A 144,179-nucleotide genomic window follows, 5' to 3' on the forward strand; every position below is an offset into this window, starting at 1 on the left:
ATGTGCAAAGGTAATGGCTGCCTGAATTACATATAAATTAGCCTGTGGTGGATTGTAAAGACATATAAGCACATAAGGTTTGGTATCTATCTCCGCATATACAAAAACAAATCTTCCCTCAGGGTCTCTACGGGGTCTGAATGGGGTTCCATCGTATAGATCTATGTATAAGAATAGATACCCCCCTGGAGTAAGAGGTATGGTATGAATGGCAGGACCATTGAATCCAGGGTTTCCGTAAATAATCTGATTTATCGGAGGTAAGGTGGGTCTCTTGTAAACCAATGATATGGGGACTGGATCGCCTCAAATGAGAGAACACTGATGCACGCTTATGGGGGGTACCCAAACCACGTACATTCCATGATATACATTTTAAGGTTTGAGCCATGAAAAGCAATATAAACAGTAAGTGTATATATAAAGGGCATGAAAATGACCATAAGAGACATTGAATTGACTTGCGACATAGGCTAATAACATTAGAACATAATACCATATCAGGGTATTACTGAGGAACAAAAACAAAATAACCCTAAGAAGGTGTAACATCAGGGCTGAGTTTAAGATAAATGGGGAATGTCTGACCATGATATTGTCAGACATGTGACAGAGCATACTCGGTGAGAGTAACCGTGAGACCTTAATATAAAAGTAATGAGTGTCGGCCTAAGTGTTCTATAGCTTGTATGATGTGTGTTGTACATAAAGGTATTAATGTGTCACAGTAATTTGAAATAGGTGACTCTCAGCAATCTATGTGGAAATATTTCCCTTATATTCTTTCTCCCCTAGCAAGGAGGAGGATTCAATATAGAATGGATAGTAAAAAAGGGGGAAAAATTTATACATCCCGCAATACCCTCATATATGCAGTACATCACCCAGCGTCCTAATCAAGGTTGAGGGGGATGCATCTGGAGCCATTCAGTCACCTCTCCCGGAGTATGCAGGAAAGCCACCTTTCCGTCAGCCACAATTTGGAGACGAGCTGGATAAGACATCGAGTAAGGAATGCCACGATCACTAAATTTCCTCTTTGCTTCAATAAAGGTGGCACGCTGCTTCTGCAACTCAGCAGAAAAATCAGGAAATATGGAGACGACTGAGTTGTTGTGCTTTAACGGTCCCTTCAGACGAGCAAGGTGGAGAGCCGTATCCCGGTCCCTATAATTCAGCAGTCTAGCCAAAAATGGTCGAGGACTTGCACCTGGAGGAGGAGGTTTGACTTGGACTCTGTGCTCTTTCCACGATAAAGCATGACGAGAAGGAAGTGTCTCCCAAAGTAGTTTTAAGCCACGTTTCAACGAAGGATTCCGTAGTCTGCCCCTCTGTTTTCTCAGGAAGACCAATAATGCGCAGGTTATTGCGACGCATTCTATTTTCTAGATCGTCCATTTTGGATTGATTAGCTTCCAATTTGCGAGTGGTGGAGGAGAGTGTAGCTATCAATGGACGAATCTTATCCTCCGTCCGGGAGACTCTGTCTTCCATTTCTCCAATGCGACCCCGCAGGTTTTGCATATCTTGTCGCAATAAGGTGACGTCGATCTTTATTTCATCGATTTTACCTGTTAATGAGGTCTTACAGGTGTTTATGGCCGCCAGCAATTGAGCAGATACTTGGCGCAAAGTTGGTCCGGGATCCGTCTCAGGTTCAGTGCTATCCCGTGAGTGGGAGTCGCCATCTCGCGTTTTACCCTGTGCGGAACGTGTAGCACGAGGAGTGGAGATCGTGTCGTCGTTGTCTGTATGAGCATATTCTTTCAGCCTATCCATGGTGGGTTGAAGTTTAGATCTGTGCATGTCGTTTATTTGAGAAGTAAGCAACTAGCAAGTTACTATAATGAATTATCAAGGCGATCTTGTAGAGTAGCAGGGTAAAGAATGAAGCTCCAGAGTGCAGGGGATCTGTGTAGCTGAGGAGGAGACAGGCAAGGTAGGCTTATTATATAATCCCTGTTAGCATAGGAAGGCCCAGATGATAATGGCGTTAGGTCTTAATTTCCTGTATATTCCTCCCGGTACTAACACTGAGGATCACGGGGTCGAAGTGGGTTAATGCTGGACGAGACTACAGCACTATTCAGGATCCAGGGCGCGTCTCTCACCCCTCTGCGCCCCACTTCCTTTCCCAAAGTCCTGCTGCAATGGGCTATGCCAGGCAGTTAATTGATAATCAATTCCCTGAAGGGCGAATGTCCGGTACCGTTTCCAGCGACAGCTCCTGCTGAGATGTTCCTGTTCAAGGCGCCTGCTGGTGTATGCGGGCAGGATACGAGCTGTGCGTTGCAGGATTCCCCTGTTGGAGTTAGCGCTCAGTGGAGACAGCTAGGCCGCAGCTGCACGCGGTCCGTACTGCACTCGGCGAGTGTTCGGTGCTGTGAGCGGGTAGACGCTTCAAAGTCGGCCCGGGGATAGTCAGGGGTATAGTGGTCCGGTTCCGGTCACTCCAGATCACCAGAGCATGCTGTCAGCTCAGGATTACAGCAGGATGTGCAGAGGTCCCCTGGAGGGCAGCTCAGATGCGTCCGGCCATCTTGCACGCTACCCAAGCCCCCTCCATCTCTATTTTTAACGAAGAAGAAGCCTGCCCCGGCCGGGGAGGAAGATTTTCGAATAAAACCCCTTTTCAAGTTCTCCTTGATATAGGCTGACATCGATAAAGTCTCTGGCAAGGAGAGAGGATATACTCGTCCACGGGGAAGAGAAGCATTGTGAATCAGTTCAATGGGACAGTCATAATTCCGATGTGGAGGCAACGTCTCAGCCTCTCGTTTGCAAAACACATCCGCAAAACTGGCATATTGAGATGGTAGGCCCGAAAGTGACTGAGGCAGAGGGGGCACAACAGGGCGGACTTGTGACAGGCAATGGCTATGGCATCTGGAACCCCATTGAAGAACCTCTCCAGAATTCCAGTCAAGTGTCGTGGCGTGTAGACGGACCCATGGCAGACCCAGCAGGATAGGATTGATAGCCTTGGGTAGTACCAGGAAGGTGATCTGTTCTGAGTGAAGAACTCCGACCCGTAGTGTCAACGGCTCTGTGATGAGCATGATCGGATCAGGCAATGGTAGACCATTCACGGAGGCAACAGCCAGGCGTCTCTCCAGACGGACTGTGGGTAGACCAAACCGATCCACTAGATCCTGCTGGATAACATTAGCAGCCGCTCCAGAGTCAAGATAGGCGGAGGAAGGATGTGATGTCTCTCCGGTGACGATGGCCACAGGAATCGATAATCTGGAAGAGGTTTTAACGTTTGGAGACGTTCCACCTAGAGTTGCGTCTCCAATCAACCCTAGGTACTGGAGTTTCCCGGTTTCTGTGGGCATTGGCGCACAAAATGACCCTTGAGGCCACAATACATACAAAGTCCAGAGGAGCGTCTGCGCTGCTTCTCCTGTTCAGATAACCGGACTCTGTCTACCTGCATGGGTTCTTCAGGTAGTGCACTAGGAGAAGACAATAGTGGTCTCTGGACAGAGGGTGCTGGTCTGTGGACCCGGCTCTCCTGACGAACCTCTTGAGAGCGCTCCCGGATTCTCATATCAACCCGGGTGGCTAACAGGATGAGGGCATCCAAGGTAGAAGGAAGGTCGCAGGCTGCCAGTTCGTCCTTGATGTGAGAGGACAGTCCCTGCCAGAAGGTCGCCACCAGTGCCTCATTGTTCCATGCCAGCTCGGCTGCTAGGGTACGGAAGGAGATAGCATACTCCCCTACTGTGGAGCCTTCTTGCTTGAGGGTCAACAGAGTGGCTGCAGCAGAGGATGTTCGACCCGGCTCCTCGAACGCGGCACGAAAGGACTGCAGGAACAAGGCTAGGTCCGCGGATACAGGTCCTTGTTGCTCCAAGATTGGGTTCGCCCATGCGAGGGCCTTGCCAGTGAGGAGGGAGATAACGCCACTTTGGCCTCCTCGGAGGGGAAGAGATGAGGCCGTAGCCTAAAATGCACCGTGCATTGATTGAGAAATCCTCTACATGCTCTGAGGTCACCGTCGTAGCGAGAAGGAAGAGGCAGAGGAACTGTGGATCCGGAACAAACAGAAGGAGCAACAGGCAGTGGCACAACAACAGCTTCAGGAGGAAGAACAGGAGGTGGAACAGCGAGTAGATCCAGGCGGACCAGGATAGAATTCACCGCCTCAAGGAGTTGATCCTGACGTGTGCGTAGGTCCTGCATCTCTGTCTGAATCTTCTGTACTGCGGTCTTGGGCTGGCCAGCGGGTTCCATGGCCTGCGCGTACTGTCACGGACACAGGGTATGTGGACCCACTAGGCCGCTCCGCCGTAGCGGGGAGGCAGCTGACCAGGTCACAGTTTGTACGAAAGTCAATGGCAGACAGTAACGCTTGGGTACCTGAAATAGTCCGGATGGTGGCTGTGGCTTCAGCACGGATGGAGGCTGGTGCGGAAGGTCGCGCCAGACGTGGCGGGCAGTATCCGATGAAGCAGAAGACACTGGACGTGGCAGAAGACACAGGACGTGGCAGAAGACACTGGACGTGGCAGAAGACACAGGACGTGGCAGAAGACACTGGACGTGGCAAACGACACTGGACGTGGCAAACGACACTGGACGTGGCAGACGACACTGGACGTGGCAGAAGACACTACTCCAATGCAGGTAGGCAGAGGAACTAGAACAATACGGAATACAGGAACGGGTAACAGGGTACGGGGGACAGCTGGAACGGGAAACACTAAGGGACCATTTGCGAGACAGACTGGGATAGACTAACAACGCTCAGGCAAGGATCAGAAGGCCTGGGGCCTTCTTATAGACCAGGAAATCAGGGCAGTTGATGATGATGACGAATAATTTGTGCGCGCGCTGGCCCTTTAAGGTCGTGCGCGAGCGAGCGTGCGCACCCTACGGGACACAGCAGGACGGAGCGGAAGTAAGCACTAGCATCTCCTAGGAAGGAGACAGGGACCAGCACTCACGGATCCATGGCTGTGGGCGTCGGGGGGTGAGTAAACCCGACGCCCCGCGGCCATGGATGTTACACCTATATCCGCACACCTGTACATTGGCTGGTGGGAGGACTTAAGGATTTACACTGGGCAATTATCGGGCAGATAAGTGTTCATAGAACGCTCTTTCCCGATAATTGCCCTGTGTAAACAGGGCAGCGATCAGCAGATGAACGAGCAAAAGCTCGTTCATCTGCTAATCGTATAATTTTAAAAATGTGAAATATTAAACGCTCGTTTCACCTCCCTGAATTGGCCAGTGTAATAGGGCCTTTAGTTGTCTTCTCAGAATGATTGTCATCATGGGTGAACCACATTAGTATTTCCCAGATAAGAGTCGGGAAACTGAAACCGATGGATCTAATAAAGAAAACAGTTTTTTGTCATTAGCTAAAGATAATTACCTTTCCCAACTGGTGCAGGACTCAAATGGAGGGAGAGCCCCTTTGGATTTAAAGAGACTCTGTCACCACATTATAAGTTCCCTATCTCCTACATAATGAGATCGGCGCTGTAATGTAGGTGACAGCAGTGCTTTTTATTTAGAAAAACAATATATTTTTACCACGTTTGGAGCGATTTTAGCTTTATGCTAATTACTTTCTTAATGCCCAACTGGGCGTGTTTTTACTTTAGACCAAGTGGGCGTTGTACAGAGGAGTGTATGACGCTGACCTGACCAATCAGCATCATGCACTTCTCCCCATTCATTTAGTCAGCGCATAGTGACACTGCGTTGTTCGCTATGTGCTTTCTTATACTGACATGTTAACGTTACTGAAGTGTTTAGACTGTGACTAGACATTCCTTCCAGCCAGGACGGGATGTCTATTCACAATCCTGACACTTCGTTTTGGTACTTACAGCAGAGCAAAGCGTAATCTCCCTGTAACCTGTCATTTACAGCGTGATCTCGCGAGATTACGCTTGCTCTGCTGTAAGTACCACAGAAACGTTAACGAAGTGTAGGGATTGTGAATAGACATCCCGTCCTGGCTGGAGGTGATGTCTATTCACGGTCTAAACACTTCAGTAACGTAAATATGTCAGTATAAGACAGCACATAGCGAACAATGCAGTGTCACTATGCACTGACTAAATGAATGGGGAGAAGTGTATGACGCTGATTAGTCACTGATTGGTCAGCGTCATACACTCCTCTGTTCAACGCCCACTTGGCCTAAAGTAAAAACACGCCCAGTTGGGCATTAACAAAGTAATTAGCATAAAGCTAAAATCGCTCCTAACGTGGTAAAAATAGATTGTTTTTCTAAATAAAAAGCAGTGCTGTGATCTACATTACAGCGCCCATCTCCTTATGTAGGAGATAGGGCACTTATAATGTGGTGACAGAGTCTCTTTAAAGGGAACCTGTCACCAGCATTTCACCTATTGAACTTACTTATCCCTCACTGGCCGCTGCTATCAAAAGTTCATTGCCATTATCCCCTCTCCTAAAGTCCTCTTACTGATAATAACGGCCTGCAAACATTTTGCACCTTTTATCATAATAATCCTGTGTCCCTTTATGTGCACACACCAGAAGAGGACATCAATGCACAAGCGCAGGATTTTGTGAGCTGGGGGATGGCGAAGAGCTGTCAATCAAAAGTAAGGAGGCGGGGTAAACTCAGAAAGACTTGAGGAATGAAGATTTGACTCTTTTCAAACTAAGATTTGACTCTTTTATGCTCATTATCATACGGTGTGGGAATACTAACAAACTGAATACTAAAGCTACAGAGCCGAGTAAGAAGACAATTATAGGTTATATAGAAATTATTTTTCACCCACTACCACCAGGTATTGCTGGTTTAATAGGTGGAATGCTGGTGACAGGTTCCCTTTAATATTAACCAATAGACCTGACAGAATAAGAAAGGTGCAGGTTGGGGAAAACTTAGGAAATACAGACCATAATAAATGGCCTATTCTCAGGATAGACCATCAATATCTGATCAGTTGGGATCTGACGCTCGGCACGCCCGCTTATCAGCTGTTTTGTAGGGGAAATTGTACACATGTGAGCGCTACTTCCCATTCATTCCTTACCTGCTCCGTACTGTGAATCGCCGACACACTTGTAGCGGCGGTTCACAGCACTACAGCCTTCTCCCATTCAAGTGAATGGGAGAAGGATGTAATACTGTGAATGGCCACTACAATTGTGTCAGTGATTCACAGTACGAGCAGGGTAAAGAATGTAGGGAAAGCAGCGCTCACATGAGCACCACAGCCCCTTCAAAACAGCTGATAGGCGTGGGTGCCAAGAGTCGAACTCCCACCGATCAGATATTGATTATTGATGGCCTATTCTGAGGCCTATCCTCTTCTAACTGGAAAACTCCTTTAACTTCCACTTTTTTCTCAATTTAATGTTTTGCCAAGAAGACACACACACACTGAACTTCAGGAAGGCAACATTCGATCAACTAAGACTGGGACAATGTCGTCAAAAATAAGAGTACAGATACTAAATGCGATATTTTTAAAGACATCTTAAATTTTCATTGGGAGAGGTTCATACCTTCTGGGAATGAAAGGGTTATAAACAGGAGAAAACCAATGTGGATAAATAAAAATGTAAAGGGGGCAATACATTCTAAAAATAATGCATTTAAACTACTAAAAGAGGAAGGCAGTGAAGAATTACAAAAAAGCTATAAGAAAAAAAATTATTAAAAAAAACAGATAAGGGCAGCAAAGCTGGAGACAGAGAGACTCTGTGCCTCCGTAAAATGTTCTTCAATTACATAAATAATAAAAAGACTAAAACTGAAAGTGTTGGCCCTTTAAAAAGTAATGTGGGTAAAATTGTGGCTGGTGATGAGGAGAAAGCAAATTTATTAGACATTTTTTTTCTCCACTGTGTTCACAGAGGAGAATGATATGTCAGATGGACTGCAGAGGAATAAAGTAAATTCTCCAATAAATGTCACATGTCTAACCCCGGAAAAAGTGCAGAGATGCCTTAAAAAGATTAAAATATACGAATCGCCGGGTCCAGAAGGCATACACCCCCGAGTTCTAAGGAAATTAGACGACTATTATTTCTGATATTAAAGAATTCTATAATGACAGGGTTTATTCCACAGGATTGGTACATAGCAAGTATGGTGCCAATTTTGAAAAAGGGGTCAAAAAGTGAATCCAGAAACTATAGGTCTGTAAGTTTAACCTCTATTGTGGGTTAAATATTTGAAGGTTTTCTAAGAGATGCTATTCTCGAGTATCTCAATGAGAATAAAGGTATAACTCCATATCAGAATGGGTTTATAAGGGATCGGTCCTGTCAAACTAACCTGATCAGCTTCTATGAGGAAATAAGTTTTAGACTGGACCGGGGTGAGTCATTGGATGTCACAGTAAAATATACATTTTTGCAGATGATACTAATCTGTCTAAAGTAATTAACACAAGGGAGGACAGTATTCTGTTACAAATGGATCTGGATAATTTGGAGTCTTGGGCAAATGAGGTTTAACAATGATAACTGTAAGATTATGCACATGGGAAGGGAAAATTCATGTCACCATTACATACGAAATGGGAAAACACTGGGTATCACTGACATTGAAAAGTACTTAGGAATGTTAGCTGGCAGTAAACTTAAAAGGGATGTCCAGAAATAAGAAATTGATGGCCTATTCTCAGGATTGGCCATCAATATCTGATCGGTAAGAGTCCGACTCTCGGCAACCCCACCTATCAGCTGTTTTGAAGGGACCGCGGCGCTCGTTCAAGCGCTGCTTCCAGTCCATTCCTTTTCTGCCCGTAATGTGAATTGCCGACACACTTGTAGCGGCGGTTCACAGTATTGCAGCCTTCTATTTAAAAGAATGGAAGAAGGCTGTAATACTGTGAACCGCTGCTTCAAGTCTACGAGCAGATAAAGAATTAAGGGAAACCTGTTTTTTTCCATGCTCCCTGGAGCGATCAAAAAATACACGAAAACCTTGATTAGTTTCATGCTGATCGCAGCACGCACGGTTATTCCACGGCTATGGAAGACCAGTAGCATACCCACTATTACTGAATGGTTTCAGGAGATTTTACATCTGCAGAGAATGGAGAAGGCAACACAGGCCCAGCATGAACACCCACAGTCAGGGAGATTGGTCTGGCAGGAATGGCAGGAGTTCTGTGAGTCGGACGATGACTTACTGTACGCATAGGCCTAATGGGACATTTCAGGGGGGAGACTGGGCCTGATCCGCCCTGATAGTGGGAATGCGAGTCCTCTGGGTTTGCCTGTTCTCTTTATCCTCTATCCGATGTAGGGTTAGGAAGTAGTGCCTTATCGCATGTCATGATTCTGATGCCGTCTGCCGTGGTGCCCACTGTCCTGGCTGCCTTCTCAGTATTGATTGTGATGTAGTGCCATGTATTCCTGATATCCAGGTGTCTTAGCCGCCTTATTACTTTCTCCTCTGCTGGACAGAGGAATCTGTTGCAATGTATGTCATTATCATATGTATAATATGGGGGGTTTTATTTTTTTATTTTTCGCCTTGTTTTCTTTTTGTTACTTCTTGCCGGCTATGTATGATGAATGCATATATTTTCTGTAGTGCTGTACATTTCTGGCTTGTTTTGATTGGTTTTGTGAAAATACCCAAAAATAAAGAATGTTTAAAAAAAAAAAAAAGAATTAAGGGAAACCTGCGCTCGTACAAGCGCTGTGGCCCCTTTAAAACAGCTGATGGGGGGGTGCCCAGAGTTGGTTCCCCACCGATCAGATATTGGTGGTCTATCCCGAGGATAGGCCATAAATTTGTTATGACTGGAAAACCCTTTTAAAGTAGTAACCAGTGTCAGGTAGCTGATGCTAAGGCAAATAAGATCACATAGTGCATAAAAGACGGCATAGTTGCTCATGACGAGAATATAGTTCAACTACTGTCATGATCCTGGGGTATGTGGACCCACTAGGCCGTTCTGCCATAGTGGAGAGGCAGCTGACCAAGCAACAGCCTATGCAAAAAGTCTTAAGCACAAGGGTAACTGCAAGAGTTCAGACAGACACAAGGTGTAGCAGAGACTTCGGCACAGAGGGTTCTGGGTGTGGCAGATGACACCAGACATAGAAGATGATACCAAACGTGGCAGATGACACACACGACTCCAACAATAGGCTTAGGCTCAGGAACAAATACAGCAAAAGGATACAGGATATGGGAACACTAGGAGCAGGATACAACTAAGGGACCATTTACAATATGAACATGGGTAGACAACAACAACGCTCAGTCAAGGATTGGAAGGGCAGGGCCCTTTTTATAGTCCAAGGTGATCTGGGGATAATTGGGTAATTGGAAACCTGCGCTCGTACAAGTGCTGTGGCCCTTTCAAAACAGCTGATCGGCGGGGGTGCCCAGAGTCGGTTCTCCACTAATCAGATATTGGTGGTCCATCTTGAGGATAGGTCATAAATTTCTTATGACTGAAAAACCTTTTGAAGTAGTAACCAGTGTCAGGTAACTGCTGCCAAGGCAAATAAGATGATGTAGTGCATAAAAGGGGGCACAGATGCTCATGACGAGAATATAGTTCTACTACTGCCACGATCCTGGGGTATGTGGACCCACTGGGCCGCTCCGCCGTAGTGGAAAGGCAGCTGACCAAACAACAGTCTATGCAAAAAGTCTTTAGCACAAGGGTAACTGCAAGAGTCCAGACAGACACAAGGTATAGCAGAGACTTCGGCACATATGGTTTTCGGTGGGGCAGATTACACAGAAGTTGCAGATGACACCAAACGTGGCAGATGACACACACGACTCCAACAATAGGCTTAGGCTCAGGAACAAATACAGCAACAGGATACGAGAACACTGGGAGCAGGATACAACTAAGAGACCAATAGAAATACGAACATGGGTAGACAACAACAACAATGCTCAGACAAAGAGTGGAAGATCAAGTCTCTTTTTATAGTCCAGGGTAATCTAGGGATAATTAGGTAAGTCTTTGCATGTAGGACACTACAGAGCAGGACGGCCGCATGTGCAGGCGTCTCCGAGGAGAGAGACACTGGCAACTAGGCAGAGGTCTGCGGCCATTGGAAGGTGAGGGACGACGGCAGTACAGTACCCCCACTTACGTCCCATCTTCTTGGGTCCAGAACATAAGAGGAATTTTTAATGAGGGTAGGGGCATTAAGGTTTTCTTCTGGCTCCAAAGACCTCTCCTCAGGACCAAACACTTTCCAGTCCACCAGATAGACAGTCCTTCCTCCTACTCTCTTGTAGTCCAGAATCTTCTTTACCTCAAAGACATCAGTAGAACCGCTGGCAGCAACTGTAGAACTAGGAGATTTACTGAAGCGGTTCAGAACCACAGGCTTAATGAGGGACACATTAAAAGAGTTTGGAATCCTGAGAGTAGGAGGCAGCCGAAGCTTATAGGACACAGGGTTTATTCATTGCAGGATGTCGAAAGAACCGATGAATTTGGGAGCGAATTTGTGAGAAGGCATCTTGAGAAGAATGTTTCTTGAGCATAGCTAGACCTTGACTCAGGCAGAAAATTGAGGAGGAGCCCTTCTTTTTCTATCGGCATGCCTTTTTATGCAATCCACTGCCTGAAGGATCGCAGACTTGGTTTGCTGCCAGATGTGAATCAAAGTTCCAAATAAAGAATTAGCTGCTGGTACTTGAATCATGGCTGGCACAGGAAGAGGGACTCGTGGATACTGACTGTACACAATGTTGAAAGGAGAAGAGGCAGTGGCCTCACTTGTATGATTATTGTAAGAGAATTCTGCCCAAGGCAGAAGTTGTACCCAATTGTCATGTTGGGTAGAAACAAAATGACGAAGGTAATTCTCTTATATTTGATTGGTCCTCTCCACTTGGCGATTAAACTGTGGGTGATAGGCAGAAGAGAAGTCCAGTTTCACATCTAGCAGGTTGCACAGGGCTCTCCAGAATTTGGACGTGAACTGTACACCCCGAACCGAGACAATATGCGGAGGTAGTCCGTACAGGCGAAAGATGTGCAGAATGAGACCAGTCAAAGGAACGAAATGTACCATTTTATAGAAACGATCCACCACTACCCAGACCGTAGTGCATCCAGCCGAAGAAGGAAGGTCTGTAATAAAGTTCATAGCGATATGTTGCCAAGGGGCATGAGGCACAGGCAGGAGTGGAGCAGACCAGCAGGTTTGGAATGGGTACACTTGTTTGAGGCACAGTTCATACATGAGGAAATATAGTCCACCAAATCTCTAGGCAGTGTGGGCCACCAATAGTGATGAGATATCAAGTCGCGTGTCTTACGGACACCAGAGTGCCCAGCCAGTTTGGAGCTGCGTCCCCAGCATAGAATTCTCTTCCTGTCTGCAAGGCGAACAAATATATTCCCGGGGGGAATGTCTCTAATTTGCAGGGGGTTATCGGCAACAATCCTGGAAGGATCTATGATATATTGAGGCATTTCTTTAGAGTCATTAGTTTCAAATGACCGAGACAGGGCATCAGCCTTCACATTTTTGTCTGCAGCAATAGCGGAAGTGGAGCAGGAATTGGAATTGGGTGAAAAACAGTGGCCATCTGGCTGGAGGATTTAATCGTTATGCAGACTGTAGGTACGTGAGGTTCTTGTGATCCGCATAAATGATAGGATGAATAGTGCCCTCCAGCAAGTATATCCACTCCTCTAAGGCCAACCTTGACGGCCAACAACTCCCGATCCCCGATGGAGTAGTTGCGCTCTGCAGGAGATAATAATTTAGAGAAGCCACCTTGGAGTTTCTTTGAAACAGCAATGCTCCAGCCCCAACAGAAGATGCATCAACCTCTAGATAGAACTGTCGAGATGCATCAGGATGATGAAGAACTTAGGCTGAGTTGAAGGCACTCTTGAGGCTGGTAAATACTGACTCTGCCTTCGGAGTCGAAACCTTGGCGTTCACCCCCTTCTTAGTGAGAGCAGAGATTGGAGCAGTCGGAGACGAGAAGTTCGGGATAAATTGCTGGTAGAAGTTTGCGAATTACAGATATCGTTGTATAGCCTGAAGGCCCTTGGACGTGGCCACTCTAAGACATACATCACCTTCTCTGGATCCATCAATGAGTAGACAATGTAGCCCAGGTAGGGCAGAGAGTTCCTCTCGAGCACACACTTTTCGAGTTTAACATATAGGTGATTCCTCCTTAACCACAACAGGACTTGGCAAACATGCTTCCGATGTGTCGTCAGATCTAGTAAGTAGATCAGGATGTCGTCCAGATAGATAGACCACCACACAGACATGCAGCAGATCCCAGTAGATGTCATTTATTAATTCCTGGAACACAGCTGGAGCGTTACACAGACCAAAGGGCATCACGAGATATTTATAGTGACTGTCTCGGGTCTTGAATGCGGTTTTCCACTCGTCACCTTTGCGTATACGGATCAAGTTCTAAGCCTCGTATAGATCCAGCTTTGTGAAAATCTTGGCCCAACGAATTCTGTTGAAGAGCTCTGAGATTAGCGGCAAGGGGTATTTGTTTTTGACCGTGATTTGGTTCAAACCTCGGTAATCGATACATAGACGAACAGATCCATCTTTCTTCTTTACGAAGAAGAATCCTGCTCCGGCCGGAGAGGAAGACTTCCGGATAGACCCTCTCTCAAGATTCTCCTTGGCGTAAGCCGACATGGCCCGTGTCTCCGGTAAGGATAGAGTATAGACTTGTCCATGAGGAGGTGAGACGTCAGGGAGCAGTTCAATAGGACAATTCTAGTAGTTATGGGGAGCGATCTACTAGATCTTGCTGAATACAAATTGCAGCTGCTCCAGTGTGTGATTTCTCTCCAGCGAAAATGGTTACAGGAGTGGATAATTTGGGAGAGGATTTGGCATTTGGCGTCGTTCCACGTAGAGTTGTCTCTCCAACCAATCCTAGGTGCTGGAGTTTTCCGGCTTTTGTGGAAATTGACGCCCAAATGGCCTTTGTGGCCACAATACGAACGTCTGCGTAATGTCTCCTGATCGGACAGCTTGATTCTGTCCACCTGCATTGGCTCTTCAGGTGGAACAACTGGCGAAGGCAGCAGGAGTCTCTCTAACGTGGGTGCCAGTCTATAGGGCCGTCTCTCTTGACGAACCTTCTGAGTACTTTCCTGGATCCTCAAGTCGATCCGGGTCGCCAACAGGATGAGGGCATCCAGGGTGGAAGAAAGATTGCGAGCTGCGAGCACGTCCTTGATGTGTGGAGACAGATCTTGCCAGAAAGTCATCACAAAGGCCTCATAATTCCACACCAGCTCTGCCGCCAGTGTACGGAAGGAGATGGCGTACTATCCTACAGCTGGGACCGACATCAGATGTCTCATGCACGCCGAAATTGAAATAAAAATAAAAACAGCATAATACATGCTGATCGGCCTTGTATCAATAAAGATAAATTAGACAAAGTATACCCCTGAGGACGCTCCCCTATGTGGTGCAGAAACGCGTTGGGAAGTGGGTCTTTTATATCTGTGGCAGGCAAATCCATTTAAATATTTGCCAGCACACGTGGCAGGTTCTAATGTGCGTGGTGTTTGTTACATGTCAGGCACTTGTATTTTGGTGCTAAGTGCATGTCATTCACTCCGCAAGCTACTGTGTGCTATCTGGATTCGCTTGCCAACGCCTGTATCTGGATTCTTTGGCAATTATTGCCCTACATTTTTTAATGATGAATTTTGTTCAATAAAATTTGTTTCAAACGTTTACACAGGTAGATTTATTATAATTAAATATTAGTAAACGTATACCTACTATACCGATATTTTTGAATTTAAACTATCCTATAGTCGATTCCCCTTGCTTGAGAGTCAGCAGTGAGGCAGCAGCAGAAGATGTTTGACCTGGTTCCTCGAACCATACGAAACGTCTCTAGGAATAGCAACAGATCAGAAAATTCCGGACCCTCCTGTTCCAAGATGGGGTTTTCCCATGCCAGGGTTCTGCCGGAGAGGAAGAAAATAATGAACGCAACTTTGGCCTCATCAAAGGGTAAGAGGTGAGCATGTAAGCTGAAATGGATAGTACACTGATTGATGAACCCTCTGCAGGTCTTGGGATCCCCGCCATAGCGAGGAGGTAGAGGTAATGACATTGCAGGACCAAGGTAGGCAGGAGGGGTAGCAGGTGGTTGAGCAGCAGGAACAGCCAGAGGAGGTTCAGGAGGATGATCCAAACGACTTAGGATGGAATTCACCGCCTGTAATAGTTGATCCTGATGTGCACGGAGGTCATGCATGTTTGTTTGCACAACTTGTACGGCAGACTTGGGTTGACCAACGGGTTCCATGGCCTGAGCGTACTGTCACGATCCTGGAGTATGTGGACCCACTAAGCCGCTCCGCTGTAGCGGAGAGGAAGCTAACCAAACAACAGTCTATGCAAAAAGATGATACCAGACATGGCAGATCACACCAGACGTGGCAGATGACACCAGATGTGACAGATGACACACACATGGACACCCTTAGGCTTAGGCTAAGGGACCACTTGCAATACGAATATGGGTAGACAACAACGAGTGGCAAGGAGTGGAAGGGCAGGTCCCTTTTTATAGTCCAGGGAGATCTGCCGATAATTGGGTCAGACTTTGCATATGCGCGCGCTGGACCTTTAAGGCCGGAAACGTGCGTGCGCACCCTAGAGGACACTACAGAGCAGGATTGCCGCATGTGCTGGCGTCTCCTAGGAGGCAGACGCTGGCAAGAAACCAGAGGTCTGCGGTCGCAGCCGTCGGTAAGTGAGGGACGAAGGTGGTCAGCGACCACGGCCGTAACAACTACTTTATAAATCCCCATGTCTTTCTTGGGCACCAGTCCCCAAGAAAAACATTGCTTGAGTGGGTTCAAAGGCAGGCACCAAAGTAATAAATCGAATGTGTGGACTACAGTACCCAGAACGATTAACAAAACAAGATTTATTTTGTTTAGAAAAACAAAAAACTAAGACTATGTATAAATATATCAAAGGTCAATACAGAAATCTCTCTCATGATTATATATACCCAGGACTGTAACTATAACAAGCGGACACACTCTAGGTCTAGAGGAAAGAAGGTTTCTACACAAACATAGAAGAGGATTCTTTATTGTAACAGCAGTGAGACTATGAAACTCTCTGCCAGAGGAAGCTATGGTGAGTTCAAAAGGTGTCTGGGTGTCTTTCTTGAGTGTGATAATATTACAAGTTATGGATACTAGATTACTGTATATGGGATCCAAGGATTTTTTCTGATTGCCGTAATTTGGAGTCGGCAAGATATTTGCCTCTTGAGGGTTTTTGCTTTCCTCTGGATTAACATCGCAGAAGAATAAGTTGAACACGATGGACTGATGTATTTTTTTAGCTTTACAATCTGTGTTAGGGTATGTTCACACACAAACTCAAAAACGCCTGAAAATATGTGGCTGTTTTCAAGGGAAAACAGCTCCTGATTTTCAGAAGTTTTTTATGCCACTCGAGATTTTCGCTGCGTTTTTCGCTGCTCTTTTTACGGCCATTTTTGGAGCTGTTTTCAATAGAGTCAATAAAAAACAGCTCCAAAAATGTCCGGAAAAGTATCCTGCACTTCTTTTTCGCGGCCGTTTTTTTCCGCGGCCGTTTTTCAAAACAGGCGCGTAAAAAAATGGCCCATCGGAACAGAACGCCGTTTTTCCCTTTGAAATCAATAGGCAGATGTTTGGAGGCGTTCTGCTTCCGATTTTCCGGCCGTTTTTTGGGCGTTTACGGGCCGAAAAATGGCCGAAAATAGGCCGTGTGAACATACCCTTACTGTGACATCAAAAATATCAGAAAATCCAATTTTTATGGGATCCGCAGACATAGGCCGGGTTGACATGATGCATCACATCAGTATTTCCGCTGTGGTATTTTACTACATTGACAGATGTACAGTGTGATTTAGGATTATAAATTCATATAATTCTGCATTATTTGCCTGTGTTGTTTTGATGTGAGTTTAGAGATTTTTTTAATCAATTAAGGAATAATACACAAGGAAAGTGAAGCACGGGCTCTCATATGGGATATAAGTACATGAGGAAGTATATATATAGGATATTTCTTTATGTTATGAGCCAAAAATGCTCAACTCGCTAGTATGGAGAATATTAGCCGCCATTACACATCAAGCTGCCTGGTGAACTCCAACCAATAAGTACCAATTTCCCAGTTGTACTCACATATAAGTAGTGAGGCTCCTGGAGACCATACATAGCATATAAAATCTTGCTACGGCTGGGACCCCAAGGTGGGATCCAGCATTACACAAAGGACTCCGACAAGTTCCTCAATTTACTAAAACTATGCTGTATCTACATACACAGCAGCCTGTCAATCACTGTGAGGAGCCGGAGGGCGCATTGTCATAGTATCATAGTGCTTTAGGCCATACCAAATTTATAGTACAGGCCAGACACGGCAGAAGGCCTTAGGGGTAGGCCACCATGATCAGGGATGTAGGCAGGGAAAGAGTTAAGGGAGTTAGGAGGGGTGGTTAGGAGGTAGTGGGGGGCGGAGGTTAGTGGGGCAGCGCTAGGTGTACTTAAGGGTGGGGAGAGTGGAGCGATACCATTACAGAGCAGACAGTGAAGCTTGTACACGGTCTGCTGGAAATACAATTACCCAGCTCTGGGCTGCTGTGGCAGAGCGGGGGATTGCGTGGCTTGCAGAAGGGCTGGGTCCATCTGGCCCTCTGTCTTCGGCTCCGAGCACGGCGGTGAGCGGAGGTGGAGAGGAGCTGTTGGGGCCTTCTGCTCCGGCGGGAGGAGACGGTGGTGTGTCGGCGTGTGGATCCGGGGCTCAGGCGGTGACATCATCTCCTCAGCGGCGGTCCTGTCGCACGAGGCCTCCGGAGCGCCTGAGCCCTGAAGTGCTGCCGCGAGCCAGGCTCCAGGTAAGGAGCCCCTCAAGGGACCCTCCAGGCCGGGCTCCCCGCTCTGCTGCCAGGAGTAGGACGGCCCGGTCTGAGAAGAATCCTGGTAGCCGGCCTGGCTCAGCGGAGGTGGGGAGTTAGGCTCCCTTGCATCTGGGACCGCCCTCTGCCTCCAGTCGTCTAGATCCTGGATTTCCGGCGGGCCGTGCTGGCGATGATCCAGTCTGGCGGCCCGCCTGTCGTCTTGATGAGGTACCGGGTTCCGGACGTGTGCCACGGTCGGTGGTGACACGGCGGGCAGGTGGGCGGCTACATGCGGGCTGCGGGGTGGACGAGGCCCCCAACCGTCGGGCGGAGAGGCCCAGTTCGTCCGAGCTGGTCCAGATCGCTTCTGTGGAGAGTTGTGGGTGTCGGTCGTGTGGCGCTTGTCCGGGTTCAGCCAGTCCAGATGAAGCTGACGACTGGGAGGTCGGTGGACAGGATGGACGTCTGGATGTATCCTTCGCCCAGGCTGGTGGGGACACAGCACCTACGCAGCCCGGTGAGTTGATATTCCCTAGATTTTCATTGCCTGCAATATTTCAGTCCCCGGGGGTGGGGGGTGGGTTCCCACTTGTGCCGACGGGGGTGCCGGTGTTTAGCGGGGTTGGGTCCGGTTGTGGGGTGGGTGACGGGGGGGAGATTCGTGAATTGTTGGGTTGTGTACAGGAGCTGTTGGCGCGTTGCGGGGGGGGGGGGGCGTTGGGGTCCCCTTCTCCTTTTCCGGTGTGGGTGCCGCCGTCGGTTAGGCCTGCAATGGTGGATACTCCGCCGGGAGGTAATGGGGGTGTGGCTAGGGAAGCGTGTGTGGCGATATCGGTGCAGACGGATAAGGATGGGGCAGTTGATGAAGTGCGGTTGGATGATAAGGCGAAAGGTGAAGTGTATGTCTGCTTTGAGGGCCCGTTAGGAGTGCATCTGAAGCCAGAAGTCAGGGACAAAATATGGAAGGACGAATACGTTGAAACTTTTTCATTCTTGCCGTTAGAGAAGTTCAACTTAGATAAGGGGAAGTGGTTGGAAAGTAAAAAGGAGAAGGAGGAAAAACGCCGCTATCGCTTGATTCTCCAAACTTTTGTTAATTGGTTGCAGGCGTTTGCGATTTTGGCAAGTGTGATAGGCCAGAGGACGCTGGAGCATTGTTCCGCACTCTTCTGTTATATGGATGCTATCAGGGAAGCTCATCGAGTTTACGGCGGGCAGACATGGCTGCGGTATGATGAGCAGTTCCGGAAGCGGAAAGTCGTGCGGCCTGACGTTCGATGGAATAATAAGGACATAGGGTTGTGGTTGCGGGTCATGGCTCGGTGCATAATGGCCAGTGCTATCCTGTGGGTGGGGCCGGTTCAGCCTTCTAGTAGAGGGTTAGGTGGGGCAGGAGGGAAATCCGGGTTCTGCTGGCAGTTTAATGAGGGCCGGTGTAAGTTTGGACCGGGTTGTAAGTTTAAACATAGCTGGTCCTCCTGCGGCGGGACTTCCCACGGGTCCGCCAAGTGTTTCATAAAAGGTAAGGGACAGGGGGCAGGGGGTGCTAGCCAAGGGCCTGACTCCGGTGAAGTGAGAAGAAATGGAGCCAGTAAAGGATCTGCCAGGCACAGCTTCTTTATCAACGCCCATAGGTAATCAGTCTGCACCTGCTTCTAGGTCTGTGAGACTGACTCCATCTTCCACCACTCAGGATGGCAGGCTTAGGAGTGGGAGAGCCTATCGCAGCCTGGCCAGATGGAGCTAGCTCCCGCCCTCTGTCTATTTATACCTGCCTTTCCTGTTCCTCCTTGCTTGTGAATCTTCTTTGTTGGTTTCCTGGCCCTGCTGCAGCTTCTTGTATTATTTGTCCCTACTTCGTATTGACCCTGGCTTGTTGACTACTCTCCTGCTCTGCGTTTGGTACCTCGTGCTCTCCTGGTTTGACTCGGCTTGTTCACTACTCTCCTGCTCTGCGTTTGGCACCTCGTACTCTCCTGGTTTGACTCGGCTCGTTTACTACTCTTGTTGCTCACGGTGTTGCCGTGGGCAACTGCCCCGTTTCCCTTAGGTTCTGTGTTCCCTTGTCTGTTTGTCTGTCGTTCACTTATTGATTGTAGGGACCGTGGCACAGTTGTACCCCGTCGCCTAGGGCGGGTCGTTGCAAGTAGGCAGGGACTGAGTGGCGGGTAGATTAGGGCTCACTTGTCTGTTTCCCTACCCCCATCATTACAGAGCCCTTCCTAAATAGATTCCCTGATAGATCGCGAGTGGTTTTCTTGTTAAATGGTTTTCGGGTTGGTTTCCGTATCCCGGCCCCCTCTCATTAGGTTCAGTTTTCCTTGCATAATCTGTGTTCGGCGTTGCAGTATGCGGGGGTGGTTCGGGATAAGTTGCGGAAAGAGGTTGAGTTAGGGCATATGGCGGGTCCGTTTGTGGATTTCCCTTTACCGGATCTAGTGGTATCTCCGTTTGGGGTGCTGCCCAAGAAGGAGCCGAATAAATTTCGGCTCATACATCATTTATCTTATCCGCGGGGGCGGTCGGTTAACGATGGGATCTCTCCTGAACTTTGTTCTGTGGTTTATACCTCGTTTGATGCGGCGGTTGACTGGGTGCGTCGTTATGGTGCGGGGGCTTTGATGGCGAAAACAGATATCGAATTGGCTTTTCGCCTCCTCCCGTTGCATCCTGATAGCATAAGGCTGTTGGGGTGTTACTGGGATGGGGCTTATTTTGTGGATCGTTGCCTCCTGATGGGTTGTTCGATTTCCTGTGCCTATTTTGAGGCCTTTAGTTCCTTCCTGGAGTGGGTGGACTGTGATGTGGCGGGCGTCTCGTCGGTAATACACTACTTAGACGATTCCTTCTGTGTTGGTCCGGCGGGTTCCTCGGTTTGTTCTAATTTGCTGCGCACGATAGAGTGGGTGGCGAGCAGGTTCGGTGTACCTTTGGCCCTTGACAAAACAGAGGGGCCTAGCTCCTGTCTGGTCTTTCTGGGAATCACAATTGATTCCGTAAGGCTGGAGTGTCGGCTTCCTGGGGATAAAGTTGAGGCTTTGCAGGCGGAGGTGGATCGGGCCAAGCATTTGCGAAAGATTTCCTTTCATGTGTTGCAGTCCTTGTTAGGCAAACTCAATTTTTCTTGTCAAATTTTGCCCATGGGTCGGATTTTTAGTAGGCGGTTGTCGGGAGCGACGGCCATGGTGAAGGCCCCACATCATTTTATTTGGCTGAATAAAGAGCTCAGGGAAGATTTGGCGGTTTGGTTCGAGTTTTTGCATAGGTACAATGGGAAGTCCTTTATTATGTCCCCGGTGGTGGACAGTGTTGATTGGGAGTTGTTTACAGACACGGCAGGGGGCATGGGTTTCGATGCTTACTGCAGGGGCAGTGGTGCGTGGCTCGCTGGCCGCAGAAGTGGGTGGATCTGGGATTGGTAAAGAACCTTGCTTTCCTTGAACTCTTTCCTATTCTGGTTGCGGTGGAGATTTGGAGCGAGAAGTTTCGGGACAGCAAGGTCCGTTTTCATTGTGACAATTTGGTGGTGGTAGTGGCCATTAACAATGTGTCAGCTTCTTCCCCCCCGGTTGTCCGCCTGTTGAGACACTTAGTGTTACGTTGCCTGTCCCTGAACGCGTGGATAGTTGCGGTTCATGTGCCAGGGGTCCAGAATGACATTGAGGATTCTCTTTCTCGATTGTAGTGGGATGGTTTTCGCTTGTTGGCTCCGGACGCGGATTCGGAAGGGATTTCCTTCCCCGAGTGGCTGTGGGGGGCTGGGTTACGAGCCGCTGGAGGATTGATTCAATCTTCTCTATCACCCGGGACTTGTTCTGCTTATGATTCTGCGTGGAGGGATTGGGAACGTTGGCTGGCGTCTCTGGATGGGGTAAGGACAGATGACAATCGCGTGGTGGCGCTGCTGATTTTTCTGGGACAGGTTTCTATTGCGGGCTGGTCCGTATCCAAGGTTAGTCGTTTTGTGGTAGCCCTGGCCTTTGGTTTTAAGCTCCGGGGGTTGCAGGGATATTACAAAAAGTTTTTTGGTTGTCCAGGCCCTGAAGGGTTATAGAAAGGGGAGAGTGTTACCTAATCGTCGCTGCCCCGTGTCTTTTGTGTTATTGGAACAGTTGTGGGGGGTGTTGGTGGATGTTTGCTTTTCAGATTTTGAGGTGACCTTGTATAGATTGGCGTTCCCGTGGGCGTTTTTTGGGGCCATGCGGGTAGGGGAGCTGGTGGCGCCTAGCACTAAGAGGGCTGGGGGGTTGCGGATGGAGGATATTTTGCTGAGGGACAAGAGTGTGGAGTTCTGGATCCGGCGTTCTAAGGGTATGTTCTAAGGGGTCCGTAACGGCTGAAATTACGGGGATGTTTCAGCCTGAAAACATCCCCGTAATTTCAGCCGTACCGGCATGTGCAGGCGCTTGAACGCCGCGTCAATTACGGCCGTAATTAGCGCTGCTATTTATTGGAGTCAATGAATAGCGGCTCCAATTACGGCCAAAGAAGTGACAGGTCACTTCTTCTACGCGGGCGTCTATTTACGCGCCGTCATTTGACAGCGGCGCGTAAATATACGCCTCGTGTGAACAGACAAACGTCTGCCCATTGCTTTCAATGGGCAGATGTTTGTCAGCGCTATTGAGGCGCTATTTTCGGGTGTAATTCGGGGCAAAAATGCCCGATTTACGTCCGTAAATAGGCCGTGTGAACATACCCTTAGACGGATCAGGGTGGATGTGGTAAGCAATTGGTGTTGGGGGCAGCGGGGGGGGGGCCAGGAAGTGCCCGGTCGCATGCTTTGTGGGTTACAGGGATGTTCGGCCGGTTGCGAGTGGGCAACTGTTGTGTCACGTGGACGGGTCCTTTTTGTCCCGTTACCAGTTTACCTGGGTTTTTCGTGTCTTGGGCAGTTGGGGTTGGATGGGTCCTTGTGTTCCCCCCATTCATTTTGCATTGGGGCGGCAATGGAGGCAGGATCCTGGGGGCTGGGGTCGGACGTGGTAAAGCGGATAGGTCGGTGGGATTCCCGCCATTTCCAGTTGTATGTGCGCCCGCAGTTTTTATGAGGATTATGTGTATGCTGGTTCTATCCCGCCTCCTTCCCTTCATAAGGTTTGTTTTATTACCTTTTGCTTTTATCATCCTAGGTCTCCCTTGCCGGTTGGTGTGGATTATCGTGCAATCCTACGTGCATTGGGGGCGGAGCGGGACGATGTTCGTCCGGACGGGCTGCAGTTGGGTTTTCGGCGGGAGGAGGTATTGATTTCGGTGGCTGGGGAGTAGAGGTATGGTGTGGAGTTGGGTGTTGCCTGACATCCATAGGTTTGCTCAGTTGGATAGAAAACCCTGATGTTCTAGTGTTGCACGTGGGGGGTAATGATTTGGGGTGTCGTCACTTTCGGTAATTGATCATGGATATTAAGTATGATCTACATAGGTTACATAGTTACATAGTTACATAGTTACATAGTTTGTACGGCTGAAAAAAGACACATGTCCATCAAGTTCAACCAAGGGATGGGAAAGGGGAAGTAAAAAATTTCTACACATAGCAGTTAATATTTTTTTGTTCTAGGAAATTATCTAAGCCTTTTTTAAAGCCATCTACTGTCCCTGCTGCGACCAGCTCCTGCGGTAGACTATTCCATAAATTCACCGTTCTTACTGTAAAGAAGCCTTGTCGCCTCTGCAGCTTGAACCTTTTTTTCACCAGACGGAGGGAGTGCCCCCTTGTTTTTTGAGGGGGTTTTACATGGAACAGGATTTCACCATATTTTTTGTATGCGCCATTCATATATTTATATAAGTTAATCATGTCCCCCCTTAGTCGTCTTTTCTCAAGGCTAAATAGGTTTAGTTCTTTTAATCTTTCCTCATAAATTAGATTCTCCATGCCCCTTATTAGCTTCGTTGCTCTTCTTTGTATTTTTTCCAACTCCAGGGCATCCTTTCTATGAACTGGAGCCCAGAACTGAACTGCATATTCTAGATGAGGCCTCACTAATGCTTTGTAAAGTGGTAATATTACATCCCTGTCCCGCGAGTCCATGCCTCTTTTTATACACGACAATATTTTGCTGGCCTTTGAAGCAGCTGATTGACACTGCATGCTGAAATTTAGTTTATGATTTACAAGTACACCCAGATCCTTCTCAACAATTGACTCCCCCAGTGTAGCTCCCCCTAGGACATATGATGCTTGCAGGTTTTTCGTACCCAGATGCATAACTTTACATTTATCTACATTAAACTTCATTTGCCAAGTGGACGCCCAAACACTTAGTTTGTTTAAATCTGCCTGCAATTCACAAACATCTTCCATAGTCTGAACTATATTGCATAGCTTGGTGTCATCTGCAAAAATAGAAATAGTGCTATTAATCCCATCCTCTATATCATTAATAAATAAGTTGAATAATAGTGGTCCCAGCACTGAACCCTGGGGTACACCACTTATAACCGGGGACCATTCAGAGTAGGAATCATTGACCACAACTCTCTGGATACGGTCCTTGAGCCAATTCTCAATCCAATTACAAACTATACTTTCTAAACCTATAGTCCTTAATTTACCCATTAGATGTCTATGAGGGACAGTGTCAAATGCCTTTGCAAAGTCCAAAAACACTATATCCACAGCGGCCCCTCTGTCTAGGCTTCTGCTTACCTCTTCATAAAAACAAATCAGGTTGGTTTGACAGCTTCTGTCCTTTGTAAAACCATGCTGGCTGTCACTTATAATACTATTTATTGTCACATAATTCTGTATATAGTCCCTCAATAGCCCCTCAAACATTTTCCCGGGGTTAAGGTGGTTGTAGTCCAGTTTCCCGGGGTTAAGGTGGTGTGGTCCGAAATTGACCCGCGTAAGGCCTGGCGGCATGCTAGGTCTGTGGCCCGCTTAAATAAGGCCCGGCTGAAGGTCAATAGGGGGGTTTCTGGGTTTGTGGTCAGGAACGGGGGCATCTTCGTGCGTCATTATGACTTTGAAGATGGCAAAGTTAATTTCTGGTTAGGTGATGGTGCTCACCTGACGGCTGTTGGGATTGATCTTTGGACTCTGCGCCTGCAGGAGGGGATTAAGCGGGCTCTTTTGCTGGGTGGGGGCTCTCATACTTAACCCCTTCAGGACCGAGCTCATTTTGGCCTTCAGGACCAGCCCCATTTTTTCAAATCTGACATGTGTCACTTTATGTGGTAATAACTCTGGAATGCTTTTACCTATCCAAGCGATTCTGAGATTGTTTTCTCGTGACATATTGTACTTTATGTTAGTGAAAAAATTTGGTCGATAAATTCTATATTTATTTGTGAAAAACACCAATATTTAGAGAAAATTTGCAAAAATCTGCATTTTTCTAAATTTAAATGTATCTGCTTGTAAAACAGATAGTAATACCACACAAAATAGCTACTATTTCACATATCCCATATGTCTACTTTATGTTTGCATAATTTTTTGAACGTCCTTTTATTTTTCTAGGACGTTATAAGACACAGAACTTTCGCAGCTCAGTTCAGTTCTGAAGTGGCTTTGAGGGCCTTAAATATTAGAAAGTCCCCATAAATCACCCCATTTTGAAAACTGCACCCCTCAAAGTATTCAAAACAGCATTAGGAAAGTGTTTTAACCCTTTTAACCATTTCACAGGAATTAAAACAAAGTAGAGGTGAAAATTACAAATTTCATATTTTTTGCCAAAATTCATTTGTAATAAAAAAAAATCTGTAACACAGTAGGTTTTACCCAAGAAACGTAACTCAATATTTATTGCCCAGATTCTGCAGTTTTTAGAAATATCCGACATGTGGCCCTAGTACGCTAGTGGACTGAAGCTAAGGCCTCAGAAGCAAAAGAGCACCTAGGGTATTTTGGGGCCTCCTTTTTGTAGAATATATTTTAGGCCCCATGTCCAGTTTGAAGAAGTCTTGTGGTGCCAAACCAGTGGAAACCCCCCAAAAGTGACCCCATTTTGGAAACTACACCCCTCAAGGAATTTTAACCCAACATTTAATGGAATTAGTCTGTGAAGATAAAAATATACTTTTTTTCTGAAAAAACATTGAGTTTTCTAATTTTTACAAGGAATAAAGGAGAAAAAGGACCCCAACATTTGTAAAGCGATTTCTCCTGATTACGGAAATACCCCATATGTGGTAATAAACGGCTGTTTAGACCCACGCCAGAGCTCAGAAGGGAAGGAGTGCCATTTGGATTTTGGAGCGCAGATTTTGCTGGAATGGTTTACGGTGCCATGTCGCGTTTGCAACGCACTGGAGGGACCAAAATAGTAGAAACCCCCAAAAGTGACCCCATTTTGGAAAGTACACACCTCAAGGAATTTTTCTAGGTGTATAGTTAGCATTTTGACCCCACAGGTTTTTTCCTGCATTTATTGTAATTAGTCTGTGAAGATGAAAATCTACTTTTTTTCGGAAAAAACAGAATTTTCTAATTTTTACAAGGAATGAAGGAGAAAAAGCACCCAAACATTTGTAAAGCAATTTCTCACGATTACGGCAACACCCCATACGTGGTAATAAACGGCTGTTTAGACCCACGCCAGAGCTCAGAAGGGAAGGAGCGACATTTGGATTTTGGAGCGCAGATTTTGCTGGAATGGTTTTTGGTGCCATGTCGCGTTTGCAACGCACTGGAGGGACCAAAACAGTAGAAACCCACAAAAGTGACCCCATTTTGGAAACTACACCCCTCAAGGAATTTTTCTAGGGGTATAGTTATCATTTTGACCCCACATGTTTTTTGCTGAATTTATTGGAATTAGTCTGTGAAAATGAAAATCTACTTTGTTTCTAAAAAAAAACATAGAATTTTTCTAATTTTTGCAAGGAATAAAGGAGAAAAAGCACCCCAACGTTTGTAAAGCAATGTCTCCCGATTATGGCAATACTCCATATGTGGTAATAAACGGCTGTTTAGACCCACAGCAGGGCTCAGAAGGGAAGGAGTACCATTTGGAGAGCAGATATTGTTGGAATGGTTTTCGGTGCCATGTCGTGTTTTCAACGCCCTGGAGGGACCAAAACAGTAGAAACCGCCAAAAGTTACACCATTTTGGAAACTACACCCCTCAAGAATAACATTAAAAAATTTTTCACAAATGCGTCATTTCTAGGACATATTTCTAAAGGATCTGCCAGGCACAGCTTCTGTGTCAACGCCCATAGGTAATCAGTCTGCACCTGCTTCTATGTCTGTGAGACTGACTCCATCTTCCACCACTCAGGATGGCAGGCTTAGGAGTGGGAGAGCCTATCACAGCCTGGCCAGACCGAGCTAGCTCCCGCCCTCTGTCCATTTATACCTGCCTTTCCTGTTCCTCCTTGCTTGTGATTCTTCTCGTTTTGGTTTCCTGGCCCTGCTGCAGCTTCTTGAACTATTTGTCCCTGCTTCATACTGACCCTTGCTTACTGACTACTCTCCTGCTCTGCGTTTGGTACCTCATACACTCCTGGTTTGACTCGGCTTTTTCACTACTCTCCTGCTCTGCGTTTGGTACCTCGTACACTCCTGTTTGACTCGGCTCGTTCACCACTCTTGTTGCTCACGGTGTTGCCGTGGGCAACTGCCCCATTTCCCTTAGCTTCTGTGTACCCTTGTCTGTTTGTCTGTCGTGCACTTATTGAGCGTAGGGACCGTCGCCCAGTTGTACCCCGTCGCCTAGGGCGGGTCGTTGCAAGTAGGCAGGGACTGAGTGGCGGGTAGATTAGGGCTCACTTGTCTGTTTCCCTACCCCCATCATTACAATATTTTTCCAAAATAGTACATGAAACTGATGAAACACACCCCAACATTTATTACCTAGTTTCTCCTGTGTCAAGAAATACCCCCACTTAGGCCGTAATCTGCTGCATGCCCACACAGTGTGACCCCCAAAGCAAAGCACCCTTTGGCTTTTCAGAACATCATTTTAGCTTGAATGAGTTGATAGGCCCCACTCCATGCCTGTAAAGGATTTGAGCTGGCAGAACGATCTGACACCCCTAGAAGTGACTCCAATTTGAGAACTGCACCCCTAAGGTATTCACCTAGTGGTTTAATGAGTGTTTGTACCGCTAGGTTTTCATAGCCGGAATCATGGTCTTTAGGTGGTAATTTTTTTACCAAATCTATTATTTTTGGGGAATGGTTGCCTTCCACAGCATAGTAACCCGTAGAAGTGCATTTGCCAGTGTATGTAACTATGTTGTGCCAACAAAGCAGATGACCAACAAATGTGTCAGTCCACAGCTGTTAATAACAGTTAAAGCAGGGAGAATTTAAATTAGAACTGTATTGGACTGAAGGGCAATATATTTGAGAACTGGAGGAAAACATTTAGAACTTGAGCATGTTCACAGGATGAAAGAACAGGGCTTTATAATGTCACTTCTTTTTTTCAAAGGGACTGGTCATACAACGTCTCTTTAGCCCCATCAATCTCTATATCAGAGACGAACATGCCAAGGGACGTTGGCCCACCAATACAGGTCCCTGCCCGTCAAACTAGGAACCGTAAGTTGCGCAAAACAACCAATCACCTACAGAATATATAAAAGGGCAGTGTCCAACACCATCTTTATGGACAGTAAAGGATCACTAATCCCCTAAGATATTGTCAGTTTTCCTGGACGTATTTTCGTGTTTAACAGGTTGTGCAAAAGCCTGAACAACAATAAAGCCCATAACGTATTGATCAGGAACAGCTCGTAAATTGAGTAAACTCCAAATATAAAGAACTATGCCCATATCACCAAACAGTTTATAAGAATTAATATAACAGCTTTATATGGCAAGACATAGTTATAATAATAGGCAAACTCAGTAAAATTATAAAAAAAATATGTATTGAAGGAATATTACATTTATATGAAATTATGCTGTCAAATAAAAAAAAATATTTTTATCTCAAGTATGCTATTTCAGTGAGTCCAACTGACCTTATTTTAAAACTCTACCCTTCAAGGTATTCATCTAGGGGTATAGTGAGAAATTTGTTTGGGGTTTTTCAAAAATATTTTAATTTGGTGTGACTAATTATAATGTGAAACCACTTTAGGTTTTCATCTAGGGGTGTAGTAAGAATTTTTAGTTTTGTTTGGGCTTCTTTTAAATTTTAGTAAGTGGGCAAAAATATATGATATAAAATTACTCCGCTTCAAAAATCAATTTAGAATGGCCAATTTGTAAAATAAACGGGTGTATAAATAAAATAATCTAAAACTCAGTGGAGCTATGGTCAATTTTGAAGCATTCATTGATGCATAGGCCTGGCTTCGTGGGGTATGTCTCACACTGGTGGATAGTGTCTTTCCTAATGCCTTTTTTGGAACACACCCGACATCTTTTCTGGGGTCTTGTTTTCTTGTCAGATTTACTGAGGGAAAGTGCTGGCCTGGAATTATACGGCAACTGTAATCTCCCGAAGAAGTGCCCTCCCCTTCTGGGTTGTCAAATAAAAGGGCCTTGATTATTGTCTCTTGAAATTGGAGAAATGTGTTTCTATTGCCTGCGTATCTGGATACCACAAATGCGTTATACATTGCCATTTGGGTGAGGTTACATAGTTACATAGTTACGAACTTGAACATTGATGCTGCTATCCTTATGGATGCTAGTTAGAATGTGGACATCTTTCTTGTCCCTATATTTCACTAGCAACATGTTGTCACTGCACATTGCTTTGCTTTCTCCTTTTGGCAATGTCTGGCCCAGGACGGTTTTGGGAAGGCCCAAAAGGCACTTTTGGAGAGGGATGCTATTATAGAAATTGTCTATATAGACATTATATCCCTGGCCAAGTAGCAGGTGTATAAGATCCCACACAATTTTTCCGCTGACACTAAGGGAAGGGGGGCACTCTGGGGGATCAATTTTGTAATCCCTTCCCTCATAAATCCGGAAACAATGTGTGTACCCGGTGGAACTTTCGCAGATCTTATACAGCTTTATTCCATACCAGGCCCTTTTATTTGGGAAGTATTGATGGAAGTGGAGCCTTCCCTTAAAACTTGACAAGAGATTCGTCGACCGCAATATTTTTACCTGGGGTATAAGTTTTGGCAAATTTTAAATTAAAATGGTTGATGACAGGCCTTATTTTAAATAAACGGTCATAATTTGGATCATCGGGGGTGGGCAGCGGGTATTATCTGCGTAATGCAGAAATTTGAGGATGACCACAAATCTTTTTCTGGTCATAATGATGCCATAAATGGGGGTATTATATAGGACATCCGATGACCAGTAGTCCCTAATGCTGGGTTTCTTTATGAGGCCCATATTCAGTAACAGGCACCAAAATTTGCAAAGCTCCTCTGAGTTTGTGGGGGTCCAATTTTGGCCTTTGGCATAGTAGTATGTGGGATTGTGGTCGAGAAATTGTTCCGCATATAAATTTGTCTGTTTGACCATTACATTTATATATTCAGCGGAGAAAAATAATTAAAAAAAATCAAACTCTCCGAACCCCGTGGTCTCCACTTGGATTCCCGAGGATGCAGTGAAGTCGGGAACCTGGGGGGCATAACTTGTAGCAGGCATCCATATCGCCTCACTATCGGGGGGCTGGTCAGAACCAGCAACTCTTCTGCGCTGCTGGGGGGGGCTCATCAGACTCGCTAGACGAAGATGATGTCAGCACGAACTGCATTTCATTCTCGCTAGCAGAGTCTGTATCCGAGCACAGCATAGCATATGCCTGCTCTGGGCTATAAAATTTCTGCGCCATATTGCAGTAATGTACACTACAATGTAACAGATCTAAGTTTATCGTAACCCAAAAACGTAACTGTCCCTAAGAAAAAAAAGAATTTTTATTTTATATATTTTTCTTGTATTTTTTTATTAACTGGAAACAAACTGGCGCTCTCAAAAACGTGGTAGCGGGATGGAACTGACTGGATCACTGCGTAAAACTGTCTCTGTATGTGGCACAGCAACAGTCAATGGAGACGATCTGTGTGGATCGGACTGGACACTGAAACGGATCAATGTTCTCTCACTGGGCAGTGAGGGGTCGATCTGGGGGTATTTAGGCTATCGCCTAACGTAATATGACGCAGTAATTTCAATAGGGTAATGGGTGGGCGATTTGGGGATTATTTTATAACTACTGGGACAGGAGAGATCTGAGGAGATCTGGGAGAATCTGGGGAGATCTGGGGAGATCTAGAAGAGATCTTTATTCACTTTTTTCACTTTTTATCTCTGACATATGCTGTGATTGGTCATTCAGTTTTGAATGACCAATCACAGCCATCGACGTCACAGGACCGCTTTGATTGGTCCTGTGCCGGCGAGCAGTAAGTGTTTGTTGCTACTCGCCGCTGCGATTTGTCCGTTGTCACAATGTCAAATGACATGGTGACAGTTTATTGTTGGGACGTTACTGTATTTGAGAATGCGGTAAAGCACCGTTGATTGTCAAGTACAGTAACGTGATTGGACGGGAAGGGATTAAAGGTATGTTCGTGTGGCGGATTGGGGGTCCTTGGAGTTGGAGGTAAATTGGTGTGGAGGGTATTCATCGGGGGTATGGTCCCTCCCTAATTTATTATGGTTTAATGGTCTGGTCAATTTGGGCTCCTGCTGGGTGGTGTCCCGGGGAGTGGTTGTAGTTTAGGCCAGCCAACAGCAGGTATGACGGTGCCCCTGAACCTGTAGGGCAGTGGTTCCCAACTGGGGTTTCGCGAGAGCTGTCTAGGGGTGCCGCGGCACTCCGCTCATCCACTGCAAAAAAAAAATAAAAAATGTAAAAATAATTATTTTTTTTGCTACAAGCTTCGCCCCTGACGTTGTAGCAGACGTGACGCGCGAACGTCTGTTACGAGTACCACCCACCACTTCCCACTAGAAGCCTGACGGAGGGATAGGAGCCATTAACGCTGGGCAGGGTAAGTATTTTTTTTCTTTACTTTGTTAGCAGTTGTGTGAGAAATGGAGCCTGGAGAATGCCGGAAGTTGTAGTCCTCTCCGCTTATACCTCCTCCCTGTAATGTCCTCTGATATCACATAATAACAGTCTGGACATGCTGGTAGTTGTAGTTCTCTCCTCTTATACCTCCTCTCTGTAATGTCCTCTGATAACCCATAATAACGTCCTGGACATGCTGGAAGTTGTAGTTCTCTCCTCTTATACCTCCTCTCTGTAATGTCCTCTGATATCCCATAATACAAGGAAATGCTGGTAGTTGTAGTTCTCTCCTCTTATACCTCCTCTCTGTAATGTCCTCTGATATCCCATAATAACAGCCTGGACATGCTGGAAGTTGTAGTTCTCTCCTCTTATACCTCCTCTCTGTAATGTCCTCTGATATCCCATAATAACATCCTGGACATGCTGGTAGTTGTAGTCCTCTCCTCTTATACCTCCTCTCTGTAATGTCCTCTGATATCCCATAATAACGTCCTGGACATGCTGGTAGTTGTAGTCCTCTCCTCTTATACCTCCTCCCTGTAATGTCCTCTGATATCCCATAATAACATCCTGGACATGCTGGTAGTTGTAGTCCTCTCCTCTTATACGTCCTCTCTGTAATGTCCTCTGATATCCCATAATAACAGTCTGGACATGCTGGGAGTTGTAGTCCTCTCCTCTTATACCTCCTCCCTGTAATGTCCTCTGATATCACATAATAACAGTCTGGACATGCTGGGAGTTGTAGTCCTCTCCTCTTATACCTCCTCCCTGTAATGTCCTCTGATATCACATAATAACAGTCTGGACATGCTGGTAGTTGTAGTCCTCTCCCCTTATACGTCCTCTCTGTAATGTCCTCTGATATCCCATAATAACAGTCTGGACATGCTGGGAGTTGTAGTCCTCTCCTCTTATACCTCCTCCCTGTAATGTCCTCTGATATCACATAATAACAGTCTGGACATGCTGGGAGTTGTAGTCCTCTCCTCTTATACCTCCTCCTGTAATGTCCTCTGATATCTCATAATAACAGTCTGGACATGCTGGGAGTTGTAGTCCTCTCCTCTTATACCTCCTCCTGTAATGTCCTCTGATATCCCATAATAACAGTCTGGACATGCTGAGAGTTGTAGTTATCTCCTCTTATACCTCCTCTCTGTAATGTCCTCTGATATCCCATAATAACAGTCTGGACATGCTGGGAGTTGTAGTTCTCTCTTATATCTCCTCCTGTAATCTCCTCTGATATCCCATAATAAAAGCCTGGACATGCTGGTAGTTGTAGTTCTCTCCTCTTATACCTCCTCTCTGTAATGTCCTCTGATATCCCATAATAACAGTCTGGACATGCTGGGAGTTGTAGTCCTCTCCTCTTATACCTCCTCCTGTAATGTCCTCTGATATTCCATAATAACATCCTGGAGATGCTGGTAGTTGTAGTCCTCTCCTCTTATACCTCCTCTCTGTAATGTCCTCTGATATCCCATAACATCCTGGGCATGCTGGTAGTTGTAGTCCTCTCCTCTTATACCTCCTCCTGTAATGTCCTCTGATATCCCATTATAACAGCCTGGACATGCTGGGAGTTATAGTCCGCTCCTCTAATACCTCCTCCCTGTAATGTCCTCTGATATCACATAACAGTCCGGAGATGCTGGGAGTTGTAGTCCTCGTCTCTTATACCTCCTCCTGTAATGTCCTCTGATATCTCATAATAACAGTCTGGACATGCTGGGAGTTGTAGTCCTCTCCTCTTATACCTCCACCTGTAATGTCCTCTGATATCACATAATAACAGTCTGGACATGCTCAAAGTTGTAGTTCTCTCTTCTTCTATCTCCTCCTCCTGTAATGTCCTCTGATATCCCATAATAGCAGTCTGGACATGCTGGGAGTTGTAGTCCTCTCCTCTTATACCTCCTCTCTGTAATATCCTCTGATATCCCATAATAACAGTCTGGACATGCTGGGAGCTGTAGTTCTCTCTTATATCTCCTCCTGTAATTTCCTCTGATATCCCATAATAACAGTCTGGACATGCTGGTAGTTGTAGTTCTCTCCTCTTATACCTCCTCCCTGTAATGTCCTCTGATATCACATAATAACAACCTGGACATGCTGGGATTTGTAGTCCTCTCCACTTATACCTCCTCCCTGTAATGTCCTCTGATATCACATAATAACAGCCTGGACATGCTGGTAGTTGTAGTTCTCTCCTCTTATACCTCCTCTCTGTAATATCCTCTGATATCCCATAATAACGGTCTGGACATGCTGGTAGTTGTAGTTCTCTCCTCTTATACCTCCTCTCTGTAATGTCCTCTGATATCCCATAATAACAGCCTGGACATGCTGGTAGTTGTAGTCCTCTCCTCTTATACCTCCTCTCTATAATGTCCTCTGATATCCCATAATAACATCCTGGACATGCTGGTAGTTGTAGTTCTCTCCTCTTATACCTCCCACCTGTAATGTCCTCTGATATCACATAATAGCCTGGACATGCTGGTAGTTGTAGTTCTCTCCTCTTATACCTCCTCTCTGTAATATCCTCTGATATCCCATAATAACAGTCTGGACATGTTAGGATTTGTAGTCCTCTCCTCTTATACCTCCTCTCTGTAATGTCCTCTAATATCACATAATAACAGCCTGGACATGCTGGTAGTTGTAGTTCTCTCCTCTTATACCTCCTCTCTGTAATATCCTCTGATATCCCATAATAACGGTCTGGACATGCTGGTAGTTGTAGTCCTCTCCTCTTATACCTCCTCTCTGTAATGTCCTCTGATATCACATAATAACAGTCTGGACATGCTGAGAGTTGTAGTTCTCTCCTCTTATACCCCCTCCCTGTAATGTCCTCTGATATCACATAATAGCCTGGACATGCTGGTAGTTGTAGTTCTCTCCTCTTATACCTCCTCCCTGTAATGTGCTCTGATATCACATAATAACAGTCTGGACTTGCTGGTAGTTGTAGTCCTCTCCTCTTATACCTCCTCCTGTAATGTCCTCTGATATCCCATAATAGCAGTCTGGACATGCTGGGAGTTGTAGTCCTCTCGTCTTATACCTCCTCCCTGTAATGTCCTCTGATATCACATAATAACAGTCTGGACATGCTGGTAGTTGTAGTTCTCTCCTCTTATACCTCCTCCCTGTAATGTCCTCTGATATCACATAATAACAGTCTGGACATGCTGGGAGTTGTAGTCCTCTCCTCTTATTCCTCCTTCTGTAATGTCCTCTGATATCCCATAATAATATCCTGGACATGCTGGTAGTTTTGTCCTCTCCTCTTATACTCCCTCTCTGTAATGTCCTCTGATATCCCATAACATCCTGGGCATGCTGGTAGTTGTAGTCCTCTCCTCTTATACCTCCTCCTGTAATGTCCTCTGATATCCCATAATAACAGTCTGGACATGCTGGGAGTTGTAGTCCTCTCCTCTTATACCTCCTCCTGTAATGTCCTCTGATATCCCATAATAGCAGTCTGGACATGCTGGGAGTTGTAGTCCTCTCTTATACCTCCTCTCTGTAATGTCCTCTGATATCCCATAATAACAGCCTGGACATGCTGGTAGTTGTAGTTCTCTCCTCTTATACCTCCTCCTGTAATGTCCTCTGATATCCCATAATAACAGTCTGGACATGCTGGGAGTTGTAGTCCTCTCCTCTTATTCCTCCTTCTGTAATGTCCTCTGATATCCCATAATAATATCCTGGACATGCTGGTAGTTGTAGTCCTCTCCTCTTATACTCCCTCTCTGTAATGTCCTCTGATATCCCATAATAACATCCTGGACATGCTGGTAGTTGTAGTTCTCTCCTCTTATACCTCCTCCCTGTAATGTGCTCTGATATCACATAATAACAGTCTGGACTTGCTGGTAGTTGTAGTCCTCTCCTCTTATACCTCCTCCTGTAATGTCCTCTGATATCCCATAATAGCAGTCTGGACATGCTGGGAGTTGTAGTCCTCTCGTCTTATACCTCCTCCCTGTAATGTCCTCTGATATCACATAATAACAGTCTGGACATGCTGGTAGTTGTAGTTCTCTCCTCTTATACCTCCTCCCTGTAATGTCCTCTGATATCACATAATAACAGTCTGGACATGCTGGGAGTTGTAGTCCTCTCCTCTTATTCCTCCTTCTGTAATGTCCTCTGATATCCCATAATAATATCCTGGACATGCTGGTAGTTGTAGTCCTCTCCTCTTATACTCCCTCTCTGTAATGTCCTCTGATATCCCATAACATCCTGGGCATGCTGGTAGTTGTAGTCCTCTCCTCTTATACCTCCTCCTGTAATGTCCTCTGATATCCCATAATAACAGTCTGGACATGCTGGGAGTTGTAGTCCTCTCCTCTTATACCTCCTCCTGTAATGTCCTCTGATATCCCATAATAGCAGTCTGGACATGCTGGGAGTTGTAGTCCTCTCTTATACCTCCTCTCTGTAATGTCCTCTGATATCCCATAATAACAGCCTGGACATGCTGGTAGTTGTAGTTCTCTCCTCTTATACCTCCTCCTGTAATGTCCTCTGATATCCCATAATAACAGTCTGGACATGCTGGGAGTTGTAGTCCTCTCCTCTTATTCCTCCTTCTGTAATGTCCTCTGATATCCCATAATAATATCCTGGACATGCTGGTAGTTGTAGTCCTCTCCTCTTATACTCCCTCTCTGTAATGTCCTCTGATATCCCATAATAACATCCTGGACATGCTGGTAGTTGTAGTTCTCTCCTCTTATACCTCCCCCCTGTAATGTCCTCTGATATCACATAATAGCCTGGACATGCTGGTAGTTGTAGTTCTCTCCTCTTATACCTCCTCTCTGTAATATCCTCTGATATCCCATAATAACAGTCTGGACATGTTAGGATTTGTAGTCCTCTCCTCTTATACCTCCTCTCTGTAATGTCCTCTGATATCACATAATAACAGCCTGGACATGCTGGTAGTTGTAGTTCTCTCCTCTTATACCTCCTCTCTGTAATATCCTCTGATATCCCATAATAACGGTCTGGACATGCTGGTAGTTGTAGTCCTCTCCTCTTATACCTCCTCTCTGTAATGTCCTCTGATATCACATAATAACAGTCTGGACATGCTGAGAGTTGTAGTTCTCTCCTCTTATACCCCCTCCCTGTAATGTCCTCTGATATCACATAATAGCCTGGACATGCTGGTAGTTGTAGTTCTCTCCTCTTATACCTCCTCCCTGTAATGTGCTCTGATATCACATAATAACAGTCTGGACTTGCTGGTAGTTGTAGTCCTCTCCTCTTATACCTCCTCCTGTAATGTCCTCTGATATCCCATAATAGCAGTCTGGACATGCTGGGAGTTGTAGTCCTCTCGTCTTATACCTCCTCCCTGTAATGTCCTCTGATATCACATAATAACAGTCTGGACATGCTGGTAGTTGTAGTTCTCTCCTCTTATACCTCCTCCCTGTAATGTCCTCTGATATCACATAATAACAGTCTGGACATGCTGGGAGTTGTAGTCCTCTCCTCTTATTCCTCCTTCTGTAATGTCCTCTGATATCCCATAATAATATCCTGGACATGCTGGTAGTTGTAGTCCTCTCCTCTTATACTCCCTCTCTGTAATGTCCTCTGATATCCCATAACATCCTGGGCATGCTGGTAGTTGTAGTCCTCTCCTCTTATACCTCCTCCTGTAATGTCCTCTGATATCCCATAATAACAGTCTGGACATGCTGGGAGTTGTAGTCCTCTCCTCTTATACCTCCTCCTGTAATGTCCTCTGATATCCCATAATAGCAGTCTGGACATGCTGGGAGTTGTAGTCCTCTCTTATACCTCCTCTCTGTAATGTCCTCTGATATCCCATAATAACAGCCTGGACATGCTGGTAGTTGTAGTTCTCTCCTCTTATACCTCCTCCCTGTAATGTCCTCTGATATCACATAATAACAGTCTGGACATGCTGGGAGTTGTAGTCCTCTCCTCTTATTCCTCCTCCTGTAATGTCCTCTGATATCCCATAATAACAGTCTGGACATGCTGGGAGTTGTAGTCCTCTCCTCTTATACCTCCTCCTGTAATGTCCTCTGATATCCCATAATAACACCTGGACATGCTGGTAGTAATAGTCCTCTCCTTATACCTCCTCTCTGTAATGTCCTCTGATATCCCATAACATCCTGGGCATGCTGGTAGTTGTAGTTCTCTCCTATTATACCTCCTCCTGTAATGTCCTCTGATATCCCATAATAACAGCCTGCACATGCTGGGAGTTGTAGTCCTCTCCTCTTATACCTCCTCCTGTAATGTCCTCTGATATCCCATAATAACACCTGGACATGCTGGTAGTTGTAGTCCTCTCCTCTTATACCTCCTCTCTGTAATGTCCTCTGATATCCCATAATAACAGTCTGGACATGCTGGGATTTGTAGTCCTCTCCTCTTATACCTCCTCTCTGTAATGTCCTCTGATATCCCATAATAACAGTCTGGACATGCTGGTAGTTGTAGTTCTCTCCTCTTATACCTCCTCCCTGTAATGTCCTCTGATATCACATAATAACAGTCTGAACATGCTGGTAGTTGTAGTTCTCTCCTCTTATACCTCCTCCCTGTAATGTCCTCTGATATCTCATAATAACAGCCTGGACATGCTGGTAGTTGTAGTTCTCTCCTCTTATACCTCCTCCTGTAATCTCCTCTGATAACCCATAATAACGTCATGGACATGCTGGTAGTTGTAGTTCTCTCCTCTTATACCTCCTCCCTGTAATGTCCTCTGATATCACATAATAACAGTCTGGACATGCTGGGAGTTGTAGTTCTCTCCTCTTATACCTCCTCTTTGTAATGTCCTCTGATATCACTTAATAACAGTCTGGGCATGCTGGGAGTTGTAGTTCTCTCCTCTTATAGCTCCTCCCTGTAATGCCCTCTGATATCACATAATAACAGTATGGGCATGCTGGGAGTTGTAGTTCTCTCCTCTTATACCTCCTCCCTGTAATGTCCTCTGATATCACATAATAACAGTATGGGCATGCTGGGAGTTGTAGTTCTCTCCTCTTATACCTCCTCCCTGTAATTTCCTCTGATATCACATAACATTCTGGAGATGCTGAGAGTTGTAGTTCTCTCCTCTTATATCTCCTCCCTGTAATGTCCATTGATATCACATAATAATAGCCTGGACATGCTGGGAGTTATTGTTCTTATACCTCCTTATTTATTCCTTCCCCAGGAGTAAGCACACTTTCTCTCTGTGATGGTTACTTTACTAGAGGGACGGGGAGGGGGACTGAGGCTGATTGTGGCTTTACTGGAGGGGGCTGATGGTCATTTTACTGGGGGGGACGGAGGCTGATGGTGACTTTACTGGGGGGGCTGAGGCTGATGGTCACTTTACTGGTGGGGGCTTATGGTCTCTTTACTGAGAGGCACTGGCGTAGCTATAGGGGTCGCAGCGGTCGCAATTGCGACCGGGCCCGAAGCCAGGGGGGCCCACGGCCCCCCCGCACCACATCAATAAAAAGTTACTATAGTAACTCGGGCCGCGGGCCCCTGTTACTATAGTAACATACTTCACTTACCTTCCTGGTTCCGGATCGCAGCGGAGGTCCTGACGTCAAGCGCTGTGTGCAGCGCATGACGTCACAGCGCTATGCGCCGCGCACAGCATCGAGACGACAGAACTCCCGCCGCGGCCGAAGAGGAAGGTAAGGTTAGCACTCGTACGAGAGGTGCTCCCCTTCATTCCTGCCACTTCATTCCGGTCACACTGTGAATCCGTGTCGGCGATTCACAGTGTGAGCGAGTAGTGAAATGAAGGGGAAGCAGCTCTCGTACGAGTGCTGCGGCCCCTTCAAAACAGCTGATTTGCGGGTCCCGGGCGACACATCAGCTATTGATGGCCTATCCTGTGGATAGGCCATCAATGTTTAGGGACTGCACAACCCCTAAGCCTAAGATGTATCAGGCTTAGGGGGCCCATGAGACAGGATCACAGATTGTGTGATCCTGTCTGCTGGGCCCTGTATCTAAGCTAATCATATGGTAGGCTTAGATACATGGCCCATGCGTGATCCTGTCTGCTGGGCCCTGTATATAAGCCAATCACATGGTAGGCTTAGATACATGGCCCATGCGTGATCCTGTCTGCTGGGCCCTGTATATAAGCCTACCACACTGTAGGTTTAGATACAGGGCCCCAGCACACAGTAATCTTATACTGTATAAGATTACAGTCTGCTGGACCCTGTATCTAAGCCTATGTTGTGTTAGGCTTAGATACAGGGTCCCACAGACAGTATCACACATGGGCCCTGTATCTAAGGCTGGGTTCACACGAGCACATTAACGTCCGTAATGGACGGACGTATTTCGGCCGGAAGTCCCGGACTGAACTCAGTGCAGGGAGCCGGGCTCCTAGCATCATAGTTATGTACGATGCTAGGAGTCCCTGCCTCTCTGCCGGACAACTGTCCCGTACTGTAATCATGTTTTCAGTACAGGACAGTAGTTCCACGGAGAGGCAGGGACTCCTAGCATCGTACATAACTATGATGCTAGGAGCCCGGCTCCCTGCAGTGAGTTCGGTCCGGGACTTTAATGTGCTCGTGTGAACCCAGCCGTGTGAACCCAGCCGAACACATGTGTTACTAATCGTTTTTTTGTGTGTTTTCTTACAAGTTTGGTCGTTGGACTACGTCGGATTCCAGGACTACTTCGATGACAGCTTTTTTTTTATTATCAATAAAATGGTTAATGAGGGTTGTGTGGGTTTTTTTTTTATTTCAATAAAATATTTTTTCTATGTCTTTCTGTTTTTTTTTAAACTATATTACTACCGCCTTAGTAATGGCCGCCGGCTGATTGACAGCATCCATTGCTAAGGCGGGGCTTAGTGTTAACCGATGCAGAGGCTAACACTAACCCCCATTATTACCCCGGTACCCACTGCCACCAGGGGTGCTGGGAAGAGCCGGGTACGATCCAGTACCTGACCAGCTGTCAAATGACGGCGCGTAAATAGACGCCCGCGTCAAAGAAGTGACCTGTCACTTCTGGGGGCGTAATTGGAGCCGTTATTCATTGACTCCAATGAAAAGCAGCGCCAATTACGTCCGTAATGGACGCGGCGTTCAAGCGCCTGCACATGCCGTTACGGCTGAAATTACGGGGATGTTTTCAGGCGGAAACATCCCCGTAATTTCAGCCGTTACGGACGCTGTCGTGTGAACATACCCTAAATGAATTTGGAGGCAGATTTTTAGTTTCTGCCTTACGAAAAAAACATTGTGTAAACATACCCTAAGGGCGGATTTACACGAATGTGTAATACGTCCGTGTAACGCGCGTGATTTTCACGCGCGTCCCACGGACCTATGTTAGTCTATGGGGCCGTGCAGACAGTCCTTGATTTTTACGCAGTGTGTTTCCGCTGCATAAAACTCACGACATGTCCTATATTTGTGCGTTGTTCGCGCATCACGCACCCATTGAAGTCAATGGGTGCGTGAAAATCACGCGCACCACATGGAAGCACTTCCGTGCGACCAGCGTGATTCACGCAACAGCAGTAAAAAGTATGAATGAAAACAGAAAAGCACCATGTGCTTTTCTGTTTACAAACATACAAACAGAGTGTCATAATGATGGCGGCTGCGCAAAAATCACGCAGCCGCGCATCATATGGTGATGACACACGGAGCTGTAAGTGCCTTTTGCGCACGTGATTTCCCATAAGTGGTGCTGGACTGTGCACTGTATACTGATATATTATTTAATCAGTTTGCTGTTGATATCCCTTCCTTATGTTTACATGCAGAGGAACCCTCTGCAGTCAGCCCTGGGGACTTAACCCTTTAATGACCAGGCTATTTTTTTCGTTTTTCCATGGTCGCATTCCAAGAGCTATAACTTTTTTATTTTTGCGTCGACATAGCTGTATAAGGTCTTGTTTTTTGTGGGATAAGTTGTATTTTTTAATAGCATCATTTTGAGGGACATTATTTATGGATTAACTTTTATTAACTTTTTTTGGCGGGGGAATAGAAAAAAATCTGACATTTCGTCACTCTTTTTTGCATCCTAAATCTACGCCATTTACCGTGTGGTATAAATAACACAATAACTTTATTCAGCGGGTTGTTACGATTGCAACGATACCAAATTAGTATAGTTTTTGTATGTTTTACTACTTTTACACAGTAAAAATTATTTGTTTTTGTGTCTCCATATTTGAAGAGCGGTAACGCTTTTATTTTTTCGCCGATGCAGTCGTATGAGGGCTTTTATTTTACGGGACGACTTGTAGTTTTTATTGGTACCATTTTGGAGTTGATGCGACTTTTTGATCAATTTTTAATCACATTTTTTTAAAGTCAGGATTCACAGAAAACAGCAATTTTTCCGTAGTTTTTTATTTAATTTTTTACGGCGTTCACCGTGCGGGTTAAGTCATGTCATAGCTTTATAGTCGGGGTCGGTACGGACGCGGCGATACCAAATATGTGTTACGTTTTTACTTTATTTTGGTTTTTTAATAGTAAAGCCGTTTGTAAGGGGAAAAAGTGGGGTTTTCATTTTTTTTTCACTTTTTTTTCTTATTAACTTTATTCAACTTTTTTTTTAACTTTTTTACTAGTCCCATTAGGGGACTTTAATATGCGCTCCTCCGATCACTATTATAATACACTGCAATACTTCTGTATTGTAGTGTATTACTGCCTGTCCGTTTAAAACGGACAGGCATCTGCTAGGTCATGCCTGCCGCATGATCTAGCAGGCATTCATTACAGGCTGACCTGGGGGCCTTTATTAGGCCCCCGGCTGCCATCGGAGACACTGACACTCGGCGATCTTATCGCCGGGTGTCGGTGGGATGAGAGGGAGCTCCCTCCATCTCTTCAAAACCACTCAGATGCGGTGCACGCTATTGAGCACCGCATCTGAGGGGTTAAACGGGTGAGATCGATACTAATATCGATCTCACCCGGCAGAGCAGGGACGACCCCAGCCCTCAGCTGCCTCTGGCAGCTAAGAGCAGGGAGATTTGACAGCTCCCTGCTCGGTTTACTTATTCCGATGCCGCGACTTAAAAAGTCTATGGCATCGGAATAAGGCCCGTTAGTGACCGAGGTAAAAACACGATGGGCCGGTCACTAACGGGTTAGAAAGGACTCCAGGGCTGCTAGTTCAGTATACCTTCTGTTAGGTCGCACTATGTGATGTCATAGTGACAAAGTGTAATGTATTATTCAGGAGTATATATTATAGGTATAAAATAAAATTGTAGAAAAATTAGCCCTTCATGGGATTAAAAAAAAAAAAGTAACAAAAAAATAATAAAAAAATAAAAGTAATTACTTAGCATATACAATATGTTTTATTGCCCACACATTACATAAAAATAAAAAAACATATTAGGTATGTACATGAACGTAATAACCTGAAGAATTATTTATTTGGTCTGAAAAGCAAACAATATAAAAAGTAAACCAAAAAATTCAGAAAATCTTTTTTTTTCTATATTCAAACTGCTAAAATAAATTACATAATTTACAGTAATTTATTTGTACCCCCAAACAGCGCAGTAAATAATAAAATTTTCCTGCTTAAAACAAGACCTCATATCGCCATGTCAGTGAAAAAAATAAACTGTTGGGGTATGTGCACACAGTAGCAGGCTTTTACGTCTGAAATGGCAGACTGTTTTCAGGAGAAAACAGCTGCCTCGTTTCAGACGTAAATGCTCCTCCTCGCATTTTGTGAGGCTTCTCTGACAGCCGTAAATTTTGAGCTGTGCTTCATTGAGTTCAATGAAGAACGGCTCAAATTACGTCTGAAAGAAGTGTCCTGCATACAGGGGCGTAGCTAAAGGCTCATGGGCCCCGATGCAAAAATTCTTACTAGGCCCCCCCCCCCCGCAAACTTCTCATGGCCGACGGTCCGCAGCTTTCAGCTGCATCCCTGGGTCTCCTAGGTGACCCAACAATGCAGCACTAGCAGCCGGGGGCGTCACTAAGGCTGGGTTCACACACCCTATTTACGGACGTAATTCGGGCGTTTTAGCATTGAATTACGTCCAAAAATGCGGCTCAAAAGCGTTGGCAAACATCTGCCCATTCATTTGAATGGGTCTTACGATGTTCTGTGCCGACGGTCATTTTTTTTTACGCGCCGCTGTCAAAAGGTGGCGCATAAAAAAGACGCCCGCGTCAAAGAAGTGCCTGTCACTTCTTCAGACGTAAATGGAGCCGTTTTCCATGGACTCCATAGAAAAACAGCTCCAATTACGTCCGTAATGGACGCAGCGAAAGACGCCTGCACATGCCATTACGGCTGAAATTACGGTGCTGTTTTCTCCTGAAAACAGCACCGTAATTTCAGCCGTAATGGATGCTGCTGTGTGAACATACCCTCAGGGCTTAAAATGTCAGGGGAAATAGCCCCAATACATATGTGTCCGCCAAAAAAAATGTGTGTATAGGAGACAGCATAGCATATCTATAGCACTACGACCCTATAAACTATGGATAGGATTAGATACAGTGGCTCAGCAGACAGTATCACACATGATAGGATTAGATACAGTGGCTCAGAAGGCAGTATCACACATGATAGGATTAGATACAGTGGCCCAGCAGACAGTATCACACATGATAGGATTAGATACAGTGGCTCAGCAGACAGTACCACACATGATAGGATTAGATACAGTGGCTCAGCAGACAGTACCACACATGATAGGATTAGATACAGTGGCTCAGAAGGCAGTATCACACATGATAGGATTAGATACAGTGGCTCAGCAGACAGTATCACACATGATCGGATTAGATATAGGGCCCAGCAGACAGTATCACACAAGATACTATTAGATACAGGGCCCAGCAGACAGTATCACACATGATTGGATTAGATACACAGCTCAGCAGACAGTATCACACATGATTGGATTAGATACAGGGCCCAGCAGACAGTATCACACATGATAGGATTAGATACAGTGGCTCAGCAGACAGTACCACACATGATAGGATTAGATACAGTGGCTCAGCAGACAGTATCACACATGATCGGATTAGATATAGGGCCCAGCAGACAGTATCACACATCATAGGATTAGATACAGTGGCTCAGCAGACAGTACCACACATGATAGGATTAGATACAGTGGCTCAGCAGACAGTACCACACATGATAGGATTAGATACAGTGGCTCAGCAGACAGTACCACACATGATAGGATTAGATACAGTGGCTCAGAAGGCAGTATCACACATCATAGGATTAGATACAGTGGCTCAGCAGACAGTATCACACATGATCGGATTAGATATAGGGCCCAGCAGACAGTATCACACAAGATACGATTAGATACAGGGCCCAGCGGACAGTATCACACATGATTGGATTAGATACACAGCTCAGCAGACAGTATCATACATGATTGGATTAGATATAGGGCCCAGCAGACAGTATCACACATGATACGATTAGATACAGGGCCCAGCAGACAGTATCATACATGATTGGATTAGATACAGGGCCCAGCTCGCTGACATTGCGGCTCCAGCGCTGGACCCAGGATAGGTAAGAATAATAATTTTGCTTCTTTATGTGTTACTGATTATTTTTGTCTGTTTGTGGGTTTTTTTACAGGTTCGGTTGTTGGACTTCGGATTCGAGGACTTCAATGACGGCGTTTTTTTTATTCTCAATAAAATGGTTAATGGGGGTTGTGTTTTTTTATTTCAATTAAATATTTTTTCTATGTGCTTGTATCTTTTTAAACGTTATTATCACCGCCTCAGTAATGGCCGCTGGTTGATTGACAACCTCCATTACTAAGGCGAGGCTTAATGTTAGCCGGTGCAGAGGCTACACTAACCCCCATTATTACCCCGGTACCCACCGCCACCAGGGGTACTGGGAAGAGCCGGGTACGAACCAGTACCTGACCATTTGTAGTGACGGGCAGGCACCGGGATGGCCGCAGGCTGGTAGTATTAGGCTGGGGAAGGCCAAAAACAGTGGCCCTTGCCACCCTTGTAATGCTGCCTGCTGCTGCTGTGTTGTATCTGGCTGGTTATGAAAATTCGGGGGGGGACCCCACATTCTTTCCAATTATTTTTTTTTTTTATTTTTTTTAAATGACGTGGGGTCCCCCCCATTTTTCATAACCAGCCAGATACAATAAAGCAGCAGCAGCCTAGCATCACCAGGGTAGGAAGGGCCACTGTTTTTGGCCTTTCCCCTCCTGATAATACCAGCCTGCGGCCACCCCAGTGGCCGGCCATCACTACAGATGGTCAGGTACTGGATCGTACCCGGCTCTTCCCAGCACCCCTGGTGGCGGTGGGTATCGGGGTAATAAAGGGGGTTAGTGTTAGCCTCTGCATCGGCTAACACTAAGCCCCGCCTTAGCAATGGATGCTGTCAATCAGCCGGCGGCCATTACTAAGGCGGTAGTAATATAGTTTAAAAAAAAACACAAAGACATAGAAAAAATATTTAATTGAAATAAAAAAAAAACCCACACAACCCTCATTAACCATTTTATTGATAATAAAAAAAAAGCTCTCATCGAAGTAGTCCTGGAATCCGACGTAGTTCAACGACCGAACCTGTAAGAAAACACACAAAAAATGATTAGTAACACATGTGTTAGGCTTAGATACAGGGCTCATGTGTGATACTGTCTGTGGGACCCTGTATCTAAGCCTACCACAACGTAGGCTTAGATACAGGGTCCAGCAGACAGTAATCTTATACAGTATAAGATTACTGTGTGCTGGGGCCCTGTATCTAAACCTACAGTGTGGTAGGCTTATATACAGGGCCCAGCAGACAGGATCACGCATGGGCCATGTATCTAAGCCTACCATGTGATTGGCTTAGATACAGGGCCCAGCAGACATGATCACGCATGGGCCATGTATCTAAGCCTACCATGTGATTGGCTTAGATACAGGGCCCAGCTGACAGCATCACACAATCTGTGATCCTGTCTCATGGGCCCCCTAAGCCTGCTACATCGTAGGCTTAGGGGTTGTACAGTCCCTAAACATTGATGGCCTATCCTCAGGATAGGCCATCAATAGCTGATGTGTCTCTCGGGACCCGCAAATCAGCTGTTTTGAAGGGGCCGCAGCACTCGTACGAGAGCTGCTTCCCCTTCATTTCACTACTCGCTCACACTGTGAATCGCCGACACGGATTCACAGTGTGACTGGAATGAAGTGACAGGAATGAAGGGGAGCAGCTCTCGTACGAGTGCTGCGGCCCCTTCAAAACAGCTGATTGGCGGGTCCCGGGAGTCGGACCCCGCCAGTCAGGGCTAACCTTACCTTCCTCTTCGGCCGCGGCAGGAGTTCTGTCGTCTCGATGCTTTGCGCGGCGCATAGCGCTGTGACGTCATGCGCTGCGCACAGCGCTTGACGTCAGGACCTCCGCTGCGATCCGGAACCCGGAAGGTAAGTAAAGTATGTTACTATAGTAACAGGGGCCCGCGGCCCGAGTTACTATAGTAACTTTTTATTGATGTGGTGCGGGGGGGCCTTGGGCCCCCCTGGCTTCGGGGCCCGGTCGCAATTGCGACCGCTGCGACCCCTATAGCTACGCCAGTGCCTGCATATAATGTATATAAGTGTCCTGCATATAATGTATATAAGTGTCCTGCATATAATGTATATAAGTGTCCCGCATATAATGTATATAAGTGTCCTGCATATAATGTATATAAGTGTCCCGCATATAATGTATATAAGTGTCCTGCATATGATGTATATAAGTGTCCTGCATATAATGTATATAAGTGTCCTGCATATAATGTATATAAGTGTCCTGCATATAATGTATATAAGTGTCCCGCATATAATGTATATAAGTGTCCCGCATATAATGTATATAAGTGTCCTGCATATAATGTATATAAGTGTCCCGCATATGATGTATATAAGTGTCCTGCATATAATGTATATAAGTGTCCTGCATATGATGTATATAAGTGTCCTGCATATAATGTATATAAGTGTCCTGCATATAATGTATATAAGTGCCCTGCATATAATGTATATAAGTGTCCTGCATATAATGTATATAAATTCCTGCATATAATGTATATAAGTGTCCTGCATATAATGTATATAAGTGTCCTGCATATAATGTATATAAGTGTCCTGCATATGATGTATATAAGTGTCCTGCATATAATGTATATAAGTGTCCTGCATATAATGTATATAAGTGTCCTGCATATAATGTATATAAGTGTCCTGCATATAATGTATATAAGTGTCCTGCATATAATGTATATAAGTGTCCTGCATATAATGTATATAAGTGTCCTGCATATAATGTATATAAGTGTCCTGCATATGATGTATATAAGTGTCCTGCATATAATGTATATAAGTGTCCTGCATATAATGTATATAAGTGTCCTGCATATAATGTATATAAGTGTCCTGCATATAATGTATATAAGTGTCCTGCATATAATGTATATAAGTGTCCTGCATATGATGTATATAAGTGTCCTGCATATAATGTATATAAGTGTCCTGCATATAATGTATATAAGTGTCCTGCATATAATGTATATAAGTGTCCTGCATATAATGTATATAAGTGTCCTGCATATAATGTATATAAGTGTCCTGCACTTCTTTTGACGAGGCTGTATTTTTACGCGTCGTCGTTTGACAGCTGTCAAACGACGACGCGTAAATTACAGGTCGTCTGCACAGTACGTCGGCAAACCCATTCAAATGAATTGGCAGATGTTTGCCGACGTATTGTAGCCCTATTTTCAGACGTAAAACGAGGCATAATACGCCTCGTTTACGTCTGAAAATAGGTCGTGTGAACCCAGCCTTGGGGTCAACGCTTTCTCCAATGCCAGCTGTCAATCGCAACTACGCTTCCATGGGTTATCCCATGGGCACCGTAGTGGTGCCCGCGGGAGCTTTGTTCTGTACCTGAATGGACCTTCTTAGACCACTTCTGTACACATAGATTCTGAATGGTTATGTAAGGTTCTGTTAGCCATCAGGATTATGCCCCTCATTTTTGGTATTGGCGGGGAAAAGTTCCCAGCTCTATTCACACGACAGATGACAAAAGAGTATCCTATTGGTATATGTCGGCACACCTTTTTGTAATCGTACAGAAAAACATAGTAGACTTCGCTATTCCGCACAGAGGCATCCCATGCGAGCCTATGGGGAAATCCTCCCGACATACACTTCCGAAGGAAGGCTCAATGTGATGTGAATGGAGTCTAAAATGTGTATGCAGTTACTACAGTGGAGTTACATTCACACGGGTGGTAATGGTGTGGCAGAGAACCGTACAATTACCGCACCATTGCAAAACCATACTTTTTTTTTACATAGTTTTGCCCCGATTATTTTATCATCAAAATTACAGTAAAATTAGCTGGAGATGGTTAGTCATCTATTCCACCCCCTTCTTCCGCCCGTCTTACCCTTTACTTCTCCACTCCGCTGTCCTGTTACTGTTTGTTTTTCTGGCCGGGGTTAATTTAAGTCATCCCCCTTGGAAGACCGTCTCCGCCTGCTTCCCTGTTATGTTTTTTCCCAGCTACTATGTGCCGATTTTCCTGCTAAACTCTTAAAAATAAAGAATTTATAAAAAAAAATAAAAAATGAATATATTTACTCTATCTACTGCATTATTACTGCAGATAGAAGATATTAGGTGGAGAAGTGATTTTTAGGTGGGGCACTTCAGGACACTTGAATCTTGTCCCTTCACTTTGTGAAGTACTTTGGACCCTCCACATTTGTAGATGAACTTTGCTCACTGCAATAAAAAGTTCAAACCCACAAAAATTCTAAATGTAATAAAATTTTAAAAACCTGCATTTGCTTGAATTCTTTATTGATTTAATCAAGGAATAAATGGGTACTGACGAATTTAATAAATGGGTGATGTAGATTAGATGTCAAAATGAGTATGTCTCTATACTGGACAATCTACGGGGAACGGGTTTCCTGCACTTTTATTAGTAAACCCAAACAGTAGTTGAGACGTTTCATTAGTCTTATGATAAGCCACGCCCTCTGATATGTCATGTGACTGGCTACTTCCAATGGTTGTGATCAGGGCCGGCCCTAGGATAGATGGCGCCCGTGTGAAATGTTTTTTCGGCTCCCCACCCCATCATTAAAAAAAATGCCCTATAAAAAAAGTTTAATGCCCCTTTAGTGCCCCCATACAGTATAATAATATTTAATAATATAATATATTTCAACCCCTTCAAGGACACAGTATTTTGACCTCTAATTGTGCCCACAATATTATGCCCCCTGTAGTACCGCTACACAGTATAATGTCCGCTTAGTGGCCCCCACACAGTATGGTGCCCCCTGTAGATTTTGCCATACAGCCTCCCTGTAGACAGTGCCATAATCCCCCACCTCCTCCTTGTAGATCGTGCCATACACCCCCCCCCCACTTTCCCCTTGTAGACAGCGCCCCCAAACAAAAACAAAAATTTGTACTCGCCTAGGCCCCGTTCCCACGACAAACTGAGCTGCTCCACAACAGGATCCTTGCGTAGGCCGGCGTGATCCTGTAGCCTAGTACAGAGTTTCCCAACCTTTTCGGACTTGAGGCAGCACTGGAAAAATTAAATTTCCTCAGGGCACCCCTACAAAAAATTGTTTGGAGAAAGAGAGAAAATTACTAAAAACAGCGCCGCAGGTATTTTCTGCCTCCTATTAATTTCAATTGGAGCTCAGAGGTGGAAACCACTTTGAGACTATCAGCTCCCCACTCACAGTACAATGACCATAAGCCCCCCACTCACAGAAAAGTAACCATCAGCCCGCCACTCACAGTAAAATTACCATCAGCCCCCCACTCACAGTAAAATGGCCATCAGCCCGCCACTCACAGTAAAATGACAATCAGCCCCCCACTCACACTAAAATGACCATCAGCCCACCACTCACAGTAAAATGACCATCAGCCCGCCACTCACAGTAAAATGACCATCAGCCCCCCACTCACAGTAAAATGACTATCAACCCCCCCGTTCCTAGTAAAATGACCATAAGACCCCCACTCACAGTAAAATGACCATCAGCCCGCCACTCACCGTAAAATGACAATCAGCCCCCCACTCCCACTAAAATGACCATCAGCCCACCACTCACAGTAAAATGACCATCAGCCCCCCACTCACAGTAAAATGACCATCAGCCCCCCACTCACAGTAAAATGACCATCAGCCCGCCACTCACAGATTCCCCCTGTAGATAGTGCCACACAGCTCCTTGTAGGTAGTGCCACACATTACCTTGTAGGTAGTACCACACAACCCGCTTGTAGATAGTGCCACATAGCCCCCTTGTAGATAGTGCCACACAGCCCCCTTGTAGATAGTGCCACATAGCCCCCTTGTAGATAGTGCCACACAGCCCCGTGTAGAGTGCCACGCAGCCCCCTGTAGGTAGTGCCACGCAGTCCCCTGTAGGTAGTGCCACACAGTCCCCTGTAGGTAGTGCCACACAGTCCCCTGTAGGTTAGTGCCACACAGCACCCTGGTAGGTAGTGCCACGCAGTCCCCTGTAGGTTGTTCCACACAGCCCCCTGTAGGTTGTTCCACACAGCCCCCCTGTAGGTAGTGCCACACAGCACTCTGGTAGGTAGTGCCACACAGCCCCCTGGTAGGTAATGCCACACAGCCCCCTTGTAGGTAGTGCCACACAGCCCCCTTGTTGGTAGTGCCACACAGCCCACTTGTTGGTAGTGCCACACAGCCCACAGCCCCCTTGTTGGCAGTGCCACATGGCCCACAGCCCCCTTGTTGGTAGTGCCACATGGCCCACAGCCCCCTTGTAGGTAGTGCCACACAGCCCACAGCAACTTTCAAATTCATTTTTATTAAAAATAATTTTTACTTTTTGAGATACAGCTGCTTTGTATCCTGTATACAGAGCAGTTGTATCTATCGTTCACTAAGACCTAAATCCGTCAAGACCGCGGGACTGACTGGTACAGTGTCAGCGGGTCCTGTGTGTCTCTGACACGCAGGATCCACCTGTGATCTATCACATCTAAGTTATGCCCCTGACTGATATTTTTTTTTAAATCACTTTCAATGGTTTAGATAGCCTTTAAGGCCTGTGGGATTCTTTTTTTGATTTTTTTTTTGGGCGTTGCCTTTTACTGAGAGCCATAACTTTTTGATTTTTCTGTCGACAAACCCATTTGAGGGCTTTTTTATTTTATTTTTATGACTTGGTTTTCTCCATGGCACCATTTTGGGTTATATATAACTTACTGATTAACTTTTATTTACTATTTCTAAGGGGATAGACAAAAAACAGCAATTCCGCCATAGTTTTTTGGCGTTTTAAAGTTACACTGTTTACCGTGCGGTGTAAATAATGTGTTAGGGCCTTTTCACATCAGCGTTAGGCTTCCATTCAACCTTTCTGTCGCAGGAACCGATGAACGGAAAGCCGAACGAAAACCATAACTTCCTTTGCATTACCATTGATTTCAATGCTAATGCTCCCGTTGCAGTTGGTTTCCGTTTGTCTCAGTTCCATAAAGTTTCTGTTGTTGTTTTGTTTTTTTACGGAAACAATAGCGCAATCAACTACACTATTGTTTCCTCGAAAAAACCTGAAACTTTACTGAACGGAAACCAACTGCAACGGAAGCATTGCCATTGAAATCAATGGTAATGCAAAAGAATCTATGGTTTTCGTTCGACTTTCCATTCATCGGTTCCTCCGACGGAAAGGTCGAACGGAACCGATGAACGAAAGCGCAACGCTGATGTGAATACAGCCTTACCATTATTCTATGTCTCGGTATAATTACGACAATACCAAATATGTAAACGTCTTTTAATGTTTTACTACCTTTGCACAGTAAAAACACTTTTTTCTTCAAATAATTGCAAGAGCTGTAAATTTTAAATTTTTCCGCCGCTGTAGACAAATGTGGGCTTGTTTTTTGCGGGAAGATATGTCGTTTTTATTGGTACCTTTTTGGGTTGCATGGGACTTGTTGATCAACTTGTTATTATTTCTTGGGAGAGGGTTAAAAAAAAATAATAATAATTTGGTTGTAGTTTTTTTGTGTTTATTGTGTATGCCGATCATCCTGCAGTATAATTAACGTGTTTTCCTTATTGTACAGGTCGTTATGATTGTGGCGCTACCATATATATACATGTGTTTTTTATTTTTTTATTTATAATTTTACAAAATAAAACCACTTTTATAGAAAAAAAAAAAATAATCTCTTTTTTTCTAATAAACTTAATTTCCCCTTCATAAATTATTTTTTACGCTCCACTAGTGGACTTCATGATGCGAGCTTCTGATCGCTTATATAATGCACGGCCTAATAGGCATATAGCAATGGCAGGCCTGGGTGCCTTTGTTAGGCCCCCCCGGCTGCCAATGCAACCCATTGGCGGCATTCGCGGGCCGCCGATGAGTGACAGAAGGAGCACCCTCTCTCCGTCAAACCACTTGAACGCTGTGGCATTTAAGGGGTTAAACGGCCGAGATCATAGTTATCTCCGATCCCGGCTGTTACAGCAGGAGCAGGCTGTTAGCCAACACTGGGATCCCGCGGTGACCGCTCAGGCACCGCTCCTGTGCCCGTGCGATCACCCTGTCGTAACTGCACGTTATGATGTCTTAATGTAAGTCAAGCCACGACGTACAATTATGGGGTTACGTACACATGGCTTAAAGAGTCGTTTTGACGGAATCAATAGCGCAGTCGACTGCGCTATTGGTTATATTATTATTTATTTCAGTTACTTACATAGCGCCAACATATTACGCAGCGCTGTACAGAGGTCCTCTTTTACTGTCCCCATTGGGGCTCACAATCTAAATTCCCTATTGGTATGTTTTCGGGGTCAAGAACTGTGGAACCCTGTCGCAACGGTGACAGACAGAAACCATTAGCTAGGTTTCCGTCACCATTCATATCAATGGTGAGGGAAACGGAACCTCCGACGGAACCCCTCAACAGAAAGGCAACGGTGATGTGAACAGGCCCTAAACGAGTGCCGATCGACGTGCTGTATCATCTACGGATTAAAGCAGCCTTACTGTAGATACTGATGTGTCCGGATCTACCATTATGTTTTATTACAACTGAAATGTGGAGTTATCAAATGAATCCAGACGAGTTTAATTACAAGGCGAAGCTTCAAGAAGCATCTGCTGAGATAAGAGGGGGAATTGCTGAGCCTGATACTAGTGTGATGTTTAGCACTCAGCATTTATGTAGATTGTGGTGGGCGTCTGTCCAGAGAGATTATAACTTCTCCCAAAAAGTCAGCAGTTACGGACACATTTTTTTTACAGCAGTTTTTCTATTTTCCTAATTACATATTGGTTAAGGAATCATTGGGGTGACCACTTACATACCTAGATTTAAAGAGGCTCTGTCACCAGATTCTTAAATCCCTTTCTCCTATTGCATGTGATCGGCGCTGCAATGTAGAGAACAGTAACGTTTTGTTTTTTTGAAAAACGATCATTTTTGGCCAAGTTATGAGCAATTTTATATATATGCAAATGAGCTTTGAAATGGACAACTGGGCGTGTTTTTTTTCGTATTTCCAACTGGGCGTGTATTGTGTTTTTAACAGGGCGTTGTGAATAGAAGTGTATGACGCTGACAAATCAGCATCATACACTTCTCATCGTTCCCACCCAGCTTCTTTCACTAAAGACACACAGCGTGACGTCACCCACAGGTCCTTCAACCTTGGCGTCGGTCAGAGAAGATACATCGGCTGAAAGGCGTCCAAAAGGTTAATATGCTCGTCTCTAGGGAGTTTACTATGCTTACCTGCACATGGTGATGCTGCCGCAAATTCAACTGTACGCCTGGAGCTGTGGTGTCTTCTCTCTTTCGACGCCAAGGTTGAAGGACCTGTGGGTGACGTCATCACTCCCAGCCAGCTTCTTTCACTGCACACACAGCGTGACCTTACATTGCAGCGCCGATCACATGCAATAGGAGATAGGGATTTGATAATCTGGTGACAGAGCCTCTTTAAAGAGGCTCTGTCACCAGATTTTGCAACCCCTATCTCCTATTGCAGCAGATCGGCGCTGCAATGTAGATAAGAGTAACGTTTTTTTTTTTTTAAAAACGAGCATTTTTGGCCAAGTTATGACCATTTTTATATTTATGCAAATGAGGCTTTCTAAAGTACAACTGGGCGTGTTTAAAGTAAAAGTACAACTGGGCGTTTATTATGTGCGTACATCGGGGCGTTTTTACTTCTTTTATTAGCTGGGCGTTGTGAATGGGAGAGTATGATGCTGACGAATCAGCATTATCCACTTCTTTTCGTTAACACCCAGCTTCTGGCAGTGCACAGACACAGCATGTTCTCGAGAGATCACGCTGTGACGTCACTCACTACCTGCCCCAGGTCCTGCATCGTGTCGGACGATCGAAGACACATCGGCACCAGAGGCTACAGTTGATTCTGCAGCAGCATCAGCGTTTGCAGGTAAGTAGCTACATCGACTTACCTGCAAACGCCGATGCTGCTGCAGAATCAAATGTAGCCTCTGGTGCCGATGTGCCACAAGTAAAGGAGGAACAGGAAAGGCAGGTATAAATAGACAGAGGGCGGGAGCTAGCTCCGTCTGGCCAGGCTGCGATAGGCTCTCCCACTCCTAAGCCTGCCATCCTGAGTGGTGGAAGATGGAGTCAGTCTCAGAGACATAGACTCAGGTGCAGACTGATTACCTATGGGAGTATACACAGAAGTTGTGCCTGGCAGATCCTTTACAACGAGGTGATATAGTGGTGTATAATATTACATAACATGGTATAGGGATACATAATATTACATGAGGTGATATAGTGCTATATAATATTACAGATTAGATGATATAGTGGTAAATAATATTATATGAGGTGATATAGCGGTGTATAATATTATACAAAAGACGATATAGTGGTGTATGATATTACATGACCTAGTATATTGGTATATAATATTACATGAGGTAATATATTGGTATATCATATTACATGTCATGGTATAGGGTTATTTAATATTACTTGAGAAGATATAGTGGTATATAATATTAAACATGAGATGACAGTGGTACAGTTAGGTCCAGAATTATTTGGACAGTGACACAAGTTTTGGCATTTTAGCTGTTTAACAAAACATATTGAATATACAGTTATATAATCAATATGGGCTTAAAGTGCAGACTCTCAGGCTGGGTTCACACGACCTATTTTCAGACGTAAACGAGGCGCATTATGCCTCGTTTTACGTCTGAAAATACGGCTACAATACGTCGGCAAACATCTGCCCATTCATTTGGATGGGTTTGCCGACGTACTGTGCAGACGACCTGTAATTTACGCGTCGTCGTTTGACAGCTGTCAAACGACGACGCGTAAATCGACTGCCTCGGCAAATAAGTGCAGGACACTTCTTTGCAACGTAATTTGAGCCGTTCTTCATTGACGTCAATGAAGAGCAGCTCAAGATTTACAAGCGTCACAGACGCCTCGCATAATGCGAGGAGGAGCTTTTACGTCTGAAATGAGGCAGCTGTTTTCTCCTGAAAACATTCTGTCTTTTCAGACGTAAAAGGCACTTCTCGTGTGCACATACCCTCAGCTTTAATTTGAGGTTATTCACATCCTAATTTGAGGAAGGGTTTAGGAATTACAGTTCTTTAATATGTAGCTGCCTCTTTTTCAAGGGATCAAAGGTAATTGGACAATTATCTCAAAAGCTATTTAATGGGCTGCATGGGCTATTCCCTCGTTAATCCATCATCAATTAAGCAGGTAAAAGGTCTGGAGTTGATTCCAGGTGTGGCATTTGGATTTGGAAGCTGTTGCTGTGAACCCACAACATGAAGTCAAAGGAGCTCCCAATGCAAGTGAAACAGACCATCGTTAGGCTGAAAAAAATGAAGAAATCCATCAGAGACAGCACAAATGCTAGGAGTGGCCAAATCAATAGTGTGGTACATTCTTGGCATGCAGAGCTCAAATCATGAAGATTATGTCACTGTCCAAATAATTCTGGACCTAACTGTATATAATATTACATGAGGTGATATAGTGGTATATTATATTACATGTCATGGTATAGTGTTATATAATATTAAACGACATGGTATAGTGGTACATAATATTATACATAAGATGATATAGTGGTATATAATAATACATGAGATGATATAATGGTATATAATACTACATGAGGTGATATAGTGGTAGATAATATTACATGATATGGTATATTGGTATATAATATTATACATGAGATGATATAGTGGTATATAATATTACTTAAAATTACATGGTATATTGGTATATAATCTTACATAAGAAAATATAGTGGTAAATAATATTACACATGGGATGATATAGTTGTATATGACATGGTATATTGGTATATACTATTACATGAGGTGATATTGTGGTTTATAATATTACATGACATGGTATAATGGTATACAATATTACATGAGGTGATATTGTGGTATATTATATTACATGACATGGTATAGTGTTATATAATATTAATTGACATGGTATAGTGGTATATAATATTATACATGACATGATATAGTGGTTTCAAATAATATTACATAACATGGTAAAGTGGTATATAATATGACATGGTATATCACATGAGACGATATAGTGGTATATAATATTACATGAGGTGATATAGTGGGTATATAATATTACATGAGGTGATATAGTGGTATATAATATTAATTGACATGGTATAGTGGTATATAATATTATACATGACATGATATAGTGGTATAAAATATAACATGAGGTGATATATTGGTTTATAATATTATATATGAGATAAAAAGTTGGTAAATAATATTACATGACATGATATAGTGGTGTATAATATTATGCAAAAGACGATATAGTGGTATATGATATTAGACATGAGATGACAGTGGTATATAATATTACATGACATAGTATATTGGTATATAATATTACATGAGGTGAAATAGTGGTATATAACAATACATGAGGTGATATAGTTGCTTATAATATTACATGAGGTGATATAGTGGTATATTATATTACCTGTCATGGTATAGTGTTATATAATATTAAACATGAGATGACATAGTGGTATATAATATTACACGACATGGTATGATGGTATAGTGGTATATAATATTATACATAACATGATATAGTGGTAAAAATTATAACATGAGGTGATATATTGGTATATAATATTATACATGAGATAATAAAGTGGTATATAATATTACATGAGGTGATATAGTGGTATAAATGATTAAATTACTTGGTATATAATATTACATGAGATGATATAGTGGTACGTTACATGGCATATAATTATACATAACATGGTATAGCGATATATAATATTACATTAGGCAATATGTTGGTATATAATATTATACATGTAGTGATATAGTAATAAATATTACATGAGGTGATATAGTGGTATATAATATTAGATGACATGTTATATTGGTATATAATATTATATGACATTATATTAGCAATTCTTGGTGGATGAGGTAGTATAGCTGTATAATATTGCATGAGGTGATGTATTGGTATATAATATTACATAAGATGATATAGTGATATATAATAATACATGAGGTGATATAGTGGTATATAATGTTATACACGAGGTAATATAGTGGTATATAATATTATACACGAGGAGATATTGTTTCAAATAATATTACATAACATGGTAAAGTGGTACATAATATACTATGACATGGTATATCACATGAGACGATATAGTGGTATATAATATTACATGAGGTGATATAGTGGGTATATAATATTACATGAGGTGGTATAGTGGTATATAATATTACATGAGGTGGTATAGTGGTATATAATATTACATGAGGTGGTATAGTGGTATATAATATTACATGAGGTGGTATAGTGGTATATAATATTACATGAGGTGGTATAGTGGTATATAATATTACATGACATGGTATAGTGGTATATTACATTACATGGTATATTGGTGTATAATATTACATAAAGTGATATATTGGTATATATATTATTACATGACATTGTATATAATATTATTTGAGGTGATATATTGGTATATATATTATTACATGACATGGTATATAATATTATTTGAGGTGATATATTGGTATATATATTATTACATGACATGGTATATAATATTATTTGAGGTGATATATTGGTATATATATTATTACATGACATTGTATATAATATTATTTGAGGTGATATATTGGTATATATATTATTACATGACATGGTATATAATATTATTTGAGGTGATATATTGGTATATATATTATTACATGACATGGTATATAATATTATTTGAGGTGATATATTGGTATATATATTATTACATGACATGGTATATCTGTATATAACACCGGTTTGCAGGCTCTCCCGCTGTGTATAATAATATAACATAGTACAGGAGATGGATATGGCCGTATCACTCCTCCCCCACCTGGTCCACAGCTCCAGGCCCCGCCCCCTCCTCTTGGCCGCCGGACACCTCTGGCTGGGCGTTCTGTGATTGGCTGTCACTCTCCATCCGGGTACTTTGCGCAGTTGCAGCTCGTTCGCCTAGAGGTACCAATATGGCGGAGGTAAGGAGGAAAACCGGGCCGGAGCGGGGGGAGGGACGATACAGACGGAAATCCCGGGCTCTACAGCTCCGGAAACCGGACAAATCCCCCAGTAATCTCTTCCTCACACCCCCATCCATCGCTGGAGGGAGGCAGGGGACGAAAGCGCCGCTCTGAGGCGAGAAAATCGTCTCTAGGCCGTGGGTGTGAGCGGACAGTCCGCGGTGGGGGGGAGGGACCCGGGACGGAGAGGCGGCGGCCGCGGCCAGTGGTTTCCGGTGTTGAGTGGCCGATGACGGAGCTCGGTATTACCGGGTGTAATGTCTGCTTCACCGCTCCCGTCATCCTCCGTATAATCCCTTGGAGGATCGTATGATGGACAGCGCTGCCGGCCGCCTGTGTGTACCGGGGTCACTGCCTCCATGCACGGCTACACCTGTACATCACGGCCGCTGCACACATAGGAGTAGGTAGAAGTTACCTGTGTGCCCCCGGCCTCATCCCCTCCATCACCACCCGGCCTCTTACTGGTGGGACCCGGATCACAAGTGCTAGAAAGTTAGTTTTGATTGGTCGGTGTCCGGTAATCCGCCGAGCGATGGTGGACTGTGAGACGCAGAGTAGTCCGAGACAAGCGGCGCAGCGTTGTATGGCTGTGATATATACAAAATGTAAAACTTGTTGCCCATCGAAAAAAAACAACTCGTTTTGATTTCCACTTTCTACAAAAGTGGGCAGCGACCTATATAGACGGATGTGTACCGGAAAATCCACTGCTTATCTATCGCTTTCTAAATGTATCCGCTCTCGTCCATCGTAGGGATCACCTCTGATTTCTAGTATTCTAAGAAAACACCGTATTGAGTTCAGGAAACTTTCATGTTGGTGGAATCCAATGTGAACTCTGACAGTCGTTATCTGGTTGCTATGGATATACTGCCTAGTAACCATGGTGATATGTGATGTTATCAAGAAGCACGTCCATTGCAACCAGTCTCTTAGGTTACTTAGGAGGGTGAAGTTTGCCCGCCGCCACTTATTCTTACATATTCTGTTGTATGACGGACACCATCGGCGCCCGGTAGAACCCATTGACTTTAACGGGTGCCGTCATGGTGTCTGTTTTACCGGATACGATTTACGGTATGTTGGGCTGAATCTGTGACTGGGGTATTTAACAGAGCCACCTACGCAGATGTGAGCAGCCCCTTAGTAATGTACGGTATCTACGTGGACTCCTGCTAACTTGTTTCCTTGTCTCTTCTATCTTTCAGGCTGCGTTTGACAGTTCGAGCCCAGGTTGGATCCCGTTTTATTACCTTCTAAGCATCACTTGTGTAGAAGTTTTATTGCAGCCAATGGAAGATGACATGTTATAGTCTTCTACAGTCAGAGGAAGTGGTGGTTTTACTGAAGTCATCACTTTGCTGTAATTGCTCCTGTAATGGGAGTTCTCACTGTCAGTGATGCTTTCTATAAGAATATATATCTGGTATATGGATAGTTCTACTCCAGTCTTATTCATTTATGATCAATTCTTAAAAATAATGCTTAGTATTTTAGTTTCATTACGGTTGCAGTGTCCGCTATTACATTATGCCTATTAAGAGACTTGAAGGGGTTTTCCAGGACTTCACTAAACTTTTGACTTGTCAGAAGTTTTGATTGGTGGAGGTCCAAACACTGAGACCCCCCGCTAATAAATAAAATGAAGCGGCAGAAGCACTCGGGTGAGCGCTGTGCCTCCTTTGTTTCTGATTGGCTTTCCTCGGAGCAGTGTAAGGGTGCAATAGAAAGTCTGAGTCCTTACAACGCCCCAAGGAACGGGATGGCACAACGCTCACCTGAGCTGTTCTGCCGCTTCGTTTTAGCGATCGGTGGGGGTATCGGCGCTGGGATCCCCACCAAGCAAAAACTTTTGACATGCCAAAAGTCTTATAAAACTTTAGTTACATTTAAAAAAAAAAAAATGTGCAAAGAGCAAGAAGGTTGATATTATAAAGAACAATACTCACCTGTTCAATCTCTGCTGCTCCGGTGGTCCCTGCCGGTCTCTGTTGACTTGTCCTGCTGTGATAATGTGCTGTTCTTGCCAATTGGGGGGGGGGGGGGTGAGCGGGTGCGTATTTTCTTAACCACTTTCTGTGCACTTTTTCTTTGTTGTCCCAGACAAGCTCTTTAAAGTCCTGGACAACCCCTTTAAGGTCCACCTCCCATTAAGCATAACGTTTACAAGTAGGTTGACCCTACTTACAGCAATACATAGACCATATACTGCATTACCCTTCTGTGTTGTAGAGCGCCTTCTATGTAAGAGTGAATTCGCACGTGGCATATTTGTTGCAAAAATATAAATGAAACTGATTTTCAGTCGCCAAAGTGTTTGTTTGAAACCAATCTGTCAAATGTGAATATGTTATAAATATCTACAGCGCGACCTCTCTTTCGCCTTAGTTTTTGTGTTCACTAATTTTTGCAACTTATTCTGTGTCCGAGACCTCTATCCGATGCCTAAATAGCAGTAACCTAGTTCTCTAGCACCCACTGATGGCCCTCCTGAACTCTTGATCAAGGCTGTAAGGATGCCGTGTATGTAGAAAAGATGACCTGCCCCTGGTATCTTCTATTAAGTATACATCACATGCTTCTGTACTCTCGATCGGGGATAGGGGCGTTAATTGGGTTCTATTTCACCCACCACCTGAGCATTGGGGCATCTTGTACTCTGATTTAAATGGATCCGTCTCTGTGACTATTCAGTACAGCACAGGAGGATAATGTAATGTACAGCTGTAAGTTTGTCTTGTTCATGTTTATCTGGAGGTATGCTTTAAAATGTCCCTTCGGTTTTGAGGTACTTTAGGCATTATTAGCGCTTCCTTGATGTATCATTGACAGAATTGTTCCCATATGTTAAAGACAATCCAAGAAATAAGCAGGGAAACGGAGGGGAAACAAAAGCGCTTTTACTAAGTTCTAGTGGTATAGAAGAAGCAGAATGTAGACTGTCCCAAGTGCCAGGAGTCCGTTCTCACAGAAGCCATGAGGAATTCAGTCAGCTGCCCTAACGGGAATAATTTAGTTACAGTGGGTAGGTCTCTCTGAGGGCAGCATAGTATAGAGGGTAGGGGCTAAGTTTGGGGATGTATGTGTTTTTTTGTTTTTTATTTTTTATTTTTTTAATCTGATTAAGTATTTTTATTTAAAAATCTGTTTAAATACTGTCAGATCTCATAGAGAGAGCCTGTCACTCCTGCTCCCCCTCCCTCCCACTCAGAGAGAGCCTGTCACTCCTGCTCCCCCTCCCTCCCACTCATAGAGAGCCTGTCACTCCTGCTCCCCCTCCCTCCCACTCATAGAGCCTGTCACTCCTGCTCCCCCTCCCTCCCACTCATAGAGAGCCTGTCACTCCTGCTCCCTCCCACTCATAGAGAGCCTGTCACTCCTGCTCCCTCCCACTCATAGAGAGCCTGTCACTCCTGCTCCCTCCCACTCATAGAGAGCCTGTCACTCCTGCTCCCCCTCCCTCCCACTCATAGAGAGCCTGTCACTCCTGCTCCCCCTCCCTCCCACTCATAGAGAGCCTGTCACTCCTGCTCCCCCTCCCTCCCACTCATAGAGAGCCTGTCACTCCTGCTCCCCCTCCCTCCCACTCATAGAGAGCCTGTCACTCCTGCTCCCCCTCCCTCCCACTCATAGAGAGCCTGTCACTCCTGCTCCCCCTCCCTCCCACTCATAGAGAGCCTGTCACTCCTGCTCCCCCCTCCCACTCATAGAGAGCCTGTCACTCCTGCTCCCCCCTCCCACTCATAGAGAGCCTGTCACTCCTGCTCCCCCCTCCCACTCATAGAGAGCCTGTCACTCCTGCTCCCCCCTCCCACTCATAGAGAGCCTGTCACTCCTGCTCCCCCTCCCTCCCACTCATAGAGAGCCTGTCACTCCTGCTCCCCCCTCTCACTCATAGAGAGCCTGTCACTCCTGCTCCCCCCTCCCACTCATAGAGAGCCTGTCACTCCTGCTCCCCCTCCCTCCCACTCATAGAGAGCCTGTCACTCCTGCTCCCCCTCCCTCCCACTCATAGAGAGCCTGTCACTCCTGCTCCCCCTCCCTCCCCCTCATAGAGAGCCTGTCACTCCTGCTCCCCCTCCCTCCCCCTCATAGAGAGCCTGTCACTCCTGCTCCCCCTCCCTCCCCCTCATAGAGAGCCTGTCACTCCTGCTCCCCCTCCCTCCCACTCATAGAGAGCCTGTTACTCCTGCTCCCCCTCCCTCCCACTCATAGAGAGCCTGTCACTCCTGCTCCCCCTCCCTCCCACTCATAGAGAGCCTGTCACTCCTGCTCCCTCCCACTCATAGAGAGCCTGTCACTCCTGCTCCCCCTCCCTCCCACTCATAGAGAGCCTGTCACTCCTGCTCCCCCTCCCTCCCACTCATAGAGAGAGCCTGTCACTCCTGCTCCCCCTCCCTCCCACTCATAGAGAGAGCCTGTCACTCCTGCTCCCCCTCCCTCCCACTCATAGAGAGAGCCTGTCACTCCTGCTCCCCCTCCCTCCCACTCATAGAGAGAGCCTGTCACTCCTGCTCCCCCTCCCTCCCACTCATAGAGAGAGCCTGTCACTCCTGCTCCCCCTCCCTCCCACTCATAGAGAGAGCCTGTCACTCCTGCTCCCCCTCCCTCCCACTCATAGAGAGAGCCTGTCACTCCTGCTCCCCCTCCCTCCCACTCAGAGAGAGAGCCTGTCACTCCTGCTCCCCCTCCCTCCCACTCAGAGAGAGAGCCTGTCACTCCTGCTCCCCCTCCCTCCCACTCATAGAGAGAGCCTGTCACTCCTGCTCCCCCTCCCTCCCACTCATAGAGAGAGCCTGTCACTCCTGCTCCCCCTCCCTCCCACTCATAGAGAGAGCCTGTCACTCCTGCTCCCTCCCACTCATAGAGAGCCTGTCACTCCCCCTCCCTCCCACTCATAGAGAGCCTGTCACTCCCCCTCCCTCCCACTCATAGAGAGAGCCTGTCACTCCCCCTCCCTCCCACTCATAGAGAGAGCCTGTCACTCCTGCTCCCTCCCACTCATAGAGCGAGCCTGTCACTCCTGCTCCCTCCCACTCATAGAGAGAGCCTGTCACTCCTGCTCCCTCCCACTCATAGAGAGAGCCTGTCACTCCTGCTCCCTCCCACTCATAGAGAGAGCCTGTCACTCCTGCTCCCTCCCACTCATAGAGCCTGTCAGTCTTGCTCCCTCCCACTCATAGAGAGCCTGTCAGTCTTGCTCCCTCCCACTCATAGAGAGCCTGTCACTCCTGCTCCCTCCCACTCATAGAGAGCCTGTCACTCCTGCTCCCCCCTCTCACTCATAGAGAGCCTGTCACTCCCGCTCCCCCCTCCCACTCATAGGGAGAGCCTGTCACTCCCGCTCCCCCCTCCCACTCATAGGGAGAGCCTGTCACTCCCGCTCCCCCCTCCCACTCATAGGGAGAGCCTGTCACTCCCGCTCCCCCCTCCCACTCATAGGGAGAGCCTGTCACTCCCGCTCCCCCCTCCCACTCATAGGGAGAGCCTGTCACTCCCGCTCCCCCCTCCCACTCATAGGGAGAGCCTGTCACTCCCGCTCCCCCCTCCCACTCATAGGGAGAGCCTGTCACTCCCGCTCCCCCCTCCCACTCATAGGGAGAGCCTGTCACTCCCGCTCCCCCCTCCCACTCATAGGGAGAGCCTGTCACTCCCGCTCCCCCCTCCCACTCATAGGGAGAGCCTGTCACTCCCGCTCCCCCCTCCCACTCATAGGGAGAGCCTGTCACTCCCGCTCCCCCCTCCCACTCATAGGGAGAGCCTGTCACTCCCGCTCCCCCCTCCCACTCATAGGGAGAGCCTGTCACTCCCGCTCCCCCCTCCCACTCATAGGGAGAGCCTGTCACTCCCGCTCCCCCCTCCCACTCATAGGGAGAGCCTGTCACTCCCGCTCCCCCCTCCCACTCATAGGGAGAGCCTGTCACTCCCGCTCCCCCCTCCCACTCATAGGGAGAGCCTGTCATCTTTTCTTAACCCGTTTCTTTACCGTCACTGCAGGTCCGGAGTCTACAGCGACGTCTCTTGACATCGCTGTAGAAAAGGCTTATGAGCGCTCCTTCTCTAAGCAGGAGCTGTTACTATCGGCTCCTGAACAAGGCTGTGATCAGAGGAAACTCCGATCCTAGCTGTTTAACCCTTTGATTGCCGCGGTCTGTGACTACGGCATGAATAAAGGCGACTCCCCTTTTCAATCGCGCCACCGGAAAGTCGGTGACGAGAATGGGGGAGTCATCTGGGGTCCTAGAAGGGACTCCAGGGCTGTTTCCTCAGTAAGCCCTGCTGTGAGGGCACACTGTGATGTCATAGTGACAGTGTAATGTATTAGCATACACTATAAGTAGTATATACATGGAAATGTAAAAAAAAATGAAATAAAAATTATTGTAAAAAAGAAAAACTATTAAAGAAATGCCCACAAAGTCATTATTTAATATATCTATTTTTATTGCCCAAACATTACATAAAAACAAAAAACCTACACATATTACATATTACATAACCTGAAGAATACAGTTTACGGGTTATTTGGCGTAAAACGTGAACGGTATGAAAAAAAATGTTACATCGCTTTTTTTCCATATTCATGCCGTAAAAGTAAATGACATAACTTTATAGCATTTATTTGTACTCCCAAACCAGGTAGGAAAAAAAATACAATTTCTTCTTATAACAAGGCCTCATACAGCCACGTCGATTAAAAAAAAAAAGTTATAGCTGCTGATGGGCAGAGAGGCAAAAACGGAGAAATTTAGCTAGTTATTAAGGGGTTAAACCCAAATGGTAAATTCTTTTGTAGCATATTTATTTATTTATTTTTTCTAACAAGTGGTCAAATCTGTTACATTTTTACCAGGTGGAATGGATTTGCATTCTATTGAAAAAAAAAAAAAAAAAATCGGATTCCCCCCTCTATCAACACAAAGACGCCTTTAGTTACTGCAGAACATCTCCTGCTTTTTATGCCATGCTTGTGGAGAATAAAACCCCTGTTGGCACATTCTCTATACGTTGTATTGTTCCTTTATTTGATCTCGAGGATGATTTAGCGAAGGGCACCAGTCCCACATTGCAATGTTTTACCACTGTTACTTGTGTCCTAAAAGGGTTGTCCCAGAATCAAAAATCATCACCTATCTACGGGATAGGTAATAACGGTTTAAACACTGGTGGCCCCACCCATCGGGAGTACGGGGTCCCAAACCCATAGTGAGGAGGAGCTGAATAGAGCAGCCGTTGAGTACAGACATGAATGGAGTAGTACCCGCCTTTTCACGATCGGTGGGCCCCCAGCGATCAGAAAATGACCACCTACCTTATTGATAGGTGATCATTTTTGGTTTTGGGACATCCCCTTTTAAGCCTCATTCACACGGCAGAAATTTGGTCAGTTCTTTGCATCCGTTTTTCTACATAGAGCGTAGTATAATTGATAGATTTGCACCACTTGTGTGCTTTGGACCCGTTCCTAGTTTTGGCTTACAAGTGCTGACCGGATACTGCCGGGTGATAGTGGCCTCACTAATGGCAACATTTTTTTTTTATTTTTATTTTTCTCCGTGATATCTCGATTTTAAACGATCAATAAAAAGGCATCTAAACCAAACGTAACTGCATAGAAATAAGGGATTCTAATGGACATTGAACAATACAGTCTTCCAATAATAAGCTGGCGGAGGAGGCTTCTAGGCAGATTGTCAGCTCTTGTGTGCATGTAAGAAGCAGGAGTCGTAGCGGCGTCTCCTCGCAACTCCAGAACGTAGTCATTTCAGTCTCGAATACTGTTTTTTTTTTATTTCATTTTTTCTCTGAAATAGATAACTACTGAAGCGTATCACCATGAAATATTCCATCAGAACGACAAAGAGAAAGTAAAGGTAATTTGTCCAACTTTTTTTATTTTATTTTCTTCATTTTGTAAATGGTTAAGTGAGACTGGTGCTTGGAGGTGATCTAGATATTCGTGTCTACAAAGCCAGAGGTCTACAACTGCTGTATCTGCTGCTCCAAAGCGGATATGTATGAAAAACAAAGCCGGGGTTCAAGGAGATCCGTTCTTTGGGGAAAGAATTATTATTATTTTTTTTTTTTTTCTTCTTTTGAAGAATTGTTCCCCTTTTTGTACAAACAGACAACTGTAATGCTCTGTTCCTGTGACGTTTTCCTCTACTTGTACACTAGGAAAGCCTCCTGAAGTACATGATAAATGTGTCCAGAGGGCCCCATTAGCCTGACTGAGGCCAATAATGCTCTCGGGCTGGTATACATGATTGATTGATATATCAATCAATCTATCTCTTGCATGTGTCATAGGCTATATGTCGCGAGCTTTTCTATAGCGTTTCATAATGTTTAAAAGGTGCCATATTAGTCTATGGGTGGCGGATGCCACTGTAAGGCATCAGTCACAACCTACATAGAGAATTGGTCAATAGTTCTGAGGACTCAAAACTGCTGATAGAGCGATATAGGGGTGGGGGGGGGGGCACTTTAAACATACCTGCATGACTGAAAAATAGACGTTTGATTCCCCCGACGCGGCAATATCAAGTGTAACTCTTTAGCCGCTAGACCTGTCACTCAGAACAATCAGGAGACCACTAGAACAGTCACTCGGAGCAGAGGGATGGGGTGTGCAGGAGCACTTGCACATCAAGTCCCGCCATAATGGCACTTGTGGTTTGAGGCCTCAGAACTGCTGACAGGTTCCCTTTAACGTAAACGTCAGAAGCTTATTTTTTTTTTTTTTTCCCTTCGGCCTGTACACACAGGCGTGATGTGAACGGAGCGAAGGAGTATCCAAGCAGAGACCAGAAATTCCCCATCTATTTTTGATACCAGGCGGGAGAAACCATCTGCAGAGGAATCTCTCTTTTTATCAGGACCGGGCTTGTTTGAAACCTGGATTCCTATACAGTGATCAGTGCAGATAAGAGATATTCAGGGACCAGATGATGGGACTCCTAGAAGGGAAGCCTTTAGTTTCTGCAGCTGATCGTTTCTTTGCTTTGGACAATTATTAGTTTTAGTATTTGTCAATTTTACATGTATTCAACTGCAGATGAGGATCATCCAAAAAGTGTCCACATCATGACGAACGTGCGCACGCTGCACTGCCGGCCATCACACAAGTGGCTGTATGTCCTCTGGGGACACGGCCTCATGTGGAGAACTCTTAATGCCGTTTTTTGGCTACATATGTATTAATCGGGAACGTTTTTGTTCTTGAACGATTGTCATACAATGCAATGAATTGTGGGGTTACATTATATACAAGGCAGGTAAATATACAGCAGGCTGCAGACATTTTTGAGCTCTATTTTAATATTTATAATATATGTTCTTGTTCTATTCCTGAATATATTTTCAGTCGTTGGACATATCTTGTTTATTACAGTGTTGCTTTGTCTTTTATTAAACGCAGCGTTTTATTCCTCTCTTTCAGTCGGCTCTCTGTCATCTGAGGATCATGACTTTGACCCTACAGCTGAAATGTTGGTACATGACTATGATGATGAGAGAACTCTTGAAGAGGAAGAAATGAAGGAGGACGGCAAAAATTTTAGCTCCGAAATTGAAGATTTAGAAAAGGTGGGGAATTTGGTTCATTGAGTGTCTTGGATACAAGGTCGGTCAGTTCACTCTTGGGTTACGTTCACATGCCGCAGGTTTGTTGCTGATCATCTATTGCGTCCATCTGAACGGGGTTGTAGGGAATTCTGCAAGCTCCATTTAAATGAATGGGAAGGTGGCGGAAATTTCTGCGACAAATCTGCCGCATGCGAGTTCACCCCTGCAATGCTGGTATGATGTTGTAGATGGAGAGCTCATGTTATGTTAGATACAATACTACTTGTAATAAATACAAATTTGTCTTTTTCCGCAGGAAGGAAACATGCCTTTGGAAGATTTACTAGCAATTTATGTCTATGAGCCTGCAGATCCGGTAATGGCTGGGTCCAGTGCGGGGAGCTCCCCGAGTGAGCTCGCTGATGAACTGCCAGACATGACGTTGGATAAAGTAAGTCATTCCCTTTCTGTATGTTGACAGAAATTTCAGCCCCTTGCAGTTCACATTTGAGGGGGTTTGGGGGTTGGAATCCAAACTCTAAGGCTAGGGCCACACCGAGACTTTGGCTGCGAAACCGGTCGCACGGCCAAAGATCACTGCGTGCATCACACGTTCTTACAGTCAATGTGGCTGTGTTGCCACATGCAGATTGCCACGACCCAACGGTTGGGAGAAATATCTAACCTAGTGGATTTTTTATTTTTTTTTTAGCTACGATCGCGACTCATTCACTTTAATGATGCACGCAGCGATCTTTGGCTTTCCTGCCTAAATTAGCTCGTTTTGTCCTTCTATAAAGTTTGCTACGTTTTTAAACTTAAGTGAACGAGCTAATTCGGCCGATTACATGTAGGCAGATCCATAGGCTACGCCTTAAATGTCTGAAAGTGAGCCGTTCCCATAGACGTGAACAGGGAGCTACGCAGGTGCGGCCATCTCTGCTTTGCTTTGGCAGCTGGCACTTTAGTCTCTTGGTTGGTGGCGGTCCCACTTATTAGACACTTACGATATATCCCGTGGATAGGCCGTGAATGATTTAGGCTGAATCTTAAGAGGGATTTTGACCAAACACCAGGCTATGCGATTGGGAATTATTTATAAAAAAAAAATTATTTTTCTTTTTTTCCAGGAGGAAATTGCAAAGGATCTTTTGTCTGGTGACGATGAAGAAACACAATCTTCTGCGGACGACTTGACACCATCCGTGATCTCACACGAAGCAACAGACTTTTTTCCACGGCCCTTAAGATGTAAGTGAAAACTGCCCTTTAAAAATATCGCCACTGCAGAACCTCCGAAGTATTTCATATAGTGTACACAAGACGCGTCGCTTAAAGCGGGGGCTGTGCTGCGGTGTCACGTTTTATCTGTTTGTTTTGGGGCGTTGTGATATCAATTTGCTTTTTAGCGTGTTTTTGTTTTTTAAATATTTTTTTTTAATTTTTTTTTAAAGACTTGTTAATTCCCAGAATAACGCCTTTTTATTCTGTTATACAGCAAACGCTGGGTGCGATGGAGATAAGGAGTCCGAATGCGAGGATTTGGAAACAGACTTTGGGAACCCTTCAGAAGACTTAAGAAAGGTAAATGTCTTCATGAAAATTTGGAAAAACTTCATTGATACGTGTGATAATTCATACTAAGATCTGTCCCTTGATTTATTCTGTAGGAAATAATGATCGGTCCACATTATCAAGCGGATATCCCACCTTTTCAGGGACACTACATGGCAAATTTATCAGGTAAGTGGTTTGATTCGCCCTCAATATTCACTGCCAACACTGCACCGTGATGGGAGTTATACCGTATTTATATTGTGTATAATGTGTTCATTTGCAGCATATGAATATGAAGATCAGCTGATTTGGAGTCCAGACGTACTTCCAGAAAGCAAAGTGGAAGAATATCTCTTGGAAGCCAGAATTGACCACAAGAGGTTCATGAGCAGGGTCTATGATGGAGTGATCATTAAGGATGATGAACAGGTAAGTGGTTCTGCTATGGATGGCTGCCTCCAGAGTGATCCAAGATCTGTATGTAGTCTCTGACGGACTTGTAAGGTGGCCATACACGTTAGATATGTCGGCCATGTTGTATTTGAACATGCCCGATCCTTTTGTTAGATGTGCCGCTGCTAGATAAGTCTGGCAGCGGCTTTCTGCTGGGGGAGTTGGGAGAAATGGCTGTCGGATGAATGAGCGATCGCTCGGCCGATCGGTATCTAAAATGTATGACCAGCCTTATACCAGGAGAGCTGAATACATACTCAAGTTGGTGTAAGGGCACTTGGAAAACTACTAAAAGCTTCAAATTAGACTAGAAATAAAGTCAAAATAATGTCTCACTGACTTTTTTTTGTTTTGTTTGAGGATGCACACATATAAACCTTTTAATAACCACCCACAGTCTTGATGGTGGGAGGCGCAGGTCCTTAATCTTCAGTGACTGATTTTTGGCGTTGCTGCTTTAAAGCTTCTGCAATCCAGCAGGAGCAGGAAGGGGGCGCCAGGGACCTTGAGCAGCGGGTTATAAGCGCTTCTGTCTTTTCCAGCCTACATAGCACTCAGTGAGCTATGCCTTTATGGGATCCAGTGATCGCCGAGTGCTCTCTGGCATGGAATAGCTGCTGTGTGTTAGACCCAGATCAGCTCGGCCAGTATCTAATGTAACCACAGGAGGCTGTTTTCCCCTGTAACTGAGGCTCTTACGTATGTCCCAGTTACAGTGGAGAACTGCAGAAGGAAAAACCATGTGTGATTGTCCCACAGAGGTCCGTTGGGGGGCGACATGAAACCTAAATAAAAAAATACAATGAGATGTTCCTCCGCTTTATGACCCAATTGGTAGATCCACACGCTGCTGTCGTATGTAAGCTGGAGATCGCACCCAGCAGCATCAATACCTCGCTGTTACATGACTGCACTGTCCATTGCCTTCCACCAGAAGGAAATCCATCATGGCTCCGCTAAGATACAGTTGCGTTTATACAGGATGGAGACATTTTAGTCCGTCCTTTGTACGAGTACTGTCTCAGTTAGACGGAACTAAAAATGAAACATACTTTCATAGAGATTCCTAAATTGTTTTCAGATACTGTCACCGGTAATGTCCCAGGCTTTCTGATTTTTTTTTTTTTTTTTTTTTTGCATTCAATATAGCATTTTCTCTCTCTTTTTTTTTCAGGCCTTGCATGAACTCTTCAAATGTCAATATAACATCCGAGAGGCAATGGAAAGATTCTGCAGTAGAAGAATATTACACGGTAATCTTTTAGAGATTGAGTATTACTTGCACTTCAGATCAACGCTCTGAGCGGCTGCAGTTTAGCGGTAGACTGTTGTGAAACGAACGTAGATCAAATCGGCCGGTCGCCAAACATGGCGTTCATGTCCGTGGGTATGAGGCATCAAGTGACCTAATGTGAGGAGGGGAATAGAAACAAGTGGATGAAGCAGAGCCCATCAGCGCAGAGCTCTACTGTGTGGTTTCCATGCCATTGATGAGGCTAAGTTTTTCCTATAGAAAACTTGTTACCCGGCAGAAATCGGACGCGCCGGACACTTGTTTGCCCTTGATGAAAACGTAATTGTCAAACTGGCGACACATTATGAGCAGTGTAAGCTGAATTTTGCAATGTGTATCTAACAGAAAAGTTGAATGTGTTTTTGCTTTCATGCAGGAAGACCCTTTAATCCTTATTTATCTTCAGGGCTTAGTGATATCTGCCATCCAGAAGACACAGAGAAAGAGATATTCATTCTTTTAAGACATTGGAACGCCTTTTGTTGGTGTTCCGATCTTCAGTAATGATTTAGCAGTACTGCCACAATGCTCTGCCGCCTATATAGACACAAATAATACAAGCATAGAAGGTAAAAGCAATATGTAAAAGATGAAGTTGCTAAAATAGATTAGCAGCAAAGCAAAAAAAAAAAAAACATCAATTTTTAGTATAAGCTAAATGTGATTGGTCAGAAGACGTCCCTGCCGACGTTGACTTTCTGTTTCTGACTTTTCAGATGATATCCGGCCTTGGACTGAGGATGAATGTAGGAATTTTGAACACGCGCTTGTAATACATGGGAAAGATTTTCATCTAATACAGAAAAGCAAGGTAACTATTTTGATCATTTAGGTCGTCCGTCTTCGTTCACCTATTGGGCCTGGTCAGAGCGTCAGATGGGCGTAATACAAAAGTATTTCAATATATTATGTCTGCATTTTAGAGATTGCAGTCAAGTACAAATATATATATACAGTGGAGGAAATAAGTATTTGATCCCTTGCTGATTTTGTAAGTTTGACCACTGTCAAAGTCATGAACAGTCTAGAATTTTTAGGCTAGGTTAATTTTACCAGTGAGAGATAGATTATATTTAAAAAAAAAACGGAAAATCACATAGTCAAAATTATATATATTTATTTGCATTGTGCACAGAGAAATAAGTATTTGATCCCCTACCAACCATTAAGAGTTCAGCCTCCTCCAGACCAGTTACACGCTCCAAATCAACTTGGTGCCTGCATTAAAGACAGCTCTTACATGGTCACCTGTATAAAAGACTCCTGTCCACAGACTCAATTACTCAGTCTGACTCTAACCTCTACAACATGAACAAAACCAAAGAGCTTTCTAAGGATGTCAGGGACAAGATCATAGACCTGCACAAGGCTGGAATGGGCTACAGAACCATAAGTAAGACGCTGGGTGAGAAGGAGACAACTGTTGGTGCAATAGTAAGAAAATGGAAGACATACAAAATGACTGTCAATCGACATCGATCTGGGGCTCCATGCAAAATCTCACCTCGTGGGGTATCCTTGATCCTGAGGAAGGTGAGAGCTCAGCCGAAAACTACACGGGGGGAACTTGTTAATGATCTCAAGGCAGCTGGGATTACAGTCACCAAGAAAACCATTGGTAACACATTACGCCGTAATGGATTAAAATCCTGCAGTGCCCGCAAGGTCCCCCTGCTCAAGAAGGCACATGTACAGGCCCGTCTGAAGTTTGCAAATGAACATCTGGATGATTCTGAGAGTGATTGGGAGAAGGTGCTGTGGTCAGATGAGACTAAAATTGAGCTCTTTGGCATTAACTCAACTCGCCGTGTTTGGAGGAAGAGAAATGCTGCCTATGACCCAAAGAACACCGTCCCCACTGTCAAGCATGGAGGTGGAAACATTATGTTTTGGGGGTGTTTCTCTGCTAAGGGCACAGGACTACTTCACCGCATCAATGGGAGAATGGATGGAGCCATGTACCGTCAAATCCTGAGTGACAACCTCCTTCCCTCCACCAGGACATTAAAAATGGCTCGTGGCTGGGTCTTCCAGCACGACAATGACCCGAAACATACAGCCAAGGCAACAAAGGAGTGGCTCAAAAAGAAGCACATTAAGGTCATGGAGTGGCCTAGCCAGTCTCCAGACCTTAATCCCCTCAAATTTATGGAGGGAGCTGAAGATCCGAGTTGCCAAGCGACAGCCTCGAAATCTTAATGATTTACAGATGATCTGCAAAGAGGAGTGGGCCAAAATTCCATATAACGTGTGCAAACCTCATCATCACCTACAAAAAACGTCTGACTGCTGTGCTTGCCAACAAGGGTTTTGCCACCAAGTATTAAGTCTTGTTTGCCAAAGGGATCAAATACTTATTTCTCTGTGCACATTGCAAATAAATATATATCATTTTGACAATGTGATTTTCTTTTTTATATAATCTATCTCTCACTGGTAAAATTAACCTAGCCTAAAAATTCTAGACTGTTCATGTCTTTGACAGTGGGCAAACTTACAAAATCAGCAAGGGATCAAATACTTATTTCCTCCACTGTGTGTGTATGTATGTATGTGTATATATATATATATATATATCATTTTAACCGGTTAAGGACCAGGCTGTTTTTACAGCTAAATGACCAGAGAAAATTTTCACAATTTTGCTATGCGCTTCTTCAGATGATTATAACTCTGCAGGTGAATTTTACACTCTTTTTTTTTAAAGGACAGATAGGGCTTTGTTTTAGTGCCATTTGTCAGTATATATAATTTGTATTAATTTTTTCTCTAAAGTGGGCAAAATTGGAAAAAAAATGCAAGAATTTGGCAAACGTGTCAGTTTATTCCAGCATTTTTCACACACGGTATAGACCACGGCCAAAATTCATCTCCTTTCACATTCTGCCACTTCTCCCGTGCATGGGGATACCAAATATGTGGGCCTTATTATCACATAGAGATGTAGGAGGGCGGACGATAGAAGAAGTTATTTCACAAATTGCCTTTTTTCAAAGCTGGTTTTACAAAACTCAACAGAGTTTCTATAACACTTCCAAAATATTCATCTAGGGGTATAATGGGAATTTTATTTTTTTGGGGTTTTCTAAAATAAGAAATTGCAGGTTTATGCAAATGGACTCTCCAGCAGATGAACTTTAGAAAACATGCAAATGTGACATCCACCCCCCACCCATTCACTCCCTCACCCTTGGAGTAAAATCAGGGGAAAATGTAATGTAGGGCAAATATATTTTAAACTAATTCACTAAAATCTAATAATTCAGAACCGTGTGGTATTTTTTTTAAAACATGGGTCAATGCACAGGCCTGGTTATGAGGGACAGAAATATCGGGTATCTTTGCGGTGCCCGTCTTTTCTGCAGACGCGGCACTTTTTCTGGGGGTTGCTTCTAGTTGGTGTTGGGGGAATCCGACTGATGAAGTGTCTTTCAGTCAGTCGCGTGACATCCTCAGACTGGGGGCATTCTCTGGTGTCGTGAACATCAAATATGAGGCCACCTCCAGCTACATGATGTGCCGGCACGTCATGGGTCGGGAAGGGGTTAAGTAATGAAGCGGTCATGGCGCCCGTCTTATAGTCCGAAAAATACGGTAAGTCTTCCATGAACGTTGAGGGATTCGTCCACGCTTACATTCTGCTCAGGGGGGTAGAGTTGCAGAAATAAATCATTGAGGGAATTTATTAGGGGTCTTATTTTGAACGACCGATCCCGGTTTGCATCGGTACTTGGGGGGGGGGGGGGCCTGTGCATTGCCGTTGAAGTGGAGGAACCTCATTATTGTCTCATAACTAGACCCGGGCATTACTGCAGAACACACTGGGGTGGCTTGGGCGGGTCATGTTGACCAGTAAGACCTAATGGAGTTGTTTTTTTGACAATACCCATATTTAGGGTGAGCCACAAATTTTATTTATTATTTTTTTAAATTCCTGCAAATTGGTGGGCGTCCAATCTCTGGCATGGGTGGATGAAGGTTTCTGCCTTATATACTGAGCGGAATATAAATTGGTTTAGTGGACAATGATATTTAGGATGTCGTCAGTAATAAATGGAAGTAATCCATTTTGGACAAAATTTACATTGTCCACAGTTATGCCAGGAGTGGCAGTAAATCCGTGGATTCTAGGCCCAAAAGATGGGGCAGATGCCCAGACAAGAGCCTGGACTGGAGGGACCAGGCTGTCCCGTGCTACAGCGCTACTTGGCCCTGCGCTTCCATGTTCTGCAGTTTCAACTGCGTCCGGGACAACGTCCCCTGAAGTGACGCTGTCATCGTCACTGCCCAAAACAGGTTCCAACTCTGACGCCATCTCTGATGCGGTCTCCGACTCAGACCACAGCATGGCGTATGCCTCCTCGGCGCTAAAGAACTTCCTGGCCATAACGTCACTAATGCTTGTTTTTTTTTCACAGTATTCTTCTGGCAGCAATTCTCTCGAGTCTCTTCTTCTCCTCACACTGAAACAATATGTGAGGAGAAGAAAAGAGGCAGGAGATTTGCTGCTAGAACTTTCAAAATAAAAACAAATGTGATCTCTGTGATAGGTTTTCACAGCGATCACATGTTCAGGGACCATCAGATTGGTCCCTGATACTGTGCCCAGAGCTGTTGGTAACAGCGTGGGCACAGGGCTGTGTGCACACTATATTTTACATTGAAATGCATGTGATAGCTGTGATTGGTTGTCACATGTTCAGGGACCAAAAGATTGGCCCCTGACACTCTGCCCAGTGCTGTTAGCAACAGCCAGGGCACAGGGCTTTGTGCACGCGATCGCTCGTGCGCACTCAAGTGCCGCCGTAATTAGGCTATACGGTGGACTTCAGAGACCCTGACCGGTTGGGAACCTGTTGAAGGAAAAAAAACCTTTTTCTCGAATTTAAAATAAGCTTAATAGGTAAACCAAAAAAGTGCACCTAATTGATATTGCCACATCCATAAGCACAAACTTTAAGGCCAGGTTCTCACGGGTCGAATACGCTGCGTAAAAACTACGCAGCGTATCCAACCTGTAACCCAGAGCACATCCCATCCGAAAAACCGCACCACGTTCTGGGTTTTTTTCGGCCGTAATTTCACCTGCGGAAATCAGCGTAGAAAGAAAACAAAATTCTTACCCCGGCTATTGTCCTGGTGACGCGTCCCTCCTTTGCGGTCTGGTTTGGCCGCCCTGGATGACACTGCGGCCCATGTGATCGATGCAGTTTGTGATTGGCTGCAGCAGTCATATGGGATGAAGTGTCATTCCATGAGACCGGACTGGAGGAAGAAGCCGGGGGTTCTGAGTAAGTATATATATTTTTTGTTTTCTTGAGTTGCGATTTCTGCGGCGGAATTCCGCACCACCGGACAACTTAACTTTTTCACAGTTTTTTTTTGTGTTTTTTTTTTTTTTATTATTTTTTTTCCACATCGTGGGCATTTTCTAAATCTCATCCACTCTGCTGCTACTGTAAAGGCTGCGGAAATTCCGCTGCATTTACGCTACGTGGTAACCCGACCTTAAGGTTTATCATAGGGCTGGGCGAATTATGACCTAAATCAAAATCACGATTAATTTAACATGAAACCTCGACTATGATTTATGAATGATTATTTAGACCACGCCCCCTATTTGCATGCCACGCCATTGAATTAATATTTGTCCCTTGAGCCTGCTTTATACGACTTTATATTATGCTCTATAGCTGTCCCCACGTTGTATAATGCCCCCACACAGTCCCAATAGTGCCCAGTAAAAATCTACATACTCTACTAACCCCGTTCCAATGAGGAGTGGAGATCCCTTTGCTCCTCTGGTCTGTGCAGCTCGGCGCGGACAGGCACGGTGATGTCACTGCCTCGCGCCTGGCGATACGTAGTGGACGGTAGAGCGGGGACCTTACAGTCTCCTGCTCCACCAACGTCCTGAAGATGCAGATAGTTTAAATTGGGGGGGGGAAATAATTGAAAGAACTGAAATCCGCAAGATCACGTCTATTATAGTTATAGTCTCATTCAAAGAGCTATAACTTTTTTTTTATTTTTTAGTCTACATAGCTGTATGAGGACTTGTTTTTTGCAGGATTAGTTGTACTTTTTAATAGCACCATTTTTGGGTACATATCATTTTTTTATTACATTTTTTGGGGGGGATTATAAAAAAAAAACCTGAAATTCCGCCATTGTTCTATGCGTTTTAAAATTGACGCCGTTCACTATGCGACGTAAATAACATGTTACCTTTATTCTATGGGTCGGTACGATTACGGCGATACCACATATGTGGAGGTTTTTTTATGTTTTACGACTTTTGCACAATAAAAACACTTTTGAACTAAAATTATTTGTTTTTGCATCGTCGCTTTCCAAGAGCTGTAATTTTTTTATTTTTCCATCAATGTAGTGATTTTTTTGGGCTTGTTTTCTGCGGGACGAGACATAGTTTTGATTGTTACTGTTTTGGGGTGCATGGGACTTATTGATTAATTTTTATTCTGACTTTTTTTGGGGGGCAATGGAAAAAAATTGCAATTTCGCCATTGTTTTTTGCGTTTTTTTTTACGGTGTTCACCTTGCGGTTTAAATTACATAAACTTTATTAATGGAGTCATTACGGTCGCGGCGATACCACATATGTGTACTTTTATTTTATTTTTTACACTTTTACTAAATAAAACCACTTTTTATGGAAAAAAATGGTTTGATTTTTTTTTTTTACTGTCATTTTTATTAATAATCTTTATTTCACATTTATTATTTATTTCATTCGTCCCACTAGGGGACTTTACTGTGCGATCTTCAGATCGCTGCTATAATGCTTTGGTATACTTCGTATACCAGAGCATTATTGCCTGTCAGTGTAAATCTGTTAGGACGTGCCTCCGGCGCGTCCTAACAGGAATATGTCCAGGGCAGACCTGGGGGCTTTTATCAAGCCCCCGGCTGCCATGACACCCCATCGGAGACCCGCGATTGCATTCGCGGGCCACCGATGGGTGACAGAGGGAGCTCACTCCCTCTGTAAACAAAGTTAAATGCCGCGGTCGCTATTGACGGCGGCATTTAACGGGTTAAACGGCCGCAATCGAAGTAAACTTCGATCGCGGGCGTTGGAGCAGGAGCTCAGCTGTCATCAGACAGCAGAGCCCCGGCTCCAGCCTGCACGGGAGACCCGTGCAGGACTTAGACTAGGCTCACGTGAAAAGGCGTCGGCCTAGCCGAAGGCCCCTTAGTGACTCACGTGAAAAGGCGTATTGGTGGTCACTAAGGGGTTAATTTAAGTGTTTGTTTATCGTGTTATTTAACCCCTTAGTGACCAGCCTATTTTAGACCTTAACCCTTTCAAGACCGAGCTCATTTTGGCTTTCAGGACCAGCCCCATTTTTTTCAAATCTGACGTGTCACTTTATGTGGTAATAACTCCGGAATGCTTTTACCTATCCAAGCGATTCTGAGATTGTTTTCTCGAGACACATTGTACTTTATATTAGTGGAAAAATTTGGTCAATAAATTCATTGCTTATTTGTGAAAAACACCACCAAAATTTAGAGAAAATTTGCAAAAATTATGATTTTTCTAATTTTAAATGTAGCTGCCTGTAAAACAGATAGTAATACCACACAAAATAGTTACTATTTCACATATTCCATATGTCTACTTTATATTTGCATAGTTTTTTGAACATTATTTTATTTTTCTAGGACGTTACAAGGCTTAGAACTTTACCAGCAATTTCTCACATTTTCAAGAAAATTTCAAAAGGCTATTTTTACAGGGACCAGTTCAGTTCTAAAGCGGCTTTGAGGGCCTTATGTACTAGATGGAACCCATAAATCACCCCATATTAAAAACTGCACCCCTCAAAGTATTCAAAACAGCATTCAGAAAGTTTCTTAACCCTTTAGGCGTTTCACAGGAATTAAAGCAATGTAGAGGAGAAATTGAAAATTTTTTTTTTTTTTTTTTTGCTGCAATTCATTTGTAATAAAAAAAAAATCTGTAACGCAGAAGGTTTTACCAGAGAAACGCAACTCAATATTTATTGCCCAGATTCTGCAGTTTTTAGAAATATCCCACATGTGGCCCTAGTGTGATAATGGACTGAAATACCAGCCTCAGAAGCACCTTTGGCCGCCTTTTTTTAGAATATATTTTAGGCACCATGTCGGGTTTGAAGAGGTCTTGTAGTGCCAAAACAGTGGAAATCCCCCAAAAGTGACACGGTTTTGGAAACTGCACCCCTCAAGGAATTTACCTAGGGGTATAGTTAGCATCTTGACCCCACAGGTCTTCTGCTATATTTATTGGAGTTTGCCTGTGAAAGTGAAAATCTACTTTTTTTTTTCTGAAAAAATATTAAAAAAAAAAAAAAAGATATTTGCAAGGAATAAAGAATAAAAAGCACCCTAAAACTTGTAAAGCTACTTCTCCCGATTTACAGCAATGCCCCATATCTGGTACTAAACTGCTGTTTGGACCTACGGCAGAGCTCAGAAGGGAAGGAGAGCCATTTGGATTTTGAAGCGCAGATTTTGCTGGATTGGTTTTCAGAGCCATGTCGCGTTTGCAACGCCCTGTAGGGAGCAAAACGGTGGAAACCCCCCAAAAGTGACCCCATTTTGTAGACTACACCCCTCAAGGAATTTTTCTAGGGGTATAATTTGACCCCACAGTTTTTTTGCTGAATTTAGTGGAATTAGGTCGTGAAAATGGAAATCTACTTTTTTCTGAAAAAACATAGAAATGTTTACTTTTTACAATGAATAAAGGAGAAAAATCACCCCAAAATTTGTAAAGCAATTTGTCCTGATTACAGCAATACGCCATATGTGGTAATAAACTGCTGTTTGGACCCACGGCAAGACTCAGAAGGGAAGGAACAATATTTGGCTTTTGGAGCTCAAATTTAGCTGGAATGGTTTTCGGGTGTCATGACGCATTTGCAAAGCCCCTGAGGTACCAAAACAGTGGAAACCTCCCAAAAGTCCCTTTAGGGGACTGGAACGAGCGATCAATAGGTCGCTGGTACAATACACTGCAGTACTAATGTATTGCAGTATAATATCATTTTTACAGGCTCCTGTAACGGCGTGATCGCTGTTCCTGTCCATTAGTCCCGGGTGTCAGCTGTAATACACAGTGGACACCTGCAGAATATGGCGCGGGCGCAGCGCATGAGCCCACTCCATATAAAACCCCCCTGCACCACGACATGCTATTAAGTCGTGCGCGAAGGCGTTAATGCGCAGCGGATGGTGCAAAGTGAAAATTTTGATTTTCCACTGATATGCCATTTTAACGCACAATATGTTGTGCCCAGTTTGTGCCACTGAAGACAAATACCTCATACAATGTTGAGCGTGTTCTCCCGGATATAAAATATCATATATGTGGACGTAACCTGGTGTTTGGGCACGCTGTGGGGCTCAGAAGGGAGGGAGCGCCATTTGGCTTTTGGAGCGCAGAGTTTGCTTGGTAACTGTTCTGTTTGGGGTTTTGCTGGTATTTCAGTTTATGATGTGGGGGTATGTGTAAATTGGGCAGAGTACATCAGGACATAATAAGAGGGTATAATAATTTGGTAAATAAATAATGATATGTGGCCGGTGTCGCACTGATAAATGGCGCCCGATCTTATCAGCTTTTGGACACTGCACAATTTCTGTCGCTATATTCTGAGAGCCAGAACTTTTTTATTTTTTTTTCACTGGATAATATTAGAGTTTTATAGTTTGGGTCGTTATGAACGCGGTGATACCAAATATGTGTACTTTTTTTTTTTTAACATTTTCATTTTTTTCCTATAACAGACTTATTATAGGAAGAAAAAGCGTTTTTTGTTTTTGTAACTTTTATAAAACATTTGTATTACTTTTACTTTTTACTTGTTTTACTTGAAGACCTGCAGCACTGATCGCTGCTATAATACATTACATTACCTAGGTAGTGTAACGTATTATAAACTGTCAGGGTGACGCTGAGAGTCACACTGACAGGAAGCTTATGAGGACCGGCCTCCAGCTGGTTCTCATAGGCTGCCGTGCATGGCAGACCCGTGGGCCGTTGTGTGGCCCACGATTCTGCCTTATAACCGACTGCAGCACCCGCAATCGGTCCCCGGGAAAGTTTGTTGTAGTAACAAACTTTCCAGTTCGTTGCTACAACAAACTTTCCCTGCGATCACATGACTGGGACCTGAACCAATTAGGTCCCGGTCATGTCTCCGGGACCAGAGGCAGGGGTTAACAGCGCGATCCGGGTGTCGGCGCTACTCTGAGACACCCGGATCGCGCTTTTAACACCCACCGTGAATTCACGTCGGCGCTGCACAGAGCCCAGCAAGCGCCGACGTGAATATACAGTGGGCGGTCGGGAAGCTGTTCATGACCAAGCTATTAACCCGTTAGTGACCGACCCATCGTGTTTCTACGTCTGTCACTAACGGGCCTTATTCCGATGCCATAGACTTTTTACGTCGCGGCATCGGAATAAGTTTACAGAGCAGGGAACTGTCAGATCTCCCTGCTCTCAGCTGCCAGAGGTAGCTGAGGGCTGGGGGCATCCCTGCTCTGCCGGGTGAGATCGATATTAGTATCGATCTCACCCGTTTAACCCCTCAGATGCGGCGCTCAATAGCGAGCACCGCATCTGAGTGGTTTTGGAGATAGGGAGGGAGCTCCCTCTCTCTCCCACCGACACCCGGCGATAAGATCGCCGAGTGTCTGTGTCTGTAATGGCAGCCGGGGGTCTAATAAAGGCCCCCAGGCTGCCTGGAGTGAATGCCTGCTAGATCATGCCGCAGGCATGACCTAGCAGATGCCTGTCTGTGTTAAATGGACATGCAGTAATACACTGCAATACAAAAGTATTGCAGTGTATTATAATAGCTATCGGAGAATCGCATATTATAGTCCCCTAGTGGGACTAGTAAAAAAGTGAAAAAAAAGTTTAATAAAGTAAATTTGAAAAAAAATTTGAAAAAAATGAAAAACCCAGCTTTTCCCCTTACAAACTGCTTTTCTATTAAAAAAACAAAATAAAGTTAAGTTACACATATTTGGTATCGCCGCGTCCGTAACGACCCCGACTATAAATCTATTAGATTATTTAACCCGCACGGTGAACGCCGTAAAAAATGTAATAAAAAAACTATGGAAAAATTGCTGTTTTCTGTGAATACTGACTTTAAAAAAATGTGATAAAAAGTGATCAAAAAGTCGCATCTACTCCAAAATGGTACCAATAAAAACTACAAGTCGTCCCGCAAAAAAAAACCCTCATACGACCGCATCGGCGAAAAAATAAAAACGTTACGGCTCTTCAAATATGGAGACACAAAAACAAATAATTTTGAAAAAAAAGCGTTTTTACTGTGTAAAAGTAGTAAAACATACAAAAACTATACAAATTTGATATCGTTGCAATCGTAACAACCCGCTGAATAAAGTTAAACGGCGTAGATTTAGGATGCAAAAAAGAGTGGCGAAATTTCAGATTTTTTTCTATTCCCCCCCCCAAAAAAAGTTAATAAAAGTTAATCAATAAATAATATGTACCTAAAAATGGTGCTATTAAAAAGTGCAACTTGTCCCGCAAAAAAACAAGACCTTATACGGCTATGTCGACGCAAAAATAAGAAGGTTATAGCTCTTGGAATGCGACCATGGAAAAACGTAAAAAATAGCTTGGTCATTAAGGTCCAAAATAGGCCGGTCATTAAGGGGTTAAGTTAAATAGAATTTATTGATTACCTTTTTTGGGTGGGGAATGGAAAAAAAAACCCTCGTTAGTGGCGGCCGTAAAAACACCTGTGGGCGGTCACTAATGTCTTAACCTGCATGTTGAATGCTGTCAAAAAACAAACTTAATTTGCTGTTTTTTGGTTTTTCTCACCATAATCGTAGTGACTCGCGATATTAAGTTATGTTCTTTTTATAATTCACGTGAACACCATGAATACTAAACCCAAAAAACAATGTCCGTTTTCTTTTACCCCCTTGCCCCACATAAAAAAATGATGCATTATATGTACCCCACCCCAAAATGGTGCCTTTTATAAAATCCAACTTGTCCTTTCTGACAGAAAATCAAAAAATAACCTGATGTCTTTTGGAATGAAGACTTGAAAAAACAAAACAAAAAATCGCTGTGTCTTGCAGACCAAAATAGGCCGCGTCCTTTAGGGGGGGTTAATTCAGAGTTCGGCCCCGGGCAGCATAGGACTGATGCCGCTCCGTTTCTGATCCGCTTTTCACAAAAAGCCGACTTTCTATTGAGCCCGTACACCACCGCGTGGAAAGCCAAGCGGCACGTCGCTCATCCATGCGCTTCTGCTGCTTCACTTTATCGGTCGGTTGGGGTTTCTGCAGTTGGACCCCCATCGATCAAAACGTTTGACGTGTCACTATGACATGGCAAGTCTTTTCATAGTTTTTAGTTCCCTTTGATATGAATCATGGGAAAACTTGAGATTTATAACTTCTGAAATGAATATTTAGTTGTGCCGCAATTTTTGTGACGCTTTCAAGTTCGCTTACGACTTTCTTACCCTTTATAGAATGATTGTTGTTGCATCACTATTGTGATTTGGGCGTGACTTTCAGCCTTAGGCACAGTTCACACAGAGTTTATTTGTGCTGATTTTAATGCAGAATCCTCGTCCGAATCAGCACCAAAAAACTCAATGGGCTGCAGGAAAAAAAACTGCGGTGAGAAAGGGCAGGCAGGTCAAAATCAAGCATTTTGAGGCACTTTTTTATTTTTATTTTTATTTTTTTTTTCCTGCCTCCAAAATACTCTGTGTGAACAGAGCCTAATGGTTTCATACAAATGTATTAAGCTTGGCCGGTGACTTTAGTCTGAAGCTGGATGTCTTTATCTCAGGTGAGAACCCGGACAGTGGCTGAATGTGTCGCATTCTATTACATCTGGAAGAAATCTGAGCGATACGATAACTTTGCCCAGCAAACAAGGTTTGGAAAGAAGAGATATCACCATCACCCTGGAGTAACGTGAGTTGAATTTCGTAGAATGCTACTTTTTTTTGGGGGGGGGAGCTTGTTACGTTTCTAACCCTAATAGTTAAAGGGGTACTTCAGGCACTTTATATTAATGGCCTATCCTTGGGCCACTTCACAGCTTACCAGGTACAGCATAGTGAACATCTGTAGTGGCTGTGCCTGGGATTCTAGTTCCGGGACTGAGTTTCAATCCCAGGCACAGCCACTATGGATGTTTACGGTGCTGTGCCTTGTAAACATTGACGAATGCCGCGGTCCCGTCAGTCAGCTCATCGGCTGGCGTGCTGGTAGTCGGACCACCACTCATCCTAGGGTTAGGTCATCAGTGTATATAGCCCGGAGTACCACTTTAACTAATCTTAAATGGGATTTTGATAATCAGAAAGTGATGGCATATCATTAGTCTTGTCACTGAACCAAAAGTGTGAGTAGGTGCTACTGACATCAGACTTCCAAGACAATGGGATGAGCAAGTAAATTTACTTAATTAACCAACATATTAATGGTGGCTATGCGTTTCAAGAGCGGATTGGCCTCTTCCTCAGGCCTGTGGTTTAGAAAATCCATCAACCTGGCTCCAAATTTTTCTGTGTGCTTTAACATGGGCAGTCATGTCTGCTGCCGCTACACACTTAGTATTTTCTTCGTGTAACCGGGGAGTATCCTACATGGGTCCTATTAATTAGAAATTGACCCGTGCATGATCTACTCCGGGTGTCGTACAGCTGCCACGGCAACTACTGCCCGATCTACAGGAGCGTCTCTCCACGTCAGGTCGGCGGGAAATCACAAGTTGGAGGTAGGGCTGGGCGATAAATTAAACCTGTAACCACCATGACGATTGATGAACGATTATTTAAGCCACACCCTCTTTGCATCCTATGCCATTGAATTAATATATATCCCCTGAGCCTGCTGTATATAAAATACTCCCACACAGTATATTGCCTAATAAAAATAGATACTCGCCTAACCAGGTTCCAGTGACGAATGAAGGAGATCCCTCTGGTCTGTGTGGCTCGGCACAGACAGGTGCAAAGCAGTGACGTCATCGCACCTGTCTGCGCTGAACTGAGTGGCCAGCATTACATATTGAATTGTAGAGCAGGGAACTGACTGTTCCCTGCTCTACCAATGGATTCAACTGTTTCTCCAGTATGAGGACGCAGGTGGGGGGGAAAACCCGAACGGAAATGCGGAGGTACACTTTGGCATGTTTCGGATTGAACCATTGTGTGACTCTCTTGTCTAGGGATTACATGGACCGATTGGTAGATGAGGCGGAGGTCCTGGGAGGAGCAGAAAATCCATCAGCCTTAACCTGCCAGAACAGATCTGATTCCATCCCGGACTCCCATCTTAACCTCCTGAACTCCATCACTGCGAATGATCTGACGGGTGAGGCAATACTTACCTTCTAGGAACTCCTACCGCGATCTAGTACCAGCTGAGATCGGCAGGCGACTTAACACTTTCCCATCTTTCGTTTCAGCGCTGACTCACAGTGTAGCAACAGTATGCAATAATACAGATGTGAACTGTTTGAACGATGGCTTCCCAGCATTGGACACGTTATCGCGGGGCCCTGTCAATCACGTGCCTGTTGGAACGGAAGACTTGCTATCGTTGCCCGCCAATGGGGAAAGTGATTGTTTTAACTTATTTGAGACGGGATTTTATCCTCCTGAGCTTAACACAGTGAGTTTATGCAATGAGGAACTGGAGAGACCAGCAAAGAGGATAAAAATGGGGATCTCTGTCCCGGACTCCTTCATGAATGATATTTCTGTAAATAGCCTGGGTGTGGACTTTGAGAACCATACACACCATATCACCAGTGCCAAAATGGCTGTATCGGTGGCGGACTTCAGCAGTTTATCTGCAAACGAGACAAACAGTTTTCTAAGTTCACACACACTACACCATACAGCCCTACAATCGGAATAATTCCACCTTTTCGGCCTCCTGGCAAAATGCTGAGGCACACTTGTCGAAATCTGATCATAAACTTCGGGTTTGCCTAGTCTTTCACTGGAAGTTTGAACTTTTTTTTTTTTTTTTTTTTTCCTATGACATCAGTGATGTCTTTGTATGTACAGAACTATATCTTGATTTTGTCAAGAATTAACTTCATTTTGGTCCATTAATGTGGAAACGGACAATGTTCAGCAGAGTTGGGAACTCCGATTTATGTTCTGGGGAAGCAGCTTTAGGCTTTAATTTTTTTTTTTTTTTTTTTTTTTAAAGTGTTGCTAAAAAAAATCTGTAGATAACCGTGTCTCCATCTCAAAAACCAGCACAGGTTCCAAGTCACAGATTGTCTACTTTTGGCCTAAGCTACTTTTCAGCAGAGTGCAGTGGGAAACCAATGTTTACAGGTACCAATCCGATCCCTGCTTCATGTAGCATTTTTTTTTTTTTTTATTAATTTTCTTTTTTTTTTTTAAAGCGGGATTGGCATATTCTACTTTGAACTGCACAAAGCACCCAGCGTGATTATAATTTTTTTCTTTTTTTTTCAACTCTCCATCTCTTATGAGATGCTAATGAGCACTTGTGCATTAAACCACAGTGACCGCCTGCCCCCGGCACATGCGATAGTCTATGCTTTGTTTAAAGGAATCATGTTTTTCGGATGCTATAGAATATTTTCTAACACATTGTTCTGCTGATTTTTGTTTTTCCTTCACACCACCCCCTCCCCCTTTTTTTTTGTGGTATTGTATTTTTCACTAGGGGTTAACACTTCGTCTACAATTTTTGAAGATTGTAAAATAAATTACACATTAATCTGTGTATCTTAGAGGATCTCATCCAAGCTCAACATCTAATTCTCAAACGCACCTAGACTTACACTCTAGGTTAGCTGAGTACATCGGCTTGGCCTGTGCTGTGAGTGCAGCTGGATGTGCAGTACCACTCCCCCCTCCCGGCACCTGCTCTTCAAATCTGTGGTTTCTCATGTCCGCACTTCCTGTAATCATGTCTGACACTCAACCCAAGTGTGTGTATACTGCTCCATGAGCCAGAGCTTTCCAATACATCCACCCAGTGGCTGTGGATCTGTGTTTGCATTGTCCATGTGCTTCCTCTGCCAAAGAGTCCTCCACTTCACTGTATCAGTCCGTCTACCGCTGCTGCTCCGAATAAGCTCCAGCCGACGGAGCGTTTTCCTAGTTCTGTCAGTCGTTACTTCATTGTTCATTATAAGCGCCGTGTCTGGGAATGTTAGGAATCGTAGATTGGGGGTTGGGTATTTATTATTCCCTTACTGTGAACTGCATTTCAGATAGTCCCAAGCCACCTCTTGTCTTATATGAAGGATTATACGTTTACACTGCAGATTTTCTATGGGAAACGGTTGATAATCGCTGCTCTTGCCCGTACTCGCTCTGCAGTATTATTAGTCATTGTCATTCTATATTCGATCGCCATCTCTATGAATTGCTGATCGTAACTCTGCGTCCCTCCGCCACCCTCAGTTATGTATGGATGACTGAATGATTCAACCTGTTGCACTTTTAATTCACACGATCATGGTCAATGGCAGATGCAGTAATACTCAGTTTATCTATGCATTGCTGGACTCTCGATATTAATGAAGAGACAGTCTCTTGAGTTTCTTGCCAGTAGTTTTGGTTGTCGACAATTTACTCACACAAAAAACAAAAAAAAAAATATTTCCGACCAAATTTTTTAGTTTTTTTTTTTTTTGGCCAATCTGCATTAAGCTAGCGAGTTGTGCTTTTGAAAAGCTGTTTTATTGTAGCCGATGACTCCTATTCTTTCTGTTCTTCAAAGCTTTTTGACCGTAAATGGGTTCCCTATTGTTGCCGGGCCACCTAGCAATTCTTCTGTAATAAATATATATATATATATTGCGCGGGCAGATGAGTGTTGGAAACTGTGAGCAAGCGTTAAATATTTTACCTCTAATTCTCATTACGAGGCAATAATTGCAAGACTTTTTGTAAATACTTGTACATTTTCTTATCTTGGATATCTATTTCTGTAAAAAATTGTTTTCAGATTTCCTGCGGTGTATAGTAACTTTTTTTTTTGTGCATGCATAATGTGACAGAACGTGTACCACTATTAACTTGACCCATGTAAAATAGCTATTTATTGTTTATTTTTTTAACTCTTTAAAGCTGGGCTTTCTGTTTTATGATGTCATACTAAAAATTAACCCCTCAGCTGCTGCAAGTCGTAGAGCAGTAGTCCACCGCTAATGAGGTTGCAGACCCTTGTACGGAGATGAGATGTTTGTATTACGGGCTGCACTGAAGAAGCGCAGTTATGCCGTGTCTACGCAGCAAGCTCTGGGGTTTCGTAGAACTGCCCTGGTTAATTGCACCTGTGGTGTACACGTGGAGGAGGTCGCCATGTTATACCCTCAGCCAATATTCATGGGTCTGTAGTGAACGGCTGAATATTGGCGTTGTTCTCCGGGTCGAGGCCACGTGCAGTTTAACATCGGCGTAAAGAATCTTGCCTTTTTTGAATCGAAACGTTTAAAAGCACAATTTCTCGAGGAAACCGATAAGATTTTTTTTGTTTCATGCAGAAAAACCAAAAAAAGTCCATGTATATTTTTTTAACAGAGTATCTGATCTCTGTTACGTGTGGCAGAGTAACTGGGTCTGTTTCTAGCAATACTGCAAACTGGTAGTGCATTAATATATGGCCGTCCGAAGCGGTAAATAAGATGTCATGATATAGTCAAGCGGAAGGAAGTGTCACCATTTTTATTTTTCCAGTAATCGACATGAAGTACCATAAGACGACATGGCTGATGGGAAAGGTGCAGTCCCCTGGACCAAGTGTCAGAAGCTCATCACAGTGTATTTTTATATATATATATAGCCTCATAGGGATCCATTTAGAGGGGGGGGGGGGGCACTGTGTGTACCCAGCCTTATGAAACTTGCCTCAAATAGCTGCTCTTGGATTATTATTTTTATTTCAAGCGTCTGGTTTATGCTCCTAATAAACCACTGACGTTCCAAGTCACCATTTTTAAAAGCGGTTATAACACATGATTGCGGTATTCGATTTATCTGACCTTTTTTTTTTATATGCCAACATGTTTAGTGGACCCATAAGCTGTAGAGCGTGGCACATTGTGGGTATTCCTAGTGAATTTGCCCAGGTCACTAGAAGGCTGCTTCTTCTGTGATGGAAGGTGTACTTGATGTTGGTTTTACCACCCCCGTTTTTCGCTGGCAGCCGTTCCTATTTTTGGTAAAAATAACTCTGGAAGGCAATAGACATGGAGTACACGTGGGGTGGGGCCAGTGCTCCAACGCCAACGCCTTAAGGACTGCACCTTTTAGGTTTAGTCACTTACTTATCATCCATAGCTGCTTTTTAGATGTCTTTTGCATTATTATTTTCCTTTTTTTTTTTTTTTCTTGCTGAATTTACTTGAAGGGGTGTATAAAATGTTCGAAGGACATTCTATGGTGTGTACAATTTTTAGGTTCACCGTTGTGCAGTGTTGTTATTTTCCCTATATTAGTCCACAGCATATTGGCAAATGTAAGCTGTGCTCCGTGACTGGGATGTGAGAAATGTATTATTTTTTATTTTATTATTTTTTTCTTTAATTTTACATTTTTGCCTACAAGTTGTTCCATTCTACAACAACATATATGAGAGAATTGAGACAGGGCCTGCTTATAGCCTATGTTATGCCTCCAACAAGCAATTAGAATATTCTATTTTTTCTAAAAAAAAAATAAAAAAATAATAAAAAAAAATCTTAATCATACACCTTGAAATGGATTATTTACGGAATGGTAACTTTTTGAAAAAAAGGAAATTATTGCCATGTATATTTGTTAAACAATGTATGAATTCATGTTGTATCACCAGTGTTTGTTTTTTTTGTTTTTTTTTTTTCCAGTTTAAAAACAAAAATTACCAGTAAAAACCCAGTGGAACCATTGGGTGACAATCAGAACAACCTTTAGTATGAGGCTCGAGGAGGTCACTGTTCATTGGTTTTAATATTTGTACATAAACACTGACTTTTTTTTTTTTTAACATTATTTTGTATTTTTGTTGTACTTTAATATCTGGTGTACAGTTCCAGAAATAAAAGGTCTGGAAATCTTACGTCTTTATGTTAACGTTGTTTTTGCATTTCTCTACTTTCCATGCCTTTGTTACTCTTCTTTTATGGTATAAATGTCCGAGTGCTGTAACTGGGTGTGGATGCAACAAAACTGTAACCAATATCTAACCACGTGCGAATCGCCCAATGGGGGAGATTTATCAAGTGTTGCGTTTTTCAATAGAAACTAGTCAGATTTTACTTTTTTTTAACTGCTGCACTTTTATCCCCCACCCATGACGGCTCCCTTTGAGAGGATAACCTGACCAGGTGAATATGGACACCCGTCTTCCCACTCCCAGTTTTTGGTTTTTCTTTCCTCTGGTTGGGACAGCCTGTGGAGTTCCTCCCTATCTGGACACACTCTTAGGGTTGCAGATCCGCTAAAGTTTTTTTTAATCTGTTTTCTTGATGCATAAGGCTCATTTGAGTGCAGCTGGTAGTCTCCTTGGAGATGGTTGATCCGGCTGTGCCCAGGTCTCCTCTGGAGGGGCATCGCTTCCACTTGTCCACTTTGTCAGCTGTTAGGCAAGTTATGACATACAGATGACCAGACGACGCTTGAATCTCTCAGATAGAACTACATACTAGTCCTTCTCAATTAATTAGAATATCATCAAAAAGTTAATTTATTTCAGTAATTCAATTCACAAAAGTGAAACTCTCATCTTCTATAGATGCATTACACACAGTCATCTATTTCCAGCATTTTTTTTCTTTTAATGTTGATGATTATGGTAACCATGAATGAAAACCCAAAATTTAGTGTCTCAGAAAATTGGAATATTATATAAGCCCAATTTCAAAAATTATTCTTAATACCGAAATGTTGGCCTACTGAAAAGTATGTACAGTATCTGCCCTCAATACTTGGTTGGGGCTCCGACTCTGTATGAATTACTGCATCAATGCAGCGTGGCATGGAGGCGATCAGCCTGTGGCTCTGCTGAGGTGTTATCGATGCGGTGTGGCATGGAGGCGACCCTCCATGCCACGTTTGATCGTTCATTGCTCGTTTTTTTTCGCCAAGGCAGAAACGCCAGAGGATGGGTGAAGCCACGACTGATTTATTGCGGCTACTAGTGTAGTCCGGCCTGTTCTCATATGGATTGTCCAACTTGAAGGCAATCTGAGAGGCAGAAAGAGAGAAGTTCCTGTCATCGAATCCTATGCTAAAACTTGCAACTGGTTTTCTAGCTTGTGCTTCGGCTGAAGCAGTTCTTGCATTGCAGCATGTTTAGCAGTCTTATCCAACTCGGCAAAAAGAGCCTTATGGCTAATACATTGTCAAGAAGATACCATCTCTAAATCCAATCTCTGTGGTTCCATTTAAAGGATAGTTTGTGTTTGGCGCTAGACAACATCCTGGAAAAAGCAGAAGACAAAATAAAAGAATTTCCAGAGGAGAGGACTTCAAAACTGAGAGATTTTTCATCCCTCAAGTAATAGAAATAGAGAATACAGAGGAAAGGGGAAATCTGTCTATGGAGTTATCCTAAGGGAGGTGGAGACTTCCGCCTTAATCCAAATCGGTCATCTAAAAACCAATGATGCCATACGAGGAGGGGAGGGGGACTGCAACAATTTGTACATAAGTGGAAGGAAATTACCAAGAACTCTTGGATCATCAAAACTTTTGAAGAGTGTTACAGATAGAATTATTAACCAGTATCGCTGCAAGATTCCTCCCTAATCTTCAACCATACTCTGTTACAAAAAAGGACGAAATAAGGCCTTTCCAAGCTGTTAGGCCATGAGGTGATAGTCCTAGTTTCCAAAGAAGAACAAAGTGAAAAAAATAAAGTTATCCTTCTGTACCATAATAAACCTAAAATATCTAAACCGATTTATTACCTACAAGAGGTTCAAAATGGAGACTGTAAAGAACACCATTCCACTTATACAGAAGAACAAAGTCAAGAGATGCCAACTACCATCTACCGATCCCATAAAAAAAATATTTGAAATTTGCGGTCGTCTCCAATGGTCAGATGCTTTATTTTCAGTTCATTGCCCTCCCATTTGGGATGTCATCAGCACCCAGTAGGTAGAAGTATTCACCCTTCAAATCCGGTCCTTTTACCTACAGATACATCAGGCTGGGGAGCACACCTGGGATTTCTTTTGGTTCAAGAAAAATGGATTCTAGAGGAGATCTTGCTATCATCCAACCTGAAGGAGGTGGTTGGCGTTAGACCCTTTTTCTAGAACTTTCAGAAGGAAATCTTGTATTTTGAAAATATCAGGATGACTTATAGCCAAATTTGAGTTCCCTACAAACATTATGAATGTCTGCAAGATGCGGAAATAAAATTGGAAAGTAACTGAAGTCCTGCTTTTGTGAAGGGTATCAATTACTGGATCTGACCTTTTTGATATCAACCTTTTTTCATGCCAGGCAGTCAGATGCAGATTTTTTATTTCCAGATGAAACACTAGACCCTGGCGCAGGAGGTCCTTGTTTTCAAGGAGAACCCAAGAGTTTGTGAGAAATAGTGCTCTCAGACATGAAAAACAAGCTCTCTGTGGCCAGAATTGAGCTATTAAAATTACCTTGGCCATGTCCTCCCTGTTTTCTCAACTCTTGGTATTCATGCCAAGGGTGGAAAGGCATACGCTAGGGGCCAGTGCCATGTTTGGGACGAATCTAGTGCTAAGGGGCGATCTGCAGGGCTTGGATAGTAAAATTACTTGGCGATTTTCTTTTGTCACAAGATCTATTAATAGAGTTCCCTACAACCCCGTTATCTGGAATACCTGTGGATTCAAACACCAATCTACCTGAGCTAGACGGTGGCAACTTATGGTAATCTGCCCTGAGTTTGTCCTTTTCTCGAAGGATGCGAAATTCTGTTCCACTAGGGCAAAAATGTGAATTGTCGCGATTAAGGATATTTAATTGAGCCACTGTCGTAAAGTTGTCTGACAATATTTTGACATCTGACCCTTTCTGAAAGGGGTCTGCTGCTTGTAGAGCCTAGAAGACTGCAATTGGCTTTCTGTGATTTGAGGAGTTACCTTGTACAATTTGTTACCAAGCTTCCTAAAAAGATTATTTCTATACGTGAGCTGTCCACCTGCAGTGGCTGGCGTCTGTTGTCAGAATCTCAGGGGCTTCTTGCTTCCCGGAGCGTCCCCTTTTTAGGTTTTAAACACCATTAGTATGGATTCCAATGTCTTTGCATAAAGAAGCACCCCTTTGTCAGATTTCACCCGTCTCGCTGACTCTATACCTATAGCTTAAGTGGACGTACATGGACTTGAGCCCTGAGGACAGAAGGAATGCAAGCCGTGAATTGCACCAGGAGAAACATTACCCTGAAGATGGTTGTTGCAGCACTGAATGAATTAGATATTTCCTGATCGTCCTTGGCAGCACAACACATATGGGTTTTAGTCCCCTAGGTACAATTAAACAGAGACAGGTTAATTAGCAATAAGCAATTAAGCACTTCCCCTATAAGTATGTACCGGTAACCGGGCCCCAGCGTATTTTTTTTTTTCTCTCTAGGATCAGTTCGGAGACGGTTCCCTATCCTATCACTGAGGAAAAGATTTATTCCGGGCTGTATACAGGGCTGCGTCTCTGTCCCTCAGTCACGAAGGTGTACCAAGATGGCGTACATTTTCTTGGTACACGGCGACGGGTCACCTTACCTTATCCTGGTAACGGTAGCAGAGGAGCATCCCCCGTTCGTCTAGGTCCGAGGTGGATTTCCGGACCGACCACCCGCGCTCTCCCGATATCGGGAAGTGCTGCTCGGTGTTACAGAGGCATGGATGGGGGCGGAAGTGATTTCAGCTTGGCTCCGCCCCCGGATGTGACGCGCTGACGCAACGGGCTCATAATGCCAGCGTCTCTTTTGAAAGACTGCGCACTCTGCCTCTAGACAGCCCTCTGCTTGCTAAGGTCAGTATGGCTGTTTACATTGATGGGTCCTGACGTGTCTCGATGCTGATGGCTATGCACATTTCCCACCATGCGTTTGTTTCTGCCTCTTCTCTAGATGTCTGCCAGAAGAGAAGGTAGGAAATCCACAAATCCAGGCAAAGGCTTTGCAGGGAATGCCTCCAGCCTCTGCCTGATAACACTGTATCAGATCTGTGTGTATCATGCTCCAGCCCAGTTGCCTCCCCTCCCAGGGAGGATTCTAGGGGATTTATGCAATGGTTCAAACAAGTTATCTGTAGTTTTTGAAGATGTCAAATCATCACACCATGCTACAAGGGCCAGACGCTCTTCCTCTCCACCTCCTCAATACCAGGAGGATTCCTCTCCAGCAGGAGGTTCAGATTCAGAGGTGGTCTCTGACTCCCCAGACTCTTGACGACCCCGAGGAATGTTACATCCTCAGAGCGGTGAAGGATACATTGGAGACAGGGAAAGAAGTTGAGTATAAACCTAAAAAAGGACAAACTGTTCTACTATCCCATTACCAAGGGGAAAAATTTTCTCAGCCATCCTGTCCTCATGGAATGGATGAAATGGGATTGGGATAAGCCTGAGAGGAAGTCTGAACTGGGCTCTCGGTTTAAAAACCTCTACAGGCTGGATAAAGCTAGCGCCAAAGATTGGGAGAATGCACCAAAACTGGATTTCCATCTGATGAATTAGCCCTGCTGAAAGACACTATGGACCGCAAAGCGGATTCCCTTCTGAAGAAAGCGTATACCTCAGCAGTGGGCTTGTGCAAAGCCTCCTTGTCTTCAGTACCGGTGGCTAGGGCACTCCGGGTCTGGCTAATCCACCTATCAAGGGATCTAGAGGATGGAGTCCCAAGGGCAGACATTCTCCAGTCCCTCCCAGTAATGAAGTCCGCTTCGGAGTTCCTCTGCGACTCCCAACTGGATAACATCAAATGTGCATCTAGGGCTCTGTCCCTGTCGAATGCGGCCAGGAGCGCTCATTGGCTTAAATTATAGTCTCGGGATAATCTCTCCAAAAAGAATTTTTGTGGACTCCCTTTCCAGCCAGAATCTCTGTTTGGTCCCCAACTAACGGATATCTTGAATTTCTTAGGGTTAAGCAAAGGGGCTAGGTTTCCTGAACCTAAAAGGAAGGATACCAGGCGTTACTTTCGGGATCAGAGAAGAAGGTCCCCAAAGTTCAATAGAAGGTTTTCAGACCGTCAGCACACGTTTAAAACGAAGCGGGAAAACCCTTCCTCCTTTCGGAAGAAAACCCCCGGCCAAAACCCAAACAATTTATGACGCCGAGCCAATCCTACAAGTAGGAGCAAGGCTTCAGAAATTCTCCTCTCGGTGGTCGGTAACCTCATCCGACGACTGGGTGACGACAACCATCAGGAGAGGATACTCTTTTTGGAGTTCAGAAGTCTCCCCCCAGACCACTTTGTCCTCAACAGTCATCACAATCAGATAGTCCATCGGCTTCTACAGGTCTTTCTCCAGAAAGGAGCCCTGGAAGATCTTCCAGTCTCAGAAAGAGGGCAAGGAGTTTACTCCAGAGTGTTCCCGGTGTCCAAATCAGATGGCAGTTGGAGACTGGTAATAGACTTGACCTTCCTCAATCAATATCTGGTGAGGAGAACCTTCAAGATGGAGACTATCCGGTCGGTGATGAACCTTCTGGAAAGGAACGAAGTTCTGGCAGCAATCGACCTGACGGACGCATACTTGCATGTCCCTATTTTGGCCTCACACAAAAAGTACCTCCGACTGGCGGTCCAGACGCAGGGCGGAATACAGCACTTCCAGTTCACCTGCCTACCCTTCGGGATTTCGTCGGCACCTCGTGTGTGCACGAAAATCGTGGTGGTCCTAACAGCAGCACTGAGGCTGAAAGGGATACGTGTGGTCCCTTACTTGGACGACTGGCTAATAAAAGCGCCATCAAAGTCCCTACTCCAAGAGCATCTCCAAACCACATTGGAATTTCTTCACTTTCACGGGTTCCTGATGAACTTTAGAAAGTCACAGCTCTCACCATCACAGAATCTGAAATTCTTAGGATTCATGATGAATTCCCGGTCAATGACAGTCAAGTTTTCTCCGGAGAGGATTACTGCAATTCGGGGTTCAATAGAACGCCTTATTTGCCATCCGATTATATCGGTTCGAGGGGCCATGAATGTCCTAAGTCTAATGACTTCATCCATAGCTGCGGTCCCCTGGGCCAAAGCCCACATGAGATCATTACAGCTCGATATCCTCAGATCCTGGGACAAAAATTTCAGAAATCTGGATGCTCTCCAACTTCACCTGTCAAGACCTCAACCGGTGGTTAATTCCGGACACTCTCCGGTCCGGCAAATCCCTGGTTCCCCCACCACAGAAAGTCCTCACAATGGATGCCTTCTCCTGGAGCTGGGGTGCCCATGTAGATCACCTATGGGTTCAAAAGAGATGAAGTCAGAAGGAAGTGTCACCATCTTCCAACATGAAGGAACTCAGAGCAGTGCGATTATCGCTAATGTCCTTCCAGTCTCATCTGGGAAATTCCCAAATCCTGGTCCAGTCGGACAACCTAGCTACTGTTTTCTATATAAACAAGCAAGGAGGAACAAGGAGTGCCTCAATGTCGGCTGAATGCAGACGACTTATGAGCTGGGCAGAACAACATTCGTTAGGAATTGCAGTAGTTCACATGAAGGGCTCCTTGAACCACACTGCAGATATCCTCAGCCGCAATATCCTCCATTTGGGGGAGTGGAGTCTCAACCCTCAGGTTTTCAGCAGCTTAGCTGCCACATGGGGAATGCCAGACTTGGATGTGATGGCATTGGAAGAGAACAACAAAGTCCTCGGCTTCTGTTCTCTATACCATTCCCGCCATGCAGTAGCATTGGACGGCCTGTCTGTCAGCTGGAGAGAAAAATGAATCTACATCTTTCCTCCCCTCCCCTTAATACCCAGAGTATTGAGACGGTCATTTTGGCCCCGCAGAGCCTGGTTCTCCCTAGCCGTGACTCTCTCGAAAGGCAGCTTCCTGAAACTACCAGTGTCGCCAGACCTTCTGTTCCAGAAAGGGGTGTATCACCCGAACCCTCGCAGTCTACATCTCACTGCCTGGAGACTGACCGGGAGAATCTGACAGAAATGGGGCTCTCATCTGAGGTCATTAATACTTTGCTATCAGCCAGACGCCCCTTAAAGGTCAAAGTATACAACAGAGTTTGGACCCTGTTTACCTCCTGGTACTCTAAGAATTTAGCAAACACAGTTTCCCTGAATACTATCCTGCTGACTTGGAAGAAAAAGATGCTCCTCTAGACGGGCGCTACGGTGTGAATGGAATGGTATTTTCACAAAATCGTCAAAATTTAAAACAACGATTTTATTCAATGGACTGTTTAAAATAATAAATAGAATACTGAATACTATCCTGCAATTTCTTCAGGAGGGCTTCAATAAAGGGTTGAAGCTAAATACCCTTAAGGTGCAGTTCACGGCAATCAATGCCCAATTGCAAAATCGGTTCTCCAACCAACAGTTGGTGAAGACCTTCTTCAAGGCTTTAAGAAACCTTAGCCCAATCTCTCAGGTACCCTCTCCTTCCTGGGACCTTTCAATAGTGGTGTTGGCTCTAACAAAGCCACCGTTTAAACTCATGCAAGAGTCGTCCATCAGATTTCTCTCCAAGACCTTCTTCCTGGTGGCAATCATGTTGGCCAGGTGCATAAGTGAGCTTCAGGCCCCCTCCTTCAAAGAACCTTATTTTGAGAGACCTGGGAGATTGTCTTCTACTGCGTACCATGTCTGGGTTGTTGCCTAAAGTTCCTTCCTTTAGGAATGTAAACCAAGAGATATTATTGCCAGTTCTTTTCCCTCATCCCCAAGGTGAAGTTCAGGAGAATTGGCATACACTGGACGTGAGAAGAGCAGTTCTCACTTATATTCAAAGGACAAAGGCTTTTAGGAAAGCAGAAAATCTGTTCCTTCAACATGCCGGTCCTAATAAGGGACAAAAAGCAAGTAAAGCCATCCTACCTAGGCGGATTAGGTCAATTAAAGAATGCTATCATCTCAGTGACCTTCAATCTCCTCTGCAGATCAGGGCACATACCACACGCTCTGCAGCTACCTCATGGGCAGAAGTCGGGCATATTCTCTTGAATCAAATCTGCAGAGCTGCTACGTGGCCATCCACATCAACCTATGTCAAGCACTACAGGCTCGACTCTCTGGGGTATCAGAGGGTTCTCTATTTGGCAAAAGTGTTTGAAATGGCGTCTGCTATCCCTCCCATATAGCTATTGCTTGGCAAGTCCCATGTGTTGTGCTGCCAAGGACGATCAGGAAAACTAAAATTTACTCACCGAAATTTTTATTTCCTGGAGTCCGTAGGCAGCACAAGCTTCCCCCCGTGGCAGGACTTATGACGATTGCTTTGTAAAAATACGCTGGGGCCCGGTTACCGGTACATACTTATAGGGGAAGTCCTTAATTGTGTAATGCTTATTGCTAATTAACCTGTATCTGCTTAATTGTACCTAGGGGACTAAAACCCATATGTGTTGTGCTGCCTACGGACTCAAAGAAATAAAAATTTAGTTGAGTAAATTTTAGTTATTTTTTTTCTCCCCAGGCAAAAGTGATTTCTGCACCCTGGAATCCAGAAGAACTTCCTCGGAGACTCCGATCAGATTTTTTTTTTTTGTGGATTTACAATCCATCTTAAATCCGTGAAGATTTTCTGTATCCGTGAAATTTGGGACATGACTAACTCTGGTGTCTCTCCTACCAGCAGAGTCGTATATTATACGGAATAAAAATTCCTTCCTTCCCTCTTATGTGGGCTGCTATCTCTGCAACTAAATTATTGAAGACACAAGTGGCTATGGAGATCCCAAATAATAGAGCACAGAACTAAAAGGTGCTTAATGTGTGATCGATACTGTTCAGCCACCTGAAAGAATTTCTGGAACCCAGGATGTATGGGTATATGCAGGCAGGCATCCTAAATCGATTGATGCCATGAAAATTTTGGAGATAAGTTGAACGTGGATATTATTGTCTCCATCTTGAACTTTTGATGAGAATTTTTCAGAGGTTAGAGATTGATGATTTTCCTGAAAGTGGCATTTGCCTGTTTTTTTTTATTTTTATATGGAACATAGATGAATAAAATCTCTGACCTTCCTCCTCTAGCGTAACGGCACGATAACTCCTTTCCAAATGAGAGGGCCTACCTCTAGAACCATAGTAGATAGGCCCAGACCATAGGACTGAGTTTTTGTGGTGAGAAGGCGAGAAGAAATCTAGTTTTACCCTTGACTTATATTTAAGACCCAGCAGACCGGAATCTCATATGGCATCTGAAACATGGAGGATAGAGAGGAGAAAAGACACTAGAAGTGGAGCTGTCTGCCCCCAAACCGCCGGCACCTGGAAACCTGGACTAACCGTGAACTCACGGTAACAGGTTTCCTAGGCAGAGTGAGAAGCATTAGCTGAGCAGGTATAAGGAACCCCAGTAACTACCTGGACCATTTAGGTCTCGCTTCAGGGACAGGAAAAAACTGTACTACTGTACAATATATAGGGTCAATTTTAAGGCTCAACCTGTACTACTAAACAATATACAGGCTCCATGTGAAAGATCGGCCTGTACTGCAAAATAATATATTGGCTCCAAGTGAGAGCTCGGCCTGTACTACTATATAATATATTGGCTCCAGTATTATCGCTCCAAGTGAGGGCTTGGCCTGTACTACTATACAATATATAAACATAGGCTGCATGTGAAGACTCGACCTGTACTACTGCACAATATCTTGGCTTCAAGTGAAGGCTTTGCCGGTACTACATAAAAAAAATATAAACTTCGTATGAGGGCTCTGCCTGTAATACTACGTTATATAAGCACCACGTGACTTGGTTTATACATTCCACTTGTTCATTAAATTGAGGGTGGTAAGCAGACAAGATATCCAGTTTAACTTCAAGTACCGTAACTAATAGAGAGCTTCCCAGAACCTAGAAGTTAATTGCACATCTGTCGGACATGATATGCTTAGAGATTCCATGCAGGCACAGTCGAGTCACATTATTATGACCACCAGCTAGTACCCAGAGCAACTGCCGTGTGCAGCACGGACAGCAGCTGGAGTGACTCAATAAGGTGCTGGTAGGTGGTCTCAGGTATCTGGAGCCGTGCTGACTTCAGTGCATCCCACATTTGCTGGATGGTGCACGGGGGAGGATCCATAGAGCAAACAGGACGATCGAGGTGGTCCCACAGAGGCTTAATTGGGTTCAAGTCTGGTGAATTAGGGGGCCAGGGAAGTACTTGGAAGTCTTGGTCGTGCTCTTCCAACCAGTGTCGGACATTTCCAGCTATGTGAGAGGTTGCATTGTCTTGGTGAAAGATTCCATTTGCCCCAAGGAAAGACAAACAACATGTATGGGTGGATATGATCTGCAACGATGGATTCATACCCAAATTGGTTCAGAGCCTTCCACATGGATGAGTGTGCCCAGAGAATGCCATGAAAAAATTCCCCAGACCATAACGCTTCCACCACCAGCTTGTTCTCTTCAAGCAATGGTTGCAGGGTGTTTGTTCGCCTGACACGCCAACGTCCATCCGTTCAATGAAGCAGAAAACGTGACTCATCAGAGAAGGCAACCGTTTGCCAATCATCGGTGGTCCAAATCCGATACTGCTTTTTTTCCCGATGCTTTGTTAGCATAGGAGCAGTGACCATCCGTCTGCATCAGAGCCCCATATGCTGAACTGTTATTTTAGACACACGTCTGGTAGTCCCCTGGTTGATTTTGCACAGTGAGCTGCTTCACTGTAGCGTGTCGTTCGGGCCTCCCACACTTTCGTAGTCGACGTTCACCTCTCATATAAATGGCACGTGGTGCTTCGCGGTTTCCACATTGGTTATTACCAATGGTACCATTTGTCCACTCACGATACACCTTCACCACAGCAGCACACAAACAGTTTACAAACTGTACGGTTTGAGAAATACTGCCACCCTTGGCCCGAAAGCCAATAATCATCCCTTTTTTGCAACTCTGATAAATCGCCCCTTTTACCCATGGCAACAACGAGTGATATATGTTCAGACAAACTATCGCACACCTTAAATACCCACCAAGCCAGCCCACGACACAGCACTTCCTTCTTGGGCTACGCGATGCCGACGTCGATAATAGGAGGTGGTCATAATGATGTGACTCGACTGTGTATATCCATAGAGAAAGAGATCGAGAGAAGAATGTATTTATAGATAAATAGTGATATAAATAGAAAGAAGCCCTGCTTCTAGGTTATAATCTAAAAACGAACGCTCTAAATCCTAAAGGTGTTTTCCCACAAACAACATTTTTTAGGTAATGTCTAATCGCTGGAGGTCCGACAGCTAGGACCCCAGCGTTCATGAGAATGTCAGCCCCTGTGTGAATGGGGTGGTAGTTGGCATGAGTGACCACTGCTCCATTCACTTCCCAGAGACCGTGAATTTGACTGCAAAGTGAGGACCTCGACTTTGCCACGGTTTAGACTGTGAATGGATTAAATGGAGAGACTGAGCCTACTCCTTGCGTCCCATAATCTGCGAATCAAGTACTTCGGCTCTGCCAAAGTCCCAGACAGTAAATGGAGCAACTTGGAGATCTCCGTCAGTCCCATAGACAGTGAATGAAGCAGTGGTCACGCATGAACGCTGACATTCCATTTACACAGAGGACACATAGACGTATGTTCTAGTGTTCACTGGGATCCCAGCGGTCGGACTTCAAGCCAGTGGCGTAGTAACTACTGCTGTGGCAGCCATAGGGGCTGCTACGGGGCCCGCGGGATGAGGGCCCCCCCCCATGCCCGATGGCGCTGGTAGCAGCCGCTGTGGCTGCTACAGCGGTAGCGACGCCACATTCAATAGTATCTGCAGATAATATCAAACAATATGGCAGAGCAGGGAGATATCTCCCTGCTCTGCCATTCACTAGGCAACAGGCCACGTTCAGACATAGGGTCAGGATCCCGTGGGTGTTTATTTGCTCAGTTAGTCGGTGAGTAGAACATTTTTGTTTTATTTGTTAGGGGGCCGCTATCTACAGGGGGGGCTGTATTGCGCTATCTACAAGGGGGGTGTGTGGCACTATCTACAAGGGGAGGTGGGGGGCGCTATCTACAGGGGTCTATATGGCACTATCTACAAGAGGGAGATGGGGCGCTATCTACAAGGGGGGGCTGTATGGCGCTATCTACAGGGGGGCAGTATGCCACGATCGACAAAGAGGTGGGGGCACTATATACACGGGAGGGGGCTGTGTGACACTATCTACAAGTTGGGTGTAACACTGTATACAGGGGGCTGTATGGCAGAATCTACAGGGGGCACTATCTACAAGGGGACACTATCTACAAGGGGAGTTGTGTGGCACCCAGGGGAGGGGCCCAGTCAAAAGTTTGCTATGGGGTCCGGTCTTTCCTAGTTACGCCCCTGCTTCTAGCGATCAGACATCGATCACCTGGCCTGTAGGATAAGTGATGAATGTTCTTTATGGGAAAACACCTTTAATCTAACTTAAAATCGACGTATTGACTGTATCTTTGTCTTGCAAAGATAATACTTAGGTGATTTTCTACTAAGTCAATACTTATATAATTTTCTGCTCAAGCTAAAAAAAAAAAAAAAAAAAAAAAAAAAATCACAATTCAGTTCTACGTTCACTACAATCCCCCAGCATACTCATCACCCGGGATACTCATGTAATTACAGATATACACTGACATACATACACAATAGCAGACATGCACACTGAAATCCAGTGGCGGGATATATCAAATACTTTATGCCACTTTTACGGCGTAGAAAAGTCGCAAATAATGGTGCACGTCACATTTGTACTTTTAAAAGTGGTGAGAAACGAGGGCAGGGTTTCACAGGAGGAGCAGGGCCTCCCGTGGACCAACGGATTTACCATCACTTATGGCAGAAATTGGCATGAATGAATAATGGTAATCTCCACCGCTCTTCTGTGACTGCTGCATGGATAAATCTACCGCCCATAGCAGGAGTAGATTTCAATCAATACTCCAGTTTAAGGTTGGCAGATGAAACGCCAGGCTTGGTAAGCTTCTACCACGGTGTCCTGTGGTCATAGAGTAAGTTCACATCCTCGAATCTCCTCAGCATGGACATGTGAGCTCATAAATGTTGGTTGTATAACTTCCATACATACCTGGAGTACTTCTCTTCCTTTCTTGGTGTGGACCACGTGGATAGCTCTCATCAGGTCTTCACTCTCTCCTTTCTGTTCAGTGTTTTACGGAAATAGCCAAGCAAGCAAGGTGGTATTAATCCTTTAATAAAGGGATCCTTATCTCTTGGCCAGAACAAACAGAGAGGATCTCCTGCTCAGGAGGACCTGTCCTGTCCTGTATTACACAGACAAAACATTGATATGAATGGACACTGTTTAATTCTTCATTTCCCCTGTGGTGGCGCTGCAGGAAAACCGAAAAACTTGCTGCCAGGTTTCCCCACAGATTCCAGCTGATCGCTGGGGATCCAAGCTGAGGGACACTTTGTGATCATCTTATTATCAAGGGACTCTTCTAACAAGTAGGGATTGTCCAATCAGATTTTTTTTAAAAACAGCATTTATTTATTTTTAAATATTCTGTGAAAATGAAAATATTTTCTCCCTTGTATCCTCAGAAAAGCAGACTCACGTCCCAGCATGAAGACTACTCTGATCTTCCATATTCAGGTCCGGGACCAGAAAATTATTGTATACAGTTCTCGCAAAGTTCACAGATAGAGAACTGAAGCTTCTCCAACGACCTGGTGCGTCTTACTCAACAAGCGTAAAATAGTTTGAGAAGAGCTCCTCACCACAATGTATGTCCCTGAGAGCGACGAGAACCACACATCGCAACGGTCTGGAAGAAAAGGAAACTTTATAACTAACAAACCCCAATCCAAAACCAGTCACAAAAAGACAAGTTTTAAAACGCAAGTAAAAAACGTTGAGAGTTTGTCACATTTTTGCCCCAGCAAACCACTAATTTTATCGGGGGAAAGCCACAGCCAGATAGTTCCCCTGCAGGAAAAATTTAGTATTACATGGCGGTTAGTCAGATGTAACACATGGACAACTCGAGTGCACCAGAACGGGAGCCGATCTTACAGAGAAGCTTACCATTCTGGTTTCTAGAGGGGTCCCGAGTAAGAGACCCTGTTCTTTGACTTCCATATGTCCTAATAGGGCCTATGAACAAGGTTATCTTCATAAGCCTATTTTTTATAATTGTAGTGGCAATTCAGGTTATTTTAATAAAAAAACGTGGGAAGACAAAAAATGGGTCCAGAGAAAAAGACCCCACATTTACCTGTCCATCGCCTAATATACGACTTTAGTGGTAATCACAGAGAATGTATTTCCATACTAACCCTTCCATATCATGGGAGTAGCGGATATTGGGGATGTACTGTCGTAGCTCAACAGGGAAAAACTCGGGGACATCAAACTCCTGATAACAGACATTAGCTTCATGCTCTGCGGAAAGAATAAGTAATTCATATAATAATGATTGACAGCGCGTGTGAGGTATACGGGGCCTAAGACAATATATTGTCGCTGCAGAATTTACATTGTCCGTTAACGTTGGACATTATCTGCATTTATCTATGAGTTCCAAATTAATGAATGCTCTCTCAATGGTGGATCTGAGAGGCGCCGGCCGGAGAGACCATGACACGCAGCTTCAGTGTTCAAACGGTCTCTGCCCACAGGGGGCGGATCCATCTTTATTTATAGGAAAATGAGAGTAGGCGGTAACCTCATACTTGCAAAGCATGAGCATTCTATATATGGTAATATCCCAAAACTCCACATATGGTATAATGACAGGAAAGGTGTAGGCTTTGGTTTCAGCCAATCATCTACAATATGATAATGACTCCGATTCAGCCAATAAGAATTATTTCAATGCATTATAATAATTCTTCACCCTCCAAGCCCCAGGTGGCCTGAACCTTGTCCCGTGGAGAAGACACACATCTCAGATACACAAGTTAATTTGTCTCTACTTCTTATCTCACTAGAGAATGGAGACTGCAGATAAGTTTAAATTGATTAAACAGAGCGCTTCTTCCAGGGCTGAATCCCCTCCCTCTGGTAAACAATGTCATTGTCCATTCGGCCAAGGCTATTTGATCTGCTCCTTACAAGAGTAATAAAACATTCAATTCAAGAACACAACATAGAATTGCTTCAAGACATCTGCTGACATTTACTTTTTACTTATTAATCTCAAGATGGCTCCTTCAGGCCAAAAGATGGATTCCAACGATCCAAAATGGACGCCTACCATACAAGATGGAGTCCATGCAAAATGTTATCTTTTAAACATATTCTAATCACTTTCACAAAAGCAATATATGTTCACACATATAAAAATAATTAAAATATTTTTGACAATATATAATGACCCTGAGGACTCGAGAGTGCGTTGTGGATACATTGCCACTATATACACCGATCAACCGTAAAAATGATAACCAGTGACAGGTGACGTGAATAACATTGATGATCTGGTTACAATGGCGTCTGACAAGGGGGGAGATATTAGACAGCATGTCAACAGTCGTCAGTTCCTGAAGTTGATGTCGGAAGCAGAAAAATGGACAAGTGTAAGAATCTGAGCGACTGTGACAAGGGCCAAATTGTGATGGGTAGATGACTGGGTCAGAGCATCTCCTAAAAGGCCGGTCTTGTGGGGTGTTCCGGGTCAACAGTGGTTAGTACCTACCAAAAGTGGTCCAAGGGAGGACAAACGGTGACCAACGACAGGGTCATAGGTGCGCGTGAGCGAAGGGCTAATGCTATGGCTGATTGGTGTAAATATCTGATTGATGCAGACATTGGTGGGATACACAATGTAATGCCTTCCAGACCTTCCTATGACGGCTTATGGGGGTAGGACAGGTTGGGCTTAACCCCTTCTGGACGAAGCCATTTTTGTATTTTTCATTTTTGTTTTTCACTCCCCGCATTCCAAGAGCCATAACTTTTTTATTTTTCCATCAATGGAGCGGTGTGAGGGCTTATTTTTTTTTGGAGGCGTTTTAGTTTTTATTGGTACCATTTAGGGTATGTTCACACGCAAACTCAAAAACGTTACAGAGCTGTTTTCAAGGTAAAACAGCTCCTGATTTTCAGAAGTCAATGAAAAACGGCTCCAAAAACGACCCAAGAAGTGACCTGCACTTCTTTTTCACGGCCGTTTTTTACGCGTAAAAAAACACTGCGAAAAACTCTCCATCGGAACAGAACGCCGTTTTCCCATTGAAATCAATGGGCAGATGTTTGGAGGCGTTCTGTTTCCGATTTTTCGGCTGTTTACAGCCTGAAAAACGTCCGAAAGTAGGCCGTGTGAACACACCCTTACAGTTCCATATAATGTACTGGGGAAAAAATTCTTTGTGAGCTGAAGTTGGAAAAAATTGTGATTCCTCAATTGTTTTTTGGGTTTAGTTTTTACGGCTTTCACCGTGCGGTAAAAACGTCAACTTATCTTTATTCTGTGGCTCAATACGATAACGGTGATACCAAAATATAGATTTTTTATATTTTACAACTTTTATCGATTAATAAACTTTTTGTTAAAAAAAAAAAATGTTTTGTGTCGCCACATTCTGAGAGCCATAACTTTTTTATTTTTTCACCCATTGAGCGGTGTGGGGGCTTATTTACTAGCTGTAGCTTTTATCAATACCATTTTTTGGTACGTAGAACTTTTAGAATACTTTTTATAAAAAAATTTTGAGAGCTAATTTTACAAAAAAAAACTGCGATTTTGGAGGTTTACACTTTTTATTTTTTTACGGCGTTCACCGTGTGCATTAAATAACGCTATATTAGAATGGCCATCGCACAATCTTGGAAATCTCCGATTTCCCCCCTCTATTCAGGAGGTCATTAGAAGAGTTAATAGCCAATGTTATCATGAAACGTATTTAGTTTCTGATTTAGTTCTTCATGGTCGGAATTCTTGGACTCATTCAAAATACTATATTTAATTATGATCTTAAATGGCTAATTTGAGACTTGTTTTACTTGTATGGAGTGTCATTCTAATACGAACAGTATTGTGTGTCTGTTAGGGCAGATACAGACGGACGTTGCGTTTTTGCGCGCGCAAAAAACATTTGACAGCTGCGTGTGTCATCCGTGTCTGATGCGCGGCTGCGTGATTTTCGCGCAGCCGCCATCATAGAGATGAGGCTAGTCGACGGCCGTCACTGTCCAAGGTGCTGAAAGAGCTAACTCTTTCAGCACCCTCGACAGTGAATGCCGAACACATCCTATCGAAAAACCTGTTGAAAAAAAAGAAAAAGTTCGTACTTACCGAGAACTTCCCGGCCGTTGCCTTGGTGACGCGTCCTTGGTGACGCGCCTCTCGACATCGGGCCCCACCTCCCTGGATGACGCGCCAGTCCATGTGACCGCTGCAGCCTGTGCTTGGCCTGTGATTGGCTGCAGCTGTCACTTGGACTGAATTGTCATCCCGGGAGGTCAGACTGGAGGAAGAAGCCGGGAGTTAGCGGTAAGTCAGAACTTCGTTTTTTTTCTACAGGTTCATGTATATTGGGATCGGAAGTCACTGTCCATGGTGCTGAAACAGTTTAACTCTTTCAGCACCATGGACAGTGACTATCTCCTGACGTCGCGTACCGATAATTTTTTTGCCAGGTTCGGCCAAAACGAGTTCGGCCGAACCCGGTGAAGTTCGGTTCGCTTGTCCGGCTTCGCTCATCGCAAAGACACTCCGTTTGGATGTTCGGAAACAGAAAAGCACGTGGTGCTTTTCTGTTTACATTCATCCTTTTGACAGCTGGTGCGCTGTTTCAGTCGGTTCGCACGGAAGTGCTTCCGTGCAACTTGCGTGGTTTTCACGCACCCATTGACTTCAATGGGTGCGTGATGCGCGAAATACGCAGAGTTATTGAACCTGTCGCGCTTTTTGCGCAGCGGACAAACGCTGCGCAAAAAGCACGGACTGTCTGTACTGCCCCATAGACTTGTATTGGTCCATGCGTACCGCGTGAAAACCACGCGGCCCGCACGGACCGAATACACGCTCGTGTGAATCCCCCCTTACTTATGTGTATTTTTCTTTGGTTGTAATGTATAAAAATCTTTCAATAAAAATTTAAGATTTAAAAAAAATAAATAAAGAACGCTATATTGTAATAGTTCAGACTTTTACAAACGCAGCGATATAAATTTTGTTTACTTTTTACATTACTTTAGGGGGAAAGTGGGAAAAGGTGTTTTTTTTTTAACTTTTCATATATTTTTTTCACTACTAAAAACTTTTTCCCACTTTTTTTTGTACAAACTTTATTAGCCACCCTAGGGGACTTGAACCAGCCATACGTTAGATCGCTGGTACAATATACTGCAATACTAACGTATTGCAGTATAGCGTTATTTTTACTGGCATGGCTTAACAGAAGCAGAGTGAAGGCAGCCCTGGGGCCTTCATTAGGCCCCTGGGCTGCCATAACAACTGTCGCTACCCCCCCCGATCTCACTGTGAAGGAGCGATGAGCCGTCGGAGGGGGCTGTCCTCTTTTCAACGCCTCAGATGCTGCAGTCGCCATTGACCGCAGCATTTGAGGGGATAAACAGCCAGAAACAGCGCGATCGCTCCTCTTGGCTGTTAGTCCCGGGTGTCTTCTGTAAAATACATCCGACACCCACAGCATATGGAGCGCACTCAGCGCCTGAGCGCGCTCCAAACATCACACCCCACACTCGGACGTAATGGCATGTCTGGGTTTGCGAAAGGGGTTAATCTGTCCAATCCTATATTGGCACGAAGTGACCAATCATGTCACTGATTTTATCTTCTAACATGCTCTGGTAGAATGATACCTGGAATCTGATTGGTGGCTGATATTTTCTATACACTACTGGTCATTATATAATATCCATGCAGCAGTCACAGAAGAGCGGTGAAGATTACCATTAGAACAGTTATTGACGTACTGCCCAATAGCGAGCGGGTTATGAGGGGAGCTGGTCAGCCAGGTGCGGTCACACATCTTCAGAGGTCCTAGCTGATCCCTTCTGCTGCAGGACCTGAAACACAATCTCATTTAAGCTTTTTAGAAGACTGGACAGCCCTTTAATACTTACAGTGGATATAAAAAGTCTACACACCCCTATTAAAATGCCAGGTTTTTGTCATGTAAAAAAATCCGTACAAGATGAATTATTTCCGAACTTTTTCCACCTTTAATGTGACCCATAATCTGTCCATTGAAAAACAAACTGAAATCTTTTATAGGGAGAAAATAAAAATAACAAAACTACAATAATGTGGTTGCATAAGTGTAAACACCCTCTTATAATTGGGGATGTGGTTGTGTTCAGAATTAGCCAATCACATTTAACCCCTTAATGACCAGCCTATTTTAAACCTTAATGACCAAGCCATTTTTTACGTTTTTCCATCATCACATTCCAAGAGCTATAACCTTTTTATTTTTGCGTCGACATCGCTGTATAAGGTCTTGTTTTTTGCGGGACAAGTTGTATTTTTTAATAGCACCATTTTGGGGGACATATTATTTATTGATTAACTTTTATTAACTTTTTGGATACCAAATTTGTATCGTTTTTGTATGTTTTACCCACTTTTACACAGTAAAAACGCTTTTTTTTCAAAATAATTTGTTTTTGTGTCTCCATATTTGAAGAGCCGTAACGTTTTTATTTTTTCGCCGATGCGGTTGTATGAGGGCTTTTTTTTTGCGGGAAGACTTGTAGTTTTTATTGGTACCATTTTGGAGTAGATGAGACTTTTTTTATCACATTTGTCAGGATTCACAGAAAACAGCAATTTTTCCATAGTTTTTTATTACATTTTTTACGGCGTTCACCGTGTGGGTTAAATAATGTAATAGATTTATAGTCGGGATCATTACGGACGCAGCGATACCAAATATGTGTAACTTTTTGACTTTATTTTGGTTTTATAATAGTAAAGCATTTTGTAAGGGGAAAAGCTGGGTTTTTCATTTTTTTTTCACATTTTTTTTTAATTAACGTTATTCAACTTTTTTTTAACTTTTTTACTAGTCCCACTAGGGGACTTTAATATGCGATTCTCCTATCGCTATTATAATACACTGCAATACTTTTGTATTGCAATGTATTACTGCCTGTCCATTTAAAACAGGCATTCGCTCCAGGCAGACCTGGGGGCCTTTATTAGGCCCCCGGCTGCCATTGGAGACACAGACACTAGGCTATCGTATCACTGGGTGTCGGTGGGAGAGAGAGGGAGCGCCCTCCCTCTCTCCAAAACCACTCAGATGCGGTGCACGCTATAGTGCACCGCATCTGAGGGGTTAAACAGGTGAAATCGATACTTATATCGATCTCACACGGCAGAGCAGGGACGCCCCCAGCCCTCTGGCAGCTGAGAGCAGGGAGATTTGACGCTCCCTGCTCTGTTTACTTTATCCTGATGCAGCGCCGTAAAAAGGCATATGCATCAGAATAAAGCCCGTTAGTGGCCGCCGTTAAAAGGCGTATTGGCGGTCACTAACGGGTTAAACTCATGTTAAATAGTAGTCAGTACACAGCTGCCATTATATCAAGTGATTCTGAGTAACCCCATATAAAGTTCAGCTGTTCTATTAGGATTTTCCTGACATTTTATTTGTTGCATGTGTCCGTAAAGAGCTGACAACATATCAAAGGGATATAATTGTTAAAGGGAAGGTGTCGCGAAAAAATAAATATTTAGATTCATTTGCTTTTAGTGTTTTACTAAAAGAAATTGTATTTATTTGTGTGTTTGTGTTTTACTTTTTTTTTTCCTAACTTTTTCTTCACTATGGGGGCTGCCATTTTTTTTTCATCTCTGTATGTGTCGATTAACGACACATACAGAGATGGAATACGGCACGCACATCCCCATAGAGAATGCGAACAGGAGCCGTTCCATTCACTATGCTGTACCCCGTCTGTGTGGGAACAGCGCATGCGCCGCTACCACACAGTCCAAATGGAAGGTCTTCGGCCGAGCGACATCCGGCGCCATTTTCTTGTGGACCGGAAGCCGCGGCCGGACAGCAAGATGACTTCTTCCGGTCGCGGCTTCCGGACGTGATTAGAAGAAAGCACTAGGAGCGGACGGACCGGAACAATGTCTAATCATGTATATAATAACTGTTTAACTAAAAAAAAAAAATTCTAGCGACACATTCCCTTTAAAAGGCATCAGTCAGGAGAAGGGTACCAAAGAATTTCCAAGGCATTAGATATACCATGGAACACAGTGAAGACGGTCATCAAGAAGTGGATTACATTTGGCACAACAGTGACATTACCAAGAACTGGACGTCCCTCAAAACTTGCTGAAAAGACCAGACGAAAATTGGTCCACGAGGCTACCAAGAGTCCTACAGCAACATTAAAGGAGCTGCAGGACTTTCTGGCAGGTACTGGTTGTGTAGTGCGGGTGACAACAATCTCCCGTATTCTTCATATGTCTGGGCTGTGGGGTAGGGTGGCAAGACGGAAGCCTTTTCTAACAAAGAAAAACATCCAAGCCCGGCTATGTTTTGCAAAGACCTACATCGAGTCTGCCAAAACCATGTGGGAAAACGTGTTATGGTCTAATGAGACCAAGGTTGAACTTTTTGGGCATAGTTGCAAAAGGTATGTTTGGTGCAAAGCCAACACTTCACATCACCAGAAGAACACCATACCCACAGTGAAGCATGGTGGAGGCAACATTATGTAGCACGGTGGAGGCAACATTATGTAGCACGGTGGAGGCAACATTATGTAGCACGGTGGAGGCAGCATTATGGAGCACGGTAGAGGCAGCATTATGGAGCACGGTGGAGGCAGCATTATGGAGCACGGTAGAGGCAGCATTATGGAGCACGGTAGAGGCAGCATTATGGAGCACGGTAGAGGCAGCATTATAGAGCACGGTGGGGGCAGCATTATGGAGCACGGTGGAGGCAGCATTATGGAGCACGGTGGGGGCAGCATTATGGAGCACGGTGGAGGCAGCATTATGGAGCACGGTGGAGGCAGCATTATGGAGCACGGTGGAGGCAGCATTATGGAGCACGGTGGAGGCAGCACTATGGAGCACGGTGGAGGCAGCACTATGGAGCACGGTGGAGGCAGCATTATGGAGCACGGTGGGGGCAGCACTATGGAGCACGGTGGGGGCAGCATTATGGAGCACGGTGGAGGCAGCATTATGGAGCACGGTGGAGGCAGCATTATGGAGCACGGTGGAGGCAGCATTATGGAGCACGGTGGAGGCAGCATTATGGAGCACGGTGGAGGCAGCATTATGGAGCACGGTGGAGGCAGCATTATGGAGCACGGTGGAGGCAGCATTATGGAGCACGGTGGAGGCAGCATTATGGAGCACGGTGGAGGCAGCATTATGGAGCACGGTGGGGGCAGCATTATGGAGCACGGTGGAGGCAGCATTATGGAGCACGGTGGAGGCAGCATTATGGAGCACGGTGGAGGCAGCATTATGGAGCACGGTGGAGGCAGCATTATGGGGCACGGTGGAGGCAGCATTATGGGGCACGGTGGAGGCAGCATTATGGGGCACGGTGGGGGCAGCATTATGGGGCACGGTGGGGGCAGCATTATGGAGAACGTGGGAGCAGCATTATGGAGCACGGTGGGGGCAGCATTATGAAGCACGGTGGAGGCAGCATTATGAAGCACGGTGGAGGCAGCATTATGAAGCACGGTGGGGGCAGCATTATGAAGCACGGTGGGGGCAGCATTATGAAGCACGGTGGGGGCAGCATTATGAAGCACGGTGGGGGCAGCATTATGAAGCACGGTGGGGGCAGCATTATGAAGCACGGTGGGGGCAGCATTATGGAGCACTGTGGAGGCAGCATTATGGAGCTTGGTGGAGGCAGCATTATGGAGCTTGGTGGAGGCAGCATTATGGAGCTTGGTAGAGGCAGCATTATGGGGCATGGTGGGGGCAGCATTATGGAGCATGGTGGGGGCAGCATTATGGAGCATGGTGGGGGCAGCATTATGGAGGCAGTATTATGGAGCATGGTGGGGGCAGCATTATGAAGCGTGGTGGAGGCAGCATTATGAAGCGTGGTGGAGGCAGCATTATGGAGCATGGTGGGGCAGCATTATGGAGCATGGTGGGGCAGCATTATACTTTGGGGCTGTTTTTCTGCAGCTGGAACTGGGGCTTTAGTCAAGGTGATGGGAATTATGAACAGTTCCAAATATCAGGCAATATTGGCACAAAACCTGCAGGTCTCTGCTAGAAAGCTGAAGAAGATATTCAGCTTTCAGCGCGACAATGACCCAAAGCAGAACCTCCAAATCAACAAAAGAATGGCTTCCCCAGAAGAAGATCAGAGTTTTGGAATTGCCCAGCCAGAGCCCAGACCTGAATCTCATTGAAAATCTGTGGGGTGACCTGAAGAGGGCTGTATACAGGAGATGCCCTCACAATCTGACAGATTTGAAGCTTTTGCAAGGAAGAGTGGGCAACAATTGCCAAGTCAAGATGTGCCACGCTGATAGACTTCTACCCAAAAAGACTGAATGCCGTCATAAAGTAAAAAAGAGGAATTCAACACACTATTAGTTTAAGGGTGTGCAGATTTATGCAACCACATTATTTTTGTTCTTTATTTTTATTTTTCCATCCTAAAATATTTCAGTTTGTTTTTCAATGGAATTGTACAGATTATGGGTCGCATTAATGGTGGGAAAAGTTCTGAAATGATTCATCTTGGACTGATTTGTAACATGCAAAAACCTGGCATTTTAACAGGGGTGTGTAGACTTTTTATATCAACTGTATATAAATTTAAAAAATATAAATAATTATGCAGCTTCAGAGCTGAAATCACCCAACTGATGTCTGTATGGAGCATTTAAGGGAATATAATTATTCTATTTAAATTTCCAGCATTAACTTTTTCTGATATTTTTCCATATTTTCCGCGGATCCACGGCAAATACGAATTTAACACTTCCAGGTTTAGCTGTAGACTTCAGGCTTTTACCCGCAGCAGATAACAAGGGTTGTTTAAGATTAGGAAAAATGCATTAAATTCCTCATACAGCGTGCGCCACGGTGAATAATTTTGCGCAGTTTCTGCCTGTCTGGTCTAGTTTTAAGACAGAATTAATCAGTCTCTTTTGTTTTTTTTATTAGGAATAGCGCCACTGCCTGGGCCATGTCTGGTATTGCAGCTCAGTGAACTGACCTGTAAACAGACTTCGAGATTCCCTTGTCATTCCCATCAATGAAAATTCCATCAAGGCACCTGAAAATAAACGGATTTCCGATGGACTGAAAAAAGATGGGTTCATAATTCTGGTAGACGGCACCTGTAAATAAAGGAGAGCGAGACGATCAAACGCTGGTTTATGGCCTCAGTTTAAGCCCTTGAGGTCTAAGCTAAAAAGACAAGACCAATTCTGGATCTCAGGAAGAAACCAATTTATATTATATTTACCACTCGTCACTTCACTAATCACAAACTTTCTATTTTTCTGATTACTTTGTGATTTCATTCTTACTATTACCCTAGTTATTGTATGTAGATGTATTATATATTTAGGCAAATGACAGAGCAAAGTAACTTATACCCTAATATGCTAAGATTGTATTTTTACTGCAGAGCTGCACTCACTATTCTGCTGGTGGAGTCACTGTGTACATACATTACTTATCCTGTACTGATCCTGAGTTACATCCTGTATTATAGACCAGAGCTGTACTCACTATTCTGCTGGTGGAGTCACTGTGTACATACATTACATTACTTATCCTGTACTGATCCTGAGTTACAGCCTGTATTATAGACCAGAGCTGTACTCACTATTCTGCTGGTGGGATCACTGTGTACATACATTACATTACTTATCCTGTACTGATCCTGAGTTACATCCTATATTATACTCCAGAGCTGCACTCACTATTCTGCTGGTGGAGTCACTGTGTACATACATGACATTACTTATCCTGTACTGATGCTGAGTTACCTCCTGTATTATACTCCAGATCTGCACTCACTATTCTGCTGGTGGAGTCACTGTGTACATACATTACATTACTTAACCTGTACTGATCCTGAGTTACATCCTGTATTATACTCCAGAGCTGCAATCACTATTCTGCTGGTGGAGTCACTGTGTATATACATTACATTACTTATCCTGTACTGATGCTGAGTTACCTCCTGTATTATACTCCAGATCTGCACTCACTATTCTGCTGGTGGAGTCACTGTGTACATACATTACATTACTTATCCTGTACTGATCCTGAGTTACATACTGCATTATCCTCCAGAGCTGTACTCACTATTCTGCTTGTGGCATCACTGTGTGCATACATTACAATGCTTATCCTGCACTGATCCTGAGTTACATCCTGTATTATACTCCAGAGCTGCACTCACTATTCTGCTGGTGGAGTCACCGTGTACATATATTACATTACTTATCCTGTACTGATCCTGAGTTAGATCCTGTATTATACTCCAGAGCTGCACTCACTATTCTGCTGGTGGAGTCACCGTGTACATATATTACATTACTTATCCTGTACTGATCCTGAGTTAGATCCTGTATTATACTCCAGAACTGCACTCACTATTCTGCTGGTGGAATCACTGTGTACATACATTACATTACTTATCCTGAGTTACATCCTGTATTATACTCCAGAGCTGCACTGACTATTCTGCTCAACTTTGTATGTACGTTCTAGGTGTAAAACGTAGTGTTCAGATGAGACTGTATACTGTCAATATTGAAACAATTTTCCACATATTGATTTCTGTAAATTTTTGGTGACCACTAATATGGCTGCCATCACGGCTTCCACATGGCGTTGTCACCCACCTGTCCTAGACTCCTGAATGACAGTTGGCCTAGCAATACGGTAATAATTTCTCCTATGGCGTTTAAGATCTGCTGCCTTATTGGTGATTTTCCTGATTTTCACAGGACAGTGCAGAAAAGTAGGACATGTACCAGGATACATTGACACTAAGGCTCCTTTAGGCACAAACCCTTTGGAGACAAACACTCCTGTCCCTGCTGCATCCAAAGAGCTTGGCCGTCGATCAATGGAGAATCCAAGACACTTGTACATGACGTCATCAACGTGGAGTACCACATGTGGGCACTGCTGCTGATCCCTGGCATCGGGTACAGGGTACCTGGCGCGGGTGATTGTGGGGAGCAGGATCAGTAAGTCCTTCTGTTGGTTCAGATCAGTTCTGAACAGAGTCCGGAAGAGAGTGATGAGCGAGGACTGGACTTCAGCGTCAGCCATGACTTTATCGCTGCAACCGGCGGACACATGGCGCAGCGTTCTGTGAGCAAAAAAATAAAGATTTCATGTCACATGACAAAGCAGCGAGTAATCGGTCATAGCAAACAGTAACGAGGATCTCCCCCGATACTCAGGACCCACTTTTATATTTTTACTTTATTTCTTCCTTATAATTCGTCGGTATACCTATGTATTGTGTGCGCATATAAAATACACATGGCAACTGAGTTTTCTCCGATCCTAGCCAATGCCACGGGGTGGCGACTGTCAATCACAACGCCCATTTGATCACAGCACCGTAAATGTACGGCGCTAAGAGTTAAATAGGTATTCTGTTTGTAACAAATGCTAAAATCAGTGCAGGTCTGACCACTGAGACCCTCATTAATTGCCAGAACTGGGGACCCATATCCCCCCAGACGCGGGACCGCAAAGAAGGAGTTGAATGGAGCGCAGTGCATTAGAAGGATCCACCAGTGGTCTGCAACCTGCGGCTGTCAGTACACGTTGGGAGTTGTAGTTTTAGCACAGGTTGGAGACCTAGTGCACCCAATATCTGGTAGGGGGCAGGTTAGTGGGTGCAGTCATCATTTAAAGTTAGGGGAATTGACCACATCGACCTTGGTATACGGGGAGGGGGGGGGGGGGGAGACCTCAAAAAAAGATTATTCCGATGCGAGTGCAAATGGATCTGGCGCCTCAATACGACGAGACGTCTCAATGAGACAATGGGTTTTGCGGCATTTATCTGACCGTTAGCAAGGTGGTCATAATAATGTGACTCGACTGTGTATTACGCCCCTCCCCCCTCTCTTTTCTTGTAGCTGCGTTTCTCTTAATATTTATGTCCATAATCAGATACAGCGATGTGACAGATTTGGGCTTCTCAGTATTATGTCCGGCTATCCGCCCCCGCGGTGATGTTTGCGACGCACCATGGTGAAGGCGCACATGACCATGAAAACACGCGCTCGCCACACACGTGGTGCGCTGCACACGCAACTTCCGGATGGCAGGCTGACGGACCGCTACGTGCACGCGTGCTATAAAGTAACGGTAAGTGCGGTTATATAATTCTAACTTGCACCTGGCCTCCATTTCTACATCATTGGCTGCCCTACCTTTAACATCTATGGTATAGCTCCACCCCCAGACGAAGTCAAGTGCGCCAAAACACGCGTCGGGGTGGACGCCAAATCTATTGCCCTACACTTGCACTTTATTATGGGTCAGTCTGAGTTTCTATATAATTCGTGTCTGTACACTGTATTGTAACCATCTTTGTATATCATACTACTGGTTATCTGGATTTGAGCTTGTGATTTGGCGGTCCTGAGTCCTTGCACATTTTTAATTATATAGATATTCTTAATTTTCATTTAATAAAAGATTTTGGCACACTTTTTGATACTCCTAAATTGCTATTTGCATCTTTTCTTCACTTTTTTTTGGTTTATATGTCATTTAAAGGGGTGCACCATAATGACTGATGCTCTAAAATATGAACCCAATGTGATCTGGGGCTCCTGGTATCTTGATAAATAAGTGCCCCCCGTTCTGGCTGCACGTAGTCCCATACAGGAGCCTATACACACACGGGCGGCTGTACAATATACCAGACCTGCGGTTACGAGCCAGGTTCAGCGCCACCCAGGGGACAAAACGATATTTGTACGATCTCCAGCGGGTGAGAAACGCCCGCAACACCGAACCCGGAGAGGGCATGACTCCGACTGACGGAAAACAGGGAGGCGACGTCACGAAGGGGAGGAGAGAGAGGTGAGATCAACGTACGGGAGGAGGGGTTACATTACGACACACCCTAAAAGGAAGAACTGCAGCGTGGCATAGAGGGGCGGGTCCTAACATGAAACAAGTGCTTGGGTTTTATACGTTACTTCATAATTAGTGCACGAGTGCCATCTAGTGGTGAATTTACGCAATGACACAAAAATGTGTCTCCTAATATTACACGGGGGACATCTGGTGGTAGCTTTTTACAATGACACGGAAATGTGTGTCCTCATGATACACGACTGACATCAAGTGGTAACTTTATCAAATTACATGAGGCAGAAATGCTTGCGCTTCAACCAAATCGTAGACGGGGGCCAAGATGTCATGTTATATAAATAATACAATAGAGACCCCTAGTGGTAGCTTTAAATAATTATATGTACAATTAGGATTTTTTTCGTGCCATTATGCTCTCGGGCGCTACAGCAACACTCAGGGCCGGCCTTAGGATAGATAGGCGCCCTGTGCTAAATTATCTTTCGGCGCCCCACCCCATCATAAAAAAATGCCCCACAAAAATGTATAATGCCCCCCACAGTATAATGCCCCTTTAGTGCCCATCATACAGTATAATAATAATATTTTATAATATAATATATTCTAACCCTTCAAGGACCCAGTATTTTGTCCTCTAATTGTGCCCACACAGTATTATGCCCCATAAGTGACACACACAGTATATTGCCCCCTGTAGTACCCCTACACAGTATAATGTCTGCTTTATGCCCCTCTTTCCTGGCTGCCACACACAACCCCCTCTTGTAGATAGTGCCCCCCTGTAGATTGTGCCATACAGCCTCCCTGTAGATAGTCATAATCCCCCATCTCCCCCTTGTAGATCGTGCCATACAGCCCCCCACCTCCCCCATGTGAACAGTGCCATACAGCGCCCCACCTCCCCCATGTAGACAGTGCCCCCAAACAAAAAAAAAATGTACTCACCCACGATGAACTGAGCTGCTCCACCTTCAGGAATTTTGAAGCAGATTTTGAATTGACAGCGTTATTTGACGTTTGTTTTTATTTTTTTTAAGCAAATGCAAAAGACGCAGGCAAAAAAGCTCCAAACGAGCGCCGCAGGTATTTTCTGCCTCCTATTAATTTTAATTGGAGGTCAGAGGTGGAAACCGCTTGAAGACCACCAGCCCCCCACTCACAGTAAAATGACCATCAGCCCCCACTCAAAATAAAATGACCATCAGCCCCCCACTCATAGTAAAATGACCATCAGCCCCCCACTCACACTGAAATTACCATCAGCCCACCACTCACAGTAAAATGACCATCAGCCCCCACTCACAGTAAAATGACCATCAGCCCCCCACTCACAGTAAAATGACCATCAGCCCCCACTCAAAGTAAAATGACCATCAGCCCCCCACTCACAGTGAAATGACCATCAGCCCGCCCCTCACAGTAAAATGACCATCAGCCCCCCCACTCATAGTAAAATGACCATCAGCCCCCCCACTCAAAGTAAAATCACCATCAGCCCCCCACTCACAGTAAAATGACCATCAGCCCGCCACTCACAGTAAAATGACCATCAGCCCGCCACTCACAGTAAAATGACCATCAGCCCCCACTCACAGTAAAATAACCATCAGCCCCCCACTCACAGTAAAATGACAATCAGCCCCCCACTCACAGTAAAATAACCATCAGCCCCCCACTCACAGTAAAATGATCATCAGCCCCCCACTCACAGTAAAATAACCATCAGCCCACCACTCACAGTAAAATGACCATCAGCCCCCCACTCACAGTAAAATGACCATCAGCCCCCACTCACAGTGAAATGACCATCAGCCCGCCCCTCACAGTAAAATGACCATCAGCCCACCACTCAAAGTAAAATCACCATCAGCCCCCCACTCACAGTAAAATGACCATCAGCCCGCCACTCACAGTAAAATGACCATCAGCCCGCCACTCACAGTAAAATGACCATCAGCCCCCACTCACAGTAAAATAACCATCAGCCCCCCACTCACAGTAAAATGACAATCAGCCCCCCACTCACAGTAAAATAACCATCAGCCCCCCACTCACAGTAAAATGATCATCAGCCCCCCACTCACAGTAAAATAACCATCAGCCCACCACTCACAGTAAAATGACCATCAGCCCCCCACTCACAGTAAAATGACCATCAGCCCCCACTCACAGTGAAATGACCATCAGCCCGCCCCTCACAGTAAAATGACCATCAGCCCACCACTCAAAGTAAAATCACCATCAGCCCCCCACTCACAGTGAAATGACCATCAGCCCCCCACTCAAAGTAAAATGACCATCAGCCCCCCCACTCATAGTAAAATGACCATCAGCCCCCCCACTCAAAGTAAAATCACCATCAGCCCCCCACTCATAGTAAAATGACCAACAGCCCTCCACTCACACTGAAATTACCATCAGCCCACCACTCACAGTAAAATGGCCATCAGCCCCCCACTCACAGTAAAATGACCATCAGCCCCCCACTCACAGTAAAATGACCATCAGCCCCCCACTCACAGTAAAATAACCATCAGCCCCCCACTCACAGTAAAATTACCATCAGCCCCCCACTCACAGTAAAATGACCATCAGCCCACCACTCACAGAAAAATAACCATCAGCCCACCACTCACAGTAAAATGGCCATCAGCCCCCCACTCACAGTAAAATGACCATCAGCCCCCCCACTCACAGTAAAATGATCATCAGCCCGCCACTCACAGTAAAATGACCATCAGCCCCCCACTCACAGTAAAATAACCATCAGCCCCCCACTCACAGTAAAATGACAATCAGCCCCCAACTCACAGTAAAATAACCATCAGCCCACCACTCACAGTAAAATGACCATCAGCCCCCCACTCACAGTAAAATGACCATCAGCCCGCCACTCACAGTGAAAAAACCATCAGCCCCCGCTCAAAGTAAAATGACCATCAGCCCCCCACTCACAGTAAAATGACCATCAGCCCGCCACTCACAGTAAAATAACCATCAGCCCCCACTCAAAATAAAATGACAATCAGCCACCACTCACAGTAAAATGACCATCAGCCCCCCACTCATAGTAAAATGACCATCAGCCCCCCACTCACACTGAAATTACCATCAGCCCACCACTCACATTAAAATGACCATCAGCCCGCCACTCACAGTAAAATGACCATCAGCCCCCCACTCACAGTAAAATGACCATCAGCCCCCCACTCACAGTAAAATGACCATCAGCCCCCCACTCACAGTGAAATGACCATCAGCCCGCCCCTCACAGTAAAATGACCATCAGCCCACCACTCAAAGTAAAATCACCATCAGCCCCCCACTCACAGTGAAATGACCATCAGCCCCCCACTCAAAGTAAAATGACCATCAGCCCCCCCACTCATAGTAAAATGACCATCAGCCCCCCCACTCAAAGTAAAATCACCATCAGCCCCCCACTCATAATAAAATGACCAACAGCCCTCCACTCACACTGAAATTACCATCAGCCCACCACTCACAGTAAAATGGCCATCAGCCCCCCACTCACAGTAAAATAACCATCAGCCCCCAACTCACAGTAAAATTACCATCAGCCCCCCACTCACAGTAAAATGACCATCAGCCCACCACTCACAGAAAAATAACCATCAGCCCACCACTCACAGTAAAATGGCCATCAGCCCCCCACTCACAGTAAAATGACCATCAGCCCCCCACTCACAGTAAAATGACCATCAGCCCCCCACTCACAGTAAAATGACCATCAGCCCGCCACTCACAGTAAAATGACCATCAGCCCCCCACTCACAGTAAAATAACCATCAGCCCCCCACTCACAGTAAAATGACAATCAGCCCCCAACTCACAGTAAAATAACCATCAGCCCACCACTCACAGTAAAATGACCATCAGCCCCCCACTCACATTAAAATGACCATCAGCCCGCCACTCACAGTAAAATGACCATCAGCCCCCCACTCACAGTAAAATAACCATCAGCCCCCCACTCACAGTAAAATGACAATCAGCCCCCAACTCACAGTAAAATAACCATCAGCCCACCACTCACAGTAAAATGACCATCAGCCCCCCACTCACATTAAAATGACCATCAGCCCGCCACTCACAGTAAAATGACCATCAGCCCCCCACTCACAGTAAAATAACCATCAGCCCCCCACTCACAGTAAAATGACAATCAGCCCCCAACTCACAGTAAAATAACCATCAGCCCACCACTCACAGTAAAATGACCATCAGCCCCCCACTCACAGTAAAATGACCCTCAGCCCGCCACTCACAGTGAAAAAACCATCAGCCCCCCACTCAAAGTAAAATGACCATCAGCCCCCCACTCACAGTAAAATGACCATCAGCCCCCCACTCACAGTAAAATGACCATCAGCCCCCACTCACAGTAAAATAACCATCAGCCCCCCACTCACAGTAAAATGACCATCAGCCCCTCCACTCACAGTAAAATGACCATCAGCCCAGCACTCACAGTAAAATGACCATCAGTCCCCCACTCACAGTAAAATGACCATCAGCCCCCCACTCACAGTAAAATAACCATCAGCCCCCCACTCACAGTAAAATGACCATCAGCCCCTCCACTCACAGTAAAATGACCATCAGCCCAGCACTCACAGTAAAATGACCATCAGTCCCCCACTCACAGTAAAATGACCATCAGCCCCTCACTCACAGTAAAATGACCATCAGCCCACCACTCACAGAAAAATATGCATTAGCCCACCACTCACAGTAAAATAACCATCAGCCCCCCACTTACAGTAAAATGACCAACAGCCCGCCACTCACAGTAAAATGACCATCAGCCCCCCACTCACACTGAAATGACCATCAGCCCCCCACTCATAGTAAAATGACCATCAGCCCGCCACTCACAGTAAAATGACCATCAGCCCCCCACTCACAGTAAAATGACCATCAGCCCTCCACTCACACTGAAATGACCATCAGCCCGACACTCACAGTAAAATGACCATCAACCTGCCACTCACAGATGCGCCCTGTAGATAGTGTCACAAAGCCCCTTGTAGGTAGTGCCACACAGCAGCCATGTAGGTAGTGCCACACAGCCCCCTTGTAGATAGCACCCCCCCCCCCTTCCTGTAGATAGCACCACTGTAGCTCCCTGAAGGAGCGGGATCTCCTGTGACCGGGGAATCCACTACTGGACGAACCGCTCAATGTCTCTGTCCATATATTGACAGTGACATCAGGGGCAACTCCTGAAGTGGAATCCCCGGCTACAGCATGGGCGCTGGCCATGGGAGGGCTGTCCCCATCCTGACGGGCGGCACCGGCGCCCTCATGCCCTGTGCCCTGCTAGCAGCCACTATGGCTGCTACAACGGTCGCGACACCACTGAGAGAAGAGGCGCCCAGGCGCTTCTGAAACACAAGCAGGAGAAGAAAGCCAGCGCAGCGCACCCTTCCAACTGCTGGAGTGATGCGCCCTGTGCAATGGCAACAACAAGGAGATTCAGGCAGCACATCAAATAAAAAGGAACTTTATTCACCCGTGCGACGTTTCAGCTCCACAGAGCCTTTCTCAAGCATAACACAGTACAAATGTGACTAGTATTTATATGGTAACAAACCAATTACAACGTATCAAACAAGTATTACAAACATTTGCCAATAAAGTTTTTTTCAAAAGGTGTAATATAAATATCATATACAAAAAAGTATACAGGACAATTCAAAGATATATCAAACATATGTGTGAATCTAAAAAGACCTGATAAACTGAGATATTAAGGATAGTCACAAACAACTATCAATCAAACATCGATGTGAGTAAATTAGAAACATACCCTGAAAAATTTAAAATCCAGTGATCCGACTCTCCACTCGTGGTACCCGGCGTCAGGGGTGTAGCTAAAGGCTCATGGGCCCGATGCAAAAAAGTTCTTATTGACCCCCCCCCCCCCCCACAAACTTCTCATGGCCGACGGTCCGCAGCTTTCAGCTGCATCGCTGGGTCTCCTAAGTGACAACAATGCAGCACTAGCAGCCAGGGGCCTCACTGAGGACTTAAACCATCAGGGGAAATAGCCCCAATACATATGTGTCCACCCAAAAAAATGTGTATAGGAGACAGCATAGCATATCTATAGCACTACGACCCCATCAACTATGGATAGGATTAGATACAGTGGCTCAGAAGACAGTATCACACATGATAGGATTAGATATAGGGCCCAGCTAACTGACATTGCGGCTCCAGCGTTGGACCCAGGAAAGGTAAGAATAATAATTGTTTGCTTCTTTATGTGTTACTAATTATTTTTGTGTATTTTCGATGGACTATGTCGGATTTGGGGACTACTTCAATGACAGCGTTTTTTTTTATTCTCAATAAAATGATCAATGAGGGTTGTGTGGGTTTTTTCATTGCAATAAAATATTTTATCTATGTCCTTGTATTTTTTTTAAACTTTATTATTACCACCTTAGTAATAGCTTCTGGCTGATTGACAACCTCCATTACTAAGGCGGGGCTTAATACAAAAACAGTGGCCTTTCCCACCCTGGTAATGCCAGGCTGCTGCTGCTGCAGCTGTGTTGTATCTGGCTGGCTATGAAAATTGGGAGGGAACCCAAAACATTGTTCTTTCCAATTATTGTTATTTTTTTTTTTAAATTGTTTTTTTTTCATAGCCAACCAGATACAATAAAGCAGCAGCAGGCCAGCATTACCGGGGGGGGGGGGGGGGGGGACGCCACTGTTTCCGGCCTTTCCCAGCCTGATAATACCAGCTCCTGGCCGCCCCAGTATCTGACCATCACTACCAGGGGCGTAGCTAGGTGGGGGCAGGCGGGGTATGTGCCTCGGGCGCAACCCGGTGGTAGGGAATGGGGGGGGGGCGCCGAAGAGCAGCTGATCGCTGCTGATAGGTGCCCCGTATGTCGGACACCTGCAGCAGCTTTAGGAGGAGCCAGGAAATTATGGCGTTCTGACTGGGGTCTGTGACGGCCAGGGAGTGGACCAGTCCAGTCACCTGACTTGTCACCTGACCTCACATCAGTGACATGAGGTCAGATGAGACTCAGGTCAGGGGACAGGTCCACTCCCGTGCTGCAGCCTTCCAGCTCTGCTGTTACACATGCCGAGAAGCAGAGAGGAAGCTCCGCCCACAGCCCGTCCTGACCTGTGATGCTGTCAGCAAGGAGACATGGTGAGTGTCTGTGTGTGTATGTGTGTGTGTAGTGTGAATACAGTGTGTGTCTCTTTGTTTGTAGGTGTATATGTTACAGTGTGTGTATGTATGTGTGTGTAGTGTGTATACAGTGTGTGTCTCTGTGTTTGTATGTGTATATGTTACAGTGTGTGTGTGTGTGTCTCTGTCTGTCTGTGTCTCTGCATGTGTTTGTCTCTTACATTTACTACATTATCTGTACTCAGAGAGCTATCACTGTGTTATCAGCAGTGTTACATAGGACTGCAGGTAACATCTACGGCATTATCTGTAATGAGTTAGTGTTATCTGTGGTGTTACATAGGACTGCAGGTAACACCTACTACATTATCTGTACTCAGAGAGTTATCACTGTGTTATCTGTGGTGTTACATAGGACTGCAGGTAACATCTACTACATTATCTGTACTCAGAGAGTTATCACTGTGTTATCTGATAATACCAGCTCCTGCAGGACTGCAGGTAACAGCTACTACATTATCTGTACTCAGAGTTATCACTGTGTGTTATCTGTGGTGTTACATAGGACTGCAGGTAACATCTACTACATTATCTGTACTCAGAGAGCTATCACTGTGTTATCTGTGGTGTTACATAGGACTGCAGGTAACATCTACTACATTATCTGTGCTGTGTACATATGTGCCTGTGTGGGTATATATGGGTCTGTTTGTGAATGTGTCTTTGTGCTTGTATATTTGTGCCTTTTATGTATTTGTATATGTTCCGGTCTGTGTATTTATCTGCCGGTGTGTGTGTATATGTGTCTGTACGTCTATATATTTACCTGTATGTATATATTCCAGATGTGTGTATGTATATTTGCCTGTCTGTGTAAATATCTATCTTTATGTATGTACAGTATATATGTTCCAGCGTCTCCATATATGTGGTTAATTTTTGGTTTGTGTAGGGGGCGACAATAGAGAGTCCCGCACATGGCGCCATCCAAGCTAAGGCCGGCCCTGGTTGTCACCGACCCTAGTCAGAAGGAACTCTGTCGCTGCCTGCGCCGAATGACCTCCTCGGCTTCTCCGGTAAGTCACACCAGGCAGAGCGGAGAGTGGTAGCGGTAGGCTACCACTCACCGGTCTGTTCACAGTGTGGCGCTAAGTACAAGAGGGGGAGTGTGGCGCTATTTACAATGGGGGGGAATGTGGCACTATTTACAAGGGGAGGGGAGTGTGGTGCTATTTACAAGGGGGGGGGGAGTGTGGCGCTATTTACAAAGGGGCAGTGGGCTGTGTGTGGCACTATCTACAAGGGGGGCTGTGTGGCGCTATCTACAGGGGGCTGTGTGAGGCCTCTTTCATTTATTTTCTTTTAATTCATTTTTATGTTAATTACATTATAGAACTACATCGCTTGTAAAATTTAGAAATGCTTTTATACTCAAGTTACATTAAAAAAATTGTGAAAAAAAATTACACCTCATTGATTGGTAGGGAAAGAAAACATGGCGAGGGGGAAGGAGATGTCGGGAAATAAATTGGGGGGGGGGGGGCGCCAATCTGAATATTTGCCACGGGTGCAAGAGAAGCTAGCTACGCCTCTGATCACTACAGATGGTCAGGTACTGGTTCGTACCCGGCTCTTCCCGGTACCCCTGGTGGTGGTGGGTACCGGGGTAATAAAGGGGGTTAGTGTTAGCCTCTGCACTGGCTAACACTAAGCCCCGCCTTAGTAATGGACGCTGTCAATCAGCCGACGGCCATTACTAAGGCGGTAGTAATAAAGTTTAAAAAAAATATAGACATTATTATTACCGCCTTAGTAATGGCCGCTGGCTGATTGACAACCTCCATTACTAAGGCGGGGCTTAATGTTAGCAGGTGCAGAGGCCAACACTAACCCTTATTATTACCCCGATACCCACCGCCACCAGGGGTACTGGGAAGAGCCGGGTACGAACCAGTACCCGACCATCTGTAGTGACGGGCGGGCACCGGGGTGGCCGCAGGCTGGTAGTATTAGGCTGGGGAAGGCCAAAAACAGTGGCCCTTCCAACCCTGGTAATGCTGGGCTGCTGCTGCTGTGTTGTATCTGGCTGGTTATGAAAATTGGGGGGGGACCCGACATCGTTCTTTCCAATTATTTTTTATTTTTATTTTTTTTAAATGACGTGGGGTCCCCCCATTTTTCATAACCAGCCAGATACAATAAAGCAGCAGCAGCCTAGCATTACCAGGGTGGGAAGGGCCACTGTATCTGGCCTTTCCCCTCCTGATAATACCAGCCTGCGGCCACCCCAGTGGCCGACCATCACTACAGATGGTCAAGTACTGGATGGTACCCGGCTCTTCCCAGCACCCCTGGTGGCGGTGGGTACCGGGGTAATAATGGTGGTTAGTGTTAGCCTCTGCACTGGCTAACACTAAACACCGCCTTAGCAATGGATGCTGTCAATCAGCCGGCGGCCATTACTAAGGCGGTAGTAATATAGTTTAAAAAAAACCACAAAGACATAGAAAAAATATTTTATTGTAATAAAAAAAACACACAACCCTCATTAACCATTTTATTGATAATAAAAAAATCCGTCATCGAAGTAGTCCTGGAATCCGACGTAGTCCAACGACCGAACCTGTAAAAAAACACAAACACAAAAAAATAATATTAACACATGTGGTAGGCTTAGATACAGGGCCCATGTGTGATACTGTCTGTTGGGCCTTGTATCTAAGCCTACTACATGTGGTAGGCTTAGATACAGGGCCCATGTGTGATACTGTCTGCTGGGGCCCTGTATATAAGCCTACCGTGTGGTAGGTTTATGTACAGGGCCCATCAGACAGGATCACACATGGGCCCTGTATCTAAGCCTACCATGTGATTGGCTTAGATACAGGGCCCAGCAGACTGCATCACACAATCTGTGATCCTGTCTCATGGGCCCTCTAAGCCTGCTACATCGTAGGCTTAAAGGGGTTGTCCAGTCCCTAAAAATTGATGGCCTATCCTCAGGCGCCGGGCCCCCTGACCACTTCTTCCTTAACCCCTTCCCGACCCCTGATGAGCCGGCACATCATGGAGCAGGGAGGGGTGATGTTCGGAGCGGAGCTGGCTCACACGCTGTTCCTGGCCATTTAACTAGTTAAATGCCGCAGTCATTGGCGACCTCAGCATTTATAGGGGTCTTCCCATGAAGGACAGTTATTACATATCCACAGAATATGTCATAAATGTTAGATAGATGTGGGCCCACTCCTCTGGGAGCCGCACCTAACTCTAGAACGGGGCCCCCTAAACCTCGTTCTATCTTACCCGGCTCCACTGTCTCCCGGCCACTTCCTGGTTAGGTGGTAGGGAGTTACGGAAACAGCTGAGCTACGTTGTTTCCGTAACTCCCAAAGAAGTAAATGGGAGTTGCGGAAACAGAGTAGCACCGCGAGCTACGCTGTTTTTGGAACTCGGTAGCTACGAAAACAGCGTACACGGTCGAGTTACAGAAACAGTAAATCCCATAGAACTGAATTCTGTAACTGCCATTCACTACTATGGGAGTTACGGAAACAGTGTAGCTCAGCGTGTTACGCTGTTTCCGTAACTCATCCATGTATTGCCATGTATTGTACCAGTGATCTAATGATCGCTGGTTCAAGTCCCCTAGGGGAACTAATAAAATGTTTAAAAAAAAAGTTAGATACATTTTCAGGAGTGTAAAAAAATATTAACCCCTTAGTGCCTAAGCCTGTTTTGACCTTGTGGACACAGCCGATTTTCCAAATCTGACATGTGTCACTTTATGTGGTAATAACTCCAGAATGCTTTTGCCTATCCAAGCGATTCTGAGATTGTTTTCTCGTGATATATTGTACTTTATGATACTGAAAAAATTTGGTCGTTAAATTCAATATTTATTTGTAAAAAACACCAAAATTTAGAGAAAATTTGCAAAAATCTGCATTTTTCTAAATTGTAATGTATCTGCTTGTAAAACAGATCGTAATATCACACAAAATATTTACTAGTTAACATTTCCTATATGTCTACTTTATGTTTGCATCGTTTTTTGAACGTCCTTTTATTTTTCTAGGACGTCACAAGGCTTAGAACTTTAGCTGCAATTTCTCGTATTTTCAAGAAAATTTCAAAAGGTTATTTTTTCAGGGACCAGTTCAGTTCTGAAGTGGCTTTGAGGGCCTTATATATAAGCAAGTCCCCATAAATCACCCCATTTTAAAAACTGCACACCTCAAAGTATTCCAAACAGCATTCAGAAATTATTTTAACCCTTTAGGCATTTCACAGGAAATAAAGCAAAGTAGAGGTGAAATTTACAAATTTCCATTTTTTTTTTACGAAATTTATTTGTAATACAGTTTTTTCTGTAACACAGAAGGTTTTACGAGAGAAACGTAACTCAATACTTATTGCCCAGATTCTGCAGTTTTTAGAAATATCCCACATGTGGCCCTAGTGTGATAATGGACTGAAACACCAGCCTCAGAAGCAACGGAGCACCTAGAGGATTTTGGGGCTTCTATTTTATTAGAATATATTTTAGGCACCATGTCAGGTTTGAAGAGGTCTTGTGGTGCCAAAACAGTGGAAACCCCCCAAAAGTGACCCCATTTTGGAAACCACACCCCTCAAGGAATTGTTCAAGAGGTATAGTTAGCATTTTTTAGCCCACAGGTATTTTGCTAAATTTATTGGAACTGGTCTGTGAAAATGAAAATCTACTTTTTTTCTGAAAAAACATATAATGTTTTAGTTTTTACAAGGAATAAAGGAGAAAAAGCACCCCAACATATGTAAAGCAATGTCTCCCGATTACGGAAATACCCCTTATGTGGTAATAAAGTGCTGTTTGGACCCACGGCAGGGCTCAGAAGGGAAGGAGCGCCATTTGGATTTTGTAGCGCAGATTTTGCTGGAATGGTTTTCGGTGCCATGTCGTGTTTGCAAAGCCCTGGAGGGACCATAACAGTGGAAACTCCCCAAAAGTGACCCCATTTTGGAAACTATACCCCTCAAGGAATTTTTGTAGGGGTATAGTTAGCATTTTGACCCTACACGTTTTTTGCTGAATTTATGGGAATTATGCAGTGAAATTGAAAATCTAAATTTTTTCTAATAAAATGTCGTTTTAGCTCAGATTTTTTCATTTTTACAATAGATAAAGGAGAAAAAACACCCCAATATTTGTAAAGCAAACTCTTGTGAGCACAGCAATACCCCATATGTGGTAATAAACTGCTGTTTGGACACATGGCGGAAGTTAGAATGGACGGAGCGCCATTTGACTTTTGGAGCTCAAGTTTTGCTGGAATGGTTTGCAGCCCCATGTCACATTTGCAAAGCCACTGAGGGGCCAAAATAGTGCAAACCCGGCAAAAGTGACCCTATTTGGGAAAATATACCCCTCGTGGAATTTATCTAGCGGTATAGTAAGCATTTTGACCCCATAGTTTTTTTGCTGAATTATTGGGATTATGCAGTGAAAATGAAAATCTACATTCTTTCCACTAAAATGTTGCATTTTGTTCATTTTCACAAGGAATAAAGGAGAAAAAGCACCCCAACAATTGTAAAGCAATTTCTCCCGAGTACGGCAATACCCCATATGTGGTCATAAACTGCTGCTTGGATACACCCGCAGGGCTCAGAATGGCAGGAGTGCTACTTGGCAAACTCCTCATGGCCGACGGTCCGCAGCTTTCAGCTGCATCGCTGGGTCTCCTAAGTGACGCAACAATGCAGCACTAGCAGCCAGGGGCGTCACTAGGGCTGTGTTCACACACCCTATTTACGTACGTAATTCGGGCGTTTTAGCGGCTCAAAAGCGTTGGAAAACATCTGCCCATTAATTTGAATGGGTCTTACGATGTTCTGTGCCGACGGTCATTTTTTTTACGCGCCGCTGTCAAAAGGCGGCGCGTAAAAAAGACGCCCGCTTCAAAGAAGTGCCTGTCACTTCTTCAGACGTAAATGGAGCCGTTTTCCATGGACTCCATGGAAAAACAGCTCCAATTACGTCCGTAATGGACGCAGCGAAAGACACCTGCACATGCCATTACGTCTGAAATTCCGGAGCTGTTTTCTCCTGAAAACAGCCCCGTAATTTCAGCCGTAATGGACGCTGCTGTGTGAACATACCCTCAGGGCTTAAAATGTCAGGGGAAATAGCCCCAATACATATGTGTCCGCCCCAAAAAAAAAATGTGTGTATAGGAGACAGCATAGCATATCTATAGCACTACGACCCTATAAACTATGAATAGGATTAGATACATTGGCTCAGCAGACAGTATCACACATGATAGGATTAGATACAGTGGCCCAGCAGACAGTATCACACATGACAGGATTAGATACAATGACTCAGCAGACAGTATCACACATGATAGGATTAGATACATTGGATCAGCAGACAGTATCACACATGATAGGATTAGATACAGTGGCTCAGAAGGCAGTATCACACATGATAGGATTAGATACAGTGGTTCAGCAGACAGTATCACACATGATAGGATTAGATACAGTGGCTCAGCAGACAGTATCACACATGATAGGATTAGAGATAGGGCCCAGCAGACAGTATCACACATGATTGGATTAGATATAGGGCCCAGCAGACAGTATCACACATGATAGGATTAGATACAGTGGCTCAGCAGACAGTATCACACATGATTGGATTAGATATAGGGCCCAGCAGACAGTATCACACATGATAGGATTAGATACAGTGGCTCAGCAGACAGTATCACACATGATAGGATTAGATATAGGGCCCAGCAGACAGTATCACACATGATACGATTAGATACAGGGCCCAGCAGACAGTATCACACATGATTGGATTAGATACAGGGCTCAGCTCGCTGACATTGCGGCTCCAGCGCTGGACCCAGGAAAGGTAAGAATAATAATTTTGCTTCTTTATGTGTTACTGATTATTTTTGTGTGTTTGTGTTTTTTTTACAGGTTTCTGTTGTTGGACTTTGGATTCGAGGACTTCAATGACGGCGTTTTTTTTATTCTCAATAAAATGGTTAATGGGGGTTGTGTTTTTTTATTTCAATAAAATATTTTTTCTATGTGCTTGTATCTTTTTAAACTTTATTATTACCGCCTTAGTAATGGCCGCTGGCTGATTGACAACCTCCATTACTAAGGCGGGGCTTAATGTTAGCAGGTGCAGAGGCCAACACTAACCCCCATTATTACCCCGATACCCACCGCCACCAGGGGTACTGGGAAGAGCCGGGTACGAACCAGTACCCGACCATCTGTAGTGACGGGCAGGCACCGGGGTGGCCGCAGGCTGGTAGTATTAGGCTGGGGAAGGCCAAAAACAGTGGCCCTTCCAACCCTGGTAATGCTGGGCTGCTGCTGCTGTGTTGTATCTGGCTGGTTATGAAAATTGGGGGGGACCCGACATCGTTCTTTCCAATTATTTTTTATTTTTATTTTTTTTAAATGACGTGGGGTCCCCCCATTTTTCATAACCAGCCAGATACAATAAAGCAGCAGCAGCCTAGCATTACCAGGGTGGGAAGGGCCACTGTATCTGGCCTTTCCCCTCCTGATAATACCAGCCTGCGGCCACCCCAGTGGCCGACCATCACTACAGATGGTCAAGTACTGGATGGTACCCGGCTCTTCCCAGCACCCCTGGTGGCGGTGGGTACCGGGGTAATAAAGGGGGTTAGTGTTAGCCTCTGCACCGGCTAACACTAAGCCCCGCCTTAGCAATGGATACTGTCAATCAGTCGGCGGCCATTACTAAGGCGGTAGTAATATAGTTTAAAAAAAAACACAAAGACATAGAAAAAATATTTTATTGAAATAAAAAAAAAAACACACAACCCTCATTAACCATTTTATTGATAATAAAAAAAAATCCGTCATCGAAGTAGTCCTGGAATCCGCCGTAGTCCAACGACCAAACCTGTAAGAAAACACACAAGAAAAACGATTAGTAACACATGTGTTAGGCTTAGATACAGGGCCCATGTGTGATACTGTCTGTGGGACCCTGTATCTAAGCCTACCACAATGTAGGCTTAGATACAGGGTCCAGCAGAAAGTAATCTTATACAGTATAAGATTACTGTGTGCTGGGGCCCTGTATCTAAACCTACAGTGTGGTAGGCTTATATACAGGGCCCATCAGACAGGATCACACATGGGCCATGTATCTAAGCCTACCATGTGATTGGCTTAGATACAGGGCCCAGCAGAAAGGATCACGCATGGGCCATGTATCTAAGCCTACCATGTGATTGGCTTAGATACAGGGCCCAGCAGACAGCATCACACAATCTGTGATCCTGTCTCATGGACCCCCTAAGCCTGCTACATCGTAGGCTTAGGGGTTGTGCAGTCCCTAAACATTGATGGCCTATCCACAGGATAGGCCATCAATAGCTGATGTGTCTCCCGGGACCCGCAAATCAGCTGTTTTGAAGGGGCCGCAGCACTCGTACGAGAGCTGCTTCCCTTCATTTCACTACTCGCTCACACTGTGAATCGCCGACACCGATTCACAGTGTGACCGGAATGAAGGGGAGCAGCTCTCGTACGAGTGCTGCGGCCCCTTCAAAACAGCTGAATGGCGGGTCCCGGGAGTCGGACCCCGCCAGTCAGGGCTAATCTTACCTTCCTCTTCAGCCGCGGCGGTAGTCCTGTCCTCTGGATGTTGTGCGCGGCGCATAGCGCTGTGACGTCATGCGCTGCGCACAGCACATGACGTCAGGACCTCCGCTGCGATCCGGAACCAGGAAGGTAAGTAAAGTCTGTTACTATCCAGTTCAGGACCGGGCTATTTTGCGCCTTCAGGACCAGACACCGTTTAGCCATTTTTAGCACGTGTTAGTTAAATGGCTATAACGTTTTTATTTGTTGGGCTAACTACGTGATTTTTGCGACGTTTTTTTCCGTAGACAATGCAGGTTTCATTTTTTATCATTTTTATACGCACCTTTTTTGCTATTTTAGAATTTTTATTCATAAAGTTTGAAAATAATAGTAAAAAAATAAGCTTTTTTACGTTTCAGCTATTTTTTGGGGGTAATAACATAGTTTCACCCTAAAATAGACCTTTTATTTGTGATCGTCATTGTCTACCGTAAATTTTAATATATTACATGTCTATATTAGGGTAATTGGGTCAGCGCTAGCGTTACAACAATGATTGGCGGGGGGGGGGGAACGTTTTTTTTTGGGATGGGTATTTTGTGTATTTATTATTTATTTATTTTTTGCACTTTACTTTACTATTTTATTACTATGGTCTGATCCTCAAAGGTCAAAAAAGACCTTTGGGGAACTTTATATATATTTTTTCTTTCTTTTACACCATCTTTTCCACTGTAACTGGAGCTGCACAGCAGCCCCAGTTACAGGGGAAATCAGCCCTCTCATAGTGACGATTGTCACTAATAGGGCTGTGCTGGGTCTTGTAAGACCCAGCAGCAGCCTGCCACTAACGGCACCCGGCGATCATGTGACCTGTCACATGATCACCGGGAGGAATAGAGCCAGCGCCGCTGCTGCTGTCTCTATTCCTATACACAGCGTTCATTGAACGCTGTGTAAAAAGACATCGGAGAAGACAGAAGCAGTGAAAGCTGCTTCTATCCTCTCCTCAGGGTCCCCGGCAGTCACTGACAGCCGGAGACCCGACATTCAGCTGCCCGATCGCGCGGGCAGCAAGTTAAAACCCGAGCCATAAAAAGTCTATGGCTCAGGTTTTAAGGACCCTGACCGCAGGCCGTAAATATACAGCCAGCGGTCGGGAACCAGCTATAGTAACAGGGCCTGCGGCCCTAGTTACTATAGTAACTTTTTATTGATGTGGTGCGGGGGGCTGCGACCCCTATAGCTACGCCAGTGGCCCCTGAGGTACCCGTACAGTAGAAACCCCTGAGAAGTGACTCCATTTTGGAAACTTTACCCCTCAGGGTAATCATCTAGGGGTGTACTGAGCATTTTGATCCCACAAGTGTTTCATAGATTGTATTAGAATGAGGCAGTGAAAATGAAAAATAATTTTGTTCCCCAAAAATATGTAGTTTTTCACCCAATTTTTTTCCACAAGGGGTAATAGGAGAAAAAACAACACATAATTTATTACCCAATTTCTCCCGAGTATGGCAATACTCCATGTGTGGCCCAAAACTGCTGTTCGGGCACATGGCAGAGCTCAAAATGGAAGGAGTGCCATGTGGCTTTTAGAGCACAGATTTTGCTGGACTGGTGTACGGGCGCCATGTCGCATTTGCAGAGTTCCCTTAGGTACCAGAGTAGAGTGTAAAACCATGAGAAGTGACCCCATTTTGTAAACTATACCCCTCAAGGCATTTATCATTTGCCTGGACATATGACAGGGCTTAGGAGTGAAAGGCGCATGTGAGACCTATTTTGGTGATTTTCGCAGCATTAGCCCACAATGGCAGGGCTCTGGGGTCAAATAGTAAAACAAACCCCCAAGTAGTGACCCCCATTTTGGAAACCACCCCTGAAGGCATTTTATTAAGGTGTGTAGTGAGCATTTTGACCACACTGGTTTTTTTCCTCTTAGAAATAGTGGATGCTGCAAAGTGAAAATTGCAAATTTACACAGGCATGTGCCATTTTAGTGCACAATATTTTGTGCCCAGTTTGTGCCACTGAAGACAAATACCTCAAACTGTTAAGCGGGTTCTCCCTGGTATGGCGATGCCATATATGTGGACGTAAACTGCTGTTTGGGCACACTGTAGGGCTCAGAAGGGAGGTAGCGCATTTGGCTTTTGAAGCGCAGATTTTGTTTAATGGTAGTTTTGTTTGGGGTTTTGCTGGTATTTCAATTTATAAAGTGGGGGCATATGTAATCTGTGCGGGTACATCAGGGCATAATAAGAGGGTATAATAATGGGGTAAATAAATAATTATCCACAGATGTGTGGCCGGTGTCGCACTGATAAATGGTGCCAGATCTTATCCGCTTTTGGACACTCTGCACATTTTGCATCGCCATATTCTGAGAGCCAGAACTTCTTTATTTTTCTCCACCGGAGCTGTGTGAGGGCTTATTTGTTGCGGGACAATCTATAGATTTCATTAGTACCATTTTGAGGTACATGCCATTTTTTTTGATCACTTTGTATTTAATTTTTTTGGTAAGCAAGGTGACCAAAAACCTGCAATTCTGATGTGTTTTTAATTATTTATTTTTTTTACGGCGTTCGCCATGCGCTTCGAATGACAATTTTACTTTATTCTGCGGGTCGGTACGATTACGGCGATACCAGATGTATATAGTTTCTCTTATGCTTTGCAGCGTCTGCACAATAAAATCACTTTTGTTTCAGATAATTTATTTTTGGTGTCACCATGTTCTGAGAGCCATAACTTTTTTATTTTTCCGTCAAAAAAGCTGTGGGAGGGCTTGTTTTTTGCAGGACGGGCTTCAGTTTTTAATGGTATTATTTTGGGGTACATGCAACTTTTAGATCCCTTTTTTTATTCTGTTTTGCGAGGGGTAGTGACTAACAAACAGCGATTCTGGAATAGTTTTTTATTTAATTTTTTTACGGTGTTCACCGTACGGGTAAAATAGCGTGATATTTTATAGTTTGGGTCGTTACGGACTCGGGGATACCACATATGTGTACTTTTTCTTATGTTATTATAGGAAAAAAGGCTGTTATTGTGTTTTTTAACATGAAACTTATTTTTTTTAACTTTTTTACAACATTTTTATTAACTTGTTTTAACTTTTTTTGTGTCCCACTAGGGAACTTGAAGACATGAAGCCCTGATCGCTATTCTAATACACTGCACTACTTACATAGTGCAGTGTATTAGAGCTATCAGCTATTCACTGACAGCAAGCCTATTAGGCTTCGCCTCCCGGCGGGGCCTAATAGGCTTCCGTACTAGGAAGCGATTGTTAGGCTACGGTTGCCATAGCAACCATCAGAACACCCGCGGGTGCAGATGGTTGTCATTAGCAACCATAGGGTGCGATCTAATCACTTAGATGCAGCGATAGCTGCATCTAAGGGGTTAATCGGCCGGATCGGAGCCTAGCTCCGGTCCTGGCCGTTAGAGCACGATGTCAGCTTTGAAAAACAGCTGACACCCGCGCCTGTGGCAACCATCGTGGTTGCCGACAGGCTACAAGACACTTCGATGCATCGATCGCGTTGATCGATGCATCGAAGGAGCTAATCGGCCAGATCGGAGCCTAGCTCCGGTCCTGGCCATTGCAGAGGGGTGTCGGACAGCTGATATCCAGCGGTGATAGCGCTGGCTCAGCTTCTGAGCCAGCGCCATCACATACACCACGTCATGGAGCTGTGATTGGTCAGTGTGCTTTGACTGACCAATCACAGCGATCGCCGGCAGGAGACCGCTGTGAATGGTCCCCTGCCGTCTTGCTGTGCCGGTCAACTGTCATAAACAGTTGACGGCACAGTTTTGTCACCTTGTCCTTTGACAGGGTGACAGTTTTTAGCCAGGACGCACCGGTACGCCCTGGTGCCTTAAAGCACTTCAATGCAGGACGTACCGGTGCGTCCTGGTGCGGTAAGGGGTTAAAGTTAAAAAAAAACAACCTTTTCCCATTTTTCCCCACGCACAATGTAAAAAATTTAAAAAAATGGTATCGCTGCGTCCATAAAAGTCTGAAACTATTATAATATAGAATTATTTGACTTGCACGGTGAACGGCGTAAATTTTTTTTTTAAAACCCCGAAATCTTTGTTTTTTGGCTAAAAAGAATGAAATAAAAAGTGATAAGAAAATCGTATGTACCAAAAAAATGGTGCTAATACAAAATACAGCTCATCCCGCAAAACATAAGCCCTCACACCGCTCAAACGATGAAAAAATATAAGTTATGGCTCTCAGAATGTGGTGAAACCGAACAAATTTTTTTTTTTAGCCAATAGTTTTTTCTTCGTAAAAGTAGTAAAATATGAAATTGTTTCCTATTTTCTGTTGTCTAAAACCTGGGTGGGTCTTATAGTCCGAAAAATACAGTAATTTTAAACGAAACACCACTCAATGGGTGTATAAAAGACGCTCCTTTACAAAGATTGTTACAATTGCCGCAATGTAAGTAAGAATAACATCCTAATTTCCATGGGGCCAAAGTAGTTTGACAAACACAACATATAGGACCCATGTCAGCATGTACCAACTGATTTCCAATATTTCTGGAACGTCTATATGCTAGCATAGGTGGACGACCAAACTCGGGTACTTTGTTCGCCAAACTATGAAGAATGTGCAATTCTCTGCGGATAATACTGCCAATTCTGTTACTCATTTGTGAATATGTGGAAACGAAAGGTATCCGGGGTGGTCGATCATGTCTAGAGGTAGTCAATAAATTGCCTCTACTCAACTTTGTAAAGGAGGGTCTTTTATACACCCATTGAGTGGTGTTTTGTTTAAAATTAAACATTTTTTGACCTGTTCATCAGATCATGTAATTTTCATATTGAGGTGCCCATGTGGGCTTCTATATGTGGGGGAGACAGCCCTAGAATGTCGCTTAAGGATTAACAAACACAAATCCACTATATGTACTAAGAGACTTGATCTACCTGTTTCCCAACATTTTGTGAACGCAGGCCATACGGTAAAGGACCTTAAATTCTGGATCGTTGACTTGATCCCGCCACACAGACGTGGGGGTGACAGATCAGCAAAATTGAAACGTAGGGAGTTGGAGTGGATATTTAATTTGGATACTCTACCACCCGATGGCTTGAACCTAGATTTTAAAGTGTAGCTAAATACTTGACAAACTTCTGAGATGTCATAGTGACATGTCAGACGTTTGGATTGGTGGGGATCCGAGCACTGAGACCCCCCACCAATTGCCAGAACGAAGCAACTGAAGCGCTCGTGTGAGCGCTCAGCAGCTTCGTGTCTGTTCAGCTTTTTCCGTAAAGCCAATGTATCGGACTACGGGCTCATAGACTTTCTATTGAGTCTGTACACTGATGCCTTTATTTCCGGAAAAAGCCGAACAGACACTAAGCGGCTGAGCGCTCACACGAGCGCTTCAGCTGCTTCGTTCTAGCAATTGGTGGGGGTCTCAGTGCTCGGATCCCCACCAATCCAAACTTCTGACATGTCACTATGACATCTCAGAAGTTTGTCAAACGTTTAGCTACACTTTAAGGTTAGCCCAGCGATGTATTGATAGTTTTGAGCATTTGGGTATCTACTGAGCTCTACCGTTATTCTGCATGGTATTTGCTCTGAGCGCGTATAGCGTCCATGGCCGTGGTCCGCCGTTCCTACTCACACCTCGGCGGCCGCAGCCATGGCGGCATCTCACCTCCGCTCTGCTCAGCACTGCACGATAGGGTGCGCGCGCACGCTCGTGCCCAGCCTTAAAGAGGCTCTGTCACCAGATTTTGCAACCCCTATCTCCTATTGCAGCAGATCGGCGCTGCAATGTAGATTACAGTAACGTTTTTATTTTTAAAAAACGAGCATTTTTGGCCAAGTTATGACCATTTTTGTAGTTATGCAAATGAGGCTTGCAAAAGTCCAAGTGGGTGTGTTTAAAAGTAAAAGTCCAAGTGGGCGTGTATTATGTGCGTACATTGGGGCGTTTTTAATACTTTTACTAGCTGGGCGTTCTGATGAGAAGTATCATCCACTTCTGCACTGCCAGAAGCTGGGCGTTGTGAAGAGAAGTGGATGATACTTCTCGTCAGAGCGCCCAGCTAGTAAATGTATTAAAAACGCCCCGATGTACGCACATAATACACGCCCACTTGGACTTTTACTTTTAAACACACCCACTTGGACTTTTGCAAGCCTCATTTGCATAACTACAAAAATGGTCATAACTTGGCCAAAAATGCTCGTTTTTTAAAAATAAAAACGTTACTGTATTCTACATTGCAGCGCCGATCTTCTGCAATAGCAGATAGGGGTTGCAAAATCTGGTGACAGAGCCTCTTTAAAGGCCCAGCCCACGCACATGAATTATATTTTAAATTAGCACCAATTACTCTGGACTATTTAAGGGGCCCTGCCCCTTCACTCCCTACCTGAGCATTGTTAGTAATTCCCATGTTAGTCTTTGCAAATGGTCCCTCAGTGTTAGGCCTCATTTACACGAGCGTAATATACGCGCGTGCGATGCGCGTGCTTTTCACGCGTGTCGTACGCACCTATAATAGTCTATGGGGCTGTTTAGACGATGCGTGAATTTTGCGCTGCGTGAGTGCGTTGCGTAAAACTCACGACATGTTCTATATTCTTGCGTTTTTCACGCAACACGCACCCATTGACTTCAATGGGTGCGTGAAAACAACGCATGCCACACTGACGGTCCTGCGTTGCATGCGCGAAAATCACGCAAGAGCTGTCAAAAGGATGAATGTAAACAGAAAAGCACCACGTGCTTTTCTGGTTACGAACATCCAAACGGAGTGTCAAATTAGAGATGAGCGCACCGAACTTCACCGGGTTCGGCCGAACTCGTTTTAACCGAACCCGGCAAAAAATGTTCGGGTACGCGACGTCAGGAGACAGTCACTGCCCACGGTGCTCAAAGACTTAAACTGTTTCAGCACCATGGACAGTGACTTTCGATCACAATATACATATACGTGTAAAAAAAAACAGAAGTTCTGACTTACCGATAAGTCCCGGCTCCTTCCTCCAGTCCGACCTCCCGGGATGACAATTCAGGCCAAGTGACAGCTGCAGCCAATCACAGGCCAAGCACAGGCTGCAGCCAATCACAGGCTGCAGCGGTCTCATGGCCTGCCGCGTCATCCTGGGAGGTGGGGCCGGATGACAAGAGAGGGACGCGTCACCAAGGCAACGGCCGGGAGACCGGACTGGAGGAAGCAGGCAGTTCATGGTAAGTGTGAACGTCTTTTTTTATTCACAGGTTGGTGTATATTGTGATCGGCATTCACTGTCGAGGGTGCTGAAAGAGTTACTGCCGATCAGTTAGCTCTTTCAGCACCTTGGACAGTGACGGGCGTCGACTACCTCATCTCTATGATGGCGGCTGCGCGAAAATCACGCAGCCGCGCATCATACACGGATGACACACGGAGCTGTCAATTGCCTTTTGCGCACGCAAAACGCAGCGTTTTTTTGCGCGCGCAAAACGCACACGCTCGTGTAAATGAGGCCTTATCCTGTTCCCAGTGTTCCCGTGCCCTGCTAACTGTATGCCATGCTGTGCGTTGTTTCTGAGCCTGTCTAGTGTTGGAGTCGTGTCCTGCTGCACCTATTGCCGTCCGCCACGTCTGGCGCTTTTGAACAATCAAGTAACTATGGATGTTCCCTCTTCGGCTCCGCATGGTCCATCGTAATATTGTCTTAGTTCAATCATAATGTATAATATGGGACACCATAATGTAGACTATAACATGATTCTTTTGAGAATGAAGTCTTTTATGGCAGCTAACATGGGTAGGTCTCAAATTTATATGATTGGGTACCACATTGGTCTATGTCGCACAATTTGTGCGGTATGGCATGTGAGCAACGATTCCCCAGCCCCTGATAGGTCAGGGGTATCATTTGAAACTTTGGTTTTTGCCTGGTCCTGCCCAACGTGTTTGGGTATGCCCCCTGTACCTACATTATGTAGGGTTTGCTTCGTTATGCACATCTTACATATTTTCACATCATACTTTGAGACAGCTTTACATATATCCCATGTCTGTTCTCTTTTATTGAGGTTATAATCATGTCTTTGCCATTATAGTGTTGTCCTCATATGACACATGCCTTAGTTATATACAACTTTACGGAGCTGTTACGGTGTGGGCTTTGCCCTCTCTGTAGATGGACTCTGCTGCAGGGTCTTATCCCACTGAGCGTTGGCCTATGACGGATTTCGCGCATGCGCAGTGTGCCTATGGCTGTTTTCGGCAAGGACACTGCTGATTGGTCTCTGAGTACTGATACGCGCAGTTGGGAAGAGTAGACGCCGGGTACCACGAGTGGAGAGTCGGATCACTGGATTTTTAATTTTTCAGGGTATGTTTCTAATTTACTCACATCGATGTTTAATTGATAGTTGTGACTATCCTTAATATTTCACAGTTGATCAGGTCTTTTTAGATTCACACATACGTTTGATATATCTTTGAATTGTCCTGTACACTTTTTTGTATATGATATCTATATAACACATTTTGATATACCTTTATTGGCAACTGTTTGTAATAATTGTATGATACATTGTAATTGGAATTGGTTTGTTACCATATAAATACTAGTCACATTTGTACTGTGTTATGCTTGAGAAAGGCTCTGCGGAGATGAAACGTCGCATGGGCGAATTAAGTTCCTTTTTATTTGATGT

General features: G+C 44.7%; 2 protein-coding genes across 2 annotated transcripts; one reads left to right on the forward strand and one right to left on the reverse strand.

The window, feature by feature from the left end:
• The first annotated feature begins 59,434 nt into the window (after nucleotides 1–59,434).
• On the forward strand, nucleotides 59,435–91,182 carry MIER3 (MIER family member 3). Its single transcript, XM_075842420.1, has 14 exons — nucleotides 59,435–59,495; nucleotides 60,749–60,773; nucleotides 67,355–67,414; nucleotides 68,983–69,128; nucleotides 69,424–69,558; nucleotides 70,238–70,358; nucleotides 70,606–70,691; nucleotides 70,778–70,850; nucleotides 70,948–71,093; nucleotides 72,292–72,370; nucleotides 73,128–73,222; nucleotides 85,283–85,410; nucleotides 86,672–86,817; nucleotides 86,912–91,182. The coding sequence occupies exons 4-14, from the start codon at nucleotides 69,030–69,032 to the stop codon at nucleotides 87,364–87,366; spliced, it is 1,563 nt and encodes a 520-aa protein (XP_075698535.1). The 5' UTR covers nucleotides 59,435–59,495; nucleotides 60,749–60,773; nucleotides 67,355–67,414; nucleotides 68,983–69,029; the 3' UTR covers nucleotides 87,367–91,182.
• A 13,972-nt stretch (nucleotides 91,183–105,154) lies between these two features.
• Nucleotides 105,155–119,686, reverse strand: SETD9 (SET domain containing 9). The gene is made up of 6 exons (XM_075855013.1): nucleotides 119,482–119,686; nucleotides 117,557–117,900; nucleotides 115,780–115,903; nucleotides 110,496–110,611; nucleotides 105,913–106,018; nucleotides 105,155–105,401 (listed from the first exon to the last, which is right to left on the reverse strand). The coding sequence occupies exons 1-6, from the start codon at nucleotides 119,583–119,585 to the stop codon at nucleotides 105,314–105,316; spliced, it is 882 nt and encodes a 293-aa protein (XP_075711128.1). The 5' UTR covers nucleotides 119,586–119,686; the 3' UTR covers nucleotides 105,155–105,313.
• Between the last annotated feature and the right edge of the window lie 24,493 nt (nucleotides 119,687–144,179).

The sequence above is a fragment of the Rhinoderma darwinii genome, chromosome 1 (genome assembly GCF_050947455.1).
Source record: "Rhinoderma darwinii isolate aRhiDar2 chromosome 1, aRhiDar2.hap1, whole genome shotgun sequence".
Taxonomy (NCBI): Eukaryota; Metazoa; Chordata; class Amphibia; order Anura; family Rhinodermatidae; genus Rhinoderma; species Rhinoderma darwinii.

Bases quoted from the DNA above. Each gene is read 5' to 3' on its own strand.
- MIER3 (XM_075842420.1), top strand. From the start codon at position 69,030: ATGTTGGTACATGACTATGATGATGAGAGAACTCTTGAAGAGGAAGAA. The intron at 70,359-70,605 runs GTAAGTGAAAAC...TCTGTTATACAG, and splicing joins TTTTCCACGGCCCTTAAGAT to CAAACGCTGGGTGCGATGGA. The intron at 73,223-85,282 runs GTAACTATTTTG...TCTTTATCTCAG, and splicing joins ATCTAATACAGAAAAGCAAG to GTGAGAACCCGGACAGTGGC.
- SETD9 (XM_075855013.1), bottom strand. From the start codon at position 119,585: ATGCCCTCTCCGGGTTCGGTGTTGCGGGCGTTTCTCACCCGCTGGAGA. The intron at 115,904-117,556 runs GTACATGTCCTA...CTTTATTTACAG, and splicing joins CTTAGTGTCAATGTATCCTG to GTGCCGTCTACCAGAATTAT. The intron at 106,019-110,495 runs GTAATCTTCACC...TTCTTTCCGCAG, and splicing joins CGTCAATAACTGTTCTAATG to AGCATGAAGCTAATGTCTGT.